Source organism: Spea bombifrons, chromosome 4, assembly GCF_027358695.1.
Source record: "Spea bombifrons isolate aSpeBom1 chromosome 4, aSpeBom1.2.pri, whole genome shotgun sequence".
Classification (NCBI taxonomy): Eukaryota; Metazoa; Chordata; class Amphibia; order Anura; family Pelobatidae; genus Spea; species Spea bombifrons.
This window is the reverse complement of record NC_071090.1, coordinates 9,517,554-9,640,298: the sequence shown is the minus strand read 5'-3', so window position 1 is coordinate 9,640,298 and position 122,745 is coordinate 9,517,554. Positions and strand designations below refer to the sequence as shown.

Below are 122,745 nucleotides of genomic sequence, written 5' to 3'. Positions count from 1 at the left end.
TAAAAATAATCTTCAAAGTTACAGACCTTTCATTTTCCCTCAAGTTAATTGCGACTCCATGTTCCTGCTTAGATATTCTGTGACATCCATTAAGAAAGTCATATGATGTGTAATTCATGTGCACAGCTCCCAAAGGATACATTAGACACGCACAATTCTGAAGGAAACATAGTGCCTGAGGTTGTAGTAGTAGATGTTTTTTTTCACTAGTGAACTGCTAAAAGTTGCGAAACACTTTTCATGAAACTGTTTGTACTATTTCATTAGCATGCCTATCTTTCAATATGTTCTTTATCTCTGTAACAGTTATGTTTGTAGGCATACCCAAATCCCACCTCCAAATACAGATCACAGAATAGTCACCTATTACAGCCCATTCTCATGGGTTTTAGAGCACCCTGCTGCCACCGTGCCATTGCTGCATCCTTCACACAGTGAGGAGAAGAGTGGGACATCATAGTCAGAGGGGACCACAGCTCTTAGGCAGTTCAGTAGGATATAAAAACATAGTGAAAAATGTAAAGCGTGGTGTTGGATAAGTCTGCCAAATAAGACAAGCCAAAGGGATAAAGTCAAAACACTTGAAGAGAGTATTCACACAAAAAAAGTTAAATAAAAAGTGATCAAAGCTGCACTTGGTAATGGCATCTAATACAACGAATGACATTGTGCTTGAGAATGATGTCAGCAACGATATGCTGGAAGTTGACTGTAAGTTCCTGGACAAATGAACAGGAGCTGGCAATAGCATCATACAACATCATTCTGCTATTGATTGATTAGTAATTGTCATTCATGTGATCAAGGACAACCAATGTCACTATACTGCTGCTGGTTAGAAACCAGTAGTTTGTTGCTGAGAGGAAGTGGGACAGTAAATATAATTTGTGTGATGCAGACCCTTCAAAAATGGGCTGCAGTGTATTTTATATTAAGAGATCCTGTTCAATATGAATGTCCCCTTACAAAAGATAATTGCTTCAAATAACTCCCTAAATAATTTACAGAAAACAAATCATCCCTTTGGTCCTTAGTGTTATTTGTAGTACAACAATAGACTATTGTTTTTGTTATACCTTTTGTTCTCTGCCCAAAATTCTTCCAGGAGTTTCCGTAAAAATCAATACATTCGAAAATACTTTGCATTTTTCATATTGGAAAAAAGGTACTTTTTTGACGTAGAGCGTGCAGCCTCGTATATTTAAATTTAAACATATGTTTCCATATCATGGCTGGGGTGTCCCTTTAAGATCACATCTATTAATCATGGGTGTCACTGAGCCACAAATTACAAAGAGCTGATCACTACAAGCAATAGTGCTGATTGCTCAGAAAAAGCAGCTGGCCAAATTCATTAATGAATTTAGAAAATGTTTAACCAGGAAGAATACACTGAGATTTATCTTGTTTTCAAGATTTCGAAAACAAGATTTTGTATGCCTGTACTTCACACTGCCTTAAGGTATGTTTTCACCAAATTTATATCTAAAAATAACATATCTTACCTTAAAAGTATATAATTGCATAAAATAGGGACAGGTCTAGTTCATATGGAAATGAACTTGGATACCCGCAAAGGAGTGCTAACTAGCACTGTTTGGCCCAGGGGGCAGGTAAAGCCAAGTGGCCCCAATAGCCACTTGTGCCCCCTCCCCGGTAACTCTCATATGCACTGGCACACACACTCGCACACATGCACAATCACGCTAACCAACATACTTACACTAACACACATTTACACACTCCCTCTCACACACACTTACACGTACAAATTCATTCTAACACACACTTGCACATATTAAGTCATGCTCACATACACTTACACATTCATGCTCACATACACTTGCACATTCATGCCAACATAAAATCATACACATATTCATACTAACACACACTTATACGTATACTCATACATACATACATACATACTCTTTCCCTCCCTCACTTACTGTCTCACTTACTCTGGTGACTGGTGTGTCATGTAATGACTGGTGGTACGGTTCCCCAGAGGAGCACATTTACCGGAACGGCTACTCATCGTGTAGCCAGCTTTCACTACGAGGAAGGGGACAGCGATAGACAGGGACGTCCAGCTACACCCCTGGTCCCTGTTACTGTATATAAGTATAAAGTGCCACCCTATAACAGTGCCAACCTATAACAACATACTACAGGCATTTCATGACCATATTTCCATTACTGTGCCTATGCTAACACCTCAATGTCTGTTGTCTGTAGTGTGGGATGAAAGACTCGCTGGCATAATTTTAGTCAGTTGTGGTCAAAGACTGTTAAGTACTTCAGTGTAGAACCAGAATTACCGTAGTTCCAGGATCAACAACTCAATTGTCAGACCAAAAAATGAAGATTGATTTGGAGAAAAACTCAAAATCTGAAACTAATACTATATATAGTTAATTGCCATCGTCCTTTCCTGGGAATATTGCCTAATAAGCATTATTAAGTATTATTAGTTACAATTTACCCAGGTGTTGTAAAGTTAAGGCGTTAAGTGATATCCTGCCTTCTTGGAATATTGTACATCATGGAGGCAAATAGTGGGTTCGCTTGATAACATCCATTATGTTTTCAGGATTTAGTATTAAGAATAACCTCAGGCTGAAACCGTATGCTGGAACAAGATAAGTGGAGCTTTTGTTCCAAAATGCAAATCAAAAATGTATGCAAATTATATCTGCATTACCACATGTGGCAAAATATCAAACATGAAAGAGTTTATAACACATCATGTATCCATTACATTTTTGTGTGAAAGAGAACTGTGTTAATAAGCATTTCCTAGAAAATTCAAACTTGCAGTGTATCAGATCTCCAGTAAAACGTACACATTCCTCTTACTAGTGTAAAATATGAAAGACCATGTTCCAATTTGTAAATCCCTGGCTAATGGCCCAGATTTGTAACAAGAAGCACAACCTACCCCATGTACCCTATATGGCAGTAAGTGGGTAGGGTAGGACTTGCACCCAGAAATGGGCATTGTGGGACGCATGTACTTATGGCCCCCTTACTTTGATAGCTACGTTGTGATGTTAGGGATGCTAGCAGGGATCCCCGCAACTGGCTCATGCTCCCCACTCCCTGCAAAAGTGGTGCAGCTACCCTGGACCGTGCTCTGAAAACGAAGACTGTTGGGAGCAGTGTTCCCTCTAAGCTGTGCGCTTGTGAGCGTGCACATAGCTTTTTTAGAGAGCGCACACGTCCAAAAAATGTGCGCACAACAGTTTTTCCCAATAAAAAAATATATATTTTTTTTTGATACTTTATGTGGTGCGGATATTGTGCGCACATAATTTTGGCTCTGGGAAAATTTTTGAACAAGAGAAATTTTCTGCGCACACCACCCAACAAAAATTAGATGGAACATTGGTTGGGAGGTATTATTATTATTATTATTATTCTTTATTTCTAAAGCGCCGACAGATTCCACAGCGCTGTACAAGGTGAAAAGGCTACAGATAATGACAGGTACAATACAACAATTGACATACAGATACAAGAGGAATGAGGAATGATACTTGCATGAGAGGGTTGGTGTATCACTTGAGAAAGCCCTGTGATGTGTTTTGAGTAGGACCCCATGCCTGTGCCATCAGAAACTGCATCCCGATGTTCAAATCAGGACCTACTGTTATTAACCCTTAATTACCTTATTGCCTTTCTTATAAGACACTGTGTCTTTATATTTTATTTTAATTTACAAATCACTCTGAATCAATTCATATCTGCTCTGTCTGAAAGGAAATATAAAAAAAAAATATGGACCAAACATTATACAAAAAACATGTTTCAATGTAAAATAATCTTGAAAAGAAAACCTTAGCTTGAATTGTTTAATCAACATTTTAAGCCAAAGCACGAACAGGATTATTTCAAAAATGCGAGACAGCAGGGTTTCATTAGACGTGGATGGCTTTGTCTCAGTATATCAGTTCTATTTTCTCCTCTAAAAGAAAAGTAAAACATCTGATCAGCCAAAAGTGAGTCATTTTCTTAAGTGTGAAGTTTAATGTCACTTTAATTAGAAAATGTACAATCACCAGCATTATTACATTAACCAGTATATACAGTATCTTCGCACCTTCATCTGCAGTCTAACTATAACAATCTCACGATATCTGATACATAGTTTTACTCTGTGTGGTACATTCCAGCTCATAAATGAATGGTGGGGTGCCATTGTAAAGCCACATTAAGGAAAAAATGTTGATGTGTATAAATATACCGTCCACCGGCTGCCAGACAGGAAGATCCAGGTCCCCTGCAGGACTGCGGGGATCTGGATCTTGGTCTTATAGTCAGACCCACGTTGGTGGGCGGTCCTGCTGACAGCAGCGGGAAACACCCCCATGTAAAGGAAAAAATGGGCGGGAAAGGGGATGTCAAGACCCCGCTCCCACGACCCGGAGGATTTGGGGCTTGACCCGGAGAACCAGAGGAGCAGCGCTCACCCGGCAATCTCTGGGTCAAACCCGGAGAGTTCCCAGGTATGCAGATAACACTGTGTTTTAGAACAACATTTTGATGAAACCTTGCAGATGTAGATATGAATATTGTGGTAAGGAAAGAAAAAAAGAAAACCATGAAAGAAATGAGAAAAAAAGGTAAGAACAAGTTAAATATTTTTACGTTGGTACACACAAAATGAGCCATAAATAATTTACATTAATATAAACTGGCTATAATATTTACCGTCCTTTTGAGCCATTTATTTTAACCTTATTGCTTTCAGATTATAAGAGAATTGTATTATATACCCTAAACATGTTGTTTTTGTTAAACAGGCAGCTTTGCAAAATCATTGCTTAGCAACAACAGGTTATGTGAAAGAATGAAACTGTGTTAATATGAGATCATTCGACAACGAGGGTGTAGAACTGGAGCTCTTAAGCTAATTTTGCTAGCAAGCAAACCCACTATGCATATGGGATTCTCAGCACAATACAGAATGGCTACATGTTATTCTTTAAAAATCCAACAATTATCATTTTTGTTTTCATTTATGTACAGTTTTGGCTTAATGGCTATGTTCTTGAGATCAAATTCTCTAATGTATTACGCATCAATTCTTACCCCATCTGCTATGCACACATAGCTGCTTTAAAAGTACAAGTGCAATTCAGCACTAATCCCACTCCTCCAAAAATAAAAATAAAAATAAACAAATGACTGAAAAAAACAGAAAAACACTATTACTTCTAGTGACTTTTATAATCACACTTTTAAGAATAATTCTTGCGCTATGTAGCTATAGTATTTTTTAGGTGTTCCTTTGTTTAAATTCATTGAATTTTTTGAAAAAAAACATATCTCAGGAAATACCAAGATGTTTTGTTCTTGGTAGTATCTTAGATACACATTGCCTCCTCCTGGAGGTTGTGGTAATTTAATTTACAAAAGTTATATGTCAGGTAATCTTCGTTAACCTCAGCCACTTTAACCTTTAACAGTTGACAAGAATTTGTAAACAAGAATGTGTAAAAGAACGTGGTTGATTCAATAAAAGGAGAGTCCAGAAAGCTAGAATGAATAAATGGCAGCAGGGCACTCCCATCACAATCTATTCTAGAGACCCCCCCCATACATTTGCATGCAGAGGTTTAACTAGAAATCACCGGGCCCTGATGCGAAAATTGCTCCCTGGACCCCCCCCAACTTCAACAGCTAGTCTGTGCCTTCTTTCCCCTTGTCCCCCCTCCTTCCAACATAAAGCATATGTAAACACATCAATTACACACGCTCCATCTCACCCCACTTACACATCCAATGTCACACACACACACAATTACATATCCATGCTAACATACACACCAAAGTACACACCCATGCTCACACACACAAAGTACACACCCATGCTCACACACACAAAGTACACACCCATGCTCACACACACAAAGTACACATCCATGCTCACACATACACACTTGCTATCCGGCTGCTCACACACTGTGTGAGCAGCCTCAGTTCCACCGTGGGGTCACATGACATCACATGACCCCGATATGTTCCGGTCTCCCCGTGCCGGTTCAAAATAATTTAGAAAGGGCCCTTCTGACCTGGATCGGAAAGGTCCTTTCTTAACTATTTTTAACCGGTACAAGGAGACAGGAAGAAGGGGTCACAGGGGTCGCACCGGGCACCCTATAGGCACGGGCCCCGACGCAGCTGCAATCGCTGTGACCCCTGTAATTACGCCAGTGTTTGCATGGTAGAATGCCACAATAATTTAAAGGTACCACACATCTATCTTATTCAAAAAAGTGCATTTCTTATGCTCCTTTCATTATTATTACTATTCTGTGTGGCTCTGTGAACTGCTTGCTGAAAAGACTTCATATCAGAATCGATGTGGCTATGCTTTTCCTTTTTCGAGACCAGCCTTGTATTTTCCTGTAATCACATTAAATTTATAATACCACAGAGACCTGGTTTCTATGGTTACCTCAGAGTATTTTCCCACTTCCTCACAAGAAACTGCCGGAAGCAGGATTCTTTGGAGTTGATGTGAGCAGCTGACGAATGCATAAAGTGAGAAATAACATCTGTATTAACATAATATTTTTAGAGTGTGTAAATTGAATGATAAAAATAAGGGTTTATTTTAATTAAGCAGGAAGAAGCCAGATTTAATCAAGAGCACAAGTCAGTATGTTATGTCTTTGTATATAATATATATATATATAATATTATTCATTGTTGTGTGTATATATATATATATATATATATATTACATGTACAGTCATAGAGAATGACAGGGATAAGAGAAGACTGGGGCCATGAGGGATTATGCTAAAGCCGTGTCTTCTATTAGCTTTTTAATGAGCATTTAATTTGCAAATATTTTATTACACCCAGCGGTGTATTAAGGTCTAGATGCCCCCTGATGTGTCACTGCTCAACAGCCCAACTTCAAGGGAGATCTCTGATTCCCCCAGCCCAGCCAATACACAATGGAGGACAATGCCAGCCAGCACGGCATCCACAGCATGCAGTATCAAGAGCTGCTTGCCTGAACAGACAGAGTATCTGATTACGACGCCATATCCCTGTGTAGTGTAGACCATAGCCGTATCACATTTTTTAATAATGTGTGTTTATATATGAGTACAAACATAAAAACACATTAACCAGAAGGGCAAAAAACACAGCTGTGTTTGGGCATCAATTTACACTTCATAGAAAAACTAGTACATGAAAGACCATAAACAATGTTGCACTGGCCTCTCTGAATCGAAATGTGTCACTAGCTCACCGACATCTTCCAAGCACGAATGCGCCGCAGTGTAACCCTTGAAGACAAAAATCAGCTTTGTCAGAGAATCCATTATTTTTCTTTTATGACACAATGCAGTGGAGAGAGAGAGCCGTCAAGAACCCCCTAGAGGAGAAAGAGCACTTAAATAATTGATGCTGGAAAGGGTAGATTGAGATGTCATACTCCTGCAATGTACATGATATATGGCTGCAGTAATGCAGCCAGAAATGAAACAAACAAAAGGGGAGGACAACACAAGGATACGCAGCAAAAACAAAATGTTTCAAAATCGTATTCTCGCTTAAAAACAGTACTCTGTATATGTGCCAGCTAGTGATGGGTTGATTATGCAACAACAAAGGCGTGTTTATTAGAGCCATATTATTCATGTATTTGTTTTTTCTTATTCTCTTATAACATCAATCTAATTTATAATGATAACAACCTGACAAGCAATGAATTCATTCTGTGTTTTACCAAAGAGCATTTAAGATGTTCTTGATTCTATTTGAGGCACATAATCTTGTGTTGCATAATTAGGCCCACATAACATCAAATGTAGGGCTGTAAGATACTGCACTTTATATATATATATTGTGACATTGAACAGCCCCAGGGATATGTTTTGTGTGGATTTTGCACACCAGTGACGTGCAAATAATGTGTATGGATGCCTGGAGAACAGGGTGGTTTAAAGCATTTGAAGAGCAAGGTGGGTTAAAGCATTTGGAGAGCAGGATGGCCCAAAACACCAACTTCAGTTTTGCAACAGACTAGGTCTCCAAGATGATCTAGTACATGGTTTTCATGAACCCGGCAACAGGTGCGGGAAGTAGACAATTAATCTCCCTGAAGCCTCACAATTAAGGAGACTGTTGAGTGAAGACAAAGTTCCTTGTGCTCCCAGTGCAAAGAGAGGCCAGGATCTGTGTCCAGAAGGAGCGATACCAAGACATTTTGTTCAAAGCAATGCTTCCAACTTTATGGAAACAGTTTGTGGAAGGCCCTTTTATATTCCAGCATGACTGTGCCACAGTGCACAAAGCCAGGTCCATAAATATTTGGTTGGATTCAGTGGCGGGACTACCGGGGTCGCAGGGGTCACGACTGCGACCGGGCCCTGGAGTTCTGCCAGTCAGGGGGGCTCAAGGGGTGCCGAGCGGTTGCTGAAAACGACCGCTCGGCAACTCTTGGGCCCCCCTGACTGACAGAAATCCAGGATGCCTCCACTCCCCGCCGCTGCTGCCGCCGTCGCCGCCGCCTGCCTCAGCGCTGCCCAGAGTGCAGTGTTGGGAGCGTGAGGCGTTTGTCGCGGGTGCCGGCGCTTCACGCTGAGGGCCGGCATATGACGTCATATGCCGGTGCTCAGCAGTGAAGCGCCGGCACCCGAGACAAACGCCTCACGCTCCCAACACAGGAGTTGATGGTAAGTGACCTACAAAGGGGGGGTAGGGAGGTAGTGGGTAGATCGTGAGAAGGGGGGAGGGAGTGGGTAGATCGTGAGAAGGGGGAGAAAGTGGGTAGATCGTGAGAAGGGGGGAGGGAGTGGGTAGATCGTGAGAAGGGGGGGAGTGGGTAGATCGTGAGAAGGGGGGGTGGGTAGATCGTGAGAAGGGGGGGTAGGGAGGGAGTGGGTAGATTGTGAGAAGGGGGTAGGGAGGGAGTGGGTAGATCGTGAGAAGGGGGGGTAGATAGGGAGTGGGTAGATCGTGAGAAGGGGGGGTAGGTAGGGAGGGAGTGGGTAGATCGTGAGAGGGGGGGTAGGTAGGGAGGGAGTGGGCAGATCGTAAGAAGGGGGGGTAGGGAGGGAGTGGGTAGATCAGGAGAAGGGGGGGTAGGGAGGGAGAGGGTAGATCGTGAGAAGGGGGGGTAGGGAGGGAGAGGGTAGATCGTGAGAAGGGGGGGTAGGGAGGGAGAGGGTAGATCGTGAGAAGGGGGGTAGGGAGGGAGAGGGTAGATCATGAGAAAGGGATAGATGGGTGGGTAGGGGCCCTTAACAGATTCTCGCACCGGGGCCCTGAGGTTTCTAGTTACGCCCCTGGTTGGATTACCTGGCCTCCGAAATGCTCTACTGGATGAATGGGCAAAAATGCCAACAGAAACACTCGAAAATGTTATTGAAAGCCTTCCCAGAGGTTTGGAAGCTGTTATAGCTGCAAAGGGAGGGTCAACTTCATATTAATGTCTATGTATTTAGAATGCAATGTCATAAAAGTCCCTGTCAGGTGTCCCAATACTTTTTCTATATAATGTATGTGGTTCCTTAGGAAGTTTTAGCCAAAGGAAGCAAAAACCTTTTAGAACAAAATCGAAGACTGTTGGAAAATAGACCCCCCACAACCACATAGTTGCATCTTCACCATCTATGCTATCGTTTGTACAAAAAAAAACATCCAAAAGCTCGTTGTCAGAAATACACTTAGAAAAAGATCTTGGTGGAAAGGGTTTTGTATATTAGTCACTACATGAATCAATCTAATGATTCACTGCCAAACAGTCTGTGGATCCAAAAGAAACATTTACGTGACACGTGTTACTATAACTACATTCATTGCATGATGTTGTAAGAAATTATGACCCTCTTACAGGGTTATTCTTATTTTCTATACACTTGTCTTTGTGCTTTATTCGTCACCCATTCCCTAAAAGAATAATCATGTAAGAGGGTCATAAGTTCTTACAATGTAAGTGTCTGAATTAAGGTTTTGCCTTCTCATATATTTGAGACCATTACACAGATGTTATCCCTTTTAAGCCAAGCTCTTGAATACAATTTTTGTTGGCAGTGTGGGAAATATAAAATACAAAATATAAGTATTCACAAAATGAAAATACACACCAAATAACAGGTTAGTCTTGGGCACAAGAAGCACATTCTTGATACTTCAATGCTGCCTGTTTCTTTCATCCTGTGCTTGATTAGAGAAAAACTGCAGGTCATTGTGTTTGTCAAACGATATGAATACAGCAATGTCCCAAGTCATGACATTCAACAGGATGATACATTACCGATAAGGTCCGTGGTTACTTTTGGTCATGGTTCTGGATTCTTATTATCAGTGACTAAGCATGAATTAGGATCCTGTCTGCTTTGCTTTGTTACAAAGAATCTTAAATAGCTGATGTCATTTAGCACAGGAAAACTGAGCTGTTTAAACAGAATACTTGTGAAATATGGTGAAAGAAGCTGTTGTTTCAGACCCTCAGAAGCAGCATTGTGTGGGTGGTTTTGTGAACTAACCTCCCCTTTCCAGCTCCCTACACTTGTAAGTAATTATGCCTCTGGAATTAGCTTCAGGAAGAATGTTCAGTGTTAGCGTGTATGTGTGAGTGTGATGTTAAAATCATGGAGGAGGAAACTGTAAGTTAATATAATGAGTAAGGTTTAAAATAAAGTATTCAATTTAATACCAGCTTTGTATCTTACCTACAGAAAAAGAAAAAAGGCGAAATAAAATTATATGAAATGAGCTTATTAGAACTATAGTTAGAAAAAGAACGATGGTTCGTCTAGATATCTAAGGTGAAAAGCTGGAAGTGTTAGCTAGAGTACTAGTTTTATTTTTTAATATGATTTTTTATTACTTTTGTGTAAGTTTCCGTGAACAAACCAGCTTAAAGGGACAGTCTAATGTCCGACACCCCAACCATAGCGGAATACATATCGAAGTACTCTGTGAGTACTTTAGTATGCATTCTTCCAAATGAAAAAATGCCCAGCCTCTGCATATGAATGGTTAGTGCCATTAACAGTTATGGAGAAGACCCTTTAGTTGCTCCCTAAAGTCAGGAATCACCCTAAGCAAGAATAGAATTGAGAGTTTCTAAGTGAACCACTGGACATTCAACAGAGAGACAAACACATTTTGATATCACTATCCTTCAAAAAATCTGACCCTTTAAACCCATTAGCCCTTAAATAGTTTTAGGTTACAATATTTTTCATACCTTCAGCTATTACCACACAGGATACAAAATACCAGATTTACATGTTATCAAGGGTCAAATCTTTCATAAGCAGTCTAGATGTGCTAACAGGGACACTTTTTTGAGGAGTTGGAGTGGCTTCACAGTATTCCTAGGTACACTCATCTATGCTCCTACCTTTAATACTATGTTGACCTCATCCAGTCCCAGTCTTATAATATTATATTAATAATCTTTGTTAGAGTGTGTGTGTTTTATTAGTTTTGTGTTCAGTGACTGGTCCTGCATATAGCTGTTGAATACAAACAGTTATCAATTATGTCATTATACTTATACTTACTATATCTATGTGCTAAATCTGACCTAAAAGAATACATTTTTGGCATCACAAAGCCAGCAATTGTCTTTATGTTATTTATATGTTATCCAAAATCTAAAGAACAGATGGCTTCAGATCTAAGGATTGATTCATAAAACCGCATCTGAACTTAATGAATCAACTGGGTTAAACTGTTGTTTGTATGACAAATCCATTGAGTGAAAGTTCCACCATCAATAGTGGGGCATTATACCGACACATAATAGACACAAAAAGTCACTGTCACTAGTAGAAAAGACATCTTTATGAACTCTCGTCCTGCTGATCGTAACAATTATACGCTTTGTGTGGATCCCTGACATTAAAACTAAGCCATATTACCCTTAAGCTCTAGAACAAAATATCTCTAAATAACAAGAAGAATAAAACAAGTTCTATTCACTAACTTGTCTAGCTTTTCAGAAACAAGTCCCTATCCCTATTATTTTTCAAAGGGAATGATTAATCCAAGATAAAAGGTAAACCTTTACTGGGTGTGGTATGGTGCTCCACATGTACAAATCTTGAAACATTACAGAATACTGGGCTAATGTGTTCTATTATAGATTTTTCTTGAGCTTCATTGTATATGAAAACAGATCGCTGCTATATCTTCAATAGGGTGTTTTATTGGAATCTAATCTTGGTAATTCTAGCTGCAATTTTGACCTATATGTCTGTCCCTGTATCCCTGTGTCTATACATAAGGTTTCTTCAGCTAGTCGTTGAGATCTGATTGACTGGATATTACTCATCTTGATTTTGCTGCAGTTGAATTCAGTTTTCATAAAATTAGGACCTTATGTCCACTGAGACTCTTTTCCCCATTTTCGATTGATTCTGAATGCTCCTTAAGCCTATATACCGTATTGGCTTGATTCTTTAAAGTGGGGGTGCGGCCTATAATCGGGGTTTAGCACAGGGATGCGCAATTAGTATCACCCGACGCCTGGGACATGCAGTTACGGGTGCCGGGCAGGTGTTTTTTTCTTTTCTTTTTCATTTAGCACTGCTGCGTGCAAGCACCAGAAGGTCATGGAACCCGGTGCTTCTTCATAGAAGCCCCGGTGGAAGTGCCGGCCAGCATTGAGCAGATGTCCACTGGCTGCTAGAGTGGAGGATCCAGCTGCGGGGGCACTTCTGCCGGGGCTTATATGAAGAAGCACCGGGTTACATGACCTTCCGGTGCTCCATCATAGAAGCCCCAGCGGAAGTACCGGCCAGCAGCAGCAGAGGTTGTCTGGGCGATGTGTTGTGCATTCAGAGATGGTATTCTGCACAGGAGGTCACAGGAGATAGTGGTTGCGCATACTGGAGAAGAAAGTCACAGTAATATACCCCTCTTCAATATACAGATCCTACAAAGAATTACTGTCTATGCTTGAACACGTCATATGAGTTTTGGAAAAGCAGGTAAAGTCTTTTTCTGTTGGATGGAAAATCCGCCATAGGTCAAGGAGGCATATATTTTTTATAAGTTCTCTAAATCTTTTTTGCATTGTTAACAAAATGTCTAATTTTTCATCTGAGACTTTTTCTCAAATTCTGGATCTAATAAGCAGTTAAAATCACCCAACAAAAGTAATGACCCCTGCCTAATTCTATTTGTTTTAAATAGATTTGGTTTAAAAATCTAATCAGAGTATGGTTAGGTGTATAGACGTTGGCTTGCTTGAAGACATTATTATTTATTTCACAGACTAAAATGATAAATCGTCCTTCAGTGTCAAGGTGTAATTGATGTAATGTTTTTTAGAGAAAGGTCTTTAGAAAACATAATAGCAACACCTCTTTTCTTTTTGTCTTTAAGAGATGCACTGAAAACATAAGGAAATTCTTTAGATTTAATCTTTAGACCGTTGTCACGTTTCCAGTGTGTCTCCTGAACCCTGCAGGTGTTCCTTCTGTAAAAAATAAAGGAAAATAACTGTTTATAATAGCTATTCTGATGCTAAATGAGAAAATATATAAGTAAACATTGGTAGACATGTCTTATTCCTAGCCTGGTTTGTCGATAGTGATACAAAAAACATAAACAAAACATTTAAATACATACAATTACATAAAGCCTTATTACTAAATATCGACAGGAAAAACATATTGTAAGGACTTACCTGACTCTCCGGTCCCGCGCCGTGGCCGGTCCCACGACGCTTCCTCCTCGGCCGGCTTCCCGGGCAGCAAGTACCACCGCTACCCGGTCAGCGTCTTGACCATGTGGCCGACCACGCGGCAAACAGGTAGCACAGACCGTGTGGTCAAAACATAATATTACACGTTACATCTGTAACGTGTTCTTATAACCTCGGGTGACCTCCTTAATGCAGGACACACCTCCACCTGTCCCTATTTAAACCTGGACTTCCTCTTCTGGGTCACCCCTGGTTGGTGTATTCTGTGGTTTTCCTGTGCGACTTGCTGTGACTATTTCTTCGTTTGACCCGGCCTGCTGACTTTGCTCCTGTTTTCTGATTTGGCTCCTGTTCTCTGATTGTTGGTATTGACTCGGCTTGTTTGACTACTCTTCTGGATTTGATTCAACTTCCTGCTTTACTGGTTACCAGACCTGATTCTCGGTTCCAGCTCTCCTGGCTACTCCTGGTTCCTGTTTGCCTGGCTCACTCCACCATCCGGGGTCCTCCTCATCCAATCGTTACACATATTTTTGCCTATTTTGCGTGGGTGTGTTTATCAAACATACAGGGCAGGAAAAAATTATTTGACCCCCTGTGGATTATGTACGTTTGCCCACTGACAAAGACATGATCAGTCTATAATTTTAATGGTAGACAGAATAACAACCAAAAAATCCAGAATAACGCATTTCAAAAAATATTTTTTTCCTTCATTGTAAGGTAAAAATGTAAAAAAAAATATTTTGTTCCTTTGGTTATGAAAACCCCTGGGCCTAAAGGGGGTAAATTTGTCTCTTTGTGTATGTTTATTTTGGATGTGTGTGGGCACCCACTTTTCTTGGTAATTACCTTAATATATTCTATTCTTAGCCACAACAGAATGTGAGCAGCTGGTATAAAAAGCCAACAGTGAGAAAAAGTATTCAGTTTGTGGAAGCCAGAGAACTACAATGAATAGCACAGTTTTTTTGCATTGTGTGCTTAATACCACTAGTACCAATGTGGCAGTACCAAGATGTTGTAAGAAAGCCTTTCTAACACTGTGAGCTGATGTTAATTACACTCTGCTTTCTTCATAGATCTGCATTATCCAGGTATGAAAGAAAATTAGTGTTTTATATAACAAAAATAAATATTGTTTCAAGATTAGCAGACAAAGGAAGGTAATGTTCAGTCCCATATTACTCATTCTGTCTCCATTGTCATGCTCTAGGGTAGGGCGAAAATGTTTTCTGTATGACAAGCGTCGCATAATTTAAGGCTCAATTTAATCCATGAAATCCCTTAAAATTTTAGTATGAAAAGACAAATAATAGAACTGCAAAAGTCAACAAAACAGCTAATTATGCTTATTCGTTCTATCAAGGCAAGGTAACCTACATTGCAATTACTGTAGCATGCTCTACATAGCACACAAAGATGGCGTGGACAAGCCGTTTAGGGGCACTGACAATCCATTTGGATCAAAGTTGAGACAATCATAGAAGTGTTGCAGGTGACTAACGACGCCTCTACCAGTGAGGGCTAAGGTGACTACATTGTATCCCTGCCATTCAAGGACAGTATGGAGTGGATGAGATCACACACACACAGGCATATATTATGTATATATATTATTGTATATGTTATGTGTATATACACACTGATTTACATATGCACACAAGGTCACTTACATCTAAAATACATGTTATATTATAAAATTATTAGGAAGCCTTGGGCGCCATTTTGATTTCAGATATCATTATATATTGATATTTTAATATACGTATAGTTATTAGCACACATGAGTAGTCTCAGACAATTAACCTCTCCATTACAGACATGAACAGTCTCAGACAACTGCATCTAATTATAGATTAATTGGTTGTACCCCCCTGATGGCTACCCTGTTACTAACTAAACCTATGTAATAAAAGGTACGCATTATATACATACCTGGGAACTTCTGAGCTCCAGCTACCCGGAGCCTTCCCGTTGTGGGACACGGCCAGGACTTCTAGGTGGGCAGTCCTGATGCTGTCAGTGGGCGTACCCGCTGATGTCAGTGAGGGTTCCCTTAGAGGGAAACATCACCATTTAATGGAGAAACGGGAGCGGGGCCAGAGGATTCCGGTGTTGACCCGGAGAAGTGGTGCTTCACCCGGAGATCCTAGGTATAATTATATACCTATTAAAAACACAGCCAGTGCGTATACTATGGGAAAAGATCGTTAACTACCATTCTTCAGCATCTCAATCATAATTCCTCTGACCCTTAGTTAAGTTGCTCATTGATGTTGATCAGTTTTGGCTCTACCAGGGGGGCATGGCTAATTGTTAACTAAGATGGACGCTTAATACAGGAGCTCTGTCAAACTTTTTCGTTATTTTTATAATTTACGGGTGAATTACATCATGGGCAAGACTCACAAAGTAGCTGCAACCCCAAAATCTCAAGAGATAAAAGAAAAGTCGTCTCTTCCCTCTGTCCGTTCATATTTTCAAGGTACGGTAGACCAGGACTCCAGAGACTCCCTTTCCAAGAAGGCCTCATCTCTTCCTGCCAGCCTGGGCAGCGTGATTTTGGAGGACACATGCACGGGTTCGCATGCAGAGCCTTCATACCCTACACATACTGAACGGCCGGAAATGTTGAAGAGGCTGCCTAGAAAAAACGATATGATTGAGATCATTGAGCTAGCGACCCAGGGTATTCGTAATGACCTCTCCGAAATTAAAGCAGACGTTCGTCAAATTGGAGACCGAGTGGAGGCCCTGGAGGGTGGAAACTCTAATATCCGCAGAACAGTTGACGCACTTACATCCCAGCTTACTGAACACACTTATCTCGGCGGCTGGAAGATTTGGATAATCGGGGTCGGCATAATAATTTGAGGATTCGGGTTGTTCTGGAGACAGTTAACCATGTGGACATCCCCTCAACATTGCAAGTAATTTTCAATTCAATTTTATAACGTCCAGCGGAGACCCCAATTAAATTTGATAAGGCTCATCGTGCCCTCAGACCCAGGGGTACTAATGCTCAACCTCCGAGCGCTAAAATATGCAGGATTCATGATTTTCCAATCTCGGCTTTTCGAGTGTCATCCCCTCCGTGTCCCCTATGTCTCCCTAATGTTCCCCGAGAATTTTAGCAACTTTTGAAGTGGTTTTCATCGCGGATTACGTCAGCATGCACAAATGGTGTGTCCAAGGGATCCTTCCCCTGTGGCACCTCCTGAGATTTCTACTGCTCTTCTAAACCACCCAGCCAGCGGTCTGTAGGACAGGTACCTCCAGAAATGTGTTAAATGATGGTGATTTCCCATCCCTGAGAGCACGAGCGTGCGCAAGAGAGCCTGTACTCACCAGGCAGAAAAGGCGAGAAAATGGAAACTGAGAATGACGTCAGTTGAGTCAGATGAGGAGGTAATGTCTGCAAATCTGGGGAAGAATCAGTGACTCACAGTTTGGCGAAAAACCTCGTCGTTCTCGTACTCCCCCTCGGGCACCTCAGGACAAGGCTGGGTGTTCTACCCAATCAGAGGCCATCCCAGACCCGCTAGGTGAACCACTCTGAACTGGATGAGCTGCATCATAATAGGTCAGCGAAATGGGCCCCCTTAAAACATTTCGCTCAGTACCTTCAGAACAAGGTCAGACGGCCTTTATCTAAGGAGGCTAGAAGTTGAGAGCAGAATGCCCCCGCCCGTTGGCAGCAGGCAAAGTTTGTATTACCCCAGAGGGTAACCAAATAAGGGTGGAATCCTCGGAAGGGATAACGTTCTTGACATGTTTGGCACCCTTACTAATGCGGCCTTATGCAATCATCTGCCTTTAGGCCCTCAATTGGTCCGTGGCTGGATACAGAGAGTCATATGCATGGCAGGTAATGTCAACACCCCTATCGCCATTGAGAGAAGAAAGGCAATTTTGTTTAAAATTGAACCGAAGTTGGCCAATTTAGCGCTGACCAAGATGGGCAAAGATGCTAAGGGTCCTTTATAAAGGATTTGGGCATGTATGCCCTTAACATCTATGCACTGGGTCTTTTTTAGACAGGTTTTTGCCAGGGCCAGTGGTTCCAGGGGCCGCCCCACTAGCCAAAACCAATCAGGTTATAACAGACCAGACAGAGCCCTTGTTACTACACCACAGAAAGCCTCAATGAGGCTGACCATGGAGAGCAAGAGGTGTGAGAGGAACCTCTTCCTACAGACGGTCATTTGGTAAGTCATATGTATCCCCCTTTTTCCTACTGTCCTGTTGGGGGAAGACTCATCCATTTTTTAAAAGCATGGATGAGCGTCACTTCGGACGCATGGGTATTGGAAACAGTGCAGGGTTATCAACTCAAGTTTATCCAAGTTCCACGCCAGTGGCGCATTCCTCCTCCTATAATATTATCAAAGGCGGGGCAAATTTTGGTTGAGTCAGAGTTGAACGATCTAAGAGAAAAAGCTGCCATCGAACAGGCACAAAAGGTTCCCCAGGCATTTGTAAGCAACATCTTTCTTGTCCCAAAAAAAGGTGGCCAGATGCGTCCAGTTATAAACCTCTGGCAGTTAAACTCGTGGGTAACATACCATCTCTTCAAGATGGAGAGTATCCACCTGTTACAAGATTTATTACTCCCTGGGGATTGGATGGTCCAACTGGATCTCAAATATGCCTATTTTACCAATAGACCCAAGTTCCCGGGATTTTGTGCAGTTTCGTTGGGACGGGAGGAGATGGCACTTTACGTATCTATCCTTCAGGCTCTCCTCAGCTCCTTGGTGTTTTACCAAGCTACTCAGGCCGGTCATGGCGCTTCTACGGATTTAGATTTTTTCTCAATAAGACAGGGAGACCAGGGACAAGTTGTGGTGGTGGATCCTGAACCTAGATGCATGTTTTTTTCGGTTTGCGTCCCGACATTTCCATAGAGTCGGATGCAAGTCTCCACGGTTGGGGGGCCCGTTGTGGAGCTGTGTGGACGGGGGGCAGGTGGTCCAGGGAAGAAGCCAGTCTTCATATCAATTGCCTAGAACTTCTGAGGGACTCCACTGGAGGTTGGAGCCCAGGGTTTTTTCAGAGATTCACAAATTATGGGGTCCACTCCAGGTGGATCTTTTTGCTTCTCGCCTGATCCGTCACTTGCCCCGGTTCTTCAGGTGGAGACCGGATCTGGAGGTACTGGCAGTGGATGCTTTCCTTCGGGACTGGTCCGGCAGTCACAATTATGCCTTTCCTCCTTTCTAGATGATTCCCAGAGTCCTTCTTCAAGTACGTCGTCAGTTAACAACGATCGTTCTGATTGTTCCTTGGTGGCCGGCCCAGTCATGATTCCCTCAAGTGTTGAGTTGGCGATCGATATTCCCAGGACCCTTTTCTGTTGCAGGATCCATCCGGTCAACCGCACCCGTTGATTTTGGAGATTCAACTTCTGGACAATGCATGGGCCCCCAGGACTAGAAAGTTTTACAGCTCAGCCTGGTGAATTTGGACTGGTTGGTGCATGGCTCGGGACGTCGATCCTGTTTTAGCACCTGTAGTTGAGATGGTTACTTTTTTGTCAATGTTCGGCAATTTTCGCATCACATTCAGGATTTTTTGGCGTTCCGGCAGGTCAGCATCCTCTAGTATGTCATTTGCTGAAAGGAGTTAGACTATCTGGCCCGCCCAAGGCTAAGTATCATTTTACGTGGGATGTTAATTTGGTTTTGCAGTTGTTCGAGCCCTAGCCCGTTAATGAGGAATTATCTATTTGTCAGTTGGTTACGTTGCTCTGTTTGATTTCATGTAAACGTGTGGCAGATGTTAGGGCTTTGGATTCGGATGCTCGGAGTTTCTCTCCGGAGGGTGTTATGTTCGATATTTCCCATAATACCAAGACTTCGATTAAGTAATTTTTTTATACGGCATTTCCAGACAGACCTAATGTCACGGACTGGGTCTATACAGACGACTGTAAAGACCCAGAGCGCCCAAAGATTGTGTTCAGGAGTTACGGTGCGCAGGAGTGGAGTAGGACAGGGCCTGGTGCAGGGCGACTTCACTCTCCAAGGTGGGCATCTAGGGTTGTGCAGCCACACACCAGCACCCTGACATAGCAGCCGATGTTGTCCAGAACAGAGCAGAACGAAACTTGGCTAGATATGGAAATCCAAACAAAACTTGGAAATATCCTGCAGGCACCCTGGAGCAGGCATGAAACATAGCACTGGAATCATGTGCAGGATGCTGCAGGCTGGGAGAGTGGAAGCTAAGCAGAGGTTATAATGGGAACATAGCAAGAGACAGGGACAGAGCAAAGAGCAAGGAGGACAGAGCAAGGAACATAACCAGACAAGACATACATGATACAGGGCACAACAAAGGACAGGGAACAAGGCAAGGAACACAGGGGAAGGAGTGAGGAGCCGGAATCCTCAGACGCTTCTCCTTTAAGCAAGGATAGGACATATTAACTGGGACATGGGAAGAGGAGAGAGGAACCAGAATCCTCAGATGATTCAGGGAAGAAGGGCAAAGGTACATATAAGACAGACGCACATGGATACAGGAACTAGCCTAGGACTAAAAGATAACAATTGGAGATTCCGTCACATCTTATGGCCATAGTATGCTTAGCCCACCACTACGCCAAAGTACTCCAATGACGGTGGATCCTAACGCTAAGCCCTGCATACAAAAGTACTGATAAACATTGAATCCAAACACAGAACCATAATTTTTTTCTTTTCTCTTCCTTTTATATATGAACCTTTTGGATACTGTGTGTGGGAACTCTCGCTGGAAGGGTATTTTTGTACATATTATTTTTGTGTTGCACATATAATTTACTCACTTATTATTTGGGTGCGCAGACACTTGTGTGGTTTTGATTGTATTTAATTTGGAACATTTTGGGGAGTTTGTTCCTGTGTTTTTGCAGCACCACTTCACCAGAAGGTGTAACATTTATATTTAATTAGAATATTGCGCTTCACTTTTTTTGTATTTTGAGTGTTAATTTAACCCCTTCATCACAAGTCAATGAAATTTCTGCATTTGTACCTGTAATTGTCCTCTTTCTCATTTACTATACAAGATATATTGTTTTTTTCCCAGAAAGAAGCTTTATTTAGATACTGTTACTTTGATCAAATGATTTACTTTAAAATTATAAAATATGGTGAAACATTTTAAAAATGTGCGCATCTACAAAAGCTAATGAAAAACGTGCTAAATAGATTCTAATATGTGTCCTGAGTTTAGAAATAGCCATTCTTAGCTATTTTTAGCTATTACTATTTCAAACCCTTTTTTGGCAGATCTGGTCATCCTGAGCCCTTGGGATATCTTTGAAGCTGGCCAATTCAATTTACCCCATCAAACTATATATTTTGGAAAACTAGACATCCCAATATATTTCAAATGCTGGCATTTTAACACCTTTCATGCAATAGTTATACCACCAGCCTTTATCAAAGTTTATGGTAGTAGTTTTTGTGTGGTTTTTTTACATACATTGTACCTCAGGTTTGAATTTACAGCTCCTGGTATATGTCACTTCCAAACAACACCTCAATAGGTGTTCAGTAACATCACCTGAGTACAGTAGTACCACATATGCATACATTTGTCAGTTATTTGAGGGGTAAATGGCCACATTTTGGGGATGTGCCTTTTTCAATTTAGAAATTTGACATCTGTTCATCCTGTGCCCATGTCCTAATTGAGGCATCTTTAAAAATGGCTTATTCAATTTACCCTATGTGACAAAATGTGTGGTAAAGTGGTAGATGGCAGGTATATTAGACCAGCCTTGGTCAGTAGTAGCCTGCTTTAAAATATGTCCCAGGGAAAGATGTTGTTTTTTTTTACAAACTGCACTACTAGCAGTTTGCAAAACATGGTAAGGGTCCCTGGGGCGGAGCATCTGGAAGAGCAGGGTGGGCCAGTGTTCCAACAGCACTAATTGCTGTTTTGATCCAGTCCAGAGCCTGCATTCTGGACAGGAGCTCCACAGGTGTGGACTAAGTAGCAGCTCACCTGTGGTTGATTAATTAGCAGGCAGAGGGTAAAAGGAATTGAGCCCGATTCAGAGACAGAAAGCCATTGTTATGCCAGCTAGGAGAGCTGATGAACCGAGGAGTGGTTTCTCTCTGCAAAGCTGTTTTGATGGTAACTTGTGACTGGTTAAAAGGTGAATGTTTGGAGCTGTTTTGTCCTAAGCAAGTGATCAAGCAAAAGCTGCTGTTTATTCCTTTAAAATAAACATTGAAACTGAGCTGGATATGTCCTGAGCTTTTTTTTACCCTAGAAGACTGTGGTTACAGCCAAGATCCTTGACAAAAATCCCAAGGAAAAGGGAGGCATGTCACACCCTCCAGACCATATATTTTTGAAAGCTGGAAACCCCAGGGTATTTAAAATGTTGGTATTTTAACACTTTCCGTGCAATAATTCTACTACTCGCCTTTGTTAAAATTTATGGTGGTAATTGTGTGTCTTTTATTCACACACAGGTGCAGTGATATCTCATATGCAGTGGTTGTTTGAGGGCTAAAAGGCCACATTTGGGACATATGCATTTTGGAAGAAGCAGGTTACAGGAGATCCTGGCCTTTCTGCAAGAAGGCATTTAATCTTGCACTGGAATGAGAACCCTAAGCCACAGAAAAGACAAAGGAGTCACTTGTCCGTGCAAATATTAGGGGCAGATACATCGCGAATTCTGCTTTGCTCCGCTCCATTGCCACATTGGGGCCAGGTGCATCTTGGCACAAAAAGGATTGTAGGCTGCAATTTGCGTCAGATATATTGCAGTCTTCTTGTACCAGGCCTTTCTCCTCCTCATATTCCTGTTATAGGTCCTGATGCACACTGGCTTTCTTGTGATTCCAGTTCTGCCACGGACAGAAAGATCCCCAGTCCTCTCATCATGGATGATGCTCAGCATGCACACTTCTTTCTCTGTCCATAAACTTCAATGCCAAAAGCTCCTCCTTTGGGCTGAGATCTCCCCCTTTGTAGTCGAACTATGCAGTTCTTACATACAGTAGCACAAGCTAATGTGTCAAAACTATATAGTAACTTGAATAAAGGGATGCTTGATTATAAGACGACCCCCAAATCTGAATATTAATTTAGGGAAAAAAAGAGAAAAGTGTGTGTGTGGGGGGGAGACAAGAGGATCCAGGTCCCCTGCATCGCTGCGGGGGATCTGGATCTTAGTCTCATAGTCAGACCTATTTGAGGTCTGATTAAAAGACGGCCTCGATTATAAGACGAGAGGTATTTTTCAGAGCATTTGCTCTGAAAAAAACCTTGTCTTATAATCGAGCAAATATGGTATGTTAAACAAGTAAGAGTAGCAACCACAAATAAAGTATTAAGTTTAACTTTGCAGTTATGACTTTCTATCCAGCCTATGTAAAGCCATCAATATTAAATCTAGTTGCATTTTATAAGCGATAACTTCAAATAATAATAATAATAACACAATCAGAAATACTCTGATTGTTTTTTTTTTTCTTTAAGGAATCACAAAGATGGGACCAGCTACTGCAAAATGTTTTATAGGAAAGTTTCAAGAAGTTCAAGTGCTCTTTCATAATTGGAGGCGTGTGGTGATGATACCTTAAGTTATCTTGTGGACAACATCCATCATGACCAATTCAATCTTAAGTTAAAATTTATACTATTAAGGCTTTAACTGGCAATGTGGTTTAGTGAAAGCAAAGTAGTTGACAACTATCCTTAAGCTTACGTATCTTTATGCTGCTTTCCTTATTGTCGTAAATGCGTGTTTTTATATGAATTAGAATGGTCTGGTAAAGGTAAAGGAGCCTTGGGAGGAGATTCACTTTCAGGGTATTAAGATTGCCACCATGGGTAAGTAATGCTCTGATAACAGATGGTCAAGGTCTCTAGTCAGACACACACACCTAAACATTTCATTTTTACTTGGCACCACCTAAATGAGGACAAGTGTAGGGCAACTGTGCTGAACAAGAAATGGAGAGGTTGTGAATCTCCATTTTTTTTTCAAATGATCTCATAGAGAATTCCATATGAAAGTGGTTCAAGTTTAAGGATGAGCAGAAGTAGGGATATGGGGCATCCATTAGATGACAAGGCCCCATTTATTAGAATCTTCAAAGGAATAGAGGGAAAGGACCCAACACAACAGCCCATTGCCAAATCATGCATGAGGTTCAATCGGTTGAGGCAGAACTGGTTGTATGCCGGATGCCATAACCTATGAGAGTATCTTCAACATTCAGCATTGAAATTGGGTAATAACTTGATGGCAGCATTGGGTCCTTCCCCTCCTTTGGAAGTAAAGCAATGTTAGCTGCTAGCCAGTGTGGGTGGAACTGTGCCACCTCTAAAATCGAATATATAGTCTTAGTGAATTGTTGGAGCAAACTCTCAGTGAATACCTTCACAGTAAGGTTTATTTGGCCCTGCCTGTCTGAAGTTGTTTAATAGCTATGGACACCTCCTAATCTGCTATTGGAGCCCGCTGCAGGGCTAAGCTTCCCACAAATATGCTTCTCCAAATGAGCATGAATATCTCATCTCCTCGTAACTTTCTTTTGAGTGCAAATTATACAAAGAGGAATAGTATTTACATAGGGAGTCTGCAATCTCCCCTGGTCTAAACGTAACTACGACAACTAAAGTTTTAATTCTGTCAATGTATAGCTGATGCTGCTTCTCACAGAAAAGTCTTGCCAATGACGTTTGAGGCCAAAACTGTCCTCAAACAGTCAACATGGTGATGATACTGTAATGTGGAGCGGAACTTGCGGTGGTGAGCCAATGGGACATGGAAGCCACTTGCAGAAATATTAAAATCTTCCCCCAGGACCAATACCAACTAAATTTGCTGAGCAGAAAAAAAATACATAACCCCCACCCCAACCTAAATATATATATCCTAATGTATCCAGACAGACAAGTGCTCAATGCAGATGTGAGTTAAGCAATCTGTAATCTCTCCAAGTTTGCTAGGGTATTGTATGTGAGCACATACTGGGATGGCAGTCTACCGCATGGAGATCCATGACAAGCTACACTTTATGGGCATAAGTATTGGGACACACCTCTTGATAATTGAATTCAGTTGTTTCAATCAGACCCATTGCCACAGATGTATAAAATCAAGAGCCTAGCCATGCATTTAAACACATTTGTAAAAACAATGCTAGATATTCTTTGGTCAACTGTAAGTGGTATTGGAAAGAGGAAGTGTTTAGGAACATTGGCAACTCAGCTAGGAAGCAGATGTAAAGTCACATAGCAGGGCCATGAGTGCTGAGGCGCATGGGTGTGATGGGTGAGTCTGGGTTTGGTGGACACCAGGAGAACATCACCTGCTTTACTGCATTGTGTCAACTGTAAAGTTTGCAGGAGGAGGCATAACAGTATGGTGCTGTTTTTCAGGGGTTGGGCCCTTTACGTCCAGTGAAAGGAAATCGTAATGCTTCAGTATAGCAAGACCTTTTGGACAGTTGCTTCCAACTTCCAACTTCCAAGAACAGTTTGGGGAAGGCCCTTTTCTATTCCAACATGGTAAAACGTGACATGGTTGGATTAGTTTGGTGTGGAAGAACTTGACTGGCCCCTACATAGTCCTGACCTCAACCCCATCAAACACCTTTGGGATGAACTGGAACGGAGATTGCAAGCCAGGCCATCTCATCCAACATCAGTGCCTAGCCTCACAAATGCTCTACTAGATGAATGGACAGAAACACTCCAAAAGCTTGTGCAAATCCTTTCCAGAAGAGTGGAAGCTTTTATAGCAAAAAGGGGGGTGGGCAACTACATATTAATGTCTATGTATTTAGAATGCAATGTCATAAAATTCTCTGTTCATGTAATGTGCAGCTGTCCCAATATTTCTGCCCATATAGTGTATATGTCAGAGCTAAAGCATCTGGTTGCATTCTTCAATCCATCAGTAGGGATGGCATACACTTGAACACTTGATATGGATAGTAATGCCAAGTGGTGCATAGCTAACTCTCTTTAAGTGAGGATAGGTGGGATTTTAATGTAGTTCTATGGTATGCGTTTTTCACAAATAGCTTTTTACCTTCTTTTACATGAAGGACCAGCCCAGCTGTTTATGCCAGCTAGGAAGTGCATGACTCATTCCATGGAAATGTGTGATTGATCCCATGTACTCGCTACATGGCAATCATTAGCAGACAATGAGCTCCCATCCTATCTCCTGCTGCACAGAAAGCGATTTGCTAGGGTTGAAATCAACACTAATCCACCAGTTTAATCAACTGATAACTGAGAGTACAAAACAGCTTACTGACCCAAATAGGCATTCACCAAAAGCAACATGCTTTAGCTTCACCAGCAAGGTCATATGAGTTCTTATGTTTATGTATCTACATAAAGGTAGCCATGCACACATAGAATTCCCTCTGTGCTCTGGAAATAGCTTCCCTTCTTGTCTCCTCACTGTATCAACCCTCTGCACAATTGAACCAATGAAAGCCATTGTGTCACTAACATACCACACCGTATTAAATACATTTACCTAAGAATTGCTTTATTGCAATTGATTTTTTTCCTTGTCAGGGTAGAACTGCCTTCAATGTATTTGATGAATTGCAGGGTCTACAAGCTGCAGATGAGCTTAACTGTAACTAAAATTGGGCTTGCTACTGCAGAATGCTGTTCAGATAACTGATTTGACTTTAAAATGATCAGATTACATCTTTACGTATCAGTACAGGCTTTTTTTCCCTCATTGCTGAGAAGGTTAACTGATCAGTCTCTCTATGCACGTTGCCACTACACTGCACTATTAAAAGTCCCTCCTTGAGGATCTGTTCCCTTGTCGGTTGTTTTATTTTCGGAAGGACAATAAAAACAAGCGCCGTCTGCACAAGGCACATGGACTGGACACGTCGTCATATTGACAGTAGCAGAGTGGGGGAAGGTTCCAGGTGTCTAGCAAAACTATGGAGCCATGGGAATTTTTTTTTCACTGACCTTCGTGAACATATCCACCCATTTGCTGCAATGCAGAATCATTTCCTGCATCAGGATGTTACTTATTTCATAGCGTTCTTTATCCTGTCCAATTCATGTATAATTTGTTTCCTTTTTCTTTATAGCTAGAATAAATGCTGCCTTAAGATATTTATTATTTAATGCAAAAAAAACTATTTTGATTTCTGGCTTTTTAAAATTACAATCTAAATTACACATTTTTTTTAATTTAAACATTGATTGGTGTGTTTATTAGACATTTGGAAATATAAAATTTGGGTTATAATATTTTTATTTTATTTATTTATGTGTTTTTGCTGGGAAGACATAAACAGTGTAAAAACCAAGGGGCATTTTTAGATAATGCATACAACAGTAGATTTTGCACTTTGTGAATTATGGCAAATTGCCATAATTTAGGTACAGAACATCAGTTTACCTTAAGCAATTCATGAACAATAGGCAGCTATAAAATAAACGTTAAGAGAAAGATCTGGATGCAAGATCAACAGGACATGGAAGCAGGGTTAGAAAGAGGTCTTCACTCAATTAGATCTTATTTTTCTTTTTTAGTTTTCTTATTTTTCTGTTGTGTAATTATGTTATCATCCCCTTACTCTCCTATGCACATTGTTCTTGTTAAATATTTATCATTTCTATAATTTGTTTACTGGAAAGAAGATCTTTGGACTATTGAACATAACCAAATTTTTAATTTGTATGCCAAATTTACCTTTTGCAACTCGATATATAAGTCTGCATCCAGACTACCAATGATTTTATGAAATCACGTTACATTTGGCTAATTCTTGCCATGACACTCTTTAAACGTGACAAGTATAGTGTTATAAATGTTCCTTTTCTCTCTACAGTGAATTAGCTGTTCACTACACTTATGACATGTTTCTTATGTCATTATACAGTATATTGTTCGAGCATAAAACTGTATTTTCTCCACTCCCAAAGGGTAAACGAAACAACAAAAAAGTAAACTCAAAAATTGCCTCAAGGATTTACAACAGTATTGGGATACCTGACCATTACACCAACAGGTTATGACATCACATTCTAAATACATAGACATTAATATGTAGATGGCATCACCTTTGTAGCTATAAAAGCTCCCACTCTTCTGGGAAGGCTTTCCAAAAGATTTTGTAGTGTTTCTGCGGGAATTTTTGCCCGTTCATCCAGTAGAGCATTTGTGAAGTCAGGCACTGATGTTGGACAAGAAGGCCTTTTCATTCCAGATCATCCCAAAGGTGTTTGAGGTCAGGGCTCTGTGTAGGCCAGTCAAGTTCTTTCTCCCCAAACTCATCCAAACATGTCTTATGGACCTTGCTTTATGCACTGAGGCACATGGACTCCCACTTGAGGCCCCTGACAAGAGCTATCTGTGAGAATGGTATACTGTATAACTCCTAAGCACTATATGACTATGGCTATTGTCATTTTGGGTTGGGTGAGAGGTTTCATCCCACATTGATGGCAAAAAGGGAAGCAGCGGCACTGGTGCCGGACGGCAGAAGTATGCTATTCATCTATCAGCACCTTGGGTAGCTGCCCCGCTGAACCCATGTTATTGAATATTTGTTTTTAAATTTAAAATAAATGATTAACAGATACATAGATAAGTAAATTGCCTGACTCTGTAGAATACAAGAGATCTCCATAATTCATACATTTAAACATGTATGTTTTTACTGCGCGGCATTAAATAAATAATGTTAGGTATTAGGTATGATATCTGAGGAGCCACTTACAAGTGCCCCTCATATTTTTTATATTATGGTTTTAAACTCTTACACATTATTCCTATTACCTCTGAGAAGAGAACCTAATCCATTTTGTACCCACAGATCCTACATATATGGCTTCCTATGAGACTGTAGCCTGCAGACACTGTCTGCATAAGGACGTTCCTGTTTTTAATACACAGTAGCAGTTTATTAGTTGATTGTAAAATACAGCATACCATTGTTCTTTGTTTCAGTGCGGCGGATTCTAACCTAATGTTTTATGCATTACAGGAATTTCCAGATCAAACCAAACATAAACAATAGAAGCTTGTTCTTTTTATCAATATTGTTGACATTTGTGGGTTTTTGAATTTATGCCTTTAACCTTCAGTACCGAAGCTAAGACAATCAAGAGACCAGCGTATTTTTGGATATTATTTGGTGTAAGCCAAAAGCTGCTTTTTACAGATATACAGTAATAACCTATAATATCTTTGCGTAAAAGCAGGCTTACAATGAAATCCTGTCTAGTAATTGAATTTCAGTCTCATAAAATTAGAGCCTCGTCACTGAAATCATGACTAATAAAAAACCCCATAAAAACAAGTACCAATGAAATTCAGTAGTCATGTGCAGCCCCCTTGCAGATGGCTAGAGGGTTGGACAGAGACCTTCCTCAATCTCCTTATTAAGGCAAAAAAAACAGGCTTTTACAACCCTAAATACAAACACTTGGTTGTTTTTCTCCAGTAAAGAAAACCCAGAATCACAGGAAGCTGCAGATTCTGTCACCACAAGGAAAAAAAAAAGAAAAGAGTGGGGGAGGACAGGAAAAGGGATTTGCCAGCTGAGACAATTCCGTCATCTTGATTCACAGTAAAGGGTTAATGCTGGATTCATCAGCATCCTGTGCCTCTCTGTTGTCAAGGAGACGGCTAAATATGAAACCTAAATCTATAAAAGCACATTAGAACATCTGCCATTGTTCACGACGAGCAGAGACATTGACAACGACACCACCTGGTGGCAGAATGTTAGTAGCGCTCGACTCCTATATGCCAGCGATAGCAAACAATAACTTTAAGAAGATTCCTAACGCACATCACTGATTGAAGAAAAATGTATAAATATTAATTCAAAGCTTCATGGAAACTAAACATTCAGCTTTGTATAAGCAACCTGAGCTGTTCCAGCCTGATCTGGGAGGGACAGGTTCTAAATCCAGCTCACCATGTGCCTACAGCATTTGATTTGTGAGGTATGTGATGGGTTAAACATTAGAGAGACAGCACCAATGTTTATAGACCGCTAAAAATATATACAGATGTGGCCCGATTATAGTAAATGTCCAAGGAACTGCTAAGGCCCCATTCCTGAATTCAGAGACATTCGACTAAGTACTATAATTTATTACTATTTTTATTATCTTTAGATTATATAGCGCCAACAATTTACACTGTGATTCTCACAGTACATGTATTCAAAGAGTATAACAAAACTAGAGTTGACAGGCTAAGATGAACTGTTACATTAGGTAAAGAAAGCCCTGCTAGCAATGTAGAGATTTTTTATACAAAGTTAATGACTAATTAAATGCTTAGACTTTAAATAATGAAGTCCCTAATTGTTCTAAACCTTGTGCCACCTAGTCCTTAAATTTCACATGGTGAGCGTTTTTCCTGACCCTGTAAGTGTTAGGAAACATAACACGCTAATAATAAGGATCGAAGGAAGCCGAATATTTATGGGGATGACAGACAAAAGGACTTGTTTTTCCTGGACAAAGGAAGAAGTCAGCAGATGTTCTTCATCAACAGCAGGACAGGCAGGAACTCACTTGCCTTTGTGCATAACAAGTCACAAACTTCCAAATATCTGGTGTGTGATCTGTGTTTATTTCAACATTGTGTCACACTTTTTTTCTGCTTGTTTACAAAGCCTGTGCGCATATAAAATAAGCAAAACAGTCTTTAACAATAAGAAAGAGTCTTTAACGGAAGGGGATACCTTTTTTATTGAGCCATCACACAAAACATATAAAGTCAGAACTTCTGAGGTTCATCAACTTCTTTCTTCGTTACATGGAGTACATATAACACATTCTGTGCGTTTCTAGGATTTTTCTCATATTACATCCATGAAAATTTATGGGAGGAATTTTATTAAAATGTTTGTGATAAATTTATCTCTGGGATTGAATTGGATGAGTGTAGTTTTTGCAACAATTTTAATTTCAGAGAAGCAAAAACATAAGTGCAGTTTTAGTAAAAAGCTTAAAAGGGTCAAACCTTCATAAATTAATCCAAATGGCTTCTGAGTGATAGAGCACTTGGAACATATAAAAACTCTCTGATGTTACATCTGGAAATTGAATTCTAATTTACGACATGGTGTATGGATAGCCAACATGTGGTTTCTATCCACCACCTTCAAAAAGTACTAAGCAGCATTGTATAGACCCTACAAATCTTCTTGGCTTACTAGCCAAATTAATTAAGTGAAATAAATGAAGACACTAAATGAGTGAAATGGGGAAATTAAAAACACATGTGAACTTACTCAAACATATCCAAATAATAATAACAGTAATAACAGGATTTAACAGATTACTGACACCGGTATCCCCCTCTATATGGTCACAGAGTGCAAAAGTAGACATACATTTGGTCCTACGTCTATTTCAGCTGTGAAATATACTGACGGATGTGCCTTTGCAACCCTATTTATTCCATAACTTTGTGGAACAGGCTGTGATATTTTGATAAGCATTTCCATTTGTGTCGGACATCTCCACTTTGAGACTCAAAGCCATCTTGCCCCTCCTAATATCCCTCTTTTCTAAAAGCACAATTCGTTTGGTATCTTTGTAGTTTGATATAAAAATAATTATTTTTCTTGTAAATGCCATTCTCTCACAAACACTCACACTATGAATATCATCACCTGTCCCCTTACAATGCCTCTAACAACTTCAACTAGAACAGAAATTTTTTCTTTGCCAACTCAAAACATTGGTAGGTATGGATATGGTATATAAGATATTCTCTTTGGAAATATCATGTGGCAAAGGAAATGCTAACAATGCGAGCTCCTTGTATCACACTCATCAATAGCATATACAGTATATAAATATATATATATATATGTATTGTGTAATCCTTTAAAGACAAAGCTTTGATTGCTACACAGAATTCCATGAACACTGCCTGATTAAAATCAGATGTTGCATTTGGGACAAAATGCTTATTTAAAAAAGTTCTTTTTGGCTTACGCAACCAACAGAGTTTTCAGTCTCCAGTCTCTTTTACCAATTTATACAAAATGGAAACAATAAAACCTGTCTGTTTTATTTCACGTCCATTCTTCTTGTCTCCTAAATGCCATTTTAAATTTGAATCAAATATGTTTCAATTTTCAACTTTAAATCTGTTTTAACGCTGGATTCCTTACTTCCACAGAGGATACCTAGTTAATGGAAGCAGTGAATGGCCAGCTTCCCAAAGGACATGACCGAGAGCCTTAACAATCTAGCGATGGGAAAGAAGTCTGGAACAAAATAACATGTGCATTTCCCAAAGAAAACATTTTTCATGCAACTCATTCCTTCAAGATTCTTCAGCTATCCAGAGCTCAGCCAGCACGTGTAAACCACAGAAATGTTCCATGGGTCAACTGAACTTTACTGCTGTGTTGTTTTTGGAAGAAAATATTCTGAAAGAACTACATTAACTCCATGACTGCTAAAGCATAATGGAAGATATTTATATGGTACATAAAGTACATAGAATGAATAAAGAATCTATATTTTTTAATATTTAGTATTTGAACTGCTATGACCCTTTTTATGTCCTACATAGTGTTTCTAATTCAAGATCAAGTCATCTCTCATAGAATTTAAAATGTATTGAATATACAGTACATATATACAGCTGTCATATCAACAGTATCCACAGGACCATGTATATTAAATAAAACCTATTAAATAATTCAGAGTACCATAGGCCAATTTGCCTTTGTCATGACTTATTCCCCTTTATCCAGACAGAACACATTATTGGGAAACACTGGATAAAACAAGAACCTAAATTACATGCGCTGATTAATGATAAACCTCAAGTTACATACAAACCTTTACCTTACGGAGTAAATTGGTATGTAGTGAATTAAAACAAAATAATCTTCAGACACGTTTGGAAGGCAACTTTAAATGAGGATATTGAATACCCACTAACACTTTACACTTACATACACATACCATTTTAGAATCAACCACTTACACATACATCCATACACACAGCCCCTCCAACACCATACACTTATACATACATACTTATAGCCACTCCAACACTATGCACTTACACATATAAAGATACATCCATACACACATGCATGCACACTCTTAACACCATACACTTAAACGTACATGTATACACGACGTGAAACCATGCACTTATATATATATACACAGCCACTCTCTCTGATAATCCATGCAGCTCATAACAAGTCTCCTTCCCTCAGCCTCCCTATTACATTGTTAGCTACAAATGTATTTGCAATGTTTATTACTTACTTTGAAAGTCAGTTTTAAATAATTTTGTTTAATAATTTATTTGAAATGGTTAATTTCATATTAGGATATTTTTTTGCATTATGTGAACTATACAAGTGTTCTTGAAGTTGGTCCCAGTCCATTACATGATGTCATAGGCCACAATCACATAAGGAACAATGTGTTTTCATATGTATCTTAGACCCTGTTCTAAACAAAAACTATTTGGGGCAAGAACCAGACACAATTATCTCCAGGGCTGGTTTTAATTGCCAGTCTGGCCCTGAAGAAAAATACTTGGTACTTCTAGAAATTGAATTCTGTCTCATGGCTACATTTTGTGGGGTTGGAATCAATACCTCTACAAACAAGAGGAGGTAACAGACGTAGTTATTAGCTAGGGAAACATGCTAGGTGGTGGAACTTGGATTAAGTAAATGCAGGAATAAATAGAGAACCTCATTTTTCTACAGTACTCTGAATTATTTTATAGGTTTATCTAATATACATAGCCCAGTGGATAATGTTAATATGACTGCTGTATATATGCATATTGAGTAAATTATCAATCTATAATGGTGCATAATCCCCTGTAATGTACTAAATATGTATTGCAATTAGAGCTAAGACATTTATTGTATAATACCATTGAACAACAGTATGGTATTTTAGGTATTTCCTTTTAAGAGGAAGATATAAATAATGAGCATTCAAGGTGACCTTGAAAATGGCACTTTGTGTGCCAAAGCCAGTGGGTGTATGCTGGACTGGAAATATGTGGTGTTGATATCCTATTATGCCTGCTGAATATCATTTTTGATGGCTTGAAATAAACATACATTTTTATACAACTGAGGAGCACATGGATTTTATGAAATATGCTTGTAAAGGATATACATTTAAAGTGTTACAATTGCTATTTTAGAACTACCACACAACGTAGATATAATTATCATTGGAAGAAAGGACTTGATCCTGCAGCTATAAGTTACATCTACTCCCAACTGTGCTACTTGATATACTAGCTTATCTTAAATTTGACATTATGTGGCTGTAAAGTTAGACTCTGGTACTAATCTACATAGTGTTTCTGCCAGAATTTGCCATCAATAAAGTACAAACTAAAATACTTTTTTTTATAGTTTGTGTATGTCTTGAAGAAAATACAGGCAGATGATAGTATAATTTCCATCTATACTTTGCAATTTTTTTAAAGTGCACATAGCGCAATTTACAATGTCTACAATAAGTATATATATATATCTTAGTAATCTTGATAAATGCCCTTGATTACAGAGTTAAAAATGTGTTCATTGTGATTCGACAGCTTTGCAGGATACTGGGCCTCATGATTTGTTCCACGTAGATATACAATGGACCATAAATTCCTTTTCACAGACTTCTCATGAAACAGATTTGCAGCAATTCTCACATATCCTCTGAAAAGTCCTAATATATCTCAGGGGAGAGAATGGTATGTTGGGAAAAACTGCATGCTCTAAAACTCACATATTTTTGCATATGTAGTCTTTCTTACAACAACTTGCATATTTCTATGTATAGAATTCTAGCTGTTGCTGGTTACTCTTCTTTTTTTCAGTGAGGCACCCCATGCAAGTTTATAGAAGTTGTTGTCTCATTAAGTTAAGGAAGGTTAGGCCTAACTATGTATATGCAAATTCACTAAAATCATATATATGATAAAATGTGAAAAGTATAATGTATTTTGAACTTATTTATTTTAAACTTTTTATTGGGCAAGGTAATAAACCATAGAGATATGACACTACAGAGGCCCAGGCATGATTCTCACCTACCGGTTGCCCTCCCCCATACCCCAGTGGAGGTGCACGCAGGGCCATAGGCAGTTGGTGTATTTGTCCTCCCACCACTCTTACAATTTTTGATCCGGGGCTAATTGGGGGGCAAGGCGCTTGGCTGGACAAAGGTGAGGGTGATGCCAGAGTCTCTAAGCTCTTCAGTTAGATGCCCATTAACCTTCAGCAGAGAGACCCGACTCCCCCGCTCCGAAGTTGGGAACTGTACGGCCTGGGTGGATTGCTGAGATAGGGCCGATGTGGCAGTGGGACCACAGGAACCGTGGCCAAGGGATGGAGCAGCCGCAGCGTGAGAGGGGTAGGGGAGACGTACCCACAGCTGGGGTTGATGGGTGTCTACAAACTTGCTCGCAAGCTGGGCGGCTTCCTCAAGGGTTTGGGGGTCATGATCTCATACACAGTCTCGTACATGGGATTTGCCAACCCATATTTAAGGGTGTCTGCCTTGCATCATTGGAGCCCATTTGGTGTGAGAGTCTCTTGGCCTTTATCGGGCTTCCCAAAAGTGGCGTCTGTAGGTGTCCAGTGTGATGGCATACCGAGCCAGGAGGTGCTTCTTCACTTTAAAATAATCCTGACTCAATTCCTCAAGGATGTCTCAGTACGCCTGGGCAGCTAGGCCAGTAAGTTTCCCGACCAGGATGAAGAACCCAATCTTGAGGTCTCTCAAAGTCCTGCAGGTATCCCCCACAATGTCCCCAGTGTGATCATCAAACGTCTGATAGGTTACCTTGATTCTGCATCTGGGGGTAGGACTTCAGAGGGACTATGCATCTTCCTGAATACTGCCTACAACTGTGGCTCAGCTTATTGCTAGCTCAGCATCTCTCTCCCTCTTGGCCATCTCCCGGTTAACTATTTAAGTGGAAGGGCTCAGACCATAGAAAGTCAAACGTTCTTTTACCCTCCGGGAGAGTTTTTTCTGTCCGTTCTGGGATGCTGATGACAAAGAGCTAACCGAGCTGGGAGAACTAGCAGGCCTTTTTCCCCTGTTGTGAAGGTCCACTAGTGCAGCTTCTAGTAGTTCATTCTTTTTCATTCGCATTGAATCCTGACCTTTTTGGAGGAGCAATTCTTGTAGTGCCAGAACGGTCAGGCGCTTGTTATTTTCAGCTATCATGAGTGTTGTTTGCTAACTACTAATCCCTTTAGACCGGTTTTGTAAGAAGGATCCCACCGCTTGAAACCAAGGGTATTCCCCAGCCATCGTTGCCAATAATCCTCCTCTGGAGCTTGGGTTAATTGTCAGCTCTTTTGGGCATAGCATGTTGTCACATATATAGCCAGACCTACAATGTTACCTGCAATTAAGTTTCATGCCTAAAAGCAAGAGTCCCAATCAGCACACAGTAGTGAGAAGAGGTAACCAATCAGCTTGCCAGGAAAGCAGCTGGGTGCAAGGCGATGCCCCTTGGAATCACTTTAATTCGGGACCAATCAAAAGAGGAGCTACCTGGCTCACCTCAGGAGAACTTTAGTTAGCTGTAATTCCTGTGTTAATGTTTCCTGTTGCATTATGGACACAGAAAGTGCTCACCTGTTAGCTATCTGCCATTACCATAGCTGACAGTAATTCCCTAGTCCTATATAAGGCCACTCCCTCTTACCCTAATTGCCCTTGTGTGGTCTAGCTGCTAGTAGCAGTGTCTCATGGTTTAGAAACATTCTGTTTCTCTCCATTCCTGAACCTGGCTTGTCTAGCTTCATCCTACACAGTCTAGCTTGCAGTGTATCTTCAAGGGAAATGTAGATCATCAGCATGTCCCATGACAGTTCAAACCCAAGGGCTCAAACTAAGGGGGAACCAGTTGGAGGGTGAAAAACTCAATTTTGGTCTCAAGGGGTACATTGCTTTGCCTGACAGTCCAGCCATCTCGTAACAAGGGCTCTGCTTCCCGGAAAACATGACAATATTGTGAAGGTCTCCTTGTAGAACTGCGTAGTATATAAATCATGTAGTCTGGTTCATATACAGTAGGCTCAATGCCTAAATGTATTACCCTATCAAGACCATGTTTTAAAACATAATTCTTATTTCATCAATGCAGAGGCTTTAAGAAATTTCATATGGATTAACTGAAAGTGGGACAGCAGTCTGTTCTATTATCTTTTGTTGTGCACTTACACTTTGAAAGGGTTGAATTACTGCCGAAACTCATTCTACTTTACAGTTAAGCTCTGTGTTATGTTCAACCCTTCTTTTATCAACAGGAATGCTTTTTAATATTGTAGACGTGAAACATATTGTTGGCTGACAGCAAAACAACAGGTGTGAATCTAGGAGATACCCCAAGAGAATTTGAGTGTTGTGCTAAACACCTGCTGTATCATGTATTAAAACTGACATATATGAGACAAGCCAAGTTTTGACTTTTATTATAGCTCCTTCTAATTTTTGAGTACATCAAAAAATAAACTCAACTGAAGATTCTTAATTGTTCTCATGATAGGCTATGATAATGTAGGTATTATTGTCTTGGACATTAGATAATTACATTTGTGTGTTGCAGGTTTTTTTTGTTGGTAAGGACAGCTGGAAAATAATAATCTTTTCATTATTTGCATGAATGGATTAAGGATTCAGTGGATAAAAAGTGTTTTCATCACATACGTTGCAGTGACGTATCCTGGTCAAGGCTGACTAGCCTCATGTTTGGGGTGGCAGTGCCCCCCCGGTACAAAACCAAGGGACAGATTTCTCTCATGGGAACAATCAAACCCTCGTTGTCCTGCAGGACAATGGGCTGGATACAATGGAGACCTTTAATCTCCCCAACCGGCTTATTTACACTATGGACCCTCTGCTGGATGTCAAATCCAGGTACCTTGTTTCTTAAAGGCACGCAGCGGCTTTTATTGTATCAGAGACACCAACCATGGAGGTGGAGGGGCCTGGGACACTGCCCTAGGTTGGGTCTAGGATAGCCCCAAAGGTAAATACAGCACTGATATGTTTTTTTAAGCATTAAGAATTTTACCTTTAATCTGTTCACTTCAAAAGTAGGTTGCTTCCACAGTCCTAAGTCTTCCTTGTAATGTGAATAAGGGATGTGTGAAGAAAAGGTGAGCCCAAGTATTTCTAACACCCTGGGTGAACTATGTGATCCAACTTCCAACATGTACTTTCTTGTTAACAGAGGAAGGCATCTTATGGTGGTGCCTCCTACAAGCTCTATACCCTAGTTAGACACCTAGGTTTCCTGTATGGCACAGCCAGCCCTGCATGAAGCCAACAGTTACTCACTTACTAAAGTTACTAATGACCTAGTCACTTCTAAATCCAAGGCCCACTACACTATGCTAATCTTACTGGACCTTTCTGCTGTTTTGACACTGTGGTCCACCCTCTTCTCCCTCAAACCCTTCACAATTTTGGTATCTGTGACATTTCTCTGTTCTGGTTCTCATCCAATCTTCCTGATCGTTCCTTAACCCCTTCGAGACCGAGACGATATCAATGATAAGGGGTCCCGTGTCGCACTGCATGCTGGGATCGCGAGGGGATGGCTACTACTGACCGCTGGGCGACCACACTGCTGATCAGTGTTCTGATCAACAGTATTTAACCCTAAGGGGTTAATTATTTTTTATCTCGTAAAATATTATTTTAGTGTGAATAGGTGTTTAGTTAGTGGGGCATTTATTAGTTTGTAGGGAATTGATTAGGTAGGGATTAGGGTTAGGGTTTAATCTAGGGTTAGGTAGGGCTAAAAAAAATATAAAAATAAAAAAAAATAATATATATATATATATATAAAAATATGGATAGGTTTTATATAATGGAAGAGGCATATTACATTTTGGCGTCAGACTCTGCCACTGACACTGCGTCAGATTTTGACGTGGGTCGGTTTACCAGCAGCTCTGATGATGATGCTGAACCCCCAGTTAAAAGGAGCCTTGTTGCTTCAACTATTCCTGATCCCTCTGATGAGTGGATCCCTGCAGCCGGTACTTTCCCAGATGTTCCCTCCTTCACTGCCAATTCCGGCATTCATCCGGATGTCACAGAATTTACCCCATGCCAGTTTATGGAGCTGTTCATGGGCAATGAGTTTTGGGAGGAATTAGCTTACCAAACTAATTTGTACGCTGCCCAGCAATTTGCCAATTATAGCAAACAAAATAAAGCCAAAGCAAACAAGCAAAAGGCATGGACTCCCACTAATGTGTGATGTTAAAAACATTCTGGGCACTCACCATGATAATGGGGATAATAAAAAAGCCCCCTTTAAAGTCCTACTGGAGCACAGACCCCATTATTTCAACCCAAATTTTCTCTAACACCATGAACAGGGGAAGGTATGAATGCCTCCTCTGCTTTTTACATTTTAATGACAATACCCAGTGCCTTCCCAAAGATGACCCCAAATATGATAGGCTTTTTAAAATTCACCCCCTTATTTCTCACTTCCAAACCAAATTTGCTGCAGTTTATACCCCCAAGCAAGAAATTTGTGTTGATGGGTCCCTAATGAAATTTAAAGGCGGGTTAGGGTTATAGCAATACATTCCCTCTAAACGCTCCCGGTATGGGGTTAAATGTTTCAAATTACATGGGGGGCGTGGTTAGCTGCCAAGCAAGATGGCCGCTTAAGCTTGGAGCTCCTCAGCCCATCTCGGCTATTTTCCGCTAAAACAGCAGCCTCACCGACCTAAGAGCCACGTGGGGAAGCAGAACAAGCTCCGTGGGACCACAATCACAGAAAGAAAAACATGCCGGGGGCTACCGGAGACGCTCTCTCAGGAAGACATCATACCTACTTTGCAGCTCCTATTCAACGAACTACTCCAAAGAGCAGCTGACACCCCGATAAAATTTGACAGGGCGCATCAGGCCCTATGTCCCAGGGGAGATCTGACCGGCCCTCCGCAGGATATTATTTGCCGCCTCCACGACTACCCGATTAAGGACTTGATCCTCCGCAAAGGAGATACAGCTCGGATCAAGGACACAGTGGATTTATTGTCCAGGCAACTTCACACACAAGCAAACACAGTCAAACAACTCTCACGTTGTCTGAAAGATTTAGACAACAGGGGCAGAAGGAATAACCTTCGGGTCCGGGGGCTACCGGAGACGCTCTCTCAGGAAGACATCATACCTACTTTGCAGCTCCTATTCAACGAACTACTCCAAAGAGCAGCTGACACCCCGATAAAATTTGACAGGGTGCATTGGGCCCTATGTCCCAGGGGAGATCAGGCCACCCCTCCGCGGGATATTATTTGCCGCCTCCACGACTACCTGACTAAGGACTTGATCCTCCGCAAATGCCGCACTCGCCCTACGCTGAAATGGCAGGACTCCGAAGTCTCCTTATTCCCGGACCTGTCCCCTATTACTCTGCAGACGAGACGGCTCCTAAAACCTCTGACAACTGCCTTGCGTGAAGCCTCGATCCCCTATCAATGGGGGTTCCCTTTTGCTCTGATTGTCCGGCGAGATTCCAAAACCTTTGTGGTACGCCAAGCTACGGACATACCAGCCTTCCTCGCGGCCCTCGGTCTCCCTGCTGTGCAAGTTCCGGACTGGGAGGACTGTTTTACTGCACCGCAACCACTCCAGGATCCGACGCTCCCAGACCTCGCCGACACAAGCGATAAGAAGACGCCTCTACAGTAATCTTCATCTCACCCCCTGCTCTGCACCACACCGACACTCCCCATCCGGGTCACCCGCCTTTGCCCTCGGGACTCCTCTGATTCTTGCTCGCCGAAACTCTTCCTTCTTGCCTCCGTGCCATGGGATGTTCCGGCGATACCGCAGAATCTAAGATGGACTTTATCCGCTTTCACCGACCAGGTAATTTCTACGGGACCTGTCCTGCTCCCCCCTGCGTTTTGGGGTGAGCTCTGCTCGCACACACACCTTTCACTCCACATGAGTGATAGTCACATTTTATTTTTCCTTTGTTTACACCTGTCATTGCTCACTCACACTTCTTATTTCTTTAACAACTCATTATACTGATGCCACCTCTTCGATTACACTTACCTCTTTCCACCACCCTTGCCATTACACATCACGAGTCTACCTAGTCAAATCCTACAACCACATTTGGCCTCAGACTTAGGCCTCCCACATTGTCCTTCTCTGCCTCGGAACATGCAGCACCCACCTGCTACACACTTGACTAGAAGTACGACTTACTCAGGCTTTAAAGCCTACTTATTTTTCTACACGCTTCTCACAGAAGGATGGGGTTACCACCCCCCCCCATGTCCCTATACACTTGATCCACATGTATTGCAACAGGCTGTTGTTTTCCTTTTCCCATGATACACTTATTTTTCAACATAGCGGAGGGGCCTCCTGCTCCATGCAGGCCTCTATTCACACACACATTTTTACACACACCTTTTTATTTCCTTTTTTTCCCTTTACGTTCCCTTAAGACTCATATAGCCTTTCTCCAGGAGACCCACTTCCTTAAACAGCCTACATTAACTAACCAATATTTTCAAACCGCCTATTTCGCTAGCTCCCCCTCATCTAAAACTAAGGGAGTGGCAATATTATTTCATAAATCGTTCCCTTTCCAATGCTCAGGCATATGACGGGATCCAGAGGGCAGGGGTCTGTTTTTGAAGGGCTTCCTAGGCCCCCACAGAGTCACTTTTGCAAACATATACGCCCCAACAAAGGACAGATCACTTTTTTGGTTAAACTCCTCTCCCGTCTAGCAGCATACCAAGAGGGTATTACGATATTTGGCGGCGACCTGAATATGGTCCTGGACCCAAAGTTAGATTGTTCTGGAGGTAAATCTTATTTGCCTTACGCTCAGATAAAAAAGGTTAATCTCCTTACGTTGGCCCGTCGGCGGGCACTTCCTCTCCTCCTGGTCTCCATGGACGCGGAAAAAGCGTTCGACAGGGTGGCCTGGCCCTTTCTGTTCAAAGTTCCTACGGCTATGGGATTGGGTCCAGGTTTTATTCAAACTATCAAGGCCATGTATGTCAACTCATCCGCTCATATCCGCGTTAACGGGTTACTCTCTAATAAAATAATGCTCTCTAATGGCACGCGACAGGGCTGCCCCTTGTCCCCATTATTATTTATTTTGATGCTTGAACCACTTGCAAACGCGAGACGAGCTAATCCGCTTATTCATGGAGTCAGGGTTGGGGAGACGGAACATAAGTTAGCTATCTATGCTGACGACATGCTATGCACCATTACCGACCCTTTAGCCTCTGTCCCACAGCTCGTTTCTGAATTGGAAATCTTTCAACCCCTGTCAAACTATAAAATCAATATTCAAAAATGGGAGATATTGGGGATTAATATTGACACCGTAGTCCATTCGCAACTCACACGCACCTATCCATTTCGATGGTCGTCCGACTCCCTCATCTTGGGATACTGTTCTCCGCATAATACGTTTTGTAGATGACCCTGATATCTCATTTGACCCAGCTAGCGTACTGCTCCATGTGAATTATGTGCCTTTGGGTTCCTATAAGCGTAGCCTCACCATACTTTTTCTTACCGCTGCTAAGGCGGCAATTCCCAGGTTTTGGAAACAGCCCTGTGCTCCGCCGATTTTGGCGTGGCTCTCCCGGGTTAATGTTATCCATCAGATGGAGGAGCTGGTCATGTCTTCATGTCTTGAACACAAATCCTTTATTACGTCCCCGTTATTCCACTCACTTATCTCTAACACTCCAACTGTCTGAACCTAAATGTTTTAATTTGCCAGATCCCCTGGGCTTGCCTATGACAACTCTCTTGGAATACATAACATCTCCTCGGTTCAGCGCTCGCTACTTATCTTGTATGCTCCAACACACTCTGGTTCCCACATCTCCACCGGACGGGACTCATGGTCCCATTTATTTGAGTTTCTCTGTTTCTTTTTATTTCATCCATGTCTTGTATAATCACGGTTTTAGCTACTGCTGCTAGGTATTCAGACTGCTCAGTCACCAATATGCCTGGTGATGCTAACACTCGTCTCCCGATACCCTGGTTCGATCTACTCTGTAAAAGCAGACACGCTGTTTGGTTATATAATTCTGTATCCTCTCAGAGTACGAATATTTCTTGTCTCTATCATTTTACGGTCCGCATGCCGTACTTGCTATGTGACGTTTCCATTGCCAAGTATCTCTGTACTGGTATTGTATACCTTGTGCAGACTGTCATGCTACCAGTGTATCTTTGCAGTACCATGTATGTCTTTTACATGTCTTTTAATAAACTGTGAACTGTTAAAAAGAAAAAAAAAAGGTTACAAATTATATGCAATTATAGAGCAGTAGTGGCTACACATATTCCTTCCGGGTGTATGAGGGGAAAGATGCCAAGCTTGACCTACCAGGTTGCCCAGACCATAAGTGAAAAAAGTGTCTGGGGACTGTTTGCCCCTCACTGAACAAAGGGTAGATGAATATCTTACCCAGGTTCTTGTACCTATTCCACACTCTACCTATTTTTCTCCCCCGTCTTTTTTTTTCGAAGATGCCAACGCATTTTCTCTTCGTACATCTGGGCCTCGGGCACCTCTCGTTTGGCCTTTACTCACCTCACCCATTTTTCCCCGCCTTTCCAAGTTTATTTCAAACAAAACAATGTACTACCCAGCTTAATATGGTTTTAAATGAAAGTCCTACTTGTGCTGAAAAAAAACAATATATGATTTGTGTGGGTGCACTAATTGAGAAGAGAGAAATTACAGTTGAAGAAAGACATAGCAAAAACACAAAAATGGCTCCGGTCATTTAGCGCAAACTTAGTAACAAAAACCCGGTCCTGAAGGGGTTAAGCGTCTCCCTCTCCAGTAACACTTCCTCTCTCCTTCCTCCCTCAGTTGGTGGGCCCCAAGACTCACTTCCAGGATCACTACTGTTCTCACTTTACACTACCTCACTTGGTAAACTAATCTCAACCTTTGACTTTCAATACCACCAGTATACCAATGACACTTAGATATGCTGATCCTCTCCTGATCTCCCTCCCTCTTAGATCATGTAACTAACTTGACTCTGTCTCTAACTGGATTCCTAAAACTCAACCAAAATCGAACTTCTTTTCTTCCCTCCCTCCCATCCTAACATTCCCTCACAGTTTCCCTCAATGTCAATGGTGTGACCATCTCCCCGTCCCCTTACCCTCGCTGCCTTGGTGTCACCCTTGACTTTGACCTCTCATTTACTTCCCACATCAAGTCTATCTCAAATATCTGCCATCTCCATCTTAAAAACATTGCTCGTATTCGTCCTTTTCTAACATAAATTGCCACTTAGGCTCTTGTTCATGCCCTCATTATCGTCCGCCTTGGCAAATTGTAACCCTGTCTTCGCAGGTCTCCCTCATACCCCTCTACAATGCACCATGAACACTGCTGCTTATCTTCCTCACTCATTGCTTTACTAATGTCTCTCCTTTCTGTCAGTCTCTTCACTGGCTGCCTGTACACTTCAGAATTCATTTCAAAATCCTGACTTACTTGCAAAGCTCTTCATAGCGGTTCCCCTATTTACATCTCGTCACTCATCTCCAAATACACTCCCGCTCAGTCTCTTCGCTCATCCGATGATGTCCGTCTGTCCTGTGCTCCAATTTCTAGTTCTCATGCGCTTGCAAGATTTCTCAAAGGCTGCCCCTTTCATTCTGAAATAATATCACCAATACTAGTCTGGACCAAAAGTCCAAAACCATATTTTATTTTTTCTCTTTATAAAGTGATTGTTGGGCTATCAACCTCTGATGGATTTTTTTTGAGCTATGAAAAGTTCAGAGTCTAATATAGTCTAGGACATAACTAGAAACTACAGGGCCCCTGTGAGAAAATTGCCCAGGGGCCCCCAAATTCACCAAGCAGCATGTCCAAACTGCTTGTATCTTCTTTGCCTCAAACAGATTGTGAGTGCCACCTTATCCCCAATCAGCCTGCATGTGTCATATTTGCTTCAGCCTTTCAGTGCCCCAAACAACTCATCTGTGCCATCTTTGCCCCAATCAGCTTGTCTGTGCCATTATTGACCCTTGCCCCCCTCCAAAATACACTTATAGGTAATAGAAGTGTACTGCCTGTTTCCCACTTTAGAGTTTTAACTGATTAATTAAATGTTAAGTTTTATATTCCCTGTTAATATGACTCACTTTTACTAGGAGTTACGATACTCTGTAGAGACATGTAAAATCACATCCATTCACGCCTTTAAGGAGAGTGTAATGTCCTGTTCTTGTATCCTGTACTCATAGCTGTATTATGTTGTGTTTATATGCGTCTATGGGTGTGTTTGCAGAAAAATATCTGTATGAAGCATTTGGCAGGTATGATTAATAGTTAAGTATTTTGGCGTCAAAATCAGGTGGTTTAGTTTTAAGACATATGTCTAAATTATATTTATACGCCCATTAGGGTATGTAAAAAAACACGTGGTCAATTTGCATTTCAGCCTAAAAATCTAGTTATTATGTGTGAAACATGATGAAACCTCAAATATTACCAGGGCTTCCGTATATTATGATGTCATGAGCAGATATTCTCCCTATGTAAAATAGTAACTACCGTTTTTTAATTCACCTGTAGCACCTTGCTATACTGTTTAAAATTATTACAATTCAAAATAACTGGTACTGTCCAACTGAATTTATAAAGAAGCACAACAAAGAAAATGCAATGTGCTAATCACTTAAAAAAAATACATGAAAGAAATATAGATGCATATATATATATATATATATATATATATTTTATAAATATTATTTATATGTATTTTTATATATATATATATGTATTTATATATATATATACATATATTATATATATATATATATATATATATATATATATGTAATATATATTTTATATATATACTCTAAATTTGAATATTTATAAATGGCTGGAAAAAAAAAGATATATTCCTGATATATATTAGCTAAATTCTGATGCTCTATGTTAACATTGATATGCTGGGTAGATAAATATATAAATAAAAAATCATTGTGAAACTGCTTTGCTTATCCAGATCTTGAATTACAACACATGCAAACCAAAATGTCAAGGTGGTTCCCAGAACAAGTTAAATCACATCTCTCTCACTCCCTTGTGACTTTGCCACCGATCAGAGAACGAGCACATTACACTGAATATCCAAGTATTTAGTTCACAGAGAAATAATATTCCTGTTTTAGTACAGAGAATATCTACCTGGCTTATATCAAAGCTTAATTATATAAAATATAAAATATATTCTACATAATACTTATGAGATTGCATAGAAATCAATAAAACCACTTTGTGCTCTTACATCAAATCCAGGTATAGAGAAAAAACTAATTATAATAAAAATGTTTCTGATAATAAAATGTGATGTCCTTAAATGAGAATCTGGTGCAATTGAAACTAAATTTATATTCTAGAGATACAAAAAGTAATACCTATATATACATATGTATATATATATATATAGTATGTATACATTTATACATGTGTGTGTGTGTATATATATATGTATATATATATATGTGTGTGTATAGTAAATATATGACTCCTAGCAACAGGAACATCTTTATATCCTTAGCACATGTCAATCATTTGTGCTTTTTTTCCCTGCAAACATGGCGTCGTGATTTTCTTTCTTCTACACAGGATATTAGAATTATGGGAAGGAGGGGGATGAATTCCGGTGGAAAGTAGGTTAGGCAATCTGCTTAGTTACAGAAAGTCAGCTGAATCCATCCACCAATCAAAGCGCGCTGATGTCACTGCAGTAAGAAAATTCATTTTTAACTCAATGGCACACATCTGGTGTCTGAAAAGTGTAAATGCAGGCAAAAATGAATTAAAAGTATATTAAAATATCTTTAAAAACTCTGATAAACAAATAATGTTTAAGAACTGTCAATTAATAATTCCATAAAAAAATATTGTAGATTTATTAGGCATGTATATAAAAAATGAAAACTTTGACACTTATGAGGGTTACAATATTGTCCATCAAATAAACTGGAATGATGCTCACCCTATTTACAAAATATTTTTATAAACAAAGATCAAAATGAATTACCCTGAAAATTTCAATTTTGTTTACTTCCAATTTTACAGTAGCAGTAACACTTAAAAATATTATTATGGTCATCACAAATTTAAGAATGTATAATGAGATTTTTAAAAAATATTTAAAAAATCATGGGTTACAGTTTTACATAGTTTCAGGTGAAAAAAAGAACATTTATTGTATACAAATAATCTTAGCCCTTTATATAGGTCAATATTTTTATTTTCCTAACACACATTATTCTAAAAATGTGATCAGATCTTCCTTGGTTTGATAAAGTTTGGAAGTGTTAAAAACTATATGCAATATCATTATTTTTAGAGCCTCCATTAGTAATGCGGCACATTTAAGCAGTATGGATGCAGGTAAAGTCTCACGAGTTCCTCAACTTTTTCCCGAGAATATGAGGAAGATAACTGAGTAGAAACTTTTTCAGTTGCAAGAGTGGCATCATTTTTATATTCCATATTTATCTCTACATTCCCCTTACTAACCTGACCGAATGATGGCTTTTAGTGGTTAGCACCCGTAGTAAGAGACAACACTTCAAGTCATTTGGTACATGCTTTGTCTCTTAAATTGGGGGAAATTATGTTCCTTTTATAGAAGAAATAGTAGATAAAAAGTACACCTGCTTGGGTCTGTTATAGAATAAGGCAAGTTGCAAATAAGCATTTTATAGAATGGAATCTACGCTGTTGTCGCAGTGGTTGTAGTAAGACTGTGAAAGAAAGTTCCGGTAATAGCTGGGTGGTAGGTGTGTCATTGGTTTGCTAGGTGATCTGTTTCCAATATGCCTGTTGTACCACATATGGTGCCTCTGCCTAAGGTCAAAAAAAGATTAGAAAGGAACCCCACTGAGGTTATATTACTAGTCACTCAAGTTGTTAATAATGGTGCTAAAATGGGACCCGTACCCAACAATGTGCTTGACCTGCATTAAATCAGCTTTTAATCTTAGAGATTTTAAAGAATAAAGAACAGTCTTCATACCTCAGACGAGCCTGTTGTGCTGGCACTGTTTGTGAGTGCATTTTACACCTTCTACATATCTTATTGTTTTTGACAATATTACACTATCAGATTATTTCTTTTTTCTATGTACACATGCGCCCCGAATTTTGCTGGTTACGTGTTTGAACGCCGAGAGGAGGGTTTTGGTTGGGCAGCGGCAGTGATACATTAGAGAAGTATTTTTTGGTTCCTATTCTTTTACCATCATTCTTTTAGTTTTTCGTTTTTAAATCAATCCTTCTAATGACTCACCTTTTTTACAGATGTCATGGCATGGATTTTGCTGGTAATTATCACCATGTTCTGCTTCTACTGTGTTGGAGCTGAAGTTGAAATTTGAGGGCAATTCATAACAAGGACAATCCTAAAGATAACCCTGGTGCTAACGGCCTAGTGACATAATCTTAAAAAGTAGCGCATGGGACTCTTAGGGAAAAATGATATGGGTATACAGTGATTGAAGTGAAGATCAAGCAATAAAACCATAAAAAGGACAAAACCAAAGTCCATCACATGCAATCCATGAGCAACTAAGAAGGGCTGCAAGTTGGACACCCCTGTCCTAGTCACTAGTGATACCTCAAAGATCTTGCTTCCTCAGTGCATCTAGGGCTACATTCAACAAGGCTAAGAATGTGGTTCTAAGGTTAAAAAAGTGCATACTAATTGTGTGCTTCCTTTAAATGTCAAAATCTAAATGTGCATAAACATAGAAAAACTGCTGCATTTTTTAAAATAATTTTATGGCCTTATGCATTATATTTCTCAATATACCACTGCTGTAGGGGTTAAATACAATACAGGACAGGTCCTACATTAAACAAGTACTTATGTATTTATACCTTTTCTTTCAAATGTCAGTTTATCAAGAGCATTGGAGAAAGCGTGTATTTATTTGCATTAGAACCAAGCATTCCTGATGAATTTGTTTATTTCTATTTGCATTGACGCAAATGAAAATTCTGTGACATTTATTTCCACACACATATTAATCATATTCACAATTTTGTCAGTCCCCGGCTAGTGTTTTCATAAACCTATTATAAATCGTTCAGCAGTTTTTTTTTTACTTACAAATACACATATAAACATTAATTTATAAATGCTTAAATATACTTCAAAATAAATCCAAAGGGTTAAAATATTATTTTTTCAGTTCGCAGATTCTGTATAGCTTGCCAGCATTAGGTTTTGTAACGAATCTGCTTTTCCTTTTCTTCAATCCTCAATAACAGTATAAGAGCCTGCGTCATTATTGTTGCATCATCTTGGGTGTGTGCACTGCAGAACGTTTTCTAACAATAACAATCACTGCGCCATCTGGTGTTCAAATAGTTGAATTTCACCAATCACTGCTCCACCTGGTGTTTGAAAATCGACACTGCAGGAATTTCTGGAAAATTAAAAGTTGAGGCTAAAACTGCTGCAAAGTTACCAATTTTAGTGCGTTTACACACTTGTTTGATTGTTTAATCAGGATGTTGTGTTAGAAAATGTTAAAATACATCTCTAATTGTGTCTAAGACATTAACTATGATATTTTGTATTTAAATTTAGTTTAACAATGTTAAGCTTTGTTAAGGCATGTTAAAGCAGTTGTGTGTTGTTAGTAATAATATTCTACAAAGCTGTTTTCTTTAAAATGCAAACAAATAGGAATTCTGCAAAGTATGACTGGTCTATTACTTCAGACCTTACAAGAAAAGCTTTTTTGCTGTGAAATATTTTCCTTTTCAAACATAGAGATTTTAGGAAATATTCATATTATTGCTGTATAGAAGAACAACAAAACATTTCAAAGTATTAAGTACATAATGGGGAACATTGTCACCCAATTGATTAGCCACAGGAAGGCCTGGCTTCATTCTCCATTCCAGTTCATCCCAGTATGATGGGGTTGAGGTCAGGGATCTGTGTAGGCCAGTCAAGTTCTTCTGCGCCAAACTCATCCAGCCATGTCTTTATGGACCTTGCTTTGTGCGCTAGGGCACAGTCATGCTGAAATAGAAAAGGGCCTACCCCAAACAAAGTTGGATGCACATCATTATCCAAATTGTCTTCAGCATTCCAATACATTTTTCACAATGCTTTGCTTCCAACTTTATTACCTGTGTTTTTGGTTATGTTCCATTGTTCTGGCCTTTGCTTGTCTCTTAACCACTCTACATTTTTTACTCTCAGGACCATCATTTATGACATGAACTCCCCCTTCCCCTTCCCCTTCTCTAACAACATCACTTGTTTTAAGTGGTAAACTCTGTCATGTGGATTAGTATTGCCTCAGACACGAAGAAGAGATCCCTTGAAAGCTTGTCTTTTAAGTATCATGTTAGTCCAATAAAAAAGGTATCATTGCATACTGCAAAAATCTGTTTTTTTACATCTTAAATATCATACCTGGGAGCTTCTGGGCTCCAACTACCCAGAGCCTTCCCTTGCAGGACGCAGGCAGGACTGTCCACTGACCTCAGTGGGAGGTCAGGAAACACCCCCTTTTAAAGGGAAAATGGATGGGGCGTGTCAGTGGTCAGTACCTGCAGTGGTCAGGAAAAGAGGTAAACTGGCGACATGGTCATGAGCTGCCAAGGTGGCGAGGGCTGGCCCGTGTGGTCAAATCCAACAGACAAGCTATTGTAGCTAAAATTGCTGAAAATGGTAATGTTGGTTCTGATAGAGGTGTCAGAACACACAGTGCATCTCAGTTTGCATATATATATACACACATACATATATATATACATACATATATATATATATATATATATATATTTATATATATATATATAAAATCAGTTCTTGTGAATGGGTATGTTTATGAGTTTGTTGGTGTGATGGGTTTGTATATCTTTTTTTGGTGGCAGAACACATTTCTGAGACAAACTCTATTAACTGCTAACTTTTTAAAAGATCTAAGTGCCAGGTTCTCATTTCCACAGTACACAGGAAAGCAGACACATCTTATTTGTTCCCAGGGCCGGATTAAGAGCATCATGGGCCTGGTGCTGAGTATGTTGGTGAGCCTTTTTATGGAAATAAATAAAATAGACAGAATCTTAACTCCTCGGCATCAATGTGTACCAGATAAAGATGAGGCAGATAATATAGGATACAATCTTATGTGATGGGATTGGGAGTACATCAGTACACAAAAAAAAGTCATCATACACGGGACGCCTGAAGTCACAATTTAGTGCAACTAATCCTTTTCAATAAAATATGCAGATTGAAATAGAGTAAATAACACAAAACCAATCACTGATTTCTGGGCCTAGAAAGTTTTTTCCTCTTAAGTGACCACAAATCCAGGAGGGAGTTTTATCTCTGGATAAGTAAAAATTAAATAGTTAATTTTATTCCTACAGTAAGTACAGTGCCAGGAAACAGATGACCACAGACCAGGGCAGGCTCTGCCACATTGATGTCCAAACAGACACACACCAGGACAGGCTCTGCCACACTGACACCCACATCCGGAAGGGCTAAGCTTCAACAATGAAAAAAAGTATTTTCCACATTGCTTTGTTGTTTAACCCCCTTTTGTTTTTTGCCCCCTTGTGTATTGCCCCCCAGACTGCCCTTCCCTTTAATATTGATTTATGTAATGGCCCCAGCTGCCCCCCCCTTGTGTATTGATGCAACCTGCCCAGATAAAAGGGAGGATGTATATCTGACAAATTGGTCCCCTTCCATGAGTCTATACATCCCCCATACTGCAAGGCAGCATTTTATCTGGGCTGGTCAGCAATATGTAAAAATTATATGTGTCCTGGAAAACATGGCCGATGTGGTCACCCTAATGCCCCCACACCTTTGTGTATTTCAGCCAGCCAGCCCCACATTGTATATTTATTCCATGTCAGGCTCCAAGGCCTGCTCCACGAGTCTCCCTACCTGCTGTTTTTCCTGAAGCCTCTGCCGCACGCCACGCTGCTGCTCCATCGCGGGGTAGGCCGCGTCCCCGGCCTCCAGTTGAATGCGTGCCAAGATCCGCGTGCGCCTCTTTAATTAGCATAAATCTGTATCCACTCTAAATTTGAATTCATTAAAAATATCAATTTAGTAAGAACAAAGGTTAATTTTTTCAGTTCCATATCCACTTTAATATTCACACTTCCCTACCTTCTAATATGGTATCTTATAAGAGGGTATGACTGGGAAACATATCCTTAGATCACAAGCAATATCTGATCAGGCCAACCTCAAAACTGACAGTCAAAATGATGTCTGATGCCTCTTCAGTTAAGGACCTTGTAAAATAAAAGCCCCTCGGAACATGATTCACTGGCAAATATTGCATTGACATCCCCACCACTAGAGGGGCTATACAGTTGTTGTCTAGCAAGCTACATGATGAAAAAATTTTGCACACAAATTTTAGAGCTGGTTAGAGTGGGTAAAATGACTATTGCCCCCAGAGCTGCTATAAGTTTAGGGAAATAGGCCACCACATAAACCAGGGTGTTAACCTGCCTGGAATTTTATGTGCTCCCTAAGACTGAATTGTGCACATTTACTAGCTTCTGCTGTGTAGGCACAAACTCAAATTCATATTGTGTACTTGCAGGTCAGACTAGAGTTGTAATAATTTAAAGTTGCCTTAAGATGGCAGCAAATGCTTGTTACATTAACAATACATACATAAGTGTAAATGGCAGAGGCTGCAGGAAAAGAGGGTAGTGCCTTGGATGGGTGAAAACTATCTCACCTCATTTACCCCCCCCAAAAAAAAGTTTGAAGAAAAGTAAAGCTGGGTCCAAATATTGTAGCGTTGTTTGAGCACTCTCGGAAGTATCCAAAGAGTGACAGGAAAGTAAGACATTGGAATGACCTTCTGGCTAAATGTTGCTTATTAATATACTTTCCCATAGCTTTATGGAAAAGCAAGAATTGCTGATACTACTGTCATCTCTGACCCCTCATTGGCATCTACCAAGCTGCAGCTTCTTCTAAAATCTACCAATTGTATAATCAGGAGGTTAATGTAATGGGACAACATTTAAAGTAATGCTTTGGTTTAAGAATTTATTTGGCAGCTAATGTGTGGGTGAGTGGCCAAGTTACAGTATATGACTATATGTTACTGTGTGCCGTTTATCTTTTGCAAGCTGTCTTGTGCACAACTTTTCCTGACTACAGCTGCCACCACCTCCACAAGTATTTACATACAGTATGTTGCACTGTAGCAGAGTCAGCATGCTGTTTTATGCATGCCAAGCTTTAACCATTTTTCACAAAGGCAAGAGATTTATTTGACAAAATGCAGCAGGCGTGCTTCACAGTTCCTGAAAGCTGGTTTGGTCTACGTGCATAATGGCTCTGAAGTTACTGTCACATTGAGACTGAGCAACAGGGTATCTCTCAAACAAGGGATATCCAAAAGCACCTGACTTGCAAGACCGCTGCTCAATAGTCAGAAAGCGAGACACAACATATAAAGTTTATTTTGTTCACATGTAAAAGATTATACTAGTCCAGTATAGTTCACCTCCACCCACACCTAGAGGGATGCAAACGGGCCAGGAGTTTTGTGTACCCTTGTCTCAAAACAAGTCATTTAATACATTTCTAATTTAGGTTTTAAGGTAAGATGTTTATGCTAAAGCTGATATCCAAAAATTTTGTTTGCAGCGTTCAAGGACTACAGCTACACCCACTGACCTAGACTACATGTCGTAAGATAAGGAAAACAATAGATTTAAGAGCAACCCTCACGTGACAGCATTTGAGAGGTCTACCCCACGTAACACTAGAGGCAATGTGCGCAATAGAACAACCTGCCCACACCTAACTACTACACGGAGAATTAAATCCTGATCCGTGGAGCATCTGACAACTAAAAATTACGCTTGGTGGTCGATCTCAAATTCTAATATAGCCAACAGCCAGATTTGAGAGGAGACACAATCTTTCATTTTTTTTTTTTTGCTTTCTTCTTCCCAAAGATTTGAACACAGCCATAGATCTGTTGTGAGTTGCTCAGTTGCATGGTCAACAAGGGACCACAATATAAAGGTGTGGGTACCTCCTAATGGGATAACAAGGGGAGGGATTAATGTACCTTCCCACTTAAACCAGTTCATCAAGACCCTTTTTTTTTTTTAAGGCTCCCTTCTTGCAAAGACTCACTGAATATTTCTCACTGCCTTTGACCCGGGTGTAATACTATAACTTGAAAGGTTTGTGACCTCCTTTTAGCCTGGGGTCGAAGCATTAACACTATGCCTCTGATATCCGAGATGAGAAAAGTTTGAAACAGTTGAACATAATGGATACATTTTATACAGGCATCAGGAAACAAACCAAGCATAAAAACTGCCTAAAAAATCTAAACATTCAGTCAAGGCTCCCTCAACAACCAGAAGAAGAATGCAGCCATAGTCCTTCTTCACCAGCATCCAGATTATAAAACAAAAACAGTAGACCTCAACCCCCACCCTTAACAGTGAGGGGCACACTGACCCATTGGGCACTCGGGCATGCATCGAGGACCTGTAAGACCCATTGGGCACTCGGGCATGCATCGAGGGCCTGTAAGGGTGGGGGTGGTGTCTTCAGGGGCATGGCTGGTTCGGGGAGATCATGGATCCATGAGAGAGAAAGGGTACAAAGCAAGGGAGATAATGAGAATTAGAGATGGGGAAAATTTGTAGAGAAAACAAAATAGGGGAGAGATAATGAGAAGGAAGAGAGATGTGAACAAATAGGAGAGATAACGTGAAAGGGGACAGAAGAGAGGATAGATAAATAGAAATGGGAGATATGAGATAATATGAGATTGGTAGAAGGAGTTAATGGGAAAAGGGAGAAATAAAGAGGGATAGAAGGAGAATGTCAGGCTTCCACCCTGCCAGTCTGGACTATGTGATAATTATTTATTGTCAAGTCTACCTGCTGCATCTCAGGAGCACCCCTTTCTAATTACTTGGGACAGCTGAGCCACATTACCTGAGTTTAGCCCTGCCCTTTTAAACCTGCTCTTCCCTTCAGTCTGGGCCTTTGCATTGTTTGGCTTGGGTTCCTGTTAGTCTGCTTACTAAACTCTGTTTACTTCGTTCGGATCTCCTGTGTATGACCTTGGCTATGCTCACGATCCAGCTTTGTGTACCAGACCCCGACGTGTCCCAGACTCACCAACCTGTGTGCCCTGCCTGTGGGCTTCCTAGATGTGTGCCCTGCCTGTGGGCTTCCAAGCTGTGTGCCCTGCCTGTGGGCTTCCAAGCTGTGTGCCCTTCCTGAGGGCGTCCAAGCCGTGTGCCCTGCCACTCTGGTTTCCCCTGTCCTTGCTACAGTTCCCCTGTCCTCACTACAGTTCACAAGTTGTACCCATTAAACAGCAAGTTAGTGTGTTTCACCCACCCACTGTTATCTACAGCTTTCGTTGTACTGAGTCATCCAATATAGCTGGAGAGCCAGAGACTACTTGTTATATACCATAGTAATATGATGCAAAAGCATGTATCTGCAAAACAATGTGAGAAAAAAAACAAAGCGCAAAAAAAATTATATATAATGTTGCGTGATGCAATGCAGAAACAAATATTTTTGAATTAGATATTGATATTGATTATTGTCCATATTATCGCAATTTATAATAAACATAACTTTGCCAGTATTTATGTATCATAAATATCAGTGATATTTGTAAGGGTACTGGGGAAACCAGGCAAAGATCAGCTAAGAATTTGTTAACCAAATTAACTTCTATATCATGAACACCCACTTTGCTTTTACTGTATGTACAGTTCCGTATTCACTATAAAAAGCATACCCGGGGAAACAGGGGAATTTGTTGACAACAGGGATATAAACCTGGTTATCAGCTTCCTAGCAAAGTCAGGAATATTGGCTGCTATGCTTAAAGGATGCTGCGAAGACAATGTGCAGAATGGGGATTGCTTTTATTTTGGGATCAGGTTTGTTTTTTCCACCTACCACTGAGCAATCCAGGCATCTGGCATGAGCTGCCTTGCAGTAGTATTAGTAATAATAATAATAATTAATAAAATAATTCACTTTATCAGTATTAATGGTAACCATGGTTGGATCAGTGTTTGTTATCTTTTCACACATATTCGGAAGATCAACACATGTCTCTAATGCAAATCTTCTAACTAAAGTACTGACACTGACTGCAGTCTCCAGAACCAGTTACACCTCCTCTTAAAACGTTCATACAGCGCGCATTTTCTCATTTGGCCACTAGGTGTCGCAACGCAATTCCGGTTGTCCTGACAAGCCGTTAATGCAACTAAACGGGGCGCTGAATCAGCTGCGTAGACGGTTTTACGATGCCTTAGAATGCTTTAATATAGTATCTACTCGACTCTCGTTGTATCCGATTTTCGTTTCTCCGCACAGTCTTAAATGAGTGCAGCATTTGGGCCGTACACACATACGCCTCTGTGGGTTTGTGAAATCCTACCTCCCATCCCCCACTTTACTTATAACTGAATGGGAAGGATCGTGGCTTTAGAAGTGTAATGTGAGCCCGCTAACCCACTGAACATGGCTGGAAGACATCGCCTGGTGTTTTTAAAGAAAACATTTCCCTTGATCGCATCACTGATGCATGCTAATGTCAGAGAGCCTCTGCTGTGCAAGACCTCCAAAGAAGGAGTAGATCTCTACCCGGGAGCTTCATCGGCTGCTCATCTCATCTGGTATGTAGGAATTTAGATTGTACTGAATATGCCAAACGTGCTTTTTCGTGGTTATCGTAGCTAGAGGGGTACATCGGGGGAGACGATCAGCTTGTCAGAGGATCATCTTGAAGGGTAGGTAACAGGGTAAACTCTTCTAATTGAGATTGGAGGGGGCGCTGTATAGAAAACTATGGGGTGCAACTTGTCTTAGCCACTCCACTAATCTACAGATTGTGTAGCTGAGCCTTTATTAAAGTGATTAAAATAATAAACCTATCTTCTATTTTACTCTTCCAAGTAGGTATAGATCCTTTTTATTTTAGTGTGTGTATGTGTATATGTGTGTGTATGTAGATATAGATATGGGTATACTGCACAAGCTAACACTAGTAATATACCTTATACTGTATGTATGTTTATTATTTTGCACAAAATGTAGCTCTTTCTTCACTGATCTAAACATCCAGGATAACAAGATCACTTTGTATCAGATTTGTATCTAAGATAATTTTGTAATGTCTTCTTGTAGCTCTTATAAGGGCATTTTCTATGTGTAAACTGGCATTTAAAAACTCTTAGAAAAATGTGAGGTGTAAAAGTACTAAATAAGATTGTTAGGATAGGGCACATGACTTTGAGAGTACTGCTGCTGTAGATAAGAGACTATCTGTACTGTCACAGTTTGGAGGCAAGCTTGAAAAATTAACCCCTAAAGCTGAAAGAATGCACAAGAGCCTAAATGACATCATCTGATAATAAGGCAAAGTTTGAAAAGTAGTCCTATAACCATAGCAACTCATGGCATGTACCTGCTGCACCATTTAAGTGGTTGCTATAGTGATAAGACCACTTTTGAAACTTTACAACAGTTGCATTTTAGTGAATACCGTCAATGTTATGTTGGTAAGCAAAACAGCACTTATGGAGGTTCTAGTATGGATGTAGTCGGGATCATCTGAAGGTGCCAATGTATATGTTAACCTTGACATTGGCATCAAAAGTTATGGGAATGCTATGCCAGGTAATCATGTCTTATGTGGATGTTTCAAAATATCATGGGACATTTATGTGCTTTGTAATTAAATGCTTGTTTGTTTTGATGTATTTGGAAATTGAGTTTTTCCCAAATACGCTTTCAAACTATTGCCTTGAGTTGCCTCTCATTAATGCTCATTTTGGCTATTCAGTACAGCCAATTATTTATTCCATTTCTCATTTACAATCACAGTTATATTTTAGTTTGAATTGTTTGGTAATAATTTGAATAATATTATTCTACAGAGATTCTTGGGAGTTGTGGTCCAATAACAACTACCCTCCCCGAATTAGCTGTTTAGAGTTGGGTGGCAGATTACACATTGAGATTTCATCTCCACCTCGTCACTCAAAGGGTTTATGGGGTCACAAGGCATTAACAGATAAAATGCAGCCTTATAATATAAAACAAATAAAAATGTTTCTTTGGTTTGCTGTTTTTGTCACATGTTCTCACGTTGTGAAAATGATATATAATTTCCCAGGGGTGCTTAGGGAGCTTCCTGATCCTGGAAGAGACAGGCAGGATGATGATGAGGAAGGAGGGAGGAAAGGAGGAGGGATTGTGGTATCGCTGCTTTAGTTAATGCCTTCTCAGCTATGTGACCCTTCCAGAGACATGGGAATAGATAGAGGATTAAGAAGACATGCCCCCAAAGTGGTCCTTGGTATTGGCTGGGGATGAGGCTGTGTTGCTAGGATACTAGTGCATTCAAAGCATCTTCATCGTAACCAGGTATCCAGGTAAGAAGCATGCATGAGGGCATAAGGATTGTATTCACAGTAAACCTGAGCCGATAAATAAGGTGGGATGTGCAGATTATAAAGAGCACCGGGGAAATAATAAACTGATACCTGCAATAAAAGCCATTTATGCTTCCGTGATAAACTGCAGTGTGCCCCTGGAATAGTTTCAGTGACCGGAATAAATGAATTCATCAGGGTGTGTGCAGGATATTGCAGATCTGCAGTCAAGGTCATGCATTGCTTATAACTGTACTTTCAAGGACAATCAAAGGGTTTGATGCCTCTGAAGGCTGCTTGTATTTCAGAAAGGAATATGTTAACACTGCAGTATTTTTTTTTGCTGCAGCATTCATTCATTGTATGGTGCAGCATGCTGTGCTATTCTCACTAGGCAGAGTGACCTCTGTTGCCAGATTGCTTATATTATACATTGCGGAAATTATTTCTAGGTTCCAGCGGGACAAACCCCCCCCCCCTGCAGAATGTAAATGGTGCGGGGACACATCCAGAAATTAGAGGAGATTCTACAATGGAATAGTAGAAAAGTTATTTGTTTTGCTATATTAAAAACTATTACTGTGATTACTAACCAAAGAAATGTCATTATAGACTATACATTAACCAGATTTCAATTGCCAGTTAGCGTTAATTACATTCCAATGATATGGTCGGCTTTCTTTTTACATATGGATTTTTATGCAAGATATTGATTTTTTTTTTGTAGGAATAATGTTTGCTATGTATTGTGCGGATATTTCAAATGTGTGCCTATTCATAAAATCCATAAAGCAACAGAAGTAATAAAATTGCTTAGCTTGGTAACCGATCGCGATAAATAATTCCATCCATTATAATGCTTGAATGCATAAGACGGATGCACAGATTGAGGAGCAGACTGCTGTGTAAAGAAATGGTCCCCGTGTGGCACTCGCAAGGTTGCAGGAGAAAAGAAGAAGGGAAGTTAATCAGATTTAAAGGACTGATTCATGATATTCCAGAAAAGGCTTTTTGTTTATTTTATTTTCTTATTTATTTTATCTGTTATAGGCCCAAATATCCAGAAGTGATACTTTGTTCTTCCTCAGTGGAACCCTGGTATCTGGAAATATTAGACAAAGACAATCCTGTTAGTTGAAAGTTGAATAAAATGCATATCTTTGTAATCAGGGAATCGTTACACTGACTGCATTCATTCACATGTTGTTGTGCACGGCCATGTGTAATATGAACATGCTTTATGTTAGGAATACATTATTTTAGAGCAGGGATTAATGCCTCTGCAGTAGCACAAGGCAATAACATCTAGCACGCCGTGTCATTGGGAATACAACAGTTGTGTTCTATTGGATTATAATGTATATACATTATGAAGGAATAATTATTTTTAGGATATAATGTAATGAAGATGGTTGGTAAGGATTCAGGGTCTGGAGCCACTCCAGGACCTTAATGTGCTTCTTCTTGAGCGTGTTTCTGGATTTTTTTGTTGTTGTTCTGTCTCTCACTGTACAAATAAACCTACCGTTAACATTATAGACTAATAATGTCAGTGGGCAAATGTACAAAATCAGCAGGGGATCAAATACATTTTTCCTTCACTATATATATGAAGCTTGTGCTGGAAAGTTTTGTTAATTACACTTAAGTGTTCTTTAAATTAAAAAGCAGCATAAAAAAAACCCCCTATGAGTTGTGTTAACGCTGCACACATGCCATCTGGTAGTGTCTTCAAGCTCAATGACCTGTATTGAAATGCTACTGCAGAAGCAAGGCCATTAAGTGCGATCAGCATATGTTTCTTGCAAGTGTGGATCATGGGAAGGGAACCACAAATAATTAACGTGCAACTGGAAACAGCAGGATTTTATAAATTGTTAGTTTTATTTTTGAAACACCATGCGCAACTGTAAACAATGTTATCATTGATATATAAATGTTTCTATAAAAATGTCCCTTTTTGCATACTAACCAAATGTATATGATTTGATGTAACATAGTTAAGGAGTAACTTTAAGTAATTTCTTATTTAATATTTTATAATCTATATTTTTGTTTATGTTCAGAGTATAACGTGACCACTTACACATATCTTCCAAGTGTCCTTCTCTAAGAAGGTTCCCAAATCCCTCTGTCTTTCTTTCCTCCTCTGGTGCCCCTCTTTTCTAGGAGCTCAGAATTTTTGAGTTTTGGTGTTTCAGCCACACCAATTGCTAAGAGGTGTATAAATCAAGCATATAGGCAGCCATCTCCATATAGATGAACATTAGCAATAGACCAAGGGCTTCCAAAAATGTTTATTAAAAGTGGAGACAGAAACAGTTGCATGGTAATGACTCCAATAACAAAACCTTTGTGTGTTTAATGTCTTCTCTGGTGCTTAATCATAAGCTCAAAACATATCTTACATGGTCCACTAAAAGTGCCATTATTATGTAGTGGAATGGCTTAGACTAACTACAACTCAAAGCCATAGACCATGCACACTCACGTAGCAGGGCTGCTGAGTGCTGATGCACATAGCACATAAAACTTGCTCATTCTCTCTAGCTTTACTCACTACAAAGTTCCAAACTGCCTCTGGAAGCAACATAAGCACAAGCTCTGTGCCTCAGGAGCTTCATGAAATGGGTTTCCATGGCTGAGCAGCTGCACTCAAGCCACTGTGCACAATGCCAAGCGTCGGCTAGAGTGGTGTAAAGCACACCACCACTGGAGCAGCAGAATCGTGTTCTCTGGAGTGATGAATCACACTAGGGCGACTCTCCCAGTACTAATGCCTCCATCAGTTGAAAAGGTCAAGGATGGGAATTCTGACTCCCTGCCTTTAGGCCCCATGATTTCCAGCTGTGCTTGCATACATAACAAGCCAAATCATTTCCTTTCTAAAACAATTTTCCAATAAACCCTGCCAAGAAAATCATTGAGAATTTCATGTATATGTCCTATTACAGATGTTTTAGAACTACAGCTGAGAATTTGATGTATATGTTCCATGCAGTTTTCGTGTACTAGTTGGCTTGTAGAAAGAAATCTATATTAATAAATCCATCACTTTTTTTATATATATTTAACATATTTGCAATTTGTAGACAAAACAGACATTAAGTATGTAGTACTCATTTTCCAATGTTTGACTACTATACCCGGAGCCTTCCCTTGCGGGACGTGCCCAGGACTGCCCCCTGACGTCGGTGGGAGGTCCCCCCTGACGTCGGTGGGAGGTCCCCCCTGACGTCGGTGGGAGGTCCCCCCTGACGTTGGTGGGAGGTCCCCCCTGACGTCGGTGGGAGGTCCCCCCTGACGTCGGTGGGAGGTCCCCCCTGACGTCGGTGGGAAACACCCCCATTTAAATGGAAAATGGGTGGAGGATTCGGGTCTTGACCCGGAGAAGCGGTGGAGTGGCAAAGTAATAGAGAATGAGGAAACTATCCCATAAATCTTGTTGTTACTAAGTAGCTCTGCATATATATATATATACTCCTACCAAATCATAAATATGGTGACAAATACTAGTTTCCCTAGTTTAAAATGGTGCCTGGTGCTTGCCTGTTAGCAAAATAACAATAATCAAATGGTAATAAAGCCAGCACTCTTCAATAGTACTTAGTACTTTTATTGCAAGACACTAAAATATCGACGTTTCAGTCCAACTTGTGGGCTTTTCGTCAGGACAAGCCTTCACCAGTGACCATAATGTAGCATAAAAAAATGGGTAGGAGTTTGAATTTCAGTTTCCGGATTAAATTTGCTGACACGTGCCACAGCTGGGCCAGACTCCAAGGTCAGTCTGTGACAAGGTTGTGGATGTAAAAAGGGTTAACACCAGCCATCCTTTCTGTCTTTAGTCCCTTTACCCCACAGCCCCAAAAACACTTGCTACCACAAGTTAGGTTTAATGTCTTCAGCGTGAGTAAGGGGGCTTTGGCTTCCCATAGTATTATACTCCTACTAATACAAAAGCACAATTTAGCAAAAACGGTATATTAAAGCTGGCTCAAGTAAACTATAGAAAAACAGTAAAGTGTCATCCTTGAACGAAGAGGAAAATTTCAATTTAAACATGATTACATTTTACATTTCACATAGTAAAAGAAAGTGGGTTTTTACAAAAAAAAGGTTAAAAAATAAATGCCGTACAAAACAAAATAAGAGTAAAAAAATTCAAATAATACTCAAGAAATGTAAAGTTCTCCCAGGGATTAATGTCTTCCGTATAAGAAAGGTGATAGATGGCTAGATAGTCCTTCATCTGTGTCTCTATTGGTGCTGGCACCTTTTTGAGGAAGCCTGCTCCCTGTCCCCCTGTTGCAAAAAATAATACTGGCTTTGCATTGGAGAGCAGCGAGAGAGAGTGTGGGCTGGGGTTTTTCATTAACCCTTTCACGACCAAGTTCCCTTTAACATCACGTTGAGAGCTGGCGGGCAGGGGGTGGTTCCTCGTGTTGTTTTAGCGAGGTCCGTGACAAATACATTTAAACAGGGCATAGATTTCTGATTCTTAGAGATGATAAAGTCCTAAAAAGGGAAATGTATTTCTTCACCTTGGATAAGAGCCAGAATTCGGATCTTACCCTTTTATGCGAAATGTTAAGCTAAAAAAAAAAACAACATAATGACTCAAAAGTTTTTCAAACTGTTTTTGTCCAATGGGGACAGAATATTAACTCAGAAAGTCAAAAATATATCAAATGGGTAGGAGGTAAGGCATGGACGTCAGCATAGTCCTTTTCTACATTGAATTTTCTACATTTTCTACACCCATTTATCTGCTGAGTTTGGGGTGTGATGAAACCTTAATCTAAATGAAAGATATTTCATTGTTTTTATAATTTATGACATATTTACTGCAGGTCATCACAGTTAGTGCATTACAGTTTTGACTTACAGAAACAAAAGATGAGAAGGGCCCTGCTCAAACGAGGTTACAATTTATTAATAAAGTGAATTTCGACTCTATGTGCATATGTATTAAACCATCAGTACCTTGAATAATAAAGGTGTGCAGTAATACACAACCCATAGATTTGAGTAACATTTTAAAATAAATGTGTAGCTCACAACAACCTGTACTATATACTACAGAGCATTTAGAAGTGATAAAAAAAATCAGTTCCCTTTTCAAATTACAGATTCATACGATGAATGATATCACCATGGAGGATGAGGAAGAAAAAAATGCACCGCAACAGAGTCCGTATATGCTTTTTCTTCTGGTTCTGGTTTTCTTCATCACCGGCCTTCTTGGGATCCTGATCTGTCATGTCCTAAAGAAGAAGGGTTATCGGTGCCGTACATCACCAGAAGAACCGGACCCTGAGACCAAAGAAGCTCTAAAGGAAGACCAAGATAGTGAGTAATAGAATAGTGTGCATAGACTGGATGACATATGAGCAGAAGAGGTGCATCTTAACACACATAGAAAGTCTGGTTCCAAATAACACATGCTACAGGTAGGACTTCTCCCCCAATCAGGGCCGGCCCAAGACATAATGCCGCCTGGGGCGAAGTTTAAAATGCTGCCCCCCCTCCCTTCCTCTCCCTCCCACCCTATTATCTACCCTATCTATCCTGCGGCAAATCTCCTTGCTCTGCCACGGTGCACTCTGCTTTACTGCTGAGTGCCGGAAATGACATCATATTCCGGCGCTCAGCATTACAAGCCGGCACCGAGACTGAGCTAGAGGGCTCGCAGAGGAGAGAGAAGGGCGGGTACTGACAACTTGATAAGCGAAAACCACTCAGCGCCCCTCCCTCTCCTCCCCTTAAAAAAAATAAACTAAAAAGGGAGCTTGGGGCAATTGCCCCATTCTGCTCCATGGTAGGGCCGACCCTGCCCCCAATCATTATAGAACACTTAGATTCTGTCCTTAAGACCAACTACGAATATTCACAGAGCACCTATTTTGAAGCAGAACAAAAGGCAACTAGGCAGTACCACCTGTGCCCATAATCTTCTTAGGCCTTTTCTCTTCATCTGTCTCATTGTTCCAATTCCTCTACTGGCTTCCCAGATCATCCAGAATAAAATTGAAACTCTTGACTTTTATATTCTTTTATTTCAGATGGTAACATACTTAAACAACACAAAATATATAAACTACTATAATAATATAAAATGATTAGATTTATGTTTAAAATGGGTCCGGTATGTATTCTGTATATTTATTGGTCTCTATTGCAGGTACAGATGGAATCTCTAATGAAGATACAGTAGAACGTATAGTGAAGTGCATTATACAAAACGAAGGTTGGTGCCTTTTCTACCAAATCGCTAGCTCTTGTTTTAAAGATATGTTTGACATTTTATTACCCTTTAATACATTTTAGCAAATGCGGAAGCACTTAAGCAGATGTTGGGGGACACTGAAGGAGATGTGCCAATAGGTCCTGGGTGAGTATCTTGTCATATTAAGGCATATTTGTCAATTTCATGTTAGTAGTAGTAGTAGTAGTAGTATGATAAGTGGATTAGTGTGTTTTTATTTCTGTAAAGCTTGAATTTTAGGTTCCCTAAATATTTATAGGTAAAAAAATGTTGTCGATTAGACTATTGAATCACGTTTTGGAAAATAAAGAAATGCTTTAAATGGCATGTTTAGAAACAGTAAAATATATCCATGCCAGAAGTTAGCTATAGACCAGAATGTTTTTCATATAATTATAACTAAAATGCGATATTCTGCAGCCAAGAAAAGCTTCCCACACTTAAATTATGCCAACCAAGATTGGAAAATAATCTTCACATGATGTCATAATATTTGCTTATTAACTATAAATTTAGAAATTGTAAATAATACAACAAATGCACTATGTGTTATCCACAACACTTAAAAACAGGAAATGATGGGAAATTTGCACTGTTTATTGGAAGTAGTAGCATATTTTATTTATCAAAAACTAAATAGTCCTAGTAAGTCTATCAGTGTGGTACATTTTGGGCCAACTTGTTGATGGATTTTCTATGTTAATGGAAGTTTGCTTTCCATTAAAGAAACTATTATCAAGGTGAACTTTATGACAAAAGTTTCTTATCAGACAATAAGCATCTTCAACAGTGAATTTTCAGGATGCTGCTGGTTAGCACAGGTAGAACAATTACTACTTCTCTCTTTAAGAGCTGGGCTGATTAATCAGCCACTTGTATAAGTAAAAACTACACCCTACAGTAATATAATATATACAATAATATAATATACAATAATATATCAGTATTTAGGATGCCCTGTCCATAGCCGGCTCTTTGGCTAGCACAGGTGAATGTGCCAAAATGGCATGATGTGAGAAAATGCTAAGAACCTACTGTAATGGCAGTTCCTGAGTGTGTTTTTATATAAAATTCTATTATAAGATTCATAATTAAGTCACCCAATCCAGACATCCGTACGGCCAGTTTGTGACCCATTAGAGCAGAGGTAACATTTTACATTACACTTTATCTCCTGTCATTCACAGACACATGGCATTGCTGTTTCGTGACCAGGGCCGGCCCAAGACATCATTATCTACCCTTCCTCTACCTCCCTCCCTCCCTAGTATCTACCCACCCCCCTTTGGTACGTCACTTACCTTGCAGCAGTCCTGCGGCGAGTCTCCCTGCTCTGCCACGGTGCACGCTGCTTTACTGCTGAGCGCCGCAAATGACATCATCTTCCAGCGCTCAGCATTACAAGCCGGCACCGGGACCGAGCTAGAGGGCTCGAAGAGGAGAGAGAGAGCGGCGCCGAGCGGGTACTAACAACTTGGTAAGTGAAAACCGATCGGCGCTCCTCTCTCTCTTCCGCTTTAAAAAAAAAAAAAGGCACTTGGGAAGTGCCGCCTGGAGCTCGTGACTCATAGAGACATCACTATTTACTTATTACTCTACTAGATACTGCACTACTAGATATTCTAGTACATTCGTAAAGGTATAAACATTTACAATATTCCAATTTTTCCCATTTATATAAGTTTGTGTCCGCATCGCGACAGCCAGGATGCTGGTCCTCCTCATCATCATACGGTACACCTTGGATCAACACAAGCACCATGCATTCACTGTACCCGTAAGAAAAGAAGTCTTTTGCATCGTATGGGGAGATCAAAAGAGGGCAGGGGAAAATCACACCCAGGAGAGGTTACAGTCTTCTCTGTTGGAAGGTATTGCTTGTTTCTTTTGAAAATCTGGGAATGAAATGTAAGCAGATAGTAATGTTTAAACACAAAGTTTACAAAGTTGGTACACTTGGATGAAACTACCTATCGTGTTTTTATCTTTCTTATATATTTTATGTCTAAAAACCACAATAAATCATTTTTTCTATTAAAATAAAATAAATGAATATGCTTTTAATGACCAATGTTTTTCAAGGTATCTTTAATTAAAAAAAAAATCTTATCTTCCTATATGTTAAGTGTTATTGCTTGTTTTCATCTGTAGCTTGCACTTATTTGATGTGAGTTTTTGATAGATGCACAAAGTGTTGGTTGCAAATTGAGACAGTTTTACGTTACCGAGAGCATGGTAGATAAGGGAAACGGCCTTCTAGCAGAAGCAGAAAAGACTATGCACTAAGGGAATTTAAACATGCGTGAGATATGCATATGGCTGTCCTGAATCAAAGATGAGACCAAGGACTGATTAAGGAAAAACGGACAGACTAGATGGGCCAAGTGATTATTAAATGCTGTCAAATTCTGTTCCTATGTTTTTATGGTTTGGTTTATTTATTGGATATAGTTGCTTACATAAACTTTGCTCCTTCTCGCTAATGTTCCCTGAATACTAAAGTGTGATGTATAGTGAGAAAACCTGATAATCTGTAGCTGGGTCCCAGCTATGGACAAAGCAAGGACTCAGTGAACACCCAGCAAACAGTGGCGTCGGCAGGGGGGGCCAGAGGGGGCCATGGCCCCCCCAACATCATGCTGTGCCCCCCGGTGTGCCCCCCCAATTGAAACGCCGGCTTTTTTTTAATAGACCCGGAGGAGAGAGAGAGGCGCCGAGCGGTCGCTGAGGAATAAGTTCTCAGCAACCGTTCGGCGCCTCTCACTCTTCTCCGCGACCGCAAGGCCTCTACCTTGGTCGCAGTGCCGGCATTTCAAGCCGGGCGCCGGTATATGTCGTCATATCCGGCGCCCGGCAGTGAAGCCGCCCACACTGCAGAACCAGGGATACAGAGACCTCGCGATCTCACCGCTGGACAAGCCCAAGGTAAGTGAACTTCAAAGGGGGGGTAGAAAGTTAGAGGGGGGGGTAGAAAGTTAGCGGAGGGGGGTAGAAAGTTAGCGGGGGGGTAGAAAGTCAGAAGACGTAGATAGGAAGTGAGAAGGGGCAGATAGGTATAGATTGGGAGGGAGAGGGGATAGATAGGATAGATTGGGAGGGAGAGGGGGTAGATGGGATAGATATGATAGATAGGGAGGGAGATGGGGGTAGATGGGGTAGATTGGGAGGGAGAGGGGGTAGATGGGGTAGATTGGGAGGGAGAGGGGGTAGATGGGATAGATAGGGAGGGAGAGGGGGTAGATGGGATAGATATGATAGATAGGGAGGGAGATGGGGGTAGATGGGGTAGATTGGGAGGGAGAGGGGGTAGATGGGATAGATTGGGAGGGAGAGGGGGTAGATGGGATAGATTGGGAGGGAGAGGGGGTAGATGGGATAGATTGGGAGGGAGAGGGGGGTACATAGGATAGATTGGGAGGGAGAGTAGGTATATAGGGAGGCAGAGGTGGTAGAGGGGGAGGGGGTAGATGGGATAGATTGGGAGGGAGAGGGGGTAGATAGGATAGATTGGGAGGGAGAGGGGGTAGATAGGATAGATTGGGAGGGAGAGGGGGTAGATAGGATAGATTAGGAGGGAGAGGTGTTAATGGGACAAACTTGGCGTACGTTCAGCTGTTTGGGGACAAAGTTGACACAATATGTAATTTGGGTGCTGGTCGGGTTTTATGTGGGCAGTGTGGACACCAGGGTTGGCTTTGGGGTGTGTGACCAGTGATCTATGCCTGTAATTTAGGATGTTTTATCTATACCTTTAATGCAGAGTTTATATGTAATTTCCAATTGATTTATATCTGCAAAGCTGGGTTTTGTGTCATTCTGTTCATCTGTATCTGCTATATTTCCATACATTATTTATGTTTACCTGCAAATATAGGATTTGTATGTCTTATTCAGTTGATCAATACCTGGAGTGCTGTTTCCATGTGTTGTTTATTTGATCTATACCTTCAGTGCTGAGTGTACATGTGATTTCCAGTTGATCTATACCTGCAATGCTGGGTTTCTGTGTTCTGTTGGTTTATAACTGCAATGCTATGTTTCCATACATTATTTATGTATACCTGCAAATACAAGTTGGTTTTTTTTTATATCTCATTTAGTTGCATGTGCTGTTTCCATGTGTTGTTTATTTGATCTATACCTGAACTACAGGGTGTAAGTAAAAGAGTGGTATGGTTTAGTGAATGAGGGAATAAAGGGACTCTGGGGATGATTACAGGGGAGAGGACCTCTCAATGTCACGGTGCAGGACTGACTCTCACGGTCTTTCCCTGATCTGCAGTCAGTGTGGCAAATATATTTTTTTTGGTGTGGTAGCGGAGGGAGTGATTGCATGCAAGGAAGCGTTGAGCGGGGCCCAAGGAAATGCTTGGGTAGGGTACAATTTTTTCACTATAAAATATATTGGCAGTAGGGGCAAATATTTATATATGTTTTGGCAGCAGGGGCTAATATTTATATATTAAATATATTGGCTGCAGGGGCTAATATTAATATATATAGGAAGCAGGGACCAATACTATATATATCGGCAGCAGGGTCTAATATTAATATATATCGGCAGCAGGGTCCAATATTAATATCTACCAGCAGCAGGGGCTAATATTAATATATATCGGCAGCAGGGGCTAATATATATTGGCAGCAGGAGCTAATATTAACATATATTGGCAGCAGGGTCTAGTATTTATATTCATATTGGCAGCAGGGTCTAGTATTTATATATATATCGGCAGCAGGGGTTAATATTAATATATATTGGCTGCAGGGGCTAATTATATATATTGGCTGCAGGCACTAATAATATATATTGGCAGTAGGGGCTAATATTAATATATACTGGTAGCAGGGTCAAATATTTATATATATCAGCAGCAGGGTATCATTTTTATGTATATCAGCAGCAGGGTATAATATGAGTATATATCCGCAGCAGGGGCTAATATCAACATATATCTCCAGCAGGGGTTAATATTAATAAATATCAGAAGCAGGGTGTAATATTTCTATATATCGGCAGCAGGGTCTAATATTTATATATATTGTCACCAGGGGCTAACTTCAAAGAGATAAGTGCATATTATGTAGTTAAAAATGCACGTCTAACGTGTGTGTGTGTATATATATATATATATATATATATAGTGTATATGTACCGTTTTATAATTGGCCCCCCTACTTTGGTCCCAGGCCCCCCATGTGCCCCCCCTAAATATGAAAGCTGGAGACGCCACTGCCAGCAAATACTATTTAAACATAGTATTGTTTACTGAGGCATTAAATATTGGGGAATTCCATCATACTATATGGCCATATATTGCTTATCCCACCACTAAGTCAAAGTACCCCAACTTTGGCGAGTCCTATCTAATCTATATTGCTCACCAAGGAGTTGAATCAGTGGGACTGCACTGCTGTTTCACCCACTGAGACTCTCCTGCAATTCACTGCCCTCTCTGACACCATTAATTTTCATTGACGGACAGTCATGTCTCCCAGCTACAATTCCTGCCAAATTAGCCCTAAAAGGAGCTAAATTTTCTGGCTGTCCTGCTGGAGATCGACAATGAGCACAAAATTTAGTGTTATCGATATATTTTATACTATATACTAATATACTTTCAAGACATCAGAGTTTTTGGAAGATGTTTAATGAAATTATTTTTTTTAAGCATGTTGTAACTTCCTGGAAAAGTTGTAGCAGCCCAAGAATTTGCATGTTTACATTTCTTGTAACTGACAATTTATGATTACTAGTGTTTTACTATGTCATTGGTGTTGCCATTTTAGATTTAGAGTTACCCATATTGGGAAGAAACACAGTATTCAAGGATCACAAGATGACACAATTGTAAGCAGTGAACCTATTTCACTAGACAAGGATCCCGAGGACCAAACAGAGAAAAAAAACCAAAACGGCATTACAACGCAAGATTTTCAGGAGCATGGGGCACCACATTTGTCACAAAATGGACCAGGAATGGTGGGCTCAACAAAGTTTGAGTTTGAAAGGGATGGCAAGATTAAGGATGCGGACAACAACGGGCTAAAAAAATTTGAAAACAGAATTCAGAAAATCTCTGTGAAGACTAAGGCGTCCAAACAAAGACGGAGCAGTGCTCCAGAGCATACAGCGGCACGAAAGGAAAGTGGAGATTTAATAGAAATGAAGACAGTCAGATGTCCAGAAAAAAAACCTACAGCAACAGACAAATAGGTAAAACAGGTAATCGCTCACTAATTTGCCAAACTTCGACTACAATTATGTTTGTCTTGGTACATGAATGAGACTTTTCAGTAGTCCACCTTTCTTTGTTAGGAAAAGAATGGGACAGGGTCAGATTTGGGATAATCTGGGAGGGAGAAAAGAACTTTGATCCATGGTAATGTCCATAATGGGCTGTCGGATTCTCGCCTCCAACTGTGAGGATCCAACAGCTCATTATGGACGCTGCTGGTGATGTGCTGACTGAAAGAGGGAACAGACAGCAGAAAGTCATCTCCAATAAGACAAGTAACAGATTTTTTTACTCAAAAAGTGTACTGCTAGGAGCTTTTAGGCAAAATTAGAGACTTTAAAATAAACCTCTCTAAAAATCTTACTCAAAGAAAAGGGACTATCTCTCGCTAAAGAACCAAACAATGTCATAGAGTAAGAAACAAGAAAAGTTTAATCGTAACTTTTTGTTATACAAAATATAAAAAAATATTTGCCCTTTCTAAGTAGTTGTATGCCAAGAAAAGAACTATACCCGCAAATAGTTGAAATCCACTTCAATTCTGCCCTGCCCGACCCTAGCTATATTTAAAATCTAGATGTCCACATTATACAGCGCCTGGATTGGAAGAACATAAATAAATAATTGAAAAAAGAAATGAACTGAATGATCTCTAATGCCTAATAGTTCTAACAAGTAAATCTATCATTGTTAAGAAACCCTCCCCTGTGTATCTAGCCTATGTTTCAATAAGACATACCGTATATTTAGTCCCACAGCTGTTCCCAATTCTGATGAATGACATATAGGGCATCGGGAGGTGTACATTAAAGGGAATGTAATTATCATTGCTTGTAGTTACTAGGGCTTACATCCCTACCAAGTACTAAGCTACATTATATTGCCACAAATCAAAAGGGGGAGTTCAGCTATTCTCTAATATTGGAAAACAATTGTGTCATTTGTGTAATCTGATTTGATTTCCCGCTAGAACTCACTCTTACCATTTAACGTAAGGCACTTTTGAATCTATAGATTAGAAGGCAGAATAGACCTACTTGTATGCAGGGGCATAACTAGAAATCACAGGCCCCAGGCTTCACCAAGCAACATCTGCCAACTTTGCCCTCAAGCATTTTTTCAGTGCCATCCTAATTCCCAAGCAGCTTATCTGTGCTATCTTTGTCCCCAAACAGTTTGCCTGTGCAATCATTGCCCCTCCAACATACACTCTGGCACACACATGTTAACACGCACTATTACTCATACTCACAAACACACACGTGAACACTCATTCTAACACACTCCCTCTCACACCACTCATGCTAATACACACTTTATCTCACACTACTTACACATATGTGCTCACATACACACATTCATGCTCACACACGCTTATACATAGACATGCATACTCACACACACTTATGCATAGTCATCCATACACCTCAACATAGTCATTCATACACTTATACATAGGCATGAATCAAGATTGTAAGCTTGCAAGCAGGGCTCTCCCCACCTAATGTATCAATTTGTCTTAGTCTGTCGATTCTCGTCTTGTCATACCCCTTGAATATATGTATTGTATTAAGCGCTGTGTAGATTGTTGACGCTATATAAATAAAAGATAATAATAATAATAATGAATCCTCACCTACTCTTATAGAAATGCATGCCCATATACACTTATACATAGACATCCATGCTCACATACATACACCCTCCCTCCTGTCCGCCCATACCTCCTTACCTCTCCTGCTCCTTACCTCTCTATACTGCACAAGCAGGTTCACCACTGTGTCACATGACGTAACGTGGATCCAATGTGTTCCTGTCTCCTCGTGCCGGCTCAAAATTGTTCAGAAGGGGCCCTTGCAACCTGTTTCAATTGCAAGGCTGCATCAAAATCAATGCTGGCCTCCATGATATATTTTTTTATAAGCATCTCTGGTTCATTTTGTGGCTTTTCACGCGTGTAAAATACCCGGAAATTCTGTTATTGCTGTTTCTGAATTTCCAAATGTGTTCCATAAAATTCCTTAACACAAGTTAGGTTGTAAATTATTGATATGGAGTTTTGTTTGTCATTTTGATTTGTCTAGTGAATAATTCATTGCAATACAGCATTCCTTTATAACTAATTATACTAATTATCAGAACATGGTGATATATTGGCAACGCGTGTAAATATGTGCTGTTGGTGTTTAGTAGAGAGAACACTGTCCTAAATGTTAGGCTTCCAGGCATCCATGGTTTTTTTTTTAATTATAAAACAAAAAGAGATCTTCCAGTTATTTTAAATGTTTACGATAATATTACAGAGGGCTACAAATACCTGCTTTAGTTTATCTATTGTGTGAATCTACTAGGGTGGTCAATTCATGCCTTGAAATTGTACAGCAAATACTTAGACTGCCTGTAAGCGAGAAATATAGTAGACTATTTTAGCTGACTTTTTTTGGAACAGAGCCCATGCTCTGAACCTGATCTGGAAATGCTAATGGACTTTAATGGTTGTGTGGGCAAAGACGCAAGCAAGAACAAGAGGACGTGTTCTCATATATTCACCCAGCCTGACCTTTAAATGTGCGTGTATCTGTCTTTTGTCTACAAAGGACACACTTTTATTGCTCAACAGTTTGGTGTATTCATGTTAGTTGCTTAAGAAACAGCTTTAAGCCACAAGAAGTGGAATTACAAAAGTCAAACTACATTAACAAAATTATGAAAGGGTCGGCCAGCTGGTTTATATTAATATTATAGATTAAATTGCACCCAGTACTTTATGACAGTAATTAAGTCAGACAAGATACTTCCATGTTCCTTGTCTAGGCTCGTTCCTTCTTTCCCAGCGCCTTCACCAGGGTAAAAATGTTGATTGATATCGCAACACAAGGCACATATCGCCTTATTATTGCTTGCCCATCATAGAATAAAATGTGCCGATGTGCTCATAGTGGACATTTATGGGGGCTCTGGTGGACAATTTAATTATGTTCTATTGACCTTCACACACTTGCCACAGACACTGGTATCTTTGTACGGACACTTTGCCTATCCCTGAGCTGAACCCTCCTGATATGACACCAGAGGCCACAGAAAGTTCCCCTTTTACTTGATGTATCTATTTTTGCTTATGGTAAAATGTTCTTAATATAGAGTTATTTACATTTTTCTACAGTGCTATCAGGTTTTCCCGTGTAGGTCTGTCTCCTTTAAGTAGTGTTGTGTAATATTATTCACTTTATTAATTAAGCTGTGTTTCGTATGTTGGCACTTTATACATTGATTAATATATTATCTCTCTTGTTCATACAGAATTTCACTTGACACATGGAATGTAATAGGAACGGGCTTGGCCATTTACTGAAATGTCTTCAAAATGACGCAAGCAGGTTGGAACTCAATGCGGGCGTGTTGTATCTACGATAAATTTAGATAATGTGCTCTAATATATGTGGACTTTTTAAAATATCTCAACAAAAAGAATGCTGTAGTTCACAAATTGATAAAATCTAACAAATATATATAAATATTTTAAGTATCATGCATTGTGATTAAGACCATTTCAACAATACAGTTAACAAAATATCGGTTACTCTTATTAACTGTCAGGCCCCATCCAGGCTGCGAAGCTGCATATCTCTGTTTTTTCCTTTTTCGCTACAGTTCCCCTGCCTCGCTACAGTTCCCCTGCCTCGCTACAGTTCCCCTGCCTCGCTACAGTTCCCCTTTGCTGTAATCCATTCCTGGATTTCCTTAACTTCTGTCCTTAACTTCTGATTTCTTGAATTTCAGTCCTGCTCTTAGCTTCAGCTTCTGCTTTCTGAATAGGTTGTGCCCCACCCGTTTGTCTCAGTCTGCAGTCTATATGTGTTTTATATATATGTTTTATCTCTGTTCTGTGTTTAGATTTCATGTTTAGTTTCAGTTTTAGTGATTCAGTAGGCAGGGTTTAGTGCTAGGACCCACCGAATATTGGAGTACTTTGGCTGAGTATACTATGGCCATACGATGTGACTAAATCTCCAATTGTTATCTTATAGTCTTAGACTAGGCCTGTATTTATGTGTGTCAGTCTTTTATGTGCCTTTGCCCTCTTTTCTCTTAATCATCTGAGGATTTTGGTTCCTCTCTCCTCTCCCCATGTCCCAGTTTAAGATATCCTATCCTTGCTTAAAGGGGAAGCGTATGAGTATCTCGGCTCCTCACTCCATCCCCTGTGTCCCTTGCCTTGTTCCCTGTCCTTTGTTGTGTGCTGTACCATGTATGTCTTGTCTGGCTATGTTGTTCGCTCTGTCCCCTCCTTGCTCGCTCTGTTTCTCCTGTTACTCTGCTTAGCTTCCCTACTCCCAGCCTGCAGGATATCACCAAGTTTTGTTTTGAACTGGACAACATCCGCTGCTATGTCAGGGCCCTGGCATGTGGCCGCACAACCCTAGGTGCTCAACTCTTGGGGGAGTGTGGTTGCCCTGCACCAGGCCCTGTCTGACTCCGCTACTGCGCATTAACTCCTGAATTCCATCGATTGGGTGCTCTGGGTCATTACAGTCATCTGTATGGACCCAGTCCCTGACATTAACCAAATGAAATGTGAGCATTATTATTGTTTAAAGCTAAATGTCAATAATCAGCATATTGTGAAGCCATGTGGGGGTGAAGGAAAAAATGGTATTTGTCATGATGGTGGAGGCTATTCAAGGCATGTTCTTTTAACTCAAAATGTATTTAATCATTGTTCTACCTCCCTAGATAATGAAATGAATAATCATGCAGGTACTGGAAAAGGAAGTTAAAGTACATTTCCCCAACATGGGAGTACCCTACCTTCTCCGTTTACCACTTCCATGTCCCTGTCTTGTTGATGTGCAGCTCCACTTCTTCTCTTGTATCTTGTTCTTCTGTGTTCTTTCTTTGTCTGCTGCTCTTTGTGTCTTCTTCTTCCTTCACCTGCTTCTCCGTGGCCATGTCCTCCCGATGAACCGCTTCAAATTGGAGGAGCTTCCCTGCGCTCCCTCTCCTAGATTGATGGAGAGGTTGTCCCCATGGCTCCGCCATTTTATGGCAAATCTCAGTAAGTCTGCCTCCCCCCAGGACGCAAAATGCAGCACCTTTCGGGCACAGCCTCTTTCCTGATTGGAGGAACTGGGCTGAGCGTGTGCTCATAGGTCTCTACCCCTTTGTGGAGGTTCATTGGTACACAAAACAAAGCAAGAATTCAGCGCATGCCCAGCAAATATATTAAAAAAACAAATAAAAAAAAAACTAAAACCAGTATTCTAAGGCATACATATTGGCTGGAAGGCTTTTAAAACTGTGGACACAACATAGATATTGTAAACAGCCTTTATTGGTGAACTCCATATAATGAAACAAAAAATAAACGTAGTATATTACATTATATTCCACACAGCATTTAATTCTGAAATTTGAGGAAGTCCACAGGGACTAAAATAGATACGTTATCTGTTTGATTTAGCCAGGGGAACTCATGGAGATTATTTGTATAAATAATTTAGGAGCCGAGTTCCAAAAGGCGTCCAGTACATTATGTTTATTCTACAGCATGCTGAGGATCATTTCTACAAAAAAGCAGTGTTCTGGGGAGAGATTTTATATGCTTACTTCAGACATTTCAACTCTGTTGGGAGGCATGCACTGATCTGTACTTGGAAAGTCGTGGTGCTGTAGCATTTCTGCATCCTTGAGTCCCACCATGATAAAATATAATGCACTTTTCCAAGCCCCCATGTGACCGGTCCATACTCTGTAATGTATATATGGGTGTCACAGGCCAAGGTTTGACCCAGATCTTCCGGGCCATGGGTTGTTTTTTTTTTTCTGTGTCTTTTTGGTGCACAGTGTGGGATTTGATTTCATCACCTGCCCTTCCACATTTCATCATGCGGCATAACTGACCCAGTTTCAAAACAGATCTTTGATGTCCACGACCGACCCATTAAGAGCTAAGGTGACCAGTGCTTAAAAATATATAGAACAAGATACTGCTAGTGAATGTAGCTAGTTGACACATTTTTATACAGCACATAGTTTGTGTTTATTGTAATAAAATGTCAAATTCCCTTCAAAAGTTCACCTACATAAAATTTTGTTGGTTTAATTTCTTGATTAGGGAAAAGTGCAATGTTTTTGATCAGATTATATTTTTATATTTATTTTATTATTTTAGCATCCTGTTACTTTTTAAGCTGAACTTTAATCAGATTGCTTCTAATATCTGGGGAATAAAATTTGATCATAACACATTCTCTGTTATTTTCCACTGAGAATAGCTGGATATGGCTTTTTTGGGCTTAGTTTCAAACGCCATTAAAAGGAGTGCATATAAATACTCTTCAGCCTTAGCTTAGCTGAGCTATTGTTTGTTACAGTCTTGTATAGGACCAAGGGTCTAGCATATATGTACTCTCAACACCAAAGGCGTGATATAAATACATTGTAGCTTGTATTAACATAAATTAAAATAATCGAATAAACTTCTAATATACAAGTACTCAAAAGATCATTACACCAATTGGAGATGAGCAGGCGAAAATGATGGTCGGAGACCAGACATTCATTTGTGCCTTAGCACCTAACAAAGTCAAACGTTTGCTTGGGGAAAATGACTTTGGACGCAAGTCATTGGAGTAACTACTCTGCTATATTTGTGATACATCTAGTTAGCCTTGGCTTTATTTTGAGCCCTTCTCATCTACCGTATTTGCTCGATTATAAGATGAGGTTTTTTTCAGAGCAAATGCTCTGAAAAATACCCCTCGTCTTATAATCGAGGCCGTCTTCTAATCAGACCTCGATTAGGTTGCCAGGCTGCTTACCGGTGCTTTGGTCACGAGCAGCGTCTCTTCTTCTAGCAGCAGGAGAACAGGAAGCTAGTAGAGTGTCACATAACTCTGCCTCCCCCCTCTTTCCTCTGGGGGCGGGGCCAGAGAAGTTGCTCGCACAGCCGGGCCCCTGCAGAAGTCTTCGAGAGAGAGATCTGCAGTTCAGGTAAGGGGGTGGGGGAGGGTTTTTGAATGGAATGAATGAGTATTTAAATGTTTGTGAATGAGTGTGTGTGATAGCATGGATGTGTAAGGTGGGTGGTGGTGGTAGCATGGCATAGGGAGGCTGTACTCACACTCCTATCATCCCCAGGTTCCAGCATGTACTGGCTGCCTTGACTTGATAGGAGTGTGATTGTTGTTAGCAGTTATATATATATACACCTCCAGAAATGCCTTTTAACCCCCTATATGCCTCTCTGTCCCATGGTATGCCTTTTAACCCCCTATATGCCACTCAGGCATATAGAGGGTCAAAAGGCACATCATGGGGTAGAGTGGCAAATAGGGGGTATAAGGCATTTCTGGGGGCAGATGTGCATAACTGGGGGGGGCAGGTTGGCAAATAAAAGGAAATAAAAAAAAATATATATTTCTCAATCATAGCTTTTATTAAATAAGAAAAAATAGTTTACATGCATTAATATTTACTAGTAAAACTTTTTTTCCTATAGGGTAGTCTTATATTCAGGCTTTTTGTTTTTTTCCTAAATTAATATTTAGATTTTGGGGGGTCGTCTTATAATCAGGGTCGTCTTATAATCGAGCAAATACGGTATTTGTCAGTAACCACAGTATTGGGTGAGCCAGTGTAGAAATCCTACTGCTTGTTGGGTGATCACTAGATTTTGTATTCCATTACAGTTTTTTGCTTCATTAATGTTTTGGTATTAACATAATATGTATTTCACCTAATTTTGTTTCCATACAGTTTTTAGTAATTTCTCAGTGTATTAATTTATTTTAATTTAATACTAGTCATATTTTATTTCTGTTGCTTTAGAGGTAAGATCAACTTTGTATAAAAGGAAGTCATTTGGAGCAATTGGGGGGTGCGTGTAATTATATGTTTGTGAAAAAAGCAGTTGCCAAAAGGTTGTTGCTATTGGAACGGAAAAAATTTGTGCCTGTTTATGTGATTACACCTACAGAGAAATGAATACGATGACAGATATTCTAACATGTGTTTGCTTAGCATAATAGAGAGGGCAATTATTGCTTTGTAGGACAGCATCCTTTTCTTCTGAATTCAAATGTCGTATCACAAGAACACAATAGAGTCACAATATACCTCGCTAGCATATACATAGATCATAATGTAAAGTTTGTTAGCACACCTTAGTGCTGATAATATCTGTTTTACCTAGTATTAAAAATTAGTCAGTGGGATGATTGTGTATAGATCAAAACTATATGGTAACATTTGGTATTCACCAAGAAAGGGGCATGTAATACAAACCACTATAAGTGTCCAACCTGCGGCCCTCCAGCTGCTGCAGGACTACATCTCCCATACTCCTCAGCCTGCCCCTTAGCTGAAAGAGCATTATGGGAGATGTAGTCCTGCAGCAGGTGGAGGGCCGCAGGTTGGACACCCCTGTCTTAGTATATATACTACAAAAATGATGAAACAAATAATGTAGAATTTCTTCCAATAGATGTGCTAATGGAAATGATATATATACAGTATATGTGTAAATATGGTGTTTTTAAGCAATATATTGCTATGTATGTGGTCATATACATTTTGTATTTATCATAACCAAATTATCCCAGCACTTGCGTAGCATAAGCCCGTTTGTATATGGGTGCAATGCATGGACATACAAGATTGTTTATAAAGGCAATTAAAATTCAGATGTTTACATTTATGTGGTACTTGTTTATATTTTGTGTCAAACGTCATACTTAGAGTATTCATGTTACCTTTCAAAAAAATGCCTTTTAAAGTTTGGTAGATTAATAATTAATACATGAATGATTTTTTTTATATTATATATCTTTGATATCATTAAGACGGTTCACACAAATATACGTTATGGTGGGGGAATAATATGTGATAGTAAACCCTTCCTCTCAGTATAAAAAACAAAAACATAAAGCCAATAATAAAAAAAAAAAAATAAAGCCTGAAGACTTGCTGTTCCCATAGAAATCTTGTATATGCAATCAAAGTGAACCATGATCATCTTTTTTGCCTCTATATCCACTTTATACGTGGATCTTTATAGGGTAAATGTCTGTTGTACTAGACAGCCTTTAAACCAAGCCCAAGAAGTGCAGTAGCTCGATCACCACTCATGGACAGCTGTTTCTTCCTCAATGGGACTCATCAGCATGAGGTTGTATACTAGCTTATTGCTTAGGTTATGGTGGTGGGGGGAAAAGGTAACGGCTTCTCTCGGTCTTCTAAGATCAAGTGAAAGAGGCAAAGTCTGGGATACTACTCTGGGATAGCATGTAGCCCTCAAGGTTTGCTTAGAGGCCCCCCCTCCGGTAATTTGGTCTAGCGTGTGTGTGTTAACTGATAGGGAGTGTGAGGCTGGCACACCACCTTTTATGCTGAGTTTTTGTTTTTATGCGCGCTTTTATGCTCGATGTGCAGATTACGTTTTTATCACAACAGCCTAAAGGGCTGTGGCTTTTAAATTAAGTACTTTTGTATACGGTTTTCAAATGATTTGCACATTTTTTTTTTCTTCACATGTGATTGTATTTGAATATTTTCAATAACTACACACTTTTTACCTATTGAAAACTGCCATGGTGGAACCAGGTCCACTAAAAAGGTCCCAGTTTTTCTGGTGGTGGTGGGGGTGGTTAGGTAGCACTTGAAACAATTTCAGTGTCCCTAACCTTGGGGAAGGGGGCCAAGAAGATCCAGCCCTCCTGCAGACCTTCTGGCAGGCAAAGGAAGGACGGGGAGAAACGAAGAAGAGGACCTGCTGTCCTCGCTTTGGTTTTCACAGCGGAGCCACTGAACCTTGGTGAGTCTACCTCTTCCCTGGCTTTGTTTAAAGGCTGTCTAAATGGATCCATGTATAAAGAAGCAAAGAAAAACAAATATGCCTACTCAGAATTCCTTGCAGAGGTGGCAGAACTATGAGATTGCTGCGGAAAAAAACAAGCCTTCGTTGCTTGTCTGGTGGATATGGATATATATTTTTCTATATATTTCACATGCAAGTATTGTTTTGCAGTTAAAGCAATTTATTTTTCAGACTTGTGACATTTATGGTATTTTTCTTGCCCTATAGCAGTTACTGTGTACTGTAGCTTGTTTAAACTCTACTTTGTGTTGATATAGGAATGTTAAGTAAAAGATAACTTTATTCTGGCCTTAATATCATGCGATCAAATTCATAACTGGGGCGCATTTCTGAGTTTACTCACACTACCTAACCGCATTTCGGTGTGTTTACACAAATCAGTCTGAACGCTATCATTGTTCCTATCAAACACAATAAGCGGACCACGGTGGTTTTGGATAACTGCTAAAATACACGATATAATGTGTATGTGGCAGATTCCAGCAAGAATGGTTTTGAGTAGCTGGTTACTTCCAAAGGCAAAGTAATGTTAAATAAAGTTAAGACCCCTTAAAAGGAATGAAAATTAATTCAAGGTGAAAAAAAAAAAAAGGATCAGTTTGTGACCCATGGGTTCCACGTGCAATCACTTTCCATCGATACCTAAGGAAACTTGTAGTCATCAAGAAATATCAGTTAATAACTATTTCATGAGTTTTTAAGAATAATCTGAAAAGTTATAAAATCTAGGACCCTCACAACTGTCATCCTTCCAACTACAAATGCTGCTAGATAGTATATAATTACAATAAAATGCAGTTTATAAAATGTCCAAACCCATCCCAGAAAAAATACTTAAGTAAAATTTTAGCACATGTATATTTTTGCTGGGAAACAAAACCAGACACTTTTGTGTGTTTTTTATGTAAATAAACATTCAGATAGAAGAATAAAAGGGCAAAAGAACGCAAAGGAAATTAGCCGATCTAAGTGGAGCAGATGCTCATTTAATATTACTGCTGCCTTCACGCTAATCGAATGTTGGACATGTTCACACAACAGCTGCTTCTCTACTGCAAAGCCATTCTGATCTACTGCTCTTTTGTCTGTTCCAACTTATACGTAGTTGAGTTTTTTCCTGTTTCAGCAAATGAGAGCATATTAAATGCTGACTTGGTTGGGCCTGTTTTTATTAATCTTATTAACAATAACACAAGAAGCCTTAAAGCCCATTCTATTAATACAAAAATAAACAGTCTGAAAACACCAACATCACAGAAATGGAAAAACCGAGGATAACTATCCCACCTAGGCATTTAATATTTGTGGGGTTTTTTTTAAACATCTAATTGTTAATATTACATATTTATAATTGTAAACCGATTAACAAAATACAACTAGTATCCTAATAGTGCAAAGATAAAAAGCAGAGTTGAACTGAATGAATACTGCTCTTTGGAACAATATTTAGTCACTTTGGTATGAGAGTTCATTCCTTGTTCATGTAAGCACACAATTCAGGGGTGATAGGATCCAGACAGACGTGGCATCTGTAAATGTTCATCAAGTCTTCACAAGCAGAAGTTCACTTCTGGGTGGTGAGCTGCTTTCATGCACAGTTGGAGGCTACATATCAAAACTCAGGACGTATCTTCCGTTCCACTTGCTTCAGGAGGCTTTGTTGGAGGTGGAGGAGCGGCCCGCATCTGCATAATAGATGTTATTTTAGTTATATAATATGACAGGAAGAGATAATGTATATAAAACCCACCACCTCGGCTCATATGGGTACGCATATATTTCAATGAAATACATTACGTATCTATCAAGCCGAACTAAAACCACAAAGGAAGTCCACCAAAGGTGGTCCTAACCCGCTTTGAGACAGACACAAAGGTGACTGATGGCTCTACACCTATAAAACAGTGAGAGGGAGAACCTGTTGTATTCGTTGTGATGAGCACTGAAGGCATCTAAATAAAATGATTGATGAAATAATGACTGATGATACTGAGAAAGATAGAAAGGGAGAAAAATGAGTTGAACAATTGTATAACAGATCAAAGTGAGAATATGGTTGATAACAGGCGAGAGGGACAGATTATAATATGGATTTAGATAGCATGAAATGTTTAGGGGTATGGAAGATCTTTTAGTTGCAGAATAAACTGTATGTGGTCTTCTTAACTGGCTTTACATGTTTCTTGATACACAGACATTCCTGCCGTTGAACTGGGTATCAATTACATGATGTCAGGAACAGAATAAATTAGTAAGGTTAATGCACATTGGAAGTCCCACTCTAGATGTTTTTGCATTAAATGCTTCATCAGGTTTATAGTAAGATATAGTATCTGGTAATAAAAAGCTGATTGCACTAGACTGGAAATACATATGTATAACGTGGAGATATGGGTAGTAGAAGTATGTAGTAATAGTACAAAATGTAGTACAATGAAGGCCAGATATAAGGTGATACTAGGCGAGTACAAAAACGATGTATTCTATGATGTGTTACCCAGTTTGTAGATCGTTTAACTAGCGCATATACATCTGCCTTCTGAAATACTTACAGGTCTCAACCTCGTGGCTGCAAAATCAGGTGAGCTTTGAGAACTTCCTGAATCGTTCGGTCTAGAATCTAAAGCATTGACAAAAAATCAGACGTATCGGTTTTACATGCAATTACTTGAAATATAAGATCATTTATTTACATAGTATATATGAATACACACCGGAATCTGCTACAGCAGCTGCTCCATGGAGCTGGATTCTTTGGTTGGGAAACAGAGTTAAAGATGGCGGTAGGAATGGGGGTGGAGCCGGTGAAGGAAGGTCCTAAAAAGATCCAAACATAAGCTGTATAAGCGTATCTTGAATAACTAACAATTAAACCTAATCAAAATAAGCCAATATCACATATTATGTGTGAGTAATGAGGCCTTGTTACCATTCCTTGTTAGAAGAGCATATTTGTTGCTTACGCTTGTAAATGCATAACGTTCCTTCCTGTGTATGTTCTCTACAGTAAAAGGATGACATCATGGAAGCTTGCAGCCCTCGGAGATTTCACACCACACTTTCGTTTATAGGAGCACGTACTTCATTACTTAACATTCATTTGCAAAATGGGATTCCTGGAACCGTGCCACCCACCTCCGATAAAACTCTGAAGAGATCCAGCTAACAGAGCTTTATTGATCAGCTCATTGATCAGATGTTCAAGTCAGATGCTTTTACAAAGCTTGTGTACTTTTTTGGCTATTTAATCTGTTTGGGCCAATAAAGCTTGGTGGCACGGAGCCTGACCCAACTGTTTTAGTTAAAGGGACAGTCTACAATCCCGAACAGCCTCATCAAACATAAATGCAAGTACTAAGTACACACTAAAATACAAATATAAAAAAACACCAAGGCAAAATGTTATGGCTGCAAGTGTGTTGGATATAGCCAATCACAGTGCAGGAAAGTACTGCAATTAAAATCAATGGGAACATCAAATCCGCATGTTCAGGAGCGGAAGGGGACTAGTGATATTACATGATGATTAGGAAAGGCATAACTAAAAAAATAACCTGGGTTGCTTGGGAGTCATCATTCGATAATTCTTCCACCACCAGGGAGGGAAAGACTCCAATTTGCCCATTGAATTCCCCTTTCCAAAAGCCATCATCCACACCACCCTCTTCGTTACAAACAATTTGTATAATGGCCCCCTCCGGAAACGAAAGCTCTTCTGCGCTCTGACCTTCATAGTCATACAATGCTCTGGCAAGGCACACTAGACAAAGAGTAAGAACGAGTCATTTACCTTTTTGATTGTAGCCCTACGGTAACAAACAAACCTTGATTTAGCATGCACTCAGAACTCCGGTAATTTGCACTTATCCCCTCCTCCTGAGCGTGTATCTGCCCACTCGATACCACTGCTTAGATTGTAAGCTCTTAGGGACAGGGACCTCCTTTTGTAATGTATGCATTCCCATTGCACCTTGATCATAATCAAAGACTAACGCACAGCACACTTCTACAACTGCACTTATTGTACCTCCTTCCTATTATACTGTAAACTGCTGATTACATCTTGTTAATACGATATAAATAAGAATATACATACACTGTACTAAAGTATAGTGGCTCACTACGTAGACTATGACAGTAATAATGATTTTTGCACTTAAAGCATTAAACATCACTCTATACAGAAATAGAGTTAATGTGTAGGGTTGTCAAATTAGAATTCAGTGGAGTAAAAATGAATTCATAGGTTGCGCGGCTGAAAAAGGATACCATAGACAGACATGCACCTCCTGCCTCTGTCCAGTTGAACTCTGATATTCCAGCTTTGTCTGTGGGAAGGCTGCTGATATAACCTGCTTGCGTGCCGTCTGCCACTCTCTGGTTAACCGCATAAAGATTTAAGAAGGTAATATATTTCTCGGGGACGTAGCCCACTTGTCCATTCTTATTCCGAGCCTGAAGTTCAAAGAGAGACGGTACATACTGTTATATGTCAATTAATTGTATTCCCATTACAGCACGTATTGAACACTCTGTGCTTCTAATTCTACCTTAAATTGGGTTTCTGTACACTTTAAAAGCACTCCGTCTTAATTTATCGCATCCTTCATAAAAGAAATACATCCTGCATGCAGACGTAATGCAAAACCTGGAGATAATCCTGGATGAAGAATGGTGGGTCTCATAGCACTTTCTATCTATCAGATGCATTTTTTTGTTCTGAAAAACATTAATATTGAGGGACATGCAGTGATTTTTATCTGACTTCGCCCCCCCTTCAAAAACTGACACTGCAGGAAACTTGTGTACTTTTGAGAAACGTAGGTGGTGACACGATACCACATGATGTAGTCTGAAGAGCATTAAATGACCACCATGTAACCCCCAATAGACCACGATAGAATGATCCTTTCCATACCACATCGACTTAAATCAGTAAGCTTTAGTCATGTTTATCTGTTATGTACCAAAAACACGTTTCCAAACTGACCTTGACCCATTCTTCTACATCTCCATCTTCAATGACCTCCAGTCGCTCACCTTGAGTGATAGAAAGCTCATCTGACTGGGAGGCCTATTTTTATAAATAATCAGAAAGAACATTTGAAAAAAAGGGTTTCCAAACGCAGTATTTATTTACAGACTACAGTTACTCTGGCCAACATTCCACAAGTTTGGCACTTCAATGATATTAGGTGGGAATAATATTTTATCCAACTTGGGCCCACTGTTTAGCTTAGCTGAAAAACAAACCACACTAGTATCACCTAAATACAGTCCCGCTATTACACAGGGACATAAAAGGTTGATGACTGTGTTCCTTTAACGGACAGCTTTATGATCAGATTTTTATTGAGCGTTATAGAACCATAGTGTGTTACTTATAAGGTCTATGGTATGTTTTTAAATTGATATTTTTTAAATTTAAAAATTATATTTGTAAATGACCACAAGAATAAGAGACTTTCATTTGTCAAAAAAGAAGCTTGTGAAAACACATTTTTTACTTAATATAAATACAAGTACTTGGTGGGAACTTCCCTTTAAGCTCATTGTTTATGGCAAAGCCCATGAAGTCCTGCTTATCTAATGGTGTCCATTATTAAATATAGACAACAGATATACAGCTTTCAAAATTATTGTATCTTAAAAGTATAGTTTTTACAACAAAAATGTTTTTAAATGACTATTCTAAACTGTATCAAGTGCTATCGTTTTATATTGCTTCTTAGAGTATTTAACATTGCCATCGTAGGTGTAAATGTATTGCTAAAGAGAGGTGACCAAGATACCTGCTGACAAATTAACCTTTAGAAACGTAATTTAGAAAGTGGTTTACAAGTGCGCATGCAGTGTAGCTCACATGAAGACTATAGTTCAAAGTTTAAATATTTTTTACCATACCTGGTAACTATATAGCACTTGACAAGGTGATGGGTATGACCGAGAACCACTGAAATTTAGATTAGATTCCTCAAATATTTCACCGTTTTCATCACAATCCTCAAAATCTGTGAAATCGAATTCTTCCATCTGAAAACAAAGTTTGTATAATCATATGGATAATTTTCTAAGGATATATGCTTTCAATTTGTTGGATATTTGTGCATTGTCAGTATGATATATTATCAAACACTGATTAAAAAAATTGAAGATCCAGCAGAAGTGGAAGAAAAATAAATAAAAACCCAATGTTTAAAGAATGGGAAACATTATAAATATTAGAGGTCGAGCACTTACTTCTAAAGGATAGATGGACATACATGCACATCAAAATCAAATAAAGAAAAATACAACACAGAGGTGATAAACTCACAAAATCATATTTTTGGATGCGGTTACCATGTAGTTACCATTGGGGTTGTTTATTTTTTTTTTAAACCAGCTTCTTGTTTATCTGCTCTTAGTTAATAATTGAGCTTGTGTTCCTTCTTTATTATGAAGATAATCATCCCTTATATTTGTGTGCCTAGTCCTGGTACTAGTATTTACCTCAGGCCACAATTAACAGGAGACGTAACTTTAGGATACATATTCCACAACTTGGACGTTACACGCAAACCGAGACTTGAGTGGATTTTGTTCAGAAGTCAAAAGGTTTTATGCCGATTAAAGGAAATTCAAGTTTCAAATGTTTTTTTGGGACAAAATTCAGAAAAGTTCACTTACAGTGGGTGACATTTCTCCATTAGACATTCTGGCTTCACTTAGACGCCTCTCCTGTTCTAGCTCTTCATTAGCCTGAATCATGGCGCCAGATAGCCAAGTATCCACATCCACACCAACCTGGCGTAACAGCTCCACTCGAGCATCAGCTTTCACTTTACTAACCTGTGTACAATATAGAGACCAGTTAAAAATAAAGGACAACTGTAGTGAGAGGAGAAAAAAAGTTACATTAAAGTCCTAATAATTTATTATTTAATGAAAAGATATAGGAAATACCTCCCGTATAGCATGCTGGGCGTATCCATATGGCATAAGATACCGGTCAGATCTGACCAAAGTTGTCCCCGTCTGTACCTGATGTTTCACCTATGCCCGGTGGCCATTTTTGTTACTGGTGTGGGCATTACAAGAAATAGCAGCAGCTGTTTTGTACATGACTTTACAATCTCTTAATACACACTTAAAAGCCCAGCAACAGCCAAAAAACTAAATGCTCACTGCTATTCATTGTAATGCCCATGCCAGTAACAAAATGGCCGCCATGCATGCTCACATAACGTCATATACCGAAATTTTCTTTTTTCATTGTACAAGGAATCTAACAAAATATGCTTTTATTTTGTTAGCATAGACATCCCTACATCTTAATTCAAGTTCATTTTTCAGTGCAGGCTGAAAGGTTATCTCTTGACCATTTTTTTTTTACAAAATCAAGATGTCCAACAATGTTTGGTGCTTAGATCTGGCCATTACCCCATCCTACACAATTTTTCTGTTTGTTGGAAGAGAGAGAGACACAGTTTCTCACTCCCTTCCCTCCAAACTCCCCTGTCCGTATCACACTGATCAACAAGCAGGGATCCATAGCTAGGTCTCTCTTCTGTTCAGTTGATCTTCCAGTAAGTATCAGCATTGACAGCTGCCATAAAAGAACGCTTCATTGCGCGATTATAGAGATACAGATTAGAACAACCGAAAGACCGATTACACCAGGAAAAACCAGCAGACTAGATGGACTAAAAAAAAAAAACCATTGTTATTGTTTATTCTTCTTCTGAATTACATAAATTGCTAGCAATGGGTCACAAAGTCACGGTAGAAGAGACCTCTGAGGTCTGCAAAACTTTAACTAAAGACTAAATTCTTTCTAGGGCTGACATGACTGAGTTTTTCTTATTTTGTGTAGTACAAATAGCTCCCTCTACTGTTTTTTTCATGTATAACAGGAACAACCGTAATTTCATGCACATAAAGGATTAATATATATTCTAAAATATATAACAGTAAATATGTAAAATATGACTTGAAACACAACATACGTGGTTTATTAAAATGAAGAAACATTTCTATGTGTGATAATATTACTTTGGTGGACTTGGTCCTACTAATGAAGACCGGATGCCAACTTGTACAATACACACACAAAGACATTAACATAATAGTACAATCTGGGATGACCAGGAAATGAAGACGGGTATGGATACAAATATAATAATGAGCTGTTTTGGTAAATACCAAGGCATTTTTTTATAGCACTGCTTTGAGCAGTTGGCATTAGCAGAAGAGAGCAGCAAAAATACTAATTTGTTAAAATGATGCGTTTCAGAAGCCCAGAAATAATGGTGTCATGCAAAGAGTTCACTTTGCCCATTTATATACATTATATGACCAACAATATGTGGACACCTGACCATCACATCTATATGAGTTTGTTGGACACCCAGTTCCTAAACCATGGCAATTAATAAGGAGCTGCCCTTTGTTGCTATAACAGCCTCCACTCTTCTGGGAAGACTTTCCACAAGTTTTTCTCTGTGAGAATTTGTGGCCGTTCAGCTGGATGAGAAGACCTGGCTTACAATCGGTATTCCAATCCATCCCAAAGGTAGTCAATGGGGTTAAGGTAAGGGCCCTCTGTAGGCCCCTCGAGTTTGGCCACACCAAGCCATGTCTTTGTGCCCCTGTGCACAAAGCAAGGTCTGCAGTTATGGTAGAACAGCAAAGGGTCTTCCACAAACTAGTGCCACAACGATAGAAGCATACAATTGTCTGATATATATTTGACTGCTAAAGAATAAACATTTCCTTTCACTGGAACTAAGGGGCCCAGTCCAAACCCTGAAAAACAGCCTCAGACCATTATCCCTTCTCCACCAAACTTTGCAGTAGGCACTATGCATTCTATTAGGTAGAGTTCCCCTGGCATCGTGATCCATCGCTCCAGAGAACACTTTTCCACGGCTTCATTAATGGTGTGCTTTACACCAAGCCAGCCGATGCTTGGCTTTGCCCGTTGTGATCTTCAGCTTTTGTGCAGTTGCTCGGCTGTGGAAATCCATTTCATGGAGCTCCTGACATACAATGTTTGTGCTGATGTTGCTTCCAGATGTAGTATGGAACTTTGAAGCAGCAGATGCTACAGAGGACAGGGAATTTTGGCCCAGCTCTATCAATGTGCATGATTTACTGCTTACTTGCCGAGTTGCTGCCACTTGGAAGGTGGATGGGGCAGATCTAGTGGGGCAAAAGTGGCATCCTATGTTTAACCATTTGAGTGCCAGCGGTATGGCCAAATGTTTACTCTTGGGAGACCAGGACATTTCCAATACTTTGTGCAACTTTTTGTTTAATTGCAACGTTTTCACATTACCCATGGAAAGTATATATTTTTATTTATTTATTTTTTACCAGAAGTTACATTTTTCATTGGTAGCTGACTTGAGGCAAATGTTGCTTTATCGGACAAAAAAAAGACTTAAGTGCATCAAAAATTAAAAGATGACATTTTCAGTTGAACCAGGAATGCATACCCTCGTGCTTTTGGGGGGTAAACTACCTCCTTTGGCCAACACCAAAGTAACCCCCCCAAACTAAATGGTGATTTTTAAAGACACCCTACTTTTCCATGTGGCTCACCGCAAACAGAAGTCTAATAGAAATACAGAATTTTATTTTTTTCTCTACTTTTTCACGTCAGGTACCTTTTGGGATGGATGCTGCACACTAGAACAAGAAACAAAACGCAAACATTGATCTCTCTCTTCTCCTGGGCACATGGATACCACATGTGTGTGGTATGTCATTGTTACACGGTGACCACCAAATCATGAGTGTGCAAAGCGGTTTTGCCTTTTTGTTTTTACTGTTGCATTTCATGATATCCCGAAGCATCAAAATAAACCCCCATAAACTACATATTGCCTTTCCACCTTTTTTGCATGTATCAAAATAAATGCTACACATTGCAGCCTTTCTTTTTCCCATCCCTGGGTTTGGGGGCAATTTTCTAGTGTTTTTTTGTTAGTGTCTCTCCATCCCTGGGTTTAGTGGCATTTTAAAGCACTAGTACACAAATAACTAATGGAAATGCTTATAGATTTTATCTAGGGGTTAGTGGACAGTATAAGGGGTATTGTTGGGGTACTGTTAGTGGACAGTAAAAGTGTTAGGTTAGAGTAAGTGTAAGATGATCAGATAAGGTCCCTGGATATTCATCTGTGAGACCAGATACTAATTAATGAGGGTAAAAATAAAATGGATCTAAAATCATTATAACACTGATCAGTGTCACTAATCAATAATCAGATTTAGTAATGTAATATATATTATTTTATAATTTATATATATAAAAAGAAAAGGTTTACTTTTATTAATAATGTGTTGTTTTTTTTTTTTTAAATGTTACTTGTGGGAGGAGGAGGAGGGGTCATCCATTCACTCCTATTGGTCAGGAATAATCTGATCACCACCAGCACAGGCTCTGCAGTAGTTTGGAGCACCCAGGCAGCAAGGGATCGTCAAGGCTGGTCCTCATACTCGTGTGGGGACCGAAAATAACACTAACCCCGTCCATAATGAGGTTTATTGCTGCTGGGACACGATCACAAGTAAATTATGGCAATTGTGGAATTAACCTTGCATAATTGCTCCCATGCAACAATGGTGCAGCTTCATGAGAAGAACTGCCCTGGTATGTGAGGGTAGATCTGGGGAGGAGGTACACTTTGCCAGCTACGTGTCATATAAGGGTTAAGGCCGCTGAGCTCTCCGGTGACCTATTCTACTGCCAATGTCTATGGCGAGGACATGCCTATGTGCTTTATTTTCTACACATATTTGCAATGGGTGTGCCTGAAACACCTAAACTCAACAATTATGAGGAGTGTCCACAAAATGTATCTTAATTTGGATCCAAACGTTTATATTTTGAATCACATCAGCAACAAAAGTAATCTTGTTTTATTTAAATTTGTTCTTCATGATAGATTTTACCTCTTGTTTATGCACACGTCAACTATATTTTAAATGTTTGGATTGAATTGTATTTTACTATCAGTCACTGGCTTAGAGCATTAGAACTAAAAATACCAAAGCAAAGCTGTTTTTTGGGTAGGGAATGTAGGTGATTAGAGAGGGGGTAGGTGTGTGAGCCACATAAAGCACACAACACGTTCAGCCACAAACTGTGTTTTACAGTTTTTTTTTTTATAAAACTACAGCTTTAATAAAAGTGATAATAAAAAATAAGGTAAAAACAGTAATATAACTGATCACAGATCCCTTTAAAATGGCAACGCAGAAAGATTATTTAAAAAAAAATTGGCGAGTCTGAAGTGTCCCTATCTTTTTCCAGATGGCAACCCTACCAACTTGTGAGCCAAACCACTACCTGCCAAGTAGTTCCACCTCCCTTGCAAAATAAAAAGGTGGGTTCCATACCTCAGATCCATACATGTTCCCATGTATGGCGATAACATATTCGCTTTTTTACCGCCTAATGCAACGTGACTTTGGCTAATATTGTCACTTTATAACTAATGATACTAGATCAGGGGTGGGCAATTAATTTTCCCATGGGGCCACATGAGAAATTGGAATGGTTTGAGAGGGCCAGACCTCTACAAACTACAAACTCCGAAGCCTTGTCCATTTTGTTAACTTATGTGCTGTTTAATAAAGTTATTCAAGCCTACGTCATTGGTAGAGGTGCTTGAATAAGTAAGGCCTGAATAACTATTAGCACAGCACAGAAGTGAACAAAATGAACAAGGCTTCGGAGTGCATACCGTATTTTTCGCTCTATAAGACGCACCTGCTGATAAGACGCACCTAGATTTTAGAGGAGAAAAAAAAGGAAAAAATATTTTGAGCTAAAAAATGGGCTAAAATATTTATTACAATAACTGAATAAGCTATGAACACAGTAAGACACACGCAGTAAGACACACACAGACACAGTAAGACACACACAGACACAGTAAGACACACACAGACACAGTAAGACACACACAGACACAGTAAGACACACACAGACACAGTGAGACACACACAGACACAGTGAGATACACACAGACACAGTAAGACACACACAGACACAGTAAGACACACACAGACACAGTGAGACACACACAGACACAGTAAGACACACACAGACACAGTGAGACACACACAGACACAGTGAGACACACACAGACACAGTAAGATACACACACACACAGTAAGACACACACAAACACAGTAAGACACACACACAGTAAGACCTCCCTCCCTAACCCCCCTTCTCAGTATCTCCCCTCTAACTCCCTAACCCCCCCTTCTCATTATCTCCCCTCTAACTCCCTAACCCCCCCTTCTCAGGATCTCCCCCCCCGCCCCGGTCACTTACCTTAAACTCCTGTGTTGGAAGCGTGAGGCGTTTGTCTCGGGTGCCGGCGCTTCACTGCTGATCGCCGGCGTCTGACGTCATATGCCGGCGCCCAGCGTAAAGCGCCGGCACCCGAGACAAACGCTTCCAACACAGGAGTTTAAGGTAAGTGACCGGGGCGGGGGGGACACCGGACTCATTGGTGAGTCACCAGGACACTCTTTGCGGGCCGGTCCGAGCTATTCAGCGGGCCGGATGTGGCCCGCGGGCCGTGCTTTGCCCAGGTCTGTACTAGATGAACCATACCTCTGCTTTTCTCACACTTTCCTTCACTTCCTCTATCTTCTGATCCATGCTGATTATTTCTTCTTCTGTAGCAGTTATCCTTCTTGTTTCTAATCTTTGAAGGACCTGAGTGCAATGAAATAATCAGTAGAAATTCACATATCAGTAGTCATGTCTAAAAGTAGTTGTATACAGTTCAACTCCCATTTAGACCCCAAATCCCCAAAAAAGAAGCACACCACCAAACCATTCCTCATATTCGAATATGTCACAAATGTGTGTACCTCACCCAATGGGTATCGATAAGAAAACCGAAGGCTCTTGGCAATTAAATGAAAATAATTAAACACTGATGTGTAAATACTTGGTGGAAATTTAATAGGAACATGTTTTTCTCATGTTAAGTATGGTCATAGCTGGCTTCCCCAACTGGTTAAACAAAGCAAGGGTGCCATGACCGCTGACATCATGGCTGTGAAAAATCTAGTGCCACGCATAGCAGTGACCGGACCTGCATAATTGCTCAAGCCCTAGGGGATGAGGGGGAAAACGTGGTCCTTTGGCCTTAAGGCCGAGGTAGCTTAAAGCCGGAGGTGTCTTTTTCGAGACCCCTGAGCGCACTTACTACTGTTTGTGAGGAGCAAATAAGTGCATGAAGAACACCTAGAGCTAAGCTCTACTTCACTCCACTATTCCCTGACCACTTATGGGCTGAGTGGCTGGACACTTTTTTTTTATGTCAACCTCACAAATTGCACTTGCTAGTGTCTAGTGTGCCATTGATTTTCTGTAAATATACTTGTGTGATTTCTTTCCTCCTTGAAAACACGTAAATATGGCAATACGGAGATGGACACTGATTTGACACTAATTCATGGATGGAGCACTGCGCCACAATGAAGCTGGACACCAGGTTTTTTGGTGTTAGCACACAGAGCACCCTCACTGTGAAGCACTGCACCTTGGGCTTCAATAATAATAATAAAAAAGCTCCAGCTCTTGATAATTGATTTAGTTATTATTTTTCTGATAATGTAAGCGACAAAATAATTTAGGTATGTGCTATCAACGTCTGATAAAAACCAGGTTAGTTTTACAGGGTTTTAGACTTTTTTTTTTTTTTAAACTAAATGTGGTGGTTAATCTGTTAATTCAAAGATTAAATGCAGAGCCATCCCTCTGTGCTACCATACACTAACTGCAATTTCCAAGTAAGCAAAACTAATTCTTTGCTCTGCAATGTATATATTTAGAAATGTATTACATCAAATTTGGCCTCTGTTTATTCCACCTGGGGCTGCTTTCCTGTGTCCTTGGATATATGATCTTCTACGTTTTTTGTGAGTGCAAGGTTAACCAACCACAGACACATTAATGGCCAAAAATGGCACAAAGGAAACCACGTGAAATCAATACTTGGCATGCAATTGCCGGTTTTATATTTTAAATACAGCCAAGGTAAAGCTGGAACCTTACAAATATAAACAGGTGGCAGGTAGCCTGTCCGAGAGGCACTGGAGGCTATTCCACCGGGCAACACAAATGAAAATCATTACAATGACTGCCTTTATTCATTTGATGCCAGGGCAAATTTTAAAGATCTACAGTCCATTTCAGAAATAAGTTATTGTTCTAGGTAGTACCAGCAATCAAGGTTCCGTGCTTATTCCATGCCTACATTTGAAACAAATTGTTATATCTTTGCACTAGACTATAAGCTCTTTGTGGTAAGGACCGCCTCTTCTAATATATGCAAACCTATTTTGCATATATTATATATTCTGGAATGATAATGTTTGATGACTAGCATAAAGTATACTTATTGCATATTTTGTACGTACATTTTATTACACTATAAACTGTAAAGTGTTAAGTACATATGTTAGTGCTACAGTAGAAAAAAATACTACTGCACTGCAATATGGTGGCTCTTTATGTACATTATGGACTCTATGGAAATTGTTTAAAAATTACCCGCTCTCCATGTATTTTCAGTTTATAATCTCTCGCAGCTCTGCTTGTCCATCTTCGTGCCTCTTTATCCAGTACGTTTTCTGAATTTGGACCTTTGGTTAGGGTCTCCAATTTCGATACCTAGAAAAGAAAAGAAAAAACTAGGAGGCATATCAGAATGTCTGGTCATTAAATATGTTTAATCTGCACATTGCAAACTGAAGCAAAGTGGTAGCACTTCTGGTAGCACTTTTGTTTTGGGTTTCTGACAGTGACTATGAAGGTATGTAGTTAAACAACACATTTTAAAAAAAACATTAAATTGTGAGTCATAGCCAGCTCCCTGTAAAATACTGTGTGTTTGTTGTTTTTCAATCACTTTATTTGTTTTAGAGAAAATTAGCCTAAAAGTAAAAGGACTGTTTCACATAAAACAGGGGCGTTTAACGTATTGCCCGCGGGATCAGGATTTCCCGGTGGGCCGGCCGCTCCGTGGGCCGGCACACAGAGATGGCATTGTGGTTGCAGTTGTGTAGCCGCCTCATTAAGCAGACCGCTTAATGAGGCCCTTTGTCCCGCCCCTTTGAAGATGTGACATGATGCTCAAGGGGGCGGGCTCACACAGAAGAGTTCCTCGTGACAGGGAGAAGAGCACATCGGAGGAAAGCAGTCTGCAGGGAAGGAAGCCAGCAAAAAAGAATTTAAAAAAATACTTAGGGTGATAGATGGAGGGGGACCCATATTTAAGGGGGGCTGCCTAGGGGCAACAATTAAATACAAAAAGGGGGTGGCTGAGGGTTATAAGCACACACCAGGGTGGTTGGCGCATCACATAAATCAGTACAAAAGGGGGGGCTGTTTACAATACACATGGGTATGGGGGGCATTACATTAACCAGTACAAAAGTGTGTGGGGGGCATCAATACACAAGGGAGGGAGGCATTACATAAAAATCAAAACAATCAAAAGTGTGTGGGGGCATAAATGCACAAGGGGAGCTGGCTGGGGGCACCAATACACATGGGACAATACACAAGGGTGTGGGGGGTGGAGTACATTAATACTAAAGGGGGGCCTGGCTGGGGCATCAATACACAAGGGGGCTAACACACAAACAACAAAGCAGTGTGGAAAGCATTTTTTATGCTTTGTGTAGCTTAACCCATCCTGATGTGGGTGGCTATGTGGCAGAGCCTGTACTGATTTGTGCGTGTTTGGGTGTCAGTGTGGCAGAGCCCGTCCTGGTGCGTGCATTTTGTTGTTGGTGTGGTAGAGCCTTTTCTGGTGTGTGTGTGTGTGTGTGTGTGTGTGTGTGTGTGTTTTTGGGTCTCAGCGTGGCAGAGCCTGTCCTGGTGTGTATGTGTCTGGGTGTCAGCGTGGCAGAGCTTGTCCTCGTGTGTGTATTTGGCCATCTGTTTCCTGGCACTTTACTTACGGTAGAAATAAAAAGAACTACTAAATTTATTTTTTATAAAACAACCTCTTGAATTTGTAGTCACTTCAGAGGACAAGACTTTCAAGGCCCAGAAATCAGTGGGAGGAAAAGTAAAGGTTTTGTGTTATTTACTCTATTTCAATCTGCATATTTTATCAAAAAGGATCAGTGGTACTAAATTGTGGCTTCAGTCCCGTGTATGATGACATTTTTAGTGTACTGATTACTACCAATCCCATCACATAAGATTCTTCCTATATCATCTGTCGAACTCTGATGCCATCTTTATCCAATACACATCGATGGCCACCAAAATCCTCAGCACCAGGCCCATGATGCTCTTAATCGGGCCCTGCCTCCAGTGTGCGTCAGCCAGCTTAAACGCAGTTTGTACCCACAGTGTGCTCCAGCCTTGTGCAGTTTTATTTTACTAAACTAGTTTTAAAAGGTTTGTGGACTGACTTTGTTTTACTGTTTAAGTAATGTATTGATAGTTGATAAAAAAAACAATTTGTCCACTGCTTTTTTAATTATTAAGAAAGTAAGATTAAGAAAGTAAAACAAAATATGTATAGTTTTTGCGAATACTCAAGTCGATACCTTGTCTGTACCAGCAGGCTGGAATAGCTGGACAGGTGCAGGAGAGAAAAGATTTGTATCTTTTAAAAACAGCTGGAGATTCTGCTCTCTGGAAACCTGGAAATAAAGGTGAGATATATATCAATGTAAGCATACATATTAAATATACAAATAGGTATAAACAATGCTAGGGCCATAAGACTGAGGCTTTGTTGGTAAATTCAAATAATGCAGGTATAATTAACCCCTTAACGTCCAGTGATGTCATCACAGACATCGACAAGAAATCTTGATGCGGGGCTCGCATGGTCTGTAGAGACCCCGATCAGGTCTCCTGTATTTCACGGACTGACTGCACAATATGTGTCTAAGGGCTGCACACACCGATCAGAGGGCTCCCCGTAGGGTTTCCCTGACTGCTGTGGAGAGGGAATTTTTTTTTGCTCCTTTTTAAGATTTTATTGATACAAAATAACATCTTTCAAAACAAAGCCCTATGTATGCTGGAAAAAAAAACAATATATAGCTTGTGTGGATACATTAATTGAGTGAAGAGAGACAAAGTAAAAACATGAAAATTCCAGCTGTCCTGTAGTGTAGAAAAGGCCTGGTCCTTAAGGGGTTAAATTAAAAAAAATAAAAATATAAAGTATAGATCCACCTGTTGTGATGCCTCCATGATATCTCTGAACCGATCTTGCGTTGACTTGCATGTATTTAGTTCCATTTTGCTGATCATTGTAAGGTAATCTCGCAGTCTTTCATAAAGATCGCCATCTAAGCACTAACAAACATAAATTACAAAAACAAAATATATAACATATGCAGTAAACCATTAAATTACACAGTTCTTCTTTACCAAAACAGTTATATAAGCACAATTGACAAGATATGGTAAAAACAAACAAAAAAATAATTTGGGAAGCTACATCAAAATTGGGAAAAAAAAAAAAAAAAGTGAAAATGTAAAAACAAAGAATTTTACAAACTCTATAACTACACCAAAACAAGCTATTTAAAATATTACAAATATGTATTCTTTACAAATTGCAAACCTGCAAACAAGTAATTTACATATTAAAAAAAAAAATTAGATTCACATAATCATAAACCATTTTATCAAACCAAAAGCTGAATGCTTAACATTTAAAGGGCAACTCACACTAATTTTCTTTTATTATGGTATCAGATTAAAAACATGTTTTCAAAAGTACGTTGCATGATATAATATTTTCAGAAAGCTGCATATTACCAATTTTTATGGGTTCTAGCTATTATCTTAGCCCAATGTACTAGAAAAGCACACAGGCCCCCTGTCATTCTGTCTGCGGGAAACAATACAATCTATGACTGTTAATCACCCAGCCAGACTATTAAAGGTCTATGTATGAACGCCACACCATTGCCACAAAGAATCAGCTCAGGATTCCATCTGCAACAGAAGCTCCCTGGACATTCATAATGAACATCAAAGTCAAGGAGTTGAAACCACAACTCTCCCGCAAACAAACACTCAACTAAACAGACCGAAAGAGAAGACCTGGAATATTTTTCACTCCTACCCAGTGTCTCAACAGACTTTGTAAGAAGCATCTTTAGCCTTCCTGATTCTGAAAAGGTCTTCACTTAAATAATGGTATAATATAGAGAACACTTAAGAGTTGGAAAAATGATAGACTGGCAATACCAGAAAATTTTGTCATATGGAAAAGATTGGCAAACTCAACTGCTCATGCTCCACATGCTTTAGCATTTATTTGTAATTTTGCAAATAATTATGAATAATATACTTTTGTTTGTTGCTGAGCTGCTAAAATAAAATAGCTCTATATACTGTTTGCCCTTTGTCTTTGAAGTGGCTGCCCAGAGCCACCAGGAAGGCTGTGATAACAACAAGAGGGTAAGGCTGGATGCAAACGGAAGTAAGGTCAGCAAGACTTTGAAGGGGTGGGGAACAGAGAGAGTAGGTAAAACCTGGTTTGGAAGTGGGGAGGACCACTAGCTGCTCCACTAACTGGAGAATGAAGACACTTAACCAGAGCCTGGGGAAGCAGCACCCAACAAAGAGAATCTTGGTGAAATCCAAAAAGTTCCCAGCTCTCATAGTAATCTTCCCCTGCTTGTTTGATATGATACTGGAAGAGAACCTGACAAAGACAAATACCCCACTGCAAGTTGTGCTGCCATGTTCTTTTTAGAGAGCAGAGGCTTTCTCCTGGCAAACAAACCATACTTTTTCTAATTGTACGGTCATGAACTTTAACATTTAAAATGCTAACCGAGGCCTGTAGAGTCTGAGATGTATCTCTTGGGTTTTTTGCAATTTCTCTGAGCATTGCGCGGTCTGACCTTGGGGCGAACTTGATGGGACATTCACTCCTGGGAAGATTGGCAACTGTCACTGGAATTAAACTTTTAAATAATGTTTTACACAGTAGAATCATGGACTTAAAATTGTTTGGAATTTGCCTTATAACCCTTCCCAGATTGATTGGCAGCAACAATTGCTTCTCTAAGGTCATTTCTGATGTCTTTCCTCCTTGACATTGTGTTAACCTGAATGTTCCAGACCAGCAGACTGCTAAAACTTCAGCTTTTATAGAGATGGTCATACTTGCTGATAATTAATTAAGCAAGAGCATTCGAATAGCAGCACATGTCTGCTACTTAGAAACTTAATTCCTATGGAAGCAGCAAGGGTGTTTTTTCACACATGGCTTCTCCATTTTGGCTTTATTTTTGTTGAATAAATCATGAAACGGTGTAATATGTAATGTGTCGTTGTTCATCTGAGGTTGTAACTAATTAATTTTTAGACCTGCTAAGGAACGGATGATTGGTATTATGTCCTGATAAGTAAAACCATAGAGGGTGTTCGTTTTTAACACGACTGTAATATATAATATATATATATATATATACACACATACTGCCCTAAGGCAATTATGCACTTATAGGGAAGGACAAAAATCCTTTAATCCACAAAGAAAGGCATGTGACTGCTGAAAACAAAGGGCAGGATTATATTTCTAAGTATTTTAGCTACAAATACAGACGTTTTTTAATTATTAATTTGTATACAAATTATTCAAGGCCACATAGTAAAATGTTACTAAGTTGCTTACAAAATGAGGATTTGCATGTGTAAAAGTCTTGTCAAGCTGTGCTGTGTCAGCAGCAAAGTCAAATCAGGATTTTAGGGTGCCAGCCAGGTCCAGTCTTGTTCAGATTCAGTATCTTAATCTTGGCATCAAAATAACTAAATAGTTGAATATCTAAGAGCAGTTTGTCTGCGAACAGAAATGTCACTTGCAACAGCACTTAGTTTATTTGCGAATATAGTCATTTCAATAAATTGCCATTTTATTTCATTATTTATTGACAATGACCAACCTTGGCATGGATTTTTCTTCAAGAACGGCTTAGCTGCCCCGTTTAATGTATGGTTCAGTTACCAAGATTACTTGGGGAAAACACTTTGCTAATTCAACTTTCATTACCAAGAGCTAACCTGTACAATGTGATTAAATTGTCAGACAAAAATATAAAATGACAGATCTGCTAAGGTGCATTTGACTAGAAGGTGCAATTAAGGTTTATTTTTATGGAACAGTATTTTAAGGCATTTCCCTCAACACTTTACCATACTTGATAGACCCCTATAATTACAACAATCAGAACCTTTAAATAGATAAAAACTGAAATAAATCTGCCGAGTAGCGATTTTTGTTTTTGCATATTAATGTCATGAAAGTCACCCAATTCACGTAACTCACCTCCATGATATCGGGCAGGTGGTTTAAGTAGTAATGATTCAGATGTGCGTTTGCTGCTGCCAGTGCCAGTAGGTATTCATTCCGTGCTTCTGCCAACTGCTGAGTGCAATCAACAAGCTGTGTTGCAAACTAAAAGAACACACTGAATCAAGATAACACTTCCTTTACTGTGAAATGCAACAATTATAGTATACCCTATTATTGAAGTGGGCACTCTATGAGGTGTATTCACTAAAAAGCATAACAAAATATCAGGTTACAAGTGCCTGCTGCTGCCCTCAAAAGTAGGTAACAAAATATTATAATATAATATATAATTACGTGCTCTAATCTAACAGCACAAGTTTATAAAACAGCAATAGGATCACTAGAATGAAAAAAGTTCTTGGAGGCAGAAACAAGAGGACAGCAGTGATTGTTATAAATTATATATATATATATATATATTTTTTTTTTTTTTTTTTTTTTTTTTTTTTTAAACAGACACTTGGCATCATGCCTACCATTAACCAGTCTGGCTTTGCACTCAGATCTTTATGATAACTGAATCTGCGTATCACAACAATATTAACATTTTAAACGCTGCCAAGAAGTTATTCCAGGATAACGCGTACCTTGGCACTGAGCTTCTGTAGACTGGCTTTTGAGTGAAATATTCCATGATCGCTTTTCTTTAACCTGTTAATAAGAATGCATTATATTAGCGTTATCTGATTGGATACCGCATACACTTTGAGTAGGAGAAGCCTACTTCAGTGGATTTATAAGTTGGACTCCTGACAAGTAACTCTGCCATTTACGAGCCTGTAAATGGGTATCTCCCTAATTAAATACAGAAATATCTCTGGGGCTAATATAGACTAGAATGGCAACCTATAAATTGATAATCTAGTTACTGATTCATTTTATTCAGTATCAGTATTTTAAATCTTACAGAGCGTATTAAATCTTACCTCTACAAATTAGTGTTGACTCTGGTAAAGTAGGAGGAGGGTTATTTTCTTATAAAAATGTTTGCACGCGACTACCCAGCAATCTGGTCAAATAATCTGCCCAAAAAGAGAGTGTGTATATTATATATATATATATATATATATACACCGGGCAATATGTGTGTGACCACTACAAAAGCCTTGACCATGGTAAGCATTTTTTTTTTACCATGGAACCAACTACCAAAATATCTTGGTATGCCGAAGGGGATTGCGAGCCAGACCTTCTCATTCACCGTCAGTGCCTGACCTCACAAATGCTTTACTGGATGAATGGGCAAAAATTGCAGCAGAAACACTTCTTGTGGAAAGCCTTCCCAGAAGAGTGGAAGCTGTTATAGCCACAATGGGGGTGTGTGTGGGGGGGGGGGCTACATATCCATGTCTATGTATTAAGAATGAAATGTAATAAAAGTCCCTGTTGATGTAATGGTCAGGTGTCCTAATACTTTCATTCATATACTGTAACTCTAAACTGGAACCTCCTGTATGCTACATATTTTAAAGGGACACTCCAGCCATCATGTGGTCCCATTAAATTTCTGCAAAATCCTCCGTATGTCCTTTTTTCCTGACCCCTCCCCCATGTATTTTTCATGAACTTAAGATGCCATGTGATTAGCCGATTAGCTATTTGTATTAACAAGCAATTGAACACAGGTGTACATGATAAAGTGTCCGGTGAGTGTTTATCTTAAGTACCTGGTTGCATCATGATTCTACATCCCAAGCCAGGGAACCTACTTTCTTTAAAAACAGCAAGCATTTCTACCCATTAAATATTTCACCCTGATCTGATAAAAAGTGACTAAGATCACTAAAGCACAGGCTGTAATGTGTGTTACCATACAGGAAACCATGGATTTTATCATCAGGATGTTGTCTAGGGGCATAGAATGCTTAAGAGGAAGTATTACATGCACGATTTACATGCTAAAAATAAAAATGTTTGAGGGACACTGTATATTGTGTGGTTCATGTATTTTCCTCCTGGAGAAATTCATCAAGTTTCCTTGGCTCCATTCTCTATAATAGTAATGCCCCTAAGAGCAAAACAAAAGAACAAACCAACCTGGTTTTTCAGTACTAGAACTTTCAACTCATGTTCATGCACACACAGTTTCAAAAAGGTTTGTTTTACCAATCCTTAAAAAATGGGCTTAAATGCTTTATTAAAATATAACATTGTTTACTGAAGCAACATCCATGTCTTTTTGTTAGACCGCGCGGGCGGTCTTTCTGGGGCTGCAGGCGGGAGCGGGCAGTCAGGCACTGTACCTGCGGGTCCCGGTAATCCCGCGCAGTCCCGCAAGGATGCCTTCTCGCTGCTCCATTACAGTGTCTCCTATCTTGCTCCGCCCATGAACAAGGCGGAGTCACGTGATGTGACGTCACTTCCTGTGACTCTGCCTTGTTCCTGGGCGGAGCAAGAGAAGAGACGCCGTGAGGGAACAACTCGAAGGCAGCCTTGCGGGACTGCGCGGGAAATCAGGTAAGGAGGCGGGCGGGATTGGCCACAAATGTGGCGGGAGCGGAACACCCACATTGCGGGAGCGGGCGGGAGCGGGATTCAAAACAGCGGGAGCGGGATTCAAAAAGCAGTCCCGCGCAGGGCTCTACCTTACATTAGGAAAAATGGGCAAACTATATGGGCCAAATGGTTCTTATCGTTTTTGCGATGTCTCCCTTGCATATGCATAAGGGGATTCTGCAGAATCCCCCATATGCATTTGCCCTTTTCAGGTCTCCAGCTATATTCAATGACATGTTTGGCCGAACACAGCCTCTTCCATATAATTACCGCCAATGAGCTGTAGCCCGGGCAACATGGCTAGAGTGGGTCTGTTCAGACGTCAGCATGCATGCATGGAAAGAGTTAAAATCGTCAGATCGGGGAATAAGAGAGGAGCTGCTAAAGCAGTTTAGAACTAAACTTGTCTTTTTAGGATAATACATATTAAAGTTCTCACTGTATACTTGAATATACATTGTTCTTTTTTGAGGCTTTCAAGGACAGTAAACGGTTACTTTAAATGGGGGAGAAAATCCATGTGGAGCGCTTAAACATGCATACGCTACATTTTTCTTTAATTGTATCTTAAAGGCTTCCTCGGGGATACACAATCGATATGTACTTTGAAGATCAATTGTTAACGATAATATTTACCTTGCATCGGCATCAGCTGCCTTTTCCTTGGCCACTTCACCGACCCGCTCTAGCTGGATGTAGCGTTTCCTAGTTTTGCCAACCTCTTTCACAGTCTCTAAAAGTTCATTTTGAACTTTCAAAAGCTGGTCAATGCTCTGGAAACAAATATTCATATTGAATCGTTCAGTTAAGAACTGTGTAAGAAACATTTTTTTCCTTTTACAATGTTTTTTTATTTTTTTAAGACAGATTGATATTAATCTCATGTGTGCCCAGACACTTTACATGGCCTTACAAAACACAACTCCTCATGGTGTTCAATTCATAAGTAAATCCATTAATCATGCACAAACCGGGATACTACTGGAATATAAAAGGGAATGTTCCAACTTGTCCTTGGCATGAAACTCAAAACAATTAATCTATGCTGTTGTCCAACAAACTAAATACAACTGCCTCCAGCCATTTGCCAACCGCACTTTTTACGATAATTCCTACAGATCTGTGTTAATGTGGGAATGTTAGTGACGAGGGAGCATGGGTAAAATCTTAATGGTATTTATTTGCATGGAAAATATTTTATTTTTTAAATGCAGCCCAAATAAATCAACATTATACATTTTGGAAGCAGACCCTGAACAATGCAAGTCTAAAGACTGCATAATATTTTAAAGACTGGTCCTTTTTATTACTACTACTACTACTATCAGGTCTTTTTTTTTATTTTTTAAACTGCTCTAGTTTTTGTGCTATACAATGTTTTCTGGCAGTTGTATATTATCCATTTGCCCTTGTTCGAGACCAAAGTACCAAACACGCTGATTCCTTCACTGCAAATCTCCCAGCCAGACTCTCTGAGTAATGAAGTATGCGGAGGAATGGGCAACATCAGTATTGCCATAAAGAATCGTTTCAGTGTGGGGAAACTCAACCCAATATTATCACACGACTAACAGTGACAGCCTCTAGGTTTGCAGGTAAATAAAGTTTATTGGAACAAAAAGAAAAAAGCAGGATTTAGTAAATGATAAACCTAGATTACGACATAGAGCACTGTATTATATGCTCAATGAGAAAAATATTTTTTCCATGAAACCTCTCATTTAATGAGTATCTCCGAAAAACAACCAGCTGTTATTCTTTGTTTAGTGATTAATAGGAATTTGAACTACCTGGTATTGTTACCAGGGGTGGATCATCTGTAATTGTTGACATCCAAGGATGTCGAAGAATCATACACAGTTTGGCCAGACCTTGCACAACACTCTTATTCGAAAGATTGAGAGGGATCACTCCCAAAGCTTGAGGCTAGTTATAAAATGACGAGCGACGCAGTCTTTCACAAATTATGACTGTGTTGACATTAAACTACAGGCTACAATATCACAATGTATTTACCTTTTTTTTAATTGTCATCTGAAGAAGGGGCCGCTGAGTAAAATTGCCTACAACAAATAACTTTGTTTACCTTTTTCAGAGATTGCTCCTTTGCATTTCGAGCAGTTTTTGCAGCTTCGGTTGTCAAGGTCTTATAGCTCTCAGCAGCCATGACACGGGTTTGCCCAATAGAAGCAGTTCCTTCAATCATGGACCTCCACACGGAAAACACATTCCTGAGAGGAACAAACCACAAACCAACTACATCAAAATGTCCGTACTCTTTGATTTATATTTTAAAGTGATAACTGTCAAGACGAACATTTAACAGCCTGCCTTTTTATTCAGGGCTTTTCAATGAGAAAACCGAAAATGCCTAGAAACGGACGCACATAAAGTATACGTGCAATTTGTAGGATTATACCTAAATGAAACATCTGGCAAAATAAACAAAACTTTGCATGACGCACCTACAAAGTTCAAAGACAGACCAAAAAATGTAAAATGTGTGTTTAGTTGTAGGCAAAATCCAAGTAGATTACGTCCACTGCTACATCTTGATCTACACTTCAACTAACTTCTTCGTAGAATGCTATTAAATTAGTTTGACATGACCTATGTTTCATAAAACCATACCAATATATTATTTTCCACCATGATTGGATTTGGTAAGCAGGAACTCCCTGTGTATCCTATTTTAATTACACTATCAGTTGTCACTGACATATGTGATATGTATTTATTTTTATAGTCAAAGATCTGGTTTCTTCTTTCCTTGTCCCGTTCCTTGTGTAGAAATATCCTTTTAAGTGAAAGGGAATGGTCTGTTTTCCTGTAAAATATGTTGTTTCCAAAGTTTAGCCATTATCTTATTATGCTATTTGGGGATAAAAAATGAAACAAACAAAAAAAAATTAAGAAAACATTAAAGCCGACGCAAATCCTAGGAACACTAAATTTCTTGCTTAGTCCACTGGCTGTATACCAACATAAATAAAGAAATCGAAATACCAAGCGCTTGACCCACCACCAGCTGCACTGTGAGTACATAAAAACAAACAAAAAAAATAGTGATTTAATAAGAGATCAATTCCCTGCTGATTCCTGGTGACAGATAGACATCTCCTGCGTAACTAAAATAGGGGAGGACTCTGAAAGAAAAAAATACCCCTCCTCTCATTGTTGCCTTCAGCGATTAACAAAGATCACTCCGGTAGAAATAATTACTTTCCAAAAAAACCCCAAAATTCTTTAACAGAAAAACCACAAAAATAAGCAATAGAGGGAGGGAATGAGTGTGCCACCATGGATCAGCATAGAAAATGCGCTTTCGGTATGTAGAACTAACTGTTTCCCTGCAACTCCTGGTGACACATAGATAGCAATATACCAAAGATCAAAAATAATGGTGGGGAGAGACAAAGTCAATTCAGGAACAGGAAATAGCTGCTTCCAGGACCAAAAGATTGCATCCGTCTCGACGAATCAGTGAAGCTAGTAATGGCAAACAAAAATATGAAGGCTTCTCCAAGCAACTGTCTTGCTGATTTGCTCTGCTAATATTATGCATCTCTCTGCCCAGGATGTCGACACAGCATGAACAGAATTAGCCTTGATACTCATAGGTGGAGTCTTGGTAGATAGAATCTATCTATAATCACTTAGGAAAAGCTATGACCCTTGTCGATTTCAGAAGTGGCCACTAACGGACAAGATCATTACTTCCACTTTCTAGAGAGGTAGTAATACACGGACACAAGGTGTGTGTTGCTTCTTCTGCTGTTCTTCTCACAGAGGTGGCAGCAATCATGAAAGGCAGTTTTCAGCAACGGACAAAGAGAAATCTTCTGTAATGGCTCAAAAGGACTAAAAGTGAGACTGGAGGACTAAATTGAGATGCTGGGGGGGATCATCTGGACCACAGGGTTAAGGTTTAATTCTGACAAGTGTCTGTGAAAAATGCCTGAACCTCTGAAGCAAAGCAATTTTAAAGTCTAACAGAGCGCTGATAGCAGAGATAGTAGTCAGTTGTAGACCACGAGCAAAGCCCTCCTGAAGTCCAGAATCAATGGATAAGGACACTCTGAAATAAAACAACCCTTTGACTCGCACCAGGAACAAAATCTTTTCCGGGTGTTCAGATATCTTAAGGAAATCCCTTTCACTGCTAGGAAGAAAAAAAACCTTTGTTCTTCAGTAGTTATTGCTTAATCTCCAGTTCGTCAGATGAACCATTCCTGCATAGGTATGGACTATGGCACGTTGGTTGCCTTAACGAACCATGAGAGATAAGGTGGATCAAATCTGCATACTAAATCCTCTATGGCAAATCTGGAACTACTAGGATAAGCGAAGATTGTCCTTGTCAGATTTTCTAGACAACCCTGGAGATGTGGAAATTCAATTTCTGAGAAAAGGTGTCCACAGCCAGCAGATAAGCTTCCAAATTCAGTGAAAAGGAGATTGGGACTTGAGCCTTGGACCTGGACATCGTAAGGTCTAATTCAGAGATACCTCATCTATGTATGACCATCTGGAAAAAAACTACATGATGAAGAGGCGACTGGCCTGGACGTAGAGGTGCTTAGGAAGTCTGCCAGTCATTTTCAGACTCCACTAATGTGAGCCGTGGAAAGCGAAATGGAATGAGCTTCTGCCCAGAGACAGATCCTTAGGAAAGAGGACTTCTCGTACCACTCTGCTTGGAACCTCATCCAATAATGGAGCTTTTTATACATCCAATATCTCAAGACAATCAGAGGGAAACATGTAATCTCTTGGTAACTAGTAGCCTTGGACATATCTATTTTGACAAACCACACCCCATCCTCTTCTGCTGGCATCGATCGTAAAGATTTCCTTGTTTGAAGGAGATCAACATTTGTCTGCTGAGTAGGTCACCAGTGAGGGCACGACACAACATGGGAAGGGAGCTGGACAAGATGGCCTAGAAAAGAAAAAAAAATTGTCCCAACAAAGGAAGAAAAAAAGTCAGACTTCTTAAGTACACTAGGGCTCAGGGAGCCACGTATCTTGCCACCGCCACGTTACCATGAGGAGCTTACATCATCTTATAGAACTGCTTCTTGAGGAAATAGTATTTGTCTTGATTCAAAATCCAGTCTAAGTGTTGAAGTGTGTCTGCAAAGATAGAGTCTGCTAGGTAGAGGCTGAGACAAGCTTCACAACAGCAAGCAACTTAGTGGAGACTCATGGGTTGACGTGAGACCAAAAGGGAAAATCTGAGTAACCGTAGATGAAAAACCTCCTACTTCCATGGAATGGTCATCCTGAGAAAGTAGTGAAAGGCACGTGAAGGTAAACATCCTTCAAAGTTATAGATGCCACGAAGTCTAAAGTTCACAATATTACTAGAGTGGATTTTACTTGATTTCTGTATGAGGTGTCTTCTGCTGTAGGTCTATGATGAGACAAAAACCAAGATGATTTTGGCACCAGAAAAAAACACGAGAATAGACCTTCCAAACTTTTTACTTGGACACAAATAGGAAACAGAGCTAGCATCTCTATGAACAAAAGATAGTTTGAAACATAAGGCTCCTCTCTGAGAAAAATGAGGAGACTGACTCCAGTTGGTAGCCTATGGAGACGATACTCCTCACCCAGTAGTCTGGGGTGTGAGAAACGCATCCAGTCTTCAAACTAATCTGAGCCTGCCGCTTTGTAGTGCAATGTCAAAAACTTAGGGGCCTTGCTACATCTTGGGGAAGGAGAAGAGTTCAGATCTTCAGCTGTCTCTGAAAGTCCACCTTCTTAAACCTTGCTTTCTAGAAAACTAGAGTATCTTGGCTCAGAAGCGCTAAATAATAGGGTGAACCTCAAAGAAAAAAGGCATCTGTGGCATCCATGTCTGATCTCCTGTAGTTCATTCAGGCAGAGCATCTAATTCTTCATCACACAAGAAGTTGTAATTAAATGGGGTATAGAGAAGTCTCATAAGTGGCCCAAGTGTTTAAGCCACAAAGCTCTTCTGGCTGCGTCGTTGAGAACAAAAGCACTATACAGGATAATACAGGTATTGGGACACCTACAGGTGCATACAATCAAGCACCTAGCCCTACAGTCTGCATTTATAAACAACATTTGTAGAAAAAATTGTTCCGAAGTGCTTAATTAATTCAAGCATGGTACTGTGATAGCATGCCAATTCTGCAATATGTCAGTTTGTGAAATTTCATGCCTGCTAGATATTACAAGGTCAACTGTGACTCTGATAAAGCGAAACGTTTTGCGTAAATTTACTGAGCTGATTGTTACGTTTATTTTAATGGATTTGTTTCTTTGGACCTTTTTCCCTTGATTCTATTTTTTGCCTGGATCTTACAATATGGATGCTGCAGGTTCTATATGTAAGGCACTAGTTTTTCTTTGGAATTAATTTGTTCACTATATCTGAATTGATTTATACCATTTTCTACGTTTCCTTAAATATTATACAGGGGAAGAGGCAGACCACTGTATTGAAACTGCGGAGCGCACATACTTGCATCTATATGCGAGTGCATGGGTAAAGAACCCATTACCAATAGGAAAATAAAACATAAATCTAAAAAAATTTATGGATAATACAATAAATATATATATATATATATATATTTTTCCAATTTTTTTTAGTGCATGAATCACTATTTTGTTTGAATGCTCAGTAAGCCGCAGAAGCTGGATCCTGTACGCCAGATGTCAGCATTTAAGAAGTTTCCTAATATAATTCCAAAACAAATGCACGTGACAAAACGCTTCGGTTTGCACATTCTTACAATAACGACACATACATTAGTTTTAAAGGACTGTCACAGATTTTAAGCATTAGAAAATTAATGCAAACTACCTATTGTTTGTTAATCAGTATAATTCTTTTAAAGATCATTAGATGAAAGAGGAACACATTTCATAAACTATTTATTAAAAAAATACCGCATGATTTGTTTTTTTTGTTTTTTTTAACGGTTCTGGCTTTTAGATAATAGTATATTTTCAGACTTTCCTGAATGTTTGCCAAATTGATGTGTTCTGTGAAAAATATTTATATGAGCAAGCAGCACACCTCTGTCACCTGCCAGTAAATATCTAGTATTAAAGTGGAGTCTTGTGTGAATAACATACAGATTCTTTATTGAATCATATTAAGATCATAACTACACGTAGAAAACCAGTCTGACATGTTTTGTCAAAACGGCTTAATCGTAGGCGATAGTAAACAATAGATTGGCATAGTGTTATTCACTCAGCTGAACACCGACTAAGGGAAGCATGCAGAGAGAAGTACTATATAAAAAACATCAGTTGTGAAAGCCACCGAAAATAACACATGACCGACAACAATTGAACGTTGTCATGGAAGATGATTGGAGTTTTTCACGGCTTCCAAATAAATATAATATACTTTTTTTTTTCAAGGCTACAAAATGAGACTTTTGCACCATTTTTATCGTCAGATTCCCTGTCTCTACTGAAAGAAGAAATATGCAGTATTTTCCTGCGTGCTCTAGACCTATTCTGCCTGCTGAAAGATACTTTGACTGTTGACCATTACACCTTCATAGTTATTTATTTCTATTGTGAACCATTATAGTTGTAGAAGAAGGATTGTATCAAAAGGCATAGTTGATTTTGCTTACATCAAATTTAACAAACAATGAGACTATGTATAAAACCAAAAAAAAATGTTTTGTTTAAATTCAGTGCTCCTTTCATTATCATAAATGGTTGTAGGAAGCATATCAGTGATGATTGGCAGCTTATCTCCAGTTCAAAGTACAAAATAGCCAATTTCCTCAGATTTTATTAAAGGGTTGACATTTTTCCGACAATTACATTCGATGGTAGCGCTGTCCAGTTGTAAATAGTGTTCACGTGTTCTCTCTTATACCGCACCCTTGATTTGTTAACTTGTCCTTCTCTACAAGAATGGATGCTACAAACTGTTGTGCAGGGTATTTTACATGGGTTGTCAACACAATTACATGCATGGGTTATGCAGGAGATGGAGCAGAAGATGGACCCAGGCTGACCCTGTCCACACAGTCTGTTGAAACCCTCAGCCAGTAGTCTGAACTGCAAATGTATAAGCAAGTACTGTACAAAAAACCTTCTAATTATAAATGTACCTCAACTTCATAACAGGTTAAGTTGGTTTCTTTATTAGAACTTGACACCTGATGCACAGAAGCCATTTTTATTTGAAACGCATTTATTTTTTAAGCTTTATTTTTTTCTCTTGCTAAAATGGAATTGTAAGTCGTTACACATGATATGCAAGGCTAGCATTAAATACAGAAATACCGGTAATTGCAAATATGAAATGCCTTTCGTAAAAAGAATTCTACATAGAATAGTTCACAGCTACAGAGGAAAATGACACCGAAAGAAAGCAGTAGACAGAGCAATGCAGTGACAACACAAAAATGGAGACCAAAAAATGAAGTCACCCTAGGGTCTGATAATGGAAGGTGCCAATACTTCTTGAGAAGGACCAACTTATCTCTTAAATTATATAGTAAAGGCAGCACAAGCTTCTACTAGAAGTTCTATTTACTGCATCTGGCTAAGAATACCTAGGGATGGTCCTAAGTCATTCTACTGTAGGTTTTAATTTTTTGGAAGATTTAAAACATGAATATTAAAGTACCTACAGCATGCATCATTTTATTGGGGGGCTGCCTGGGTCTCTGGGACACGGTACTGCCACTTTAATACGCATTGTTCATTTTCTTAAGAATTTTTTTTTTTTTCCCCAAATTTGGGATAGTTTTAACTGGTCATACACACCCACCAAATTTTCACATACCTGCATTCGCTGGTCTCATTTTTCCCACGTTGCCAATCTCTTTTAAGGTACTGACCTGCCAGTCTCGTCAGTGCCTGGAGGTCACAAAAACAGCATGTTCATAAAAGGCCTCTGTCTGCCGTGCTTGTTTACCAGAACATACTACTTTTCCTCGCACTGCGCTGCTACATTCTGCACTTGTACAGAGAAGCCCACACATTCCACTAGGAAACATAATAACACAAGACGGCCTAAGCGGTTAGCGCCAGGCTCACAAATATTGATTCTTGCCAAAGAGGATGTGTACTTTGCTTGCAAATAACGCAGTTGACATTAAAGCATGACTGACCCTTGGCCAAATGAGAAATGTCTAATTATGTTTGTACCATAACAGTTATATACTGAATGTGTATACGCATGTAAATGGCTACACTCATCTTGCAGCCTCTGGAAAATATTTTTCTTGGTAAGAAAGGATAGAAATTTCCATCGATTTTGCATTCATCTGTAATGTTATTGTGCCTATGAGGCCACGTCTTTGGTTTTGCAAAAATATATGAAGAAGAATTAATTTCCAAGCATAACACTGCACTCAGGATTTAACAGCCTTTACCCTTATTTTCACCTTCATTTGTGCAATGAGGTGCAATGTTTTTTTAAAAACAAAACAAAAACAAAACCACTAAATATTTAGCTGTGGATGGTCAGCCCCAAAAATCAACATTGCGTAATCCTCAACATCCAAAATGCAAAAAGATTCCAACTAACAGAGCAACCTTAGCGGAAAACTACAACCCATTTTCAGGTCTGAGGTCAACCACATGTATTGTGGCTAGACCCAGGCTTAACATTTGATTAAGGATTTTAATTATTTTTTTTTTGCCTGAAAAACCCACCTTTTCTATAATATTCCAAAGATAAATTTAGTAGTATCCAGCAGCTAGCCTATATTTTGTATAGCATGCTGGATGATGGTGATCTAAAGAATATTTTACAGCAACAATTAACACCGCAATTAAAAAACAAAACTGAAACATACAATTATTTCAGATTAGTGTTGCTCTAACTAAAGTCATTAATGGGTGCTTCCAACCCAGGAATGCACGTAGGAGTCGATATTCTGTCTTAAAAGGAGATGTCCTCTGGAAATTTTAATTGCACGCGGCACGGTGAGCTGAGATCTAATAACTCCAGTCTGAAGCCCATTGTTTGCCGATGTTGTCTGGCTAATAAGTAAACAGACTTCCTGTGTGTAGTTCGTCGCATGAGATCCTTGTTCTGTGTCTGATGTTTGTTTGCTTTTTTAGTGGTGCCACCTGCCAGATGTATTTATTTTAAGTATCCCTGTCGTTCATCGGGGTCATAAACAAAAACAACCTTCCAGCATTTCGTTTTATAAACTTCTTTTTTTTTAAAATTTTTTAATTTTTTTAAATATGTACTGTCATGTATATTTTTCTTATTTTACATTTAACAAAAGAATAGAAAACTCAAAATATGGACGACATCATATGAATTTACCAGAAAGACAAAAAAATGTTTCTGCAGGCACGGGAAAGGCTATAAACAAAATCAAAAACATTTCTTTTACTCCTGTGAAGACAAGCAAACATTACAAGAGGGGGCAGAATAATTGACACACAAACGTCAGCAAAATGGACAAGGGAGAGAGAGAGATAAATCGGCACTAAAAAAGGGCATGGGAGAGAGGAAGCAGATGATGGCAAATGCATCTGAGCAGCAGAGGAAGAAAAAAAATTGATGAATAGGAAAATGGACACAAAAGATAGGGCAGAGAAATCGGCACAGTGCTGGTTACCTAAGGGTTTGCGTTGGGCTGTAACGGCCAAGATCTGGATGGCGGCCCTGCTGCATAACATCTAAATTGGTTTTCTCACACTTTGTGTTAGCGCATATAGCATCTTACCTGTCCATATTCTTTTTCAATAGCTGCTCTTTGCTTGCAAAAGGACCTGCAAAGTAAAAAAAAATAAAAGCAGACGTTACACAGGTTAAGTATTCCTTTCTTTTTTCTGTTAAGCTAAAAGGTTCCCATAAAAAGTGTAAATGACACAGTGGATAAATATTCAAGATATATTTTTTTGTTTTGGATATAATATTGTGAAATTGTTCCATAAGAATGGGTCCCAGGGGATTAGAAACATCCAGTAACAAAGAGCAGGATTCTATTTATCCTTTCAGCAGGAAGAACGGTTTCAAACTGGTAGAAGCCCATAATTATGTCTAAATTAGCAACATCTTGCCCAATAATTAACTGAACATAAAAGTGTGAGAGGGGGCTGTACTTAGAATATGTTTTGAAGACATGCCAGAGAGAAAAAACTAAATAACCACAAAATAGTACATGAGCATTATCAAATATTTTTCAATGGTTACAACACAAAGAACACTAGCATAAAACCCAGGTAAATGTGAGAGAAAAAAAAAAACATCGCCATTCATGCAGTCTATCTTTGTGTAAAAATAGAAAATAAATCAGATCCCAGTTTGGTCATTCATTGTTCACATTCAGAGGCATGTGCACTAGCAGAGACTTCCACCTCTCCAAACAGAACTTTTATTGAGGTATGCCTCAGAATTGCTTTACGTTATGGGGTTTATCTCAAATGTAGCACAAAATGCATAGAGCGTGGTCTGTTCACGTTTGGTGTACGCTGTATACTCCTGCATTCAATTTCTATTTTGGATACAAACTTTCAAGCTGTGGCGTGCCATTGTTTTGTGCATCTAGAATCCAGGTAACACAGGTAAATGGGGAATTATTATTCAAAGCAACAAACAGTCTACTGCCTCAAAAACCCTTACCAAACAATAATGTATGATAGAGCACTTGCTCGATTATAAGACAAGGTTTTTTTCAGAGCAATACCCCTTGTCTTATAATCAGGGTCATCCTATAATCAGACCTCAAATAGGTCTGACTATGAGACTAAGATCTAGATTCCCCACAGCGCTGCAGGGGACCTGTATCCTGCGGTCTTATGTCCCCATTTAACCCCCCCCAAAAAAAAAAAACTTACTGGTGCTTCTGACTCCCTGGGAAGTGTTAAATGGGGGGCATAAGGCATTTCTGTAGGCAGAGTGCTCTATGATATGCCTTTTAACCCCCTTTATGCCACTCTGCCTCCAGAAATGCCTTTTAACCCTCTATACGCCACTCATCCTCCTGAAATGCCTTATCCTTCCCTATATGCCACTCTGCCCCATAATATGCCTTTTAACCCCCTAAATGACAGAGTGGCATATAGGGGTATAAGGCATTTCTGGGGGAAAAGTGGCATATAGAGGGTTAAAAGGCATATCATGGGGGCACAGTGGCGTATAAGGCATTTCTGGGGCAGAGTTGCAAGCCTGGGGGCAGATGTGCATAACTGGGGGGCATGTTGTAAAATAAAAGGAAATAAAAACAAAATATTTTTATTTTATTTTAAAAAATTGTTTACATAAATTAAGATTTACTGGTAAAACTTTTTTCCTATAGGGTCATCTTATATTCAGGCTTTTTTCCCTAAATTAATATTCAGATTTGGGGGGGGTCGTCTTGTAATCAAGCAAATACGGTACTTTAAGCACATTTAATGTTCTTCCCTATTCTAAAAAAAAACAAAAAAAAAAACAAACACATCAAGCCTCATTTTATCCTTTCACACCTCAAGAAAGCCCCCCCTCCACTTCTCACTAAAGTAGGCACTTATACTATAGAAGCTGAAGAAGCTTCTTAAAAAAAAGTACCTGCGTTGCTTTTATAGGATTAAACCTTCAGAGGAAAGAATCAAACGACAGCTAAGCTAAGGTTTATCTTTTAACATTAGAGGGAGCAGACAGCGTTTTGTCAAAGCGGAACGGTAATTTTTTTGGAAATTCCCTCATCCTACATCCTACAATTAGAAAAATAAAAGTCAACAATCTTTCATCTTATATATGTTATACAGAAACTCGTCCCAATCTCATTTGTGGATGAAAGAAAATGCAAAGTAAGAAACGTAAATAAAATTTGAATCATCTAAAATATTCTATAACGTAAGATGATTTTTTCAAATGCCAGTCATATTTCTCTGTTTGGACAATTACTTAATGTCTGGAATGAACCCTCCAGACCTATTGATGTGGAGATTAATGATCTACTGATTGTCCGACTCAGCACTCCTTCAACATTATATCCATAAAACCAGAACTGGTATCTGAAATCCACCTTATCTTGCATAAATCTATTTTTAACTTGCTTTTAGCGACAGTACACCAGGCTGCTAAGTACAAACTACAAAAGGATGCATTTAATGCCTTACAGTAACTATGACCAGCTGGGACTTTTTTCCTGTCCATTTAAAAACATACACAAAATATATGAAACTAAGCTGTTACGTCAAATGTAATCTTGTACTTTTTACTTAAGGATTTTGTTCTCAATACTGCCAGATCTTCAAATCATTAGATTTCAATGCCAAAATAAAGTAAATATAAAGAAACTGATAGTTTAATGCCAATTTCGATAGTTATTTCCAAAGCATATTAGTATAGATACAAAAATCAAACAGGTGGTTTACATAAAGGCCTTCCAACATTACTTATTTACCCAGGAAAATATTAACTGAAACATGTAGCACAGTTAATCTTAGTACTCAAAATAAGTGCACATTGTCAGAAATAATTTTATCAAAAACATTTTATACTAGTTCAAGTAATTTCACATTCCTTTTTCTCTCTCTACCTTCCTCTCACTCTTCTGTGTCTCACTCTACCATCTTTCTCTCTCTTCTCTTGTATCGCTCCATATTTTTTCTTCTCTTTACACTTGTTATACCTTCCTTTTTGTGTCCCCCCCTTTATTTTTTGATTTAGTTTCCATTGCTTTTATTATTTGGTTGGACATTTATGTAGAAATAGCAGGGGGGGTTTCCATGAAACTAGGTATCTATAAAAACACTTGTACTAAAACAAGTCTATATCTTTGCCTAGTGCAAAAGGTTTCTCCGATTGTCACCTAAAGAAATCAGCCCACCCTTCCACAGGGAAAAAATATGTTTGCCTAACCTAAATCTTTAAAAAAAACACACAGCTGAACAGTGTAGAGAGCTGTAAAATGTAGTTTTTGAGAAGAGTGTAGATTAAAAGATCATTAATGTCCTTTCAAGCCAAGACATCAGTGAGGCAAAGAACTATAATAGCCTAGCCATGCAAACAGATGTTAAAAATGTATTAATAAACTTGTTAATAACGTGAACATCCAAGGTATGTTGTGATATACGCAGGTCCTCCTCAATGACTTGTTACAAAGAAAACAATGTATGCTTCAGTAACTCAGAGCTATGAACGTATTGCTTGATTCATCTACATGGGACTGTGTATTCCTTTTCGTTTGCTATCCACCCACTCACTTCAAGTTCCCGAAAAATCCAAAAGTTTACTTAACTCCCCACTGAAAGGAAATGAATAAACTGCTAAAGTATGCTTTACAACGTGATGCAATTGTAGATGTGTGCACACAGACTTCCTATAATTCAAGTTGAAATATATCCTAAAGGATTGGTTACACTTTTGTAACAGCATATTGGAAAACAAAGATGAAGATAGATATGATACAATAAGAAACAAAAATCTGTAGGTGTAACATCAATTGAGAAACCCACAAATACCATGTCCTACAGACAGTAAATGTTGAGTATTCAGTGTTACACTACTTAATGTTCAGGTATAGATATTGAAGTAGATAAGGCAATCGATCTGAGACAGGAGACGGATTATATATTACCTTGGAGGAAAGAAAAAGAGAGGATGGTAAATCCCTTTAATTATTTAAATGTTTGTAACAAATCAAAAGAGTTAAAGTTGCCAAAAGTTAAATGTTACCACAAGATTACAACAATTTAAATATAGGGGGGCAGAGGTTTAGATTCAAGGAAAGAAACTTTGACCTTACTGAGAGAGTAGATATTTGGAAAGTCTCCCAATGGAAGTGGTAGAGGCAAATAGAGTAAGGGAACCTAAACATGCATTGGGAAGACGTAAAGGGAAGGTGACCAAGACAAGACCAAGAACCGATGAAGCCCGGGTCTTTACATTAGGAAAAATGGGCAGAAAAGTTCAAATTCTATAATTAATTTTTTTTTTTTTACAGCATGCATGATTAGGAGTAGCCATATCATAAAACTGAAAATAAATGAAAAATGATTCTACTCAAGGGCTTTTCATAGACAAAGCGAAGCATGTCCTCCAGCTGTTGTGCAACTAGAATTTACATGACTCAGGTAGTATTGAGAAGAAAAATGAGGGTGTCTGCAGCTGATTTAGAGACACTAAAATTCTTTATATCAAAAATTAAATAGTGAACCTTTACACAAGATCTCTGCATCATATTATCTTGGAAAATATAAAAAAAAATTGTCTGGGGCATAATAAACATTGTAAAAGTTATTTCTGTTCACAACTGAGACACCAATGTTGCTCATGTATATGCTATGAACCCTGTATGTACTGTTTGATTATATGCAAATAATATATTTGATTATATGCAAATAAAAAAAGTTTTGCTTTTTTTATGAAAAATAGACAGGCAGCGATAACTTTTTTTTTTTTAATTAATTCAAATTCAGTCCACCAAATAGGACTGAGTCACAAAACAAAACCACACTTGATTAGTCTATGCTGGGGATAGTTTTAGTTGTAATTTTGACTTGCATTTGGGTACCCCTGGATATTTTATTTTTTTTATAAATTGAGATCGTAAAATTTCTTGGTTTAAATCCCATAAAATGGTTCACAAAATAGGTTATTGTGATGTTATCACAGATCATCAAGGCTAATTTTCATGCAGGGTTTGCAGTAAATAATTGACTACCATACTAAATGTTATTTCATATACGATTACGTTACGATAAAGCAAGAGGAAAGAATCCAATTTCTATATTAAACTGTTTTACAGAGCTGTAAGAACAAATAATAATTTATTTTGTGTCTACTACAATAAAAGGACCTGATGGAAAGAAACAACCTTGAAAAACTGGTCTTCAAGAATAATTGAAATATTTTAATGTAGTGCAATAGATGGGGTAAAAAAAGAACTGATCCAGTGGAATCGGTTTCTACTCTAAAATAGGAACTTGATAAAGTATATTTGACGGTGCTATCCAAATTCTCCAAGATTTTTTGGCTCAGATGAGGATAAATATGTGCCACATTAAATTAAGTTAAATGGCACTAGTTGGGGTAGGTATATGCTTTGACTCACGTGTTTTAAATATATTCATGAGATAAAGCAGCTTTGACTTCCATAATATGTGCACAAACTGAAATCATGTGCACTGAGACAATAAATACAGCTTAACTACACACTGAATTCTCATGAGGTCCACCAAATAGATGAAATGCATCCTGACCAAGATAACATCAGTTTTGAAGGTCACTGAAAAGTCTTGGTTCAGACCTCTTATGCAATCTAAGAAACTAGAAGTGTAAACTGTAAGAGAACATATGTCATGACACACTTTCTGGATGCTTAAGTTCTAAAATACAAATTTTGGAACCCTCATAACACTGCTTTCTTGAAACAATTACATACATTTAGTAGTTACTAGTTGTAACAGTCATATCATGTGAAGTGAATGGTGTACTATGTAAAATGTATAGATTTTTCAGGCCATAACTTTTGTGAGCAGGCCCCGGCCTTTGGGAATTTTTGCTTCGATTGAACCTCGTAACCGAATTCCCTCACTGCGGAGGAAACAGTACCTGATATCTTCCAAGAGTTCAGTATCTTGCTGCTGTTTATTCTGAAGACTGGAAAGCTGTTCTCCAAAACGTACCTTCACCTCTTGAGTAACTTTCACCTATTAAAAAATGAAGCAAAAAATGTTGACATTGAGCATTTATTTCAGGGTGTCCAAGTTTCATGTAATGCATTGCTAGCTCCATGGAGAAGATTACATATTGTATTTTATTTGGGAGAGGAATGGCAGTAGGCAGCAATACCTCCTCACTTACAGAAACTAGTAAGTATTATCAAGGGGTCAGCAGCATTTCATGCTAGACATTGGTGCCCACCTTTTCCATTATCTTCAGGACCTTGCGCCCTCCTGACGGAGAACCATGCGTGTTGATCATTACCAAATGACAAATTCAAGCTCCAATGCGCCAAGTATAAACAGTTTAAAATCCTTTAGTACAGACTGTTTGCTTATTTATATGCGTGGTTATGACACACATGTCCCCAAAAATCTAATACATTTACATTGTAATGAAGGGAAATAACCAAAACAATGTAAAATCTACAACACGCACTGAAAGTACGTATGAAACAGTATTAGAACTCTAGACTTTGCAACTTACAAGGTTAACTTGACCATCAGTGAGTTGACTTATTACTCAAGAGACAATCCTGGATTATAAAGTGCCTTAAAAAGGACTGTACATTTGTATCTGAGAGTGGTAATAACAGCAACAATAAACATTTTGGCAGAGGTTTACTTAACAAGGGAAAGTTGGAGTGTAAAATATCTAGCTAAATCATTTATGTTAGGCCAATAAAAAAAAATGTAATCAACAATTAGATCCCTTTGTAAAAAAAAAAAAAAATTTGTGGATAACAAAGAAAAGCTTTGTTTTTTTAAAAATAATAAATTTTATTCACGGGAAATATTTTCCTGACCAGAGGTTCTCCCACGATCACACAGGACCAACTAACCATCTTAATCTGGTTGCCATTAGATATTTTACCCAAACTCATATTTTAGTAAGCACATTCTGTCTCTGTTAAACCTCTCACATTCACTGTTCTTAAAATCAGGTCAATCACTTCCCAAATCCCACATTTTAAAAGTTGTATAAAAAAACAAAATCAAAAATCAAAATAAGCAAATGTATGCTATTATATATTCATATATTTTCCATGGGTAAACGGATTTTTTTTTTCTTCAAGTTATGCATGATTATCTCTCCCACACTTTAAATCACAAAATAATAAAAAGTTCTGGATTATTGCATAATTCTGCATCTGTTTTCATTCATAGGTCAATCGTTCTGTTTTGTTTATTTTTAAAGAACACAGCTCATTTTATCAATATGATATACAACATTCTGTTTATGGTAGCTAAATATCCACATTACGTATGTATGTATACACCGTGATCAAGAATAAAACAGCAGCATATTTAAATATGTCCAACAAGCATCACGTCTGGATTTAAATTCTATACTCTCATTTTAGAACAAACCGATCTTAAGAAACGTATTGATTGCCTGACTGCGTCCAGCGAAGGTCATCTTTCTCATTCACCTTGAACTATCTTTACAGTGCATGAAAACCACTACCTGCCCACAAAAAAGATAATTCAACTCAGACGCTCTTAAACTCCGAGACAGTCTCCGCTGTCCTAGTACTCAAATTAATATTCTTCGAGCTGTGCCAGATAGTTTTCTAGAGTATAATGACCTGGGTAATGGAGGATGGGAATGACTTCATAGCGGCTAGTGCAAAGCTGGTGTTGGCTAGTGCTGATCCTCTAAGATGACTTAGTTAATAAACATATTCTGCATCAGCAACAGTCTTTGATAGGCAAACATACATATATGATATGTACTTATTATACATGGGTTTCCACATGATCTACTATCCATGTGGGCTTTGGCCATTTAATAAAGTGATATGGCAGCTGGGGACATGTCATTGGCTCTAGTAAACCATACAGCCCACGCCAAACGATGTTGCAATTTGTGTGCTACATCATTACACTTTTTATGTCCAGTAAATATAACAAGGTACTAGTTCCATATGGGACATCACACTATGGCCAAAGGAAAAGTCACTTGTCCTGCTTGATAATCAGATGTCTCTGTGGCAGGTATGTGCACATCTTCTGCAATGCCCTGTATGTGGGATACAGACTGCAACACATACATGGGACAGGTACCCGTACATATTGACACAATCTTACGCTAAACGTGTAGCAGATAACCAGGAACATTCTATTGACTGTAAATGTTTCACATTTAGAACCTTACTCCAGAAATGCACTTTTATAAATAGTCTAGTGAGTTACAACCCCCCCTTCTTCATTGACAGACACGGACATCAAAGCCAGCCCAGAGCAGCAAGACTCACTTTGCGGGGAGGAGGCTGCATCCTAGTTGCTTCTTCCCCGAATCTGCTGATCCGCTCACCGTCTCCAATGGTGAAAGGTGCCCAAAAGCCCGGAACTCGCTTCACCTCTGCCTGCTCTCCTCCCCATCACTCGTCGACACGCCCACAGCACGGTCTACAGTCAACACATATCCACGCCCCCTCCTGGGGGGGGGAATGTCTATTAAAACCACACCCTCTCACTTGAGTTGAACACCCACTTCAACTGTAACCCCGACCACTATGTTTATACCTATTCGCTCCCGCCCGAATCGCCTCAGTGGTTGCTGCAGCTCATGCTGTGAAGTAGTTTGATTTGGTGTTAGGAGCACCTCCTC

General features: G+C 39.5%; 2 protein-coding genes, 1 long non-coding RNA gene and 1 other non-coding gene across 6 annotated transcripts; 2 read left to right on the top strand and 2 right to left on the bottom strand.

Moving 5' to 3' along the window:
• Positions 1-22,219: 22,219 nt before the first annotated feature.
• LOC128492971 (small nucleolar RNA SNORA35) lies at positions 22,220-22,352 on the bottom strand. The gene has a single exon (XR_008354179.1). It is a non-coding gene; the product is annotated as a small nucleolar RNA SNORA35 (small nucleolar RNA).
• A 33,887-nt stretch (positions 22,353-56,239) lies between these two features.
• On the top strand, positions 56,240-74,222 carry RELL2 (RELT like 2). 3 transcript variants are annotated; one of them, XM_053463482.1, is made up of 7 exons: positions 56,240-56,483; positions 63,377-63,596; positions 64,429-64,494; positions 64,575-64,638; positions 66,195-66,383; positions 70,303-70,738; positions 74,052-74,222. In XM_053463482.1, the coding sequence occupies exons 2-6, from the start codon at positions 63,386-63,388 to the stop codon at positions 70,727-70,729; spliced, it is 957 nt and encodes a 318-aa protein (XP_053319457.1). In that variant the 5' UTR covers positions 56,240-56,483; positions 63,377-63,385; the 3' UTR covers positions 70,730-70,738; positions 74,052-74,222. The 3 variants fall into 3 exon arrangements, with proteins under 3 accessions (XP_053319457.1, XP_053319458.1, XP_053319456.1); XM_053463483.1 differs by lacking the exon at positions 56,240-56,483 and adding an exon at positions 58,098-58,244 and having other exon boundaries at positions 70,303-70,729; XM_053463481.1 differs by lacking the exon at positions 56,240-56,483 and adding an exon at positions 58,098-58,244.
• Positions 74,223-78,826: 4,604 nt separating this feature from the next.
• Positions 78,827-79,449, top strand: LOC128491215 (uncharacterized). Its single transcript, XR_008354021.1, has 2 exons — positions 78,827-79,026; positions 79,165-79,449. It is a non-coding gene; the product is annotated as an uncharacterized LOC128491215 (long non-coding RNA).
• Positions 79,450-81,555: 2,106 nt separating this feature from the next.
• FCHSD1 (FCH and double SH3 domains 1) lies at positions 81,556-122,523 on the bottom strand. Its single transcript, XM_053463475.1, has 20 exons — positions 122,390-122,523; positions 120,022-120,119; positions 114,203-114,248; positions 112,297-112,370; positions 105,580-105,724; positions 104,130-104,266; positions 101,585-101,648; positions 100,971-101,099; positions 97,856-97,978; positions 97,216-97,311; positions 95,201-95,320; positions 93,248-93,352; positions 87,298-87,459; positions 86,533-86,661; positions 85,619-85,702; positions 84,915-85,083; positions 84,183-84,388; positions 83,343-83,445; positions 83,181-83,248; positions 81,556-82,313 (listed from the first exon to the last, which is right to left on the bottom strand). Exons 1-20 carry the CDS (start codon positions 122,408-122,410, stop codon positions 82,248-82,250), a joined length of 2,145 nt encoding a protein of 714 aa, XP_053319450.1. The 5' UTR covers positions 122,411-122,523; the 3' UTR covers positions 81,556-82,247.
• Positions 122,524-122,745: the final 222 nt, after the last annotated feature.

Bases quoted from the DNA above. Each gene is read 5' to 3' on its own strand.
- RELL2 (XM_053463482.1), top strand. From the start codon at position 63,386: ATGAATGATATCACCATGGAGGATGAGGAAGAAAAAAATGCACCGCAA. The intron at 64,639-66,194 runs GTGAGTATCTTG...CATTTATATAAG, and splicing joins GATGTGCCAATAGGTCCTGG to TTTGTGTCCGCATCGCGACA. The intron at 66,384-70,302 runs GTATTGCTTGTT...TTGCCATTTTAG, and splicing joins ACAGTCTTCTCTGTTGGAAG to ATTTAGAGTTACCCATATTG.
- FCHSD1 (XM_053463475.1), bottom strand. From the start codon at position 122,410: ATGCAGCCTCCTCCCCGCAAA. The intron at 97,979-100,970 runs GTGAGTTACGTG...TATGTTTGTTAG, and splicing joins ACCTGCCCGATATCATGGAG to TGCTTAGATGGCGATCTTTA. The intron at 93,353-95,200 runs GTAATTTTTAAA...CATTGCACTCAG, and splicing joins TGAAAATACATGGAGAGCGG to GTCCTTCAAAGATTAGAAAC.